The sequence below is a fragment of the Phragmites australis genome, chromosome 6, assembly GCF_958298935.1.
Source record: "Phragmites australis chromosome 6, lpPhrAust1.1, whole genome shotgun sequence".
Taxonomy (NCBI): Eukaryota; Viridiplantae; Streptophyta; class Magnoliopsida; order Poales; family Poaceae; genus Phragmites; species Phragmites australis.
The window spans coordinates 7,514,193-7,641,584 of record NC_084926.1 but is presented as its reverse complement, the minus strand read 5'-3'; the positions used below and the strand labels follow the sequence as shown (position 1 = coordinate 7,641,584).

General features: G+C 43.9%; 9 protein-coding genes across 19 annotated transcripts; 4 read left to right on the top strand and 5 right to left on the bottom strand.

Annotated features, from left to right (window-relative positions):
- Positions 1-3,673: 3,673 nt before the first annotated feature.
- LOC133921444 (growth-regulating factor 4-like) lies at positions 3,674-7,366 on the bottom strand. Its single transcript, XM_062366319.1, has 5 exons — positions 7,163-7,366; positions 6,823-7,043; positions 5,700-6,117; positions 3,974-4,398; positions 3,674-3,879 (listed from the first exon to the last, which is right to left on the bottom strand). The coding sequence occupies exons 1-5, from the start codon at positions 7,264-7,266 to the stop codon at positions 3,863-3,865; spliced, it is 1,185 nt and encodes a 394-aa protein (XP_062222303.1). The 5' UTR covers positions 7,267-7,366; the 3' UTR covers positions 3,674-3,862.
- Positions 7,367-33,164: 25,798 nt separating this feature from the next.
- On the top strand, positions 33,165-37,760 carry LOC133921443 (probable tocopherol O-methyltransferase, chloroplastic). The gene is made up of 6 exons (XM_062366318.1): positions 33,165-33,573; positions 36,283-36,452; positions 36,595-36,699; positions 36,891-37,094; positions 37,251-37,353; positions 37,455-37,760. The coding sequence occupies exons 1-6, from the start codon at positions 33,222-33,224 to the stop codon at positions 37,562-37,564; spliced, it is 1,044 nt and encodes a 347-aa protein (XP_062222302.1). The 5' UTR covers positions 33,165-33,221; the 3' UTR covers positions 37,565-37,760.
- Positions 37,761-49,238: 11,478 nt separating this feature from the next.
- On the top strand, positions 49,239-51,385 carry LOC133921442 (3-dehydrosphinganine reductase TSC10A-like). Its single transcript, XM_062366317.1, has 3 exons — positions 49,239-50,046; positions 50,143-50,290; positions 50,743-51,385. Exons 1-3 carry the CDS (start codon positions 49,519-49,521, stop codon positions 51,042-51,044), a joined length of 978 nt encoding a protein of 325 aa, XP_062222301.1. The 5' UTR covers positions 49,239-49,518; the 3' UTR covers positions 51,045-51,385.
- A 176-nt stretch (positions 51,386-51,561) lies between these two features.
- Positions 51,562-54,657, top strand: LOC133921441 (pentatricopeptide repeat-containing protein OTP51, chloroplastic-like). Its single transcript, XM_062366315.1, has 2 exons — positions 51,562-52,335; positions 52,492-54,657. The coding sequence occupies exons 1-2, from the start codon at positions 51,838-51,840 to the stop codon at positions 54,358-54,360; spliced, it is 2,367 nt and encodes a 788-aa protein (XP_062222299.1). The 5' UTR covers positions 51,562-51,837; the 3' UTR covers positions 54,361-54,657.
- Positions 54,658-54,923: 266 nt separating this feature from the next.
- Positions 54,924-55,268, bottom strand: LOC133922907 (trihelix transcription factor GT-3b-like). The gene has a single exon (XM_062368431.1). It carries the CDS (start codon positions 55,266-55,268, stop codon positions 54,924-54,926), a length of 345 nt encoding a protein of 114 aa, XP_062224415.1.
- A 2,020-nt stretch (positions 55,269-57,288) lies between these two features.
- On the top strand, positions 57,289-61,035 carry LOC133921440 (pectin acetylesterase 8-like). 2 transcript variants are annotated; one of them, XM_062366313.1, is made up of 13 exons: positions 57,289-57,554; positions 57,664-57,785; positions 57,891-57,973; positions 58,077-58,206; positions 58,335-58,414; positions 58,502-58,610; positions 58,692-58,803; positions 59,003-59,063; positions 59,813-59,866; positions 59,958-60,035; positions 60,162-60,267; positions 60,356-60,501; positions 60,609-61,035. In XM_062366313.1, the coding sequence occupies exons 2-13, from the start codon at positions 57,665-57,667 to the stop codon at positions 60,726-60,728; spliced, it is 1,200 nt and encodes a 399-aa protein (XP_062222297.1). In that variant the 5' UTR covers positions 57,289-57,554; position 57,664; the 3' UTR covers positions 60,729-61,035. The 2 variants fall into 2 exon arrangements, with proteins under 2 accessions (XP_062222297.1, XP_062222298.1); XM_062366314.1 differs by having other exon boundaries at positions 57,292-57,554; positions 58,524-58,610; positions 58,679-58,803.
- Positions 61,036-64,356: 3,321 nt separating this feature from the next.
- On the bottom strand, positions 64,357-75,284 carry LOC133921438 (dual specificity protein kinase YAK1 homolog). Of its 6 annotated transcripts, none has more exons than XM_062366309.1 (18): positions 74,594-75,284; positions 72,043-72,242; positions 71,421-71,574; positions 71,221-71,330; positions 71,060-71,129; positions 70,918-71,000; positions 70,759-70,840; positions 70,628-70,668; positions 70,360-70,482; positions 70,046-70,190; positions 69,526-69,634; positions 68,676-68,764; positions 68,247-68,321; positions 67,839-67,916; positions 67,003-67,757; positions 66,773-66,928; positions 65,825-66,078; positions 64,357-64,884 (listed from the first exon to the last, which is right to left on the bottom strand). In XM_062366309.1, exons 1-18 carry the CDS (start codon positions 74,768-74,770, stop codon positions 64,805-64,807), a joined length of 2,781 nt encoding a protein of 926 aa, XP_062222293.1. In that variant the 5' UTR covers positions 74,771-75,284; the 3' UTR covers positions 64,357-64,804. The 6 variants fall into 6 exon arrangements, with proteins under 6 accessions (XP_062222293.1, XP_062222294.1, XP_062222291.1 ...); XM_062366310.1 differs by having other exon boundaries at positions 65,825-66,081; positions 68,676-68,758; XM_062366307.1 differs by having other exon boundaries at positions 65,825-66,081; positions 74,594-75,283.
- A 14,795-nt stretch (positions 75,285-90,079) lies between these two features.
- Positions 90,080-96,011, bottom strand: LOC133921437 (rop guanine nucleotide exchange factor 14-like). Of its 5 annotated transcripts, none has more exons than XM_062366303.1 (9): positions 95,797-96,011; positions 95,639-95,703; positions 94,607-94,957; positions 94,145-94,282; positions 91,992-92,408; positions 91,739-91,893; positions 91,569-91,643; positions 91,126-91,401; positions 90,080-90,998 (listed from the first exon to the last, which is right to left on the bottom strand). In XM_062366303.1, the coding sequence occupies exons 4-9, from the start codon at positions 94,218-94,220 to the stop codon at positions 90,279-90,281; spliced, it is 1,719 nt and encodes a 572-aa protein (XP_062222287.1). In that variant the 5' UTR covers positions 94,221-94,282; positions 94,607-94,957; positions 95,639-95,703; positions 95,797-96,011; the 3' UTR covers positions 90,080-90,278. The 5 variants fall into 5 exon arrangements, with proteins under 5 accessions (XP_062222287.1, XP_062222290.1, XP_062222286.1 ...); XM_062366306.1 differs by lacking the exon at positions 94,607-94,957 and having other exon boundaries at positions 90,080-90,566; positions 90,651-90,998; XM_062366302.1 differs by lacking the exon at positions 94,607-94,957.
- An 11,596-nt stretch (positions 96,012-107,607) lies between these two features.
- LOC133921436 (syntaxin-22-like) lies at positions 107,608-111,105 on the bottom strand. Its single transcript, XM_062366301.1, has 7 exons — positions 110,801-111,105; positions 110,487-110,580; positions 110,162-110,298; positions 109,320-109,394; positions 108,272-108,429; positions 108,094-108,194; positions 107,608-108,012 (listed from the first exon to the last, which is right to left on the bottom strand). The coding sequence occupies exons 1-7, from the start codon at positions 110,974-110,976 to the stop codon at positions 107,947-107,949; spliced, it is 807 nt and encodes a 268-aa protein (XP_062222285.1). The 5' UTR covers positions 110,977-111,105; the 3' UTR covers positions 107,608-107,946.
- Positions 111,106-127,392: the final 16,287 nt, after the last annotated feature.

Genomic DNA, 127,392 nt, shown 5'->3' with positions numbered 1-127,392 from the left:
TAAAGCCCCGGGCCACAAAACGTTGAGATTATTTTGAGACGTACGTTACAAATCATTCATAAACGTGATGACAAGAACCGAAAGCATGATTTCCATCATCTTTAGGTCGCCTGCCTCGTATGTCTCGAAAAGAAAGCTCGCTGTTTCTTACAGCAACACTGCAAGAAATCGAATGCTGAACGGGGGATGTCTGGAGCCGGAGTACTCAAAAGTACGGTGCACCCATGGGGTAAAAGCGGCGAGAGAAGGGACTATGGTGCACCCATTTGGGTGATTAGACGGTTTGGTCGATTTCGCGTTTGACTCGGCGGTCACGTCGGCGGCACCATTTTTTAGGGGTTTGACACGCACGAGGCACGACCACGCATGCCTTACTGACTGATCGTCTCTGCTAGCCACGCAGGAGCAGGCTGGGCCCCGGATCTGCGCTCGCTCGCTTTCGCTGAAACCCACTCCGCCATTGGCACTGCTGCCGTGTTCGCTTTCTCTCGGTCCGAGTCGATCGGCCATGCACGCGTGCTCAAAAGACAGGGACGTCTACTCGTGTGATCTGATCGCTGCAGCAGTGTGGACCTCCATCTATCGCTGTCGCGAATGCATTCACTCAGAAACTCGGAATGCAACCGGCCGGCAGCAAGCGAGCATACGTTGCATGACAGAAAGTACTGTCTTCAAGTCACCCAACGGAAACGGAGTTTAGCGACGTAGTAACAGTTAACTCTTGCGCTGGACAAATTGGCCGAAGAAGAACCAACAGCTTTACTGCATGTAGTTGGTCAGAGTGGAGTAGGTTTCGACTTCCGATCAAGCAAGTTTGTCGTCTGCACAAACTACATTATTTGCGGCTTGCTTTTTTCATGAGGCATCAGTCGTAATATACTAGATCATGGAGATATGGACACTGGAGTTCTGAGAAAGACCATGTCCCCATAGATCGGTGATGGTATAGCGACGATATGGTCATAGCCTTAAAGGTCATGAGCAAAGACATCCTCAGGTGCCGAGGGACACCCGCCAAATGAGCTGACGTATGAGCTGACGTATGTCACGTACCACAGTAGTGCGGCAGTGCGCCAAACTGAAACGATACATGAATCGTATGACAGGTGGAGGGGGCAGAAATGCAGTACTGAAGTTCAAGAGTTCGAGCATTCATCTGATGAAGTACAACGTCATGATGCCCCTCTGCGGCTCCGCAACTAGATAGGCGTGTGCGGACTCAGTCGCCTCGCCTTGGGCTGCTCGGAGTCTCGAACAGCCATGGGTTCAGGATTCCAGCCCAGCCCAAAAACTAGCAGATCGTGCGGTTACTAGGCCGGCCTTTGCGACCTTCAGGGGTTACTGGGCTCAGTAGGCTGTGTTGATTTTTAATTGGAATTTAAATTTTAGTTTATGTAGCCCCTCTACTTGCCCATTGAAAACTTGATCAATGGACTACTGGGCCAACAGAGCAAATGGTTGATTGCGATTTTTGGCGACTGTCTCTTCCTGTGTCTGAAGAAACAAAGTAAGGGAATATAAACGGCGTAACATGTGTACAGCACCTGATCCTGATCTACTCTAGTACACGACAAACCGAGATCGCTGTGGACCGTGGAAGTATCAAGTACAACGTGTGGGTGTGTACTGCCACGAGTCCCTTCTGACGCGCCACCAATGAATTAGGACGTTGGGGTGAAAGAAGTGATGAGGCGATGGCAACGTGGTCCATGTCACGTGTACTACGTGGGTTATTCCTCCGTTCCAGCATGCAACAGCGTTCAGGAGGCGCAGCATCCGTACACGCGCGACACACTGCCTTTTTTTCTTTCCTCTCTCGAGACCGGGAGGAGAGACGCACTTGCATGGAAAATCGGAAACGGGACAAGGCAATGAGTTCCTTAGTAGGGATGAAAACGAACGAAAATGATCAGAAAAATTCTCTAACCGTTTTTATTTTCATATTTTCTCTCGAAAACAGAATCGAAAACAGGAAAATCGGAAACGGATACGAATTCAGGAATGTCGGTATATCAAAAACGAATTAATCTGAACATAAATATGCGGGTATCAGTCAGAAACCGATAATTTAAAATAAAAACACCGATTCGTAGAACAATAATTTTAAATATCGACGCGACACATAATTAATTCACACTAACAAAAACAATTTATATCATACACAGATGAACCGCGTAATAATATAAATATCAATTGAAAAACAAATACTATATCGTAACTCGAATACTCGACATAACATACAATCACACAAAAACTAACGGTTGAAAAAACCCTATAACCATTTTCATTTTCACATTTTCTCTTAAAAACGGATGAGAAAATATAGGAAACGGATCGGAACGGAACGGAATTTATCCCGTCCGTTTTCATCACTATTCCTTAGCTCGGATCCCTGGATATCATTTCACCTCCCTGTTCGTTAGACCTTCACGTTCTCTTGTACCCAAACAGAGACAATTTCTCAAGAGGAAACATAGTCCTGGGGTGCATAACGCCAGTACCCAAACCGGACCCAACAAGTGCGGCACTACAACTGCTGGCATGGGGACGGTGCTATCCCCCGGGCGCGAGCAGTATCTCGCCGACGCGCTCAGATCAGGAATTCCGCACGGTGTGGTCACGCCCTCGCTCCTTTCGTAATTGCTTTTGCCGGAAGATCCGAAACACACCGAGCCAGGCAGGCAACGTAATCCCAACCGTCGTTTCACTTGAAACGGCCTTGTCCTTTCACTACAAGCAGTCGCCACACTCACATGCGCCGCTCGCCCACACGCCACATCGGCCGCCGCCAGGCGGCAGCACGGCACGTCCAAAAGCCACCGAAATTTAACCGTACCGAGCAATCCCTGGCCTTTGCAGATCGCCACCACGTCCATGTACGCCCACGCGCTCCCCCATCCCATTCCCAACGCCACCCCCCGCGCCGCGCGCGAGAAAACCGCACGCGTCGCCCGTCCCGCCCGCGCGGCGTCCGGCACGGCAAGTCGGCAATGCTTAACCCACACAGCTCCGCGTCAGCGCGAGCCGGGCAAGACCAAGACACCAGACAGACACCACCCGCCGGTGCCATACGAGTGACCCACGCACTGTTCGCCCCGCCAACCTTGGAAGCTCTGGCCAGAACCACCCGACCCAAGTGTGGTGGACCAAACCACTGTTACAATCGGCACCTCTCTTTTCACCGGTTCCGCGTCACGTCCCCGTTCGTCTCAACGCTCGCGAGGCAAATCATTGAGGGGCGGCGAGGAGGTGGAGCCCTCGTAACATGCGGGGGCGATCAAAGGTGCCCAGCTAGCTCGTTTGTTGGGAGGATGGCGTGGGGCACTGCGGTATCGAACGAACATTGCTTGTCACGGGCTCCAAGTGACAAAGCGACGGATCCTGCTGCCGGATCATGTTTGGGATAAGGGAGCCTCTGGCCTCGCTCGGTTGTGCGCTGCTAGCTGGCCACGAGTTGCTCTACTACCTGCAGCTGCAACCTGCAAGCAAGCCTTCACTTACAAAAGGAGCCGGCTAACACTAGGAGTAGGGCTTGCATGATAAAGAAAAGCTTCATGCAGATCAGGGAACAGCCCAAGAGAGCATGACCATCACGTCGGTGCATTGTAACCGACTGCTCAAGCAGACTTTCACATACAGAAGGAATTAATCAATGGGGACACACACCACAAGCTTTGAACCTAAGGAAAACGATCTCATTCATGTTCACCCACATGAGGCAACGGTGGAGTCGCTTGGTTTGGTACAAATCTGAAACGGCTGGTAAATTACAGAAGCATAATGTTTTGCTGCTACTGCACGGTGGAGCCAAGGGCCTGCAGAAATCAGAAGGCAGCAGCAACCGATACTCGGCTCAGAGACATCACAATGTTGAGTCACCTGCAGATACCAGATGGTGTTTTGAATCAGTAATCGAGCTAAATTGCAGGTACGGAACTGACATGCAACCGTTCATTTCTCTGAAGAAACTTACCGTTCGGCGACTGGGAGCTGGCCACAGAGAAGTCCGAGGACGCCATCGGTATGGATATGGACAGTTGGGTCGCTGGGAACGAGCCGAGGTTAGAATTCTCATCACCGAGGCCTGACCAAGAGTCCCTTGCCTTTGGCCACTCGTCGAAGAAGGGCCGCAGCGTCTGATTCTCCTGCTTCACGGAGTCAACGGTCCCAAAGTCACTACCTAAGAAGGGCAGTGGCTGCCTCTCCATCTTCGAGAGCGAGTTGACCATGTTTTGGCCCAGGTCACTCAGTGCTCCAAGCTGGGGGTAGCTCGAAAGAGGAAAAGAAGAGTTTTGTGATGGTGGAAGGCGCCACTGGTTCTCCATTGATGAATCAATAGCTTCTGTGATGAGCTGACTGTGCTCATCTGCCAAAGATCTTATTCCATAAGCAGTATACCTGAAATTCAGAGTATGGTGAACACCGCAAATTAGTAGGGATACAAAGAGAAGTATGATGAAGATACACACACACACACACATAAAAGAAACTCTAGTACAGTGAGGTAATATTCCTCATTTTGCTGATCGATATATTCTGCCGAACAAACAAAAGTTTCAAACAAAAAAGACAATCTTAAACATGACACAACTACAGTTGTACTGAATCAATGTGTTTGGAAAAAAAGGTATCAGTGCGCTATTGAATCTAATAGCACACAGAAAATAAATAAATAAAACAGCTATAGCATTCAAAATCAAATTAAATTTCCTTTCACTAATCCGTTTCATTTATTTTTGTTTTTATCACATATGGTACCTAAAACAGATGATTAGGTTGTAACCAAATGTAAAATTTATGACAAAAGTATTTACAGATAGAAAAGACTGTAGTTACTACGACAAATGACCCAGTAAACACTCTATTTTCAGTAAAAAGTAGCACACACTTCTGTTATGAATACTATCAAGAAACCAATCTTACCTACAGCTCAGTAGTACGCAAGTAATGGTTGATTGCAGCACAAAAGAAACAAAACAATCAATATGCATTTAGAAAAGTGAAAGAGAAGATGTTACACTAAGAACTTCTGTACAGTTACATCAACAATTTGTATTGGTAGAAAGAAATTATTAGTATGGGCAAACCGAGAGGGGCTTCAACGATCTTGCACATGCTGCCCTTTTCAGAATTTTCAGTAGTTACAAGAGCCAAATTTATTATATCCTGCACCCTAAAAGAGTTGCAAGAGAAACGACAGGATTCTGTGGAATGGTCAGGGGATGCCAGGATCAGCAAGCAGCAATCACTACCACTGCGACCACAGAAGACAACCAAGCTTCATCTTTATGGACAGCACGTGTTTTAAGCTTAATTAGTCTGTGCCAAAGCCAAGGAGGACGTGCACTGCACTTCCACCTGAGCACAAATATCCCATAGAGATATGGCCACTGCCCTGGGCTTCAGCCTTCAGAAGCTTAGAACCGATCCCAGAAAGTATGGACAGAGCAACGAACCAGAACCTGAGCACTAACGTAATTTCTTGCAGTGAGTAAATTTCGTTCATGCTTATTGCGCGTGGCAGCAGCAAAGTACTGAGCATGCCCTACTGGTTTTGGTTGCCACGATGCAAACAAATTGGAAGCCAGTGATTAAACGATCACAATCTCTGCGACCCACTGACGCCAATCAGTTCGAAGAATAACACTGTTAGAAACAAGATGGCATTGGAGGAGGAAGCAATAGGAAAGAACAGTCACCTGAGATCCTTGGCTGTTCCACCACCAAGAGCTGCGTAACTGGCAGCATTGTCCATGTGCACCTGAGAAGACCCCAACGACGAGGAGAACGGGCTGGAGATGTTGCTGCCCCCGCCTCCACCACCAGTGCTGCCGGCGATGGCCGGGTAAAGGGAATGGTTCTGGAAGTTACTGCCGTTGGTGGCACCTGCCAGGGGCGTCGCGGCGGTGGTGGCCGCGGCGGCGGGCGGTTGGGACTGGGGGACGAGCTGCGTTTCCACAGGCTTTCTTGAACGGTTGCGGCCGCGGTGCATGTGGCGCTCGCAGTACTTGGAGTCCGGGGCGGCCTCCTTGGAGCACCGCCACTTCTTGCCGTCCGTACGCCGGCACCGGCCCGGCTCCGGATCCAGCTTCTTGCCGAAGTACGATCCATACCCAACTGTACAAAACAAACCGAGCAGATCAGATGCTGTTATCTATCCATTTAAGCATCATTTATGCATTTGCTTTTATCTGCCAGTATGCATCTGGCTAAGCAGTTTCCAAATGTATTGGCATTTGATACAGGACACTACCGATGCAGACGCAAGGTAAAGCTGCCTATTCCTAGCAATCGACAGAAATGGCGACCAGGGAGCAGCTGTTGTAGCATTCAATGGATTTGCTTGCTCGCAACCTCACTATTTATTGATCATCCAGAAAGAAAACAAAGAAATGACAAAAGAAGGAGCTGGTTTCTAAAGTTAGTAGTTTTAGTACTCTTCAGCCACAATGGTGCCTGCTGCTACTAATAAACTATCCTCTATATCAGCCTTTCAGCCACCACTCTGTTCAGTCAAAAAAAAAAAACGAAGGGCTAGCTCTCCACAAATCATGTGCTAAATCTTGAAGAAAGCACGAGCTAGGATTAAAAAACCAGAAACTTTCCGGGAACAAATCGGGGTCTTAGTATAAAACCCACGCGCGGTTCTTGAATCGCGCATCAGGGATTAACAAACGACCGGAGCAAATTAACTAATGTAAGCAAAGTACACTTGGTCGGAATAAACAGTGTCCGGGTATGGAACAAGTGGCCGAAGCAAGCAATACGGCAACGATGGCGGCATGGCGCCGAGAAGAGAGAGGGAGAGGAGGGGGACCGTACGTGTGGGGTGGCCGTAGAAGCGGCTGGCGATGGAGTCCAGGCCGCGGCGGATGGGTAGCACGAGATCCGGCGGGACGGGCACGCCGGCCACCAGGTACTTGTATATGAGCGCCTGCTGCTCCAGCTCCTCGTACTGCGCCGCCGTGAACGGCACCGGCCTACCCGCCGCCCACCTCCCGCTCATCTGCGCGTCCTCCCCCATCCCGCCTCCTACACTACCCCTGCAACAGCACACATGCCACCACGTCACAACAACCAAATGCAAGAGCAACACATTTACGAGCCAAAAAGAACCGAGTGAGGCGATGGTGAGAACACAGAGCAAGAGGTGGTTGCTTACGCGGAGAGCGGAGTGGAGCGGCAGAAGGGGAGGAGGGACGCGGTGGCTGTGGAGGAGCGGTGGTCGGCGCCTGCCGGGGAAAGAGAGGCATACGGCATCGCCATCTCCTGTCTCTCGCGCGCTGCTTGCTCCCCCCGGCCGGCCGCTCCCTCTTCAATGAGCTCCCCCGCGGGCTGGCCTGGCTGGCTCGTGACGTGCTTTGCTTCGCCCGCTCGCTCACTCGCGCGCGCTGCCTTTATTGCGCGCTTTGTCTCTCTCTGCGTCGCTGTCTGCCTCGCGATGGGGTTTTGGTGTGCGTGTCGTCTGCGTGCGAGGAGGAGGCGAGGCGGGGCGAGCGAGCCCAATGAGGTGTGGACGAGCCCGACACGAGTAGGGCGCGACGGGGTGGCTCCGAGCCTCCGACCCAGCTAGATGACAAGCGACGACTGCATCTCCCTCTGTCTCTCTAGCATTGTGGTAGTCCGTAGTAGGCCGGGTAGTGCTATTTCTCTCTCCTCCCTCCTGCAACCTCTCTCTTCGCGTACAGCTTTCTTCTGTTTCCTATGCTGCTTTGTTTGTTTTGGGGCTTATTTTAGTGCGACTGGACTACGGGAGTGGATATGGATGCGAGTACTGTAGCGAGGGTGGAGACAAGTATCGTGTGGGAAGAGAGAGGGGGGGATGACTGTGGAATTGGGCTGTGTCTGCGTTGCGGTTACCGAGGCCGGCTTTTAAAGGTCACAGGAGGGTCCGGGGGCGCCGTTTCCGTTGCCTCCTTTTCTCCTGCCAATTTTTTACTTGCTTCTGTCTTCCGTCATGGCACTTACTTGATTAGCCTATTTCCAACTCGGGCAACATTCTTTTCATCGACGAGGTCACTACATGCGGTGGAAACTGTTCATCTTGTTTGAGTTTTAAACTTAATACGGATGTTTATATTTTTCTTATGATTAAATCTTAAGATAAATAGTACAAACATATATTGCTATGTTTAATGGTCAAAGCGTGTCTCCATGTTATATGAAGTTATACATTAATTTTATTTAAATTTGTGCTAAGACACACACTTATTAGATGTGTGAAAGTGAGTGTGATGTGTGTTTATATATATGTCTGACTTGTATTTAATTTTTTTTTCTTTTCATTCGCCATGAACTTATCATAGTTGAAAAAGATTTCCCATAAACAACGCAATATACTGCCTTTCGTTTTACAAAAGTGTAAATGGGTGTGATTGAATGTAATACTAATTCAATAATTTGGTGTTGCCAAGAATCCGTTTAAATCTTCAAATGAGGCCAATACCCAAGTTTGCAAGCCGGAATGTGGGGATAAAAATCATATTTCGCTCTGCAAGCACCATTTACCAAAAGGACCAACATTTCATGGATAGTTGAAGCACTAATGTTTCACGGTTTCTTGGTGTGTTTAGTTGCTCGTATCTAGGATATTTTAGTTCTGTTCATACATATATTCTCATGTAGAAGTTTGTTTGGTTGATTGTATGTATGGTTATTTTCTGTATCTACGGATGCAATTATATATTTGGAGCCTGGCACAGTGGATACGTCCGAATCGAGCTTCTCTTTGGAGCCTAGCTCGCCGGATACATTGCATCTAATATAGTAGTGTAACGAACTCACTCGTTAGTTTCAGGTACAGGGTCATTGCATTCGCTCATACAGGCAACCAAACATCTTCATATGGTTATTGTATCCGCCGATATAGACAACCAAATATTCTTTTTTTAGAGTCAATGCATCCGCCCAACCTTTTTCTACTCGTCCAGTATATACGTTGTAGCTCTATTAAAACCCATGCAAGAAACCAGAGTGTGTTTAGTTACCCGCATTAGGAGCATCCTAGCTCTGCACATGCGTATATTTCCGTGGAGAAAGTTATTTAGTTATCTGCATACATTGTTTCTTTATACTTTTCCGGATGTAATTATACGGTTGGAGCCTGATCTAGTGGATATACCCGAATTGATCTTCTCTATGGAGTCTGACCTGGTGAATATATTGCATCTACTACAGTGCTACAACGGGTTCACTTGTTAGTCTCAGGTGTAAAGTCATTGAATTTGTCCATACATGCAATTAAATATCTTCACATAGTTATTGCATCCGTAGGTGCAGACAACCAAACATTCTTCTTTTTAGAGTCAATGCATCCGTCTAACCTGCTTTTACTTGTTTAGTATATATGTTGCAACTCTACTAAAACCCATGCGAGCAACCAGGGTGTGTTTGGTTGTCTACATCATGGGCATCCTGACTCTGTCCATGCGTATATTCACGCGGAGAAGATAATTTGGCTATTTGCATGTATTGTTCCTTCATACTTCTGCAGATAAAATTATACTGTTAGGAGGCTGCCCTGATGGATACACTCAAACCAAGCTTCTCTATGGAGTCTAACCCTGTGGATATATTGCGTCTACTACAGTATTACAACATGGCTACTTGTTAGTCTCAAATGTAGAGTCGACGCATCCGCTCATACAGGCAAGTAAACAACTTTATATGATTATTGCATTTGCAGATACAAGACCGTTGCATCCATCTATACAAATAACTAAATATTACTCACTCTGATTGCAAATGTAGGTCGTTTTAACCTTCTCAACTATTCTCTAAATATAAGTCATTGTCAAATTTCTATGCACTTTTTTTCTATTTTGTTCCCTTCTTGCACTTATTTAATAAATGCTATTACTCTTACAAATAAATGAGTTATCTTTTACAATACATAATAAATAAAGGATAATAAGATCATTTAATCTATTTTCTTAAACTTTATGTTTAAATTAAAACGACGTACATTTGCAATCGAAAAAAATATTATTTAAGTTTTTGACCTATTCAATTTACTTCTACTCGTCGAGATATACGCCGTAACTTAAAAATCTCGTACTAACATCTAAACACGCCATTGATATCCGCAATCCTGCATGAGTCTGGGTCTACCATCAATAAGGGCAGCGTTCCTGAAATGTTGAGTCTGGCTCATTAATGAGTGAAAACAGTTATTTTAGCTTCTTTTAAACTAATATTTCAAAAACATGTGGACACTAAATAAAAAAATTCCGTGAAAAGACGATACAAGTGATGCCCTGCTCTCAAGTCTCTATATATACAGTTAATGCTAGCACATATGTGGGCAGTAATCTGTCAACTCGGTCAAAACGGTGCGGAGAATCTGTTCCTCTTCTGACTTTCTACCGAGCTTGACTTACGTGACAGACAAATGACATATCAACGTTACATAAAGTCACTAGTACATGTTGAAGCACGTGCCGAGATGAAAAAGTAGAAATCGTACCAGGTCAAGTAGTGCTGGCCGGATGCGCTGTTCACAAATGCCAGAAGTCAAGTGCCCACGTACCGGTCGGTACCAGAAGCGACGTCATGCACGCTGGACCGGCTGCGCCAGGCTCCGCCGCGGCTGCTGCGACTGCGAGGTGAGACTGAGCGCGGCGAGAGCCTGCGCGCTGCGGCGTCCGTCGCTACTGGTCGAATCCATCTCGAAGCTGCCAAGTGACGACTCGCGCAAGTCGTGCACCAGTCAGCGTTCGCTTCGGCGTAGCTGCGGCACGGCATTGATTAACATACACTTCACTACTAGTACCTCCATTGGAAGCATACCATCGCGAAACACGAAGTTGGATTTCTTTTTCTCTCATGCAGTAGTGCAGTACTCTACTGTACAGTATACTCTCTACAGAGACGAAGAGCAGACGTCAGCATCACCGAACAGCAGAAGTCCGCAGGACCAGATAAAATAAATCCTGAAGGACCCTGGTCGTGTCCAATTTTCAGCTTTTATTTAAACAGTCCAATTTTCAGCTTTACAAAGTAAAAGAAGAGAAACGAAACAGCAAGCATGCATGGGCCGTGCGTGCGTGCGTGCGTGCGTTCGTGGCAGATCGATGGAACCCGCTTCATCACTCGGTGTCACCCAGATATCTCCCGTGCAAACGGCAGCTGAAAAATACGAGACGACCGCATGGAAGAAAAGAACCGGTCCAGAAAAGGCTCTACCTCACCTGGTGCACACTTGGGCAGCCCATCGATCCATGCGTGAGAATCTTGCGGAGGGAACAGTGCAGCGGCGATTCGGTTCGACGAGCAGCAATAGCGCGAGTAAATGGTGTAGGGGCACGGCCGCCTCCCGCGCCTCGATCGCTATGACACCTGCCGCATCCCTGCATGCATGCCATGGTAGCAGCAGCGGCAGCGGGCTCCGTTTCTGGCCGCATCTACCGGTCGCCGTGGAGGAGTGACCGATCGAGTGAGTTGGCTTTCCGTCCGTTTGGTTCGGTTGGGCTTTGCAGGACAGCTGGTGCGCGTGACGGGGAGGGAGGAGGCATGCTTCCCTACTATATTAGCCAGGCTACCGCCGTAGCCCGTAGCCCCCTCCCCCCACCTAGCTAGGGCAGGCCGGCTCTACTGCGCCTTGTAGGAGGACGCGATGGATGCCATTGTCACATCACGTACCTGCTGCCGCTGCCTCCCGCTTTCCCGTCGTGTGTGGCACTGTCTCCTCAGGTATGGGAGGAGGGCGAGAGGGGTCCTGCCATGCCTACAGCTGTTAACAATTGTGATCGACCGGCTAATGTTCGTTAGGGATAAAAAGGGTAGGTTCTGTCCTCGTGCTGGGACCGTCCCGGTCGGATGCATTGCTTAATGTCGAAGCTTCTGCAGGGCTAATTCAGAGTTGTACTCCATCTACTAGTTGCTTTATTATATACGGTGATCATGGTTCGAAAAAAAATTATGTCGTGCAGACTCTTTTACGTGCAGTGAACCACGCGACGCGGATTGACAGCTAACAGCAGCAACAAGAAAAGGGACAGTGAATTGCATGCACGCAGTGCGCGCCCGGTAGATAGTAGTTAGCTCTCCCTCCCCTGTTTGCAGCACCTGGGAGCGCAGAGATGGTGCCTTGACACTGGGCACGGCAGATGAGCCCACACGAATCTGTACTACCAATCCGATAGGCATGCCAGTGTTGTTCATCCTCCAAAGGATCTTTTACGTGTATTGGGATACTAGTGTATTTCGCAAGAAACTCAGACTGCATGTCATCGCATAAGGCTATAGCAATGCACATTTTATCGAAGTGTAAGTTTGTTTTAGATTATAAAAGTTATATTGTAGTTATAATATGTAAGTTTAAATAAACAACTGTATTGTAAAAGTAGCTATCAGATTATAAGAATCTAGCAGTCCAACATCAACTTTTATAAACCATTATTCAACTAGTTACCATCTAAATCTTTATAATTTACAAACTGTTTTTCATAATCTTTGGTTAAAATAAATACTTATCTCCAATGAACGGAAAGAGGCAGAACGATGCGTATACGACACGCGCAAACAAGTTATTCCTACTAAGTACTAATGAATTCACCAGATCGAGCTGGTACTTCGTTTGACTCCCACAAAGCGTGGTCAAGAAAAGTGACCTGGCCGGGTAAGAAAAAAGCTTGCCGCAAAAGTGAAGTGACAATGCATCAGCTTGACGTGATTTTCTCACCAGGTTGATACCACACCGCAACTGCTGGCTAGGGTTTAGCAGGCAGGCAGCAGGGAATGCTGGGATTTCCGGTGCTTGCCCCAACGGCCGGAAGCCCGGAACAAAGCCGTACGTGTGCTCACACCGGCTTCTTCACGAGCGCGTGGGCGCAGAAGAGGACGGCGTAGCGGTCAGCCCGCCCGCGAGATGCAACGCCGGCCGACCGGTGTCGCACTGGCAACGGCCCAGATCGCAGAACGGCAGGCGGTCCAGCAGGCACACGAGCGCGCGGTGCGCTTTGTACCACGCCTGCAAACCCTCATCTCTCAGAGAAAACAACTGGCCGGCTCATGTCGTGTAATCGAAAAACCTTTCCGCTTTAATGCTTGCCCGTGGTGTGCATCGCATGCAACGAAATTAAAAAGTCTGTGCCCAAGACGTCCTGGCATGCTGAGCTTGGTGATCCTGCACCGGCGTGTTCTCGTGCAGCGAGAGAGACAGGGAGAAGAACAACGACTGTGAGAAGAAAAACGAGAAGTGTACAACGACTAAAGTAGATAATTAAGCCGCCTTATTAAACTATTTTAAATCGGATGATCTTCTTACTTATTTTATATAACACTTCTTAATCCTCAACTAGTAGCAAATAGAGAAAAATAAAAAAATAATTAATAACATGTGACTCTATGGATAAGATATGAACACAAGATTTTATTTAAGATTATTTTATGACCCCAGTCATAGTCGCAACTTAAAAAAACTCAAGAAAATAGTCATCAGGTGAAGAAACTTTCTAAGTTGATGACTTAGAGATGAGAGATGTGAAACCCAAATTTATATTATTATACGTTTATTTTATGCCCCTAATAAAAAAATCAAATTCAAAAAGGTGAAAAAACTACAGCTGAAAAAGACAAAAGAAAAATCACAACCGAAAAAAAAAACTTGTAAAAGAAGCAAATGAACCAAATAAACGAGACTAAAAGGAGATGAGCACAATCATGCGAGAAAATTAACTTCATTAATTACAGAGATCAACTCTATTTTAAGTAAATTACAAAGTATTTTTCTCTCACAAAAGCTCTAACCTATTAGAAAGGTTAAACTAACATCTACTCTCTTGCTCAAGGATCCTCTATAACTCTATGTCTCTATTTATATGTCTAGTGAGATGTTTTAGGGCGCGTTTGGTTCCGTTGCTGCGGCTTGCCTTGCCAGGCTAGAAAAGATTTCACGTGTTTGGTTCCATTCCACGGTGCCTTGTTACCTGCACTCGCCTTACCAGCGTGGGAGAGCAAAAATCACTCTCCGACGCTGGCAAGGCTCGCCTTGCCGAGCGAGGCGAGTTGGGAACGGAACCAAACGTGCCTTACCTCTTAAGTTTTCTAATTCATAAAATACCCCTTGTTTACAATAGCCTCCTACCTACCATTGAGCCATTTCGGTTTATTTTTCGCTCCTTTCATCGAAAGGTCATGAAACCTTCACGACTTAGCTTCGCTTTGATGCTTGCTTCACGATGATGTCACGCGCATTTCATCCCTCTAGGGTTTTGAGGGAAAACTACAAAATCACCTCGCACGCTTCTCAAAATGTGACTCGCTACTACTTGCTCTGACCTCAAGTAAGCCTCCGATGTCAACGCGTGTACTCCATGTTGCGATTTTGATCACAGGTAAGTCTCTCCCGCTCTCGATTCCTCGAACCGTCTTGTTACTTGCACTGGTATTCTCTTCGCTTGACTTTGTCAATATGTCGTCTCCATCATTCCTTCCATGTTTTGCTTGGCCTCCATGTGCACAATTAGGATTACTCTTGACTCCATCTGGCCTCATCGATCGTACAACACCAAGCACCTTCCTTGGCTCCGATCATCCCGTTGTCGGTCTCCAAGTTGTATCAATCACCTGCACAAAATTAGACAAGCAAACACATATCTCTAATTCTATTATATATTAGTCTATAATCAAAATCCACAGTTAAAGCACATCTCAGAGAAATCATGAATGCCGGATAATCCGGCGTGCACACCTCCTCAGCGTTGGACCATCCGATGTGTGTGAATGTAGTATATGTCATCTAGAAGGGGGTGAATAGGTATTTCTTAAAAAATAAAATTTCACAGCAGATTAACAAAATCCGGATACTCCGGGTTCAATCTGGAATATCTGGGTTCCGCAAGTTCCGAGCTCAACCCGGATAGTCTGGCTAGAATATGAAATTGAAAACTATGAACACCTATGCAAGTCTAGTTGGTACCACATGTTCCAAAGGTTTCCTAGAGACTTTTCCACAAAATACTTGTAGCCATAAACTCACAAACACGTAGATCGGAGCAAATCTCCCAAAATACCAACTAGAACAAGTATGAACTCGAGAAAGCAAAAGGAGACATGGATTTTTTTCGTGAAGTTTGGATCTGACGATCCTACGTCTCTGTTAAGGTGCTCATAATGAGCCAAGTCTCTTTCAACCCTATTTCTCACCAAGCGACCACAAAGATCGAGCTTGGGTTTACTCAAGTGTTCCGCTTCCGTTGCGGAGGCGATGATGAGCTTCACAAACTTCTCAGGATACTTCACAAGCTTGGGTGCTCTTCGGATGATGCCCATTTGTTTAGGAACTCCAAGCTCCATGAGTAACGAGCGTGAATCGATAGCTTCATGATGAACTCAAGTGCTCAAGATTTGAATTAGGCTCACTTACACTCAATCTCTTGCTCTCATACCCAACACTCAAATCATTACAAGAATTAAAAGCACTAGAGTAGTGGAGAGATCTATTGAAGGGCTATGGATGCTTTTGTCTCAAGCTAAAGAAAGGAGGAGTGAAGGGGATATTTATATCTTTCCCCCAAAAACTAGTCGTTATAGGCTTTTCTGGTCTAACTCGGATACTCTGAGTTGGCACTTGAACATCTGGGTGGAGTCATAAGGGAAACTCAGAACCTCCAGGTTGAGTGACAAAATTCGAAACATCTGGGTCAACACGAAGACTTCAGGTTCTGTCAACTCGACAGAGACAACCAGGGTCTGAGGACTTCTAGAATCCGGAACCTCCGAGTTAGGTCGGACCTTCCGGGTTCTGGAGAATGGCAGAACATGGATCTAGAGATGAGATTTGATTTCTATCCAAGAGAGATTGGAAAGTTGGACATATAAGACATTTTTACCACTCGTGATCAGCCAACAAACAACAATACATAACAGTGATCACAAGTAGAAAATATGATCATAAGATCAAAGATTCAGATTCTTTAGAAAATAGCACTAAAATAGAATTTTACAAACTTCTATTTATCAAAGCTATAAGACTAGAACAATGCATTATATGTAACATATCAAGCCATGTTGCTAGAATTTAGAATATTTAGCTCACTTCTCAAGTTGGAAAACATTTGCTCATCCAGCGGCTTGGTGAGGATATCAGCTAGTTATTTTTTGGTTCTCATATGACGAATATCGATATTTTCTTAGGTTAAGTGGTCTCTAAAGAAATGATGATGGATGTCTATATGTTTAGTTCTTAAGTGTTGCATAAGATTGTTGACTATTTTGATGACACTCTTATTGTCACATAGAAGTGATACTTCGGTCATATTGCAGCCAAAGTCTCTCAAGGTTTGCCTTATCAAAAGTTGTTGAGCATAATAAGCTCCCGCGGTAACATACTCGGCTCCGGTGGTGGCTAGGGTTATGAAATTTTGTTTTCTTGAGGACCAAGGCACAAAGGACCGATCCAAAAATTAACAAGTCCCCGAGGTATTCTTTTTATCCACCTTGCAATTGGCATAATCGGGGTCCAAATATGTCAGACCCGACCAAATTACTCCTGGTTTAATCGACAATTAAGTCAATTAAAACGGAAGTAATTCTAGCAGTCCTGATATACTTAACAAAGCCTAAGACATTTACAATATAGTTTTATCATAATATATGAACAGAGTACAAAAGTTTTAACTTTTATTACAGACCTTGTTCCAAGTTCTAGTTTATACTTAGACCAGAGGTTTCAAAACACAGCGGGAAGATATTAATAAAAGAAAAAACCAGTGTTACCATTGCCCATAAGGCTCCACCAGGACTAACTCAGACATTCGATCTCTATTTCTAGCCATCTCCAGCATGAGCGGCATAAAAGTAACCATAAACCAATACTTCATTACCAACATGAGCTAGTCCGCGGTGCCATAGCCAACGTATGCTATACTTAGCAATCAAACAAGTCTTAGGCCTCGTTTCATCTGTTGAAAAATGAACAAGATAAACTTTGCCCTTCAAACGACCAATGAAAGCTATTTAGAAGTCTGCCTTTCTAAAGACGGTCACACCTCATTTTTGAAAAGATAGTTGTATCTCATTTCGCAAAGTTGTGATACAAATAACAAATTGTAGCTAAGAGATTTGACTAACAACACATTTGATATAGAATGATCATTTGAGATAACGATTTTACTTAAACCAATTATCTCTCCTTTCCTATCGTCACCAAAAAATATTTTTATGAGATCCTCCATTGTCTTCAAATGATGATAATTTGTTATTCTCTCTGGTTAGATGATTTCTGCATGCACTAGCAAGTACGTAATTTGATCCACTGGAAGAGTATACCGAAAAAAAGTTAAGTTTTTATTTTAGGTACCCAAATTTATTTAGATCCTTTCATGTTAGTCACAAGCACTTTTGGCACCTAAACATTCTTTTTAATAACTTGATCATTTGTGCGGACACAAATATATAGAGCAACCACTTTACTACGATGATTTATCTTCAAAACATAAGATACATAAAAAGTTGATTGAGATGCATGGCACATGGGTTGCTTGGTTTGTGTGGTGAGATCAACTTGCTTATCTTCTTTGATGAATTTGAGGCACTCCTTATCATTTATCACCACACGTTTACTTGGCTTATTTGTATGCATATCAAACACAGGGCCTCTCTTTAGCTTGTTATTCTTGGCCTCAATAGTCTTATATAGTGCATCTTTGAATTTATATGTCTTGATGCATCCATAATTAACTAAGTCATTTAGCCTCTCATTTTTATTTTATAATATTTGCAATGATTAAACATTAATAGCACAAGCATTTATTTCAACATTATAGCAATGAGAGCAACTTTGACTCATAGAAGCATTGGAGAGTAATGTTGCATCATTGGAGGTGAAAGTGCTTTTCTTAAGGGCATCAATTTGCCCTTCAAGAGTTTTATGAGTTTCATCCATACATTTGTAATTCTTTTGAAGTGTGATGTTGCTACCTTTAAGACTAGTAATAGATACATTGGCAAAAAATTAAGATCTTTGATCAATTTCTCAACTTTCTATTTTTCTTTAGTAAGGAGGTTTTTGAGTTCAAAGTTTCTCTACTTTTTAAGGATGAGCAAGTCATCTTGTTTATCGACAATTTCCTCTCAGCTCTCTATTATTTTTCATTAGCTCTTTTATCTTAGATATGATATTTTTTAATTAAACCTTTAAGTAAAGATTCACAACCTTTACTCCCGCAGTAATTGGTCTGAATGTCGGACCATTCGGCGCTTTCATTTCTCACAGTGTCGGATCATCCTGTATGCACAATCTTACTGAACTCAGAAATGTCGACTCCAATTTTTTCGTAATTTTGGTTAGTTAAGATCAACATTGTAGTATACAAACATGCCCATACAATATGAAAAACATTAAACTAAATCAACACCATGTCAATCACTATTCACATATAAACCAAGACTCATTAATAACTTCATAAAGAACAAAGAATGATTTGAAGATAACACAAGAAGCTCATCCAAGAGACTAAGAACTCCAGAAGGAACAAAAAAAATATTATTTAGCATAAGAAAGATTGCAAAACTCTAAAAAAAAAAGTAGAGACAAACCAAATACCTCAAAAGCTCAAAAATACACAAATGTTCTCCTTATCGAGTGCTTATTTTATCACACATTTTTAAATTTTCTCTATCTTTCATTATGTAAGATTCTTTTTTGTTTAATACATACTTTTCTCCTCTTTGATAATGCAAACAGTAATGACAAAATATACATATGCAATCTCAAAAACATCAAACTAACTCAATATGTATGTATCATTTATCATATATAAAACAAGACTCATTTTAATTTGATTTCTGAAAAAGAACAACGTCGCGACTGCATGCCCCCTGAAATATCCGCACCATTATTTCTTTGCTTTGCGACCGTGCATGGGAGGGACTAGCACCTGCGATTCACTCAGCAGCTTGTGTCCCGGCACGAAGCACCCTTCGCTCGTCCGCTAACCCACCAAGCTCCAACCATCAGATACAAAAGATCTGATTTAGTGGCCACGGCCATCAGACACCACATCAGTAACGGTTCCAATTTCCAAACATATAGGCACTGACGCGGCGTAAACCAGTAACTTTGCGACTGACAATGCAAGATTCTTCAACCTATCGGACCATTTGCAGCCACCCAGTCTGCTCAACACGTCTATGGCTCCCTCTTTCGGCTGTGCAATAAAACTGTACAACCTCAGTAGCGTCAACAAGAAGACAGTGTCACAAGGACTGGGCCCCTGGGCCCCTGGGGGCTCCGCAACAAAACGCGCACAACCGCACAAGCCGCGGCAGGCCCAGCTCGGTCCGCCCGGCGGCCTACTCGGCCGTGCCTTTACCGGACAGCACATGCAGTTGACGGCACGGGGGAGGCATGCCCCCCTCCCCTCCCCCTCCCCCTCTCCAGAACCAGGACCAGGACCAGTCCGTCGTCTGCCTGCACCCGGCCGCAGAGCCGTCCCAATCCACCCACCGTTCCCCTGACAGGTGGCCCTTCCGGTGGCGTCCATCTACGATCTCTTTTCTCTCTTTGCGCCATTATTGGCGGTGATGATCGTCGTTTGCACCGGTGTAAGCACTGTAGACTTCATTTGACTGCTGGAGCCGGTTTCGAGGTAAAAGTCAGCAAAGGAAAGAGATCCTTTTCTAACTGTAGCTCTGGAGAGCCGGTGAGGAGGATTGGCGCGCTGCACTGCAGTAGCCGCTCCTGCTTACTAGGAAGACGGGGGCGCCTCTTCGAGGTAGAGGGAGTAAGAAAAGGCAAAGGATCTGACTATCCGAGCGGCCGGGTGAGTAGCCAGCCGTGCACCAGGAAAACGGTAGCAAGACACAATAATGGAGCTTGGCTGCATAGCAGGGGAAAATATTCATTGCAAACCTCTTTCTCAGTGGAAACGTAAAAATCTCTCAAAAAAACATATTTAGATGCACCGAAAAATTCAAGAAAAATGTTACACATGTATATGAGGTGGTGACATACATGCATATAAAAATTCAAGACTAAACTCGATTTAGTTCATGAGATATGAAATTGACAAATCAGGAGAAAAAAGATAAAATGGAGTTTAGCCTTGAATTTTTATATGCATGTGTGTCACCACCTCGTATACATGTATGACATTTTTCTTGAATTTTTCAATACATTTAAATATGTTTTTTTAGAGGTTTAGACTTTTCCATTGAGGAAGAGGTTTGCACTGAATATTTTCCTGCATAGCAGACCTATACTTGCAGGTAAAACATGACCAACAGTCTCTTTGGAGACATCCGATAAAAACATGACCAACAGTGAGGCCATTCCGCCCTCCGTTATTCTGTCGTTTACCAGCTGGCCAAGAAGCCAGGACCCAGATTTTACTGCCTGGCAACATGTCCCTGCTGAGGCAATGCAACCAAAAAAGATGGCAGCGTGCTTAATCTTTAGTCTGCCTTTTAACCTATGACCTAGCTATGACAGTTTTACTCATTTACCTATAGATAAATACTCAAATAAAGTTAGATATGTTCCATATTTACTATGTATAGGTATGTTTATGAGAAAAACATATTACTCAATGGGTATACGAACACAGGTATGAGTAAAATATACTCATACATGTGGTACCTATTTACCTGTGTATGTATATAATGAGTGGGCCCATTTTGACACACTCCCTAAGTCCAACTTTGGATCTCCAACCCTAGCCTATCACCTATTCTTCTGACACCATCACACTACCAATCCACACTGCCACCCCTAAGTCTTCATCCACGATGCCACCCCTGACCCCCAGGACCTGCCGCCAAGCCACCACCCCCAGGACCTCATCCCCCCGCCACCCCTATACCCCGTCGCCCATGCAAGAGTGCCCCCATCGCACGTCCATCGTCCACCATCCGTTCGCCCGCGACTCTCATTCCTTAAAAAACTGTCACCAGACCTCCACCCCCGCGCTCGAGTGCCTCGCCGCCCACGCTTGAGTGCCCTATATATCATCCGCCTCTGCCCCCATCTTAGACTCTCAGTTAGAGAATCACCTCACCCTCTTTCTCAATCTCTCATATCTCCTTTGTCTCCCAGGTCTTCGCGCTCTTCACCGAGTGCCCTAGGTCTTCACGCTCATGCACCGCGCGTGGGAGTTCAACATCGTCCTCGATGACATCACTATCACCCACCTCGCCTATGGCCTCGAGTTCGCGCAGGCCGTCGAGAAGAAGTAGGTTGTGCAGCAGGAGGCCAAGCGTGTGCCGCTGCTGTCCATGCGTGCGATTTGAATCTAGGCCGACCTTGCAATGGATGGAGATGGAGGTGTGATGCGCGTGGGGAGGGAGGGTGGGTGAGACTGCATGTGAGCGAGGAGGTGATCGATGTCGACGGTGACGGTAGTGCAGTCATAGCCGGGACACGCCACCTAGACCGTTGTGGGCAACGAAAAGCAAGGAAAGTCCATGAGGCAGGTAAGACGGTTGGCGAATAAACAGGTATGCCCGCAAGCGATGTATAACCAACGATGAATTTATTCTCAACTCCTCACCTGTGAGTGTTGATAGATATATCAACAGCCGACAAATACAAATATATATGAACATTATCCATATTATATACCCAAATGCTATCCCTCCCTAGAATCCTAGAGCGTGAGAGGTACCTGAAGTCCAAGCTGCGGAGCTGGTTGTTTCGCAACAATCACTTAGTACACTCGAGTACTGCTGCTGCAACAAATGTTCTTGCGACGTGACTCGCGAGTTGCGATCGACCAGCCCAAGAGAGGGAGATACACCATCCAATGGGGTTGTGTCAGAGTCACTAGGCACTAATGGCGGCCAACGACTTTATTTTTTCCTGCATTTGGCATCCAGCTAGCAAGCTGTGCCCACAGTTCCTCCCACCTGGTAGGGCATCTGCTCACTCGGTGACAAGACAACGACCTGTCAACCCGTATTCTTACCCTACTATAGTTCATCCGGCAATCACCAGCTGGACACTCTGGAGTCTGAGAATAGCTACGCATGGAGTGGAGCGATAGCTATGCTTAAGAAACATCCACCAGCTTTTCCTTTAACTAATCGAAGCCTTGTTTTTGTGAAGGGATCATGTCTTTTGATCTATTTTTCAAAGAAACTTTACTTGCTATCAAAAGCTGAAACCTACGGATCCTTAGAAAACATGTCATAACCCACCTCTGCATTCCCTAATAAATGTTGGCACAGCTTCCCCTACTTAAATCGTAAGAATACAACCATTATTATGCATCAAGAACTATTACTATTCTTAGATCAGATTAATAAATACTGAAAAATATTAATCAAAATTAATTAAAACTAAATCTTAAAAATATTACTATGTATTTAGGCCGGACACTATGCCTATCAGGTTGTTAATGGGCTAGTTTTCTTTTCCTTCTCTTTTTATCTATTTCCTCTTGGCCGAACGGGTTTGGACCATCTCTCTCCCTCAGCCCACTCCCTCACTCGATCCCTCTTCCTCTCGCTATCTCTATCTCATACAGAGAAAACGTGATGACATCATTGTAAGGAGTCATCACGGCGGTGGTGCATCAGAGGTAGTGCGAGCAAAAGGAGGGGAAAATGGAGAGGTGAGGAAGCCTCACCTCAGTCGTGGTGATGGCTCGATGCGACATGAGGATGCTAGCTCGGCGCGATGAGGTGATGGCGATGACAACGGCTCGAGAAGGTGAAGGGGATGGCTTGAGAAGGTGAAGGGGATGGCTTGGGGTGGCACTCGGCTCCGAGGATGAGGGCACCGACAAGAAGTATTGGACCAAAAGACATGGTAAGAGGGGAACTATTGTAGGAGCATCCGATATTATTTTTATTTATTTTTTAGGCTGTATTTTCTGATACTCTTCTGATACTGTATCAAGACTACTAAATAAGTCAAACATACCTATGTTTAGTGAGCATGGTATAGTCCTATAGATTATTTTGTTAAAATACATCCTTGTATAGATAGAACTAGCAAGCTATTTTATGTTAATAGTATAGCTAGGCTCGCTATAATATTTTATCATAATAATATTTGATTAAAAATTAATCTATTTATTATTTATTTATTTTATTTGGGCTCTTTATTTAGATATTTTGTTTCCTAAATTGCATAGAAATCGAACTACTAATTTGCTATAAATTTTAATTCTGAATTTAGCTATTTATTAATCATATTTGATATGAATTTTTTGGTTAAATAAAGACTGTTAGATGTTCATAACAATGAGTAATCTAGATTGTTTTCTTTTTTTTATATTAACATAGTAATTTTGTGGCTTTGAGAGCAAACATGATGAATTTTTTCCACCCTCAAATAATAATATAAACTTGCAAGGCAGTCACGCTGTAATATTTTATCACGATAACTGTTGATTAAAATTAGTTTCTTTAGTTTTTTTAAATAAGTTTAGTGTCATTTAGTTACAAAATATATAAAAGTAGAAGAAGAGATAAAAATTATGTTAGTGGAAGAGAAATTATTTATACTTCAAACTTGTACCCAAATTATATACATGTATTAGTTTGATTCATATATATTTTGATCAACAAGCAAAATCATATGTTAGATGTAGATAGCCTAACCAAAATCAAAATAGATTTGCCTTACCCTGCATGTTGTGCCTCGTGTGCTGCCTGCTTGATGCGATGACATTAAACTGCACGGTGCTTCTTAATCTTAGTAATAATTTTGATTTTGATTTTTATTATTAATTTTAGCTATTAATTAATTATATTTTATATGGACTCTTCATCTAAGTGTTTGGTTTTTATAATAACTAGCAAGGTGGACCACCCTAGTAGCATAGCTAATCTTGTTGTAATATTTTATCATGATAATCTTTAATTAAAAATTAGTCAATTTATATTTTTTATTTGTAAATTTTATCTATTGATTAATTGTATTTTACATCGACACTTTATTTAAGTATTTGATTTTTTATAATTATTTGATTTTTTTCTAAGGCATTATTTGATGTGAATCCTTCTTTTTTTTAATTCTAACCCTAATTTCAATTATTATTAATTTTATTTTTTGAACTCTTTATTTAGATATTTTGCTTTCCAAACCGTATGAAAATTGAACTCCTATTTTTTCATAATTTTTAGTTCTAAAGTTAGCTATTTATTATCATATTTTATATGAACTCTTTGGTTTTCAAATTTAGCTATTTATTAATCGTATTTGATATGGACTCTTTGTTGTTTGAGAGTGAACATGGTAGCTCCTTTTTCTCTTCAAATATTAAGATAATAGATAAATAGATAGAATTGTAACTAACTCAATCACGTTGACAATATTGTAAATAACTTCTTGTCATATTATGTTTTGCTGATTCTAATGTTCAGGATCCGGCACACTAATATAAGTAGCACAGAGCGCCGGCCCTTGAGAGCTGGACAATACCAAAAACCAATCTCTAGCTTTACTCTCGTTTGACACATATGACTCTTAGTAGTGGGTATGAAAGTGAGCCATAGCAAATTTACACTATCTGCACCCTTGCATTCATCCTCTCCCTCTTAACAAGAGTTTTAAACAAGTCGAGCTCCAGCGAACTCGGCTTAGGCTTGTGTCAAAGGAGCCAAACCTAAGTTGGTTATGAGCATAGAGCGTGGCTCGGCCAAAGCTTGTTTAGGTTCGAGATTGCATTGGCTCAATAATGCTTGACAATTACACTTTCATGTCGACCTTTCTATAAAAAAAGCTCGAGAAAATGTTGGGACCAACATTTACTATAGCATCTCATATAGAAACTGACTGTGTGATATGTGAGGAAACTGAGCCACGCCATTGGAACTAAAAGTTCGATAGGCTCACGAGTCTGGTTTGAGGCTTGGGCTCAGCTAGTTTAGAGCACGAGTATTTTTTTCGACTCTACTCTCAACCTACCATCTTCGTTCTAACTCCATAGCCGATGTCCACTCCACTAGCCTGGCCCTCTACCAAGGTTTCAAAATTTGATTCAAGATCAAATATTGAGCCCCAGTGATTTGTTTTTGATATTTGCGGTTTTTATAGCAATTCGGTGGAATTTGATAGAAACCGATCGAATTTCGTTAATTTTTTTAATTTTGAATTTGAACTTAATCGAAAACCGATCAATTTCTGAATACAAACTGCAGCAAATTAGACGGTAATCATGAATATCAGACGGTTACCGACATATTTTGAAACCCTACCCTCAACCCCTCCACTATTGATTTTTGATTGGAGCAATTGGCTTGCATCATAAAATAATAGCGCTTAGCCCGTTTCTAGCAGAGGAGGAATCGACTGCTACAGGGATGGATACGGTGAGCGAGCGCTTGAAAAATATCTCCAGCAGACACCTTTTCTATTTCTACAGTGAATCAGGAGAGGCAAAAATGCGGGAGAAGGCCGAAAAATGCTTGGAGGCGGGAGGAGGCCTTATTGTGCGGTTGTGTGAATAGAAGATGACTGTGGATCCGATAAGAGATAGAAAATAATAAAAGATAGGAAATATAGCAACTGCTGGAGATGAGAAAAATAAAGTATGCTATATTAGTGATATGAGATGCTATAAAAATATTATAGACGATGAAATTTTAAATATTCGCCGGAGATAACCATACTAATAAAAAAGGAGCAAACATAACATAAAGTAGCGTAGTCCTGTTAAAAAAAGAAGAAGCGAGGAATATAACGAAGCTTGACAATCAACCATAGCTAGCTGGATGATGTGATGGGAACTCAACTAAACCAATCATGAAGATGGAGAGACATATAACAACAGTTATCATAAACACCCAAAACAATCCATCTCTAAACAGAAACAGGATGATGTGACTGTAAACAGAAGCAGGATGATGTGATTGTACCCTAGGGTGTTGTAGTCGGACAGGTTGGACACAAATGGCCAGTCCCGTCCGTCACTCAGACCACCTGCCCTTTCCTTCAAGATGGCTCAAAGCCGGCCTCGCTCGAGAGTGCGCAATGGGCCCACTCACGTGCCTGAGAAAGCCATGGGTGCCACTGCTCCTCGCAAGAGAGAGCTGAGCACGAGAACATGCATGTTCGCGTTGGTTGGCGTTGCTGTTGCTTCTCGGTTGGTGGCAGGTCAGTACTGATCAGCAGGCTGTCGCATGCTGGAACGAAAAGGATCACGCACCGGCGGCATGCGTCTACATCCATCGGGTGCCCCTGTTGCCGATGCGCCGACAGGTTTGCCCTCGCGCGTCAAGACAGTTGTGCGAGTTCCGCTCGCGCTTGACATGATAACATGCGGTGACACATCGCGCGCCCCAGCGCCGGCCAGGGGCAAGCGTACGTTCGTATCTGTCGCGGCGCGAAGCTGACACTACTCGTGGACCACCACTCGTACGAGAGATGCCATGGTACAAACAGTGGTACAGTGCGCATTCGACCAATCGACCTACTCCTTTCTCTACCAGCAATTAATCCAACGTGCATATGTTTTGAAATTCTCGCCAACCGATCTTGATATGGGCTGATACCGGCCGGCATTCTGAGATAGAGCGGCTCTTAAAGAGCCTTTTGAGAAAGAAAAGATGTTGAAGTGGCCGTGGTTAGGTTAGGCCCGTATTTTGCTGGGCCAAGTGGGCAGACAAACCAAAGAAAAAGCCCACGTAATCGAGACTGGTGGTGCAATATGGGAGGGAGTGGAGTGGATCAGGGAGACACGGGAGGATTTGGATCGCACCTTCGTCAGATTCCTCGGTCGCCGTTCGATCAGGCCGGAACGACCCCGCCTGACCAGGAGACCGGCGGTGTAAGACCTGGACCACAATAAGTTACGAATATCACTTAGACCAACTTATATGATCAAGCATCACATATAAAGATAAATAAAATATCGTATTGGCATTAATAAACATCATAGCAATTGAGAAATAAATATCAATTATAAAAAAGTACATGACATGTCAACCATACAAGAAACCACGACTAAAGCTCGCTAAAAAAATCATAACAGATAAACTAAAAGACGAAATTGTTTATACAAATAACGTGCAGCTATCCATCCCGTATACTCGTCATCAGCTCAAGACGCACATGCAAAAGTGAGATTTGAAAATCTTAGCAAGCGAATTGCTTAACAAGTTATTTAGTTACCATTAATTAAATATTCATCTTTAACAAAGATAATAAACTGAATAAGCTATCTGAAAAATATGGTTAAGCTTGATAATACAACAACGAACACATGCTATAATCCACTAGCTATATTTTACCATAACGGTAACAACCCAAAATAGTATTAAAGACTTTCTTGCAATATAAAAATGACATCAAAATGATTAAAGCAAAGACATAAAGATATCCATATAACATTGTACTATACTCCTTCTCGGGTAACATACGATGCTGCACCGGTACGGTCGCGACCATATGCTGCACTGGAATAAAGGCTTCTCATCCAGATATTCGGCTTGCGTATCGGGACACACATAACTTGCTCGCCTGACACCAGAGTGTCCACTGAATACTGATCGCACTGCCCCCTCGAATGCGGACCTCCACATACCATGCACTCCTTGCGGGCTCGGGCTCTCTCATCACCATCCATATCGTTCCTGATACGTCGAGTCTTGGGTCTCCCCTTTGTGTCGACATTGCTATTTGGTTCTGGAATCCAATATGCACAATTTTCAGGCGGGTTCATGTAATCTTTTACCGCCCGCCACCTAAGCAACTCGCTGGCCTAAGTACTTTCCACACCTTCCTTGCGGTAGTACGGTGACACAAAAAAACTATTTATAATGCCCTTCTCGCAACATACAAGCACATGAGAGCAAGACAAATGCATCGATGATGGCTTGTTGCAAGTGCACTGACAGATGTCGTTCGCTGGCCACAACCTGCATTTCATTGTAATTTCTTGCCTTACGATACTCAGTCCGCCCTTATCACGCAACATCACCTACATGACGTGCTGATGGTTACCAACAACATAAACTATGTGGGACTTGCCATTCCTGCTCTTCTATGTAAGACATTATCTTCTTTGTGCACACCCTTTGCGGGTTCCCTATATGTAGTGTGACTTTATTGTAAAGCTCTCGAAGATATCGTTGTGTCCCACGAGTGACTCCCTCCACAATTATCATCAATGGTAACGATCTATTCTCCTAAACCTCAGTGAGGTTAGTTGTCATAATCCCATAACGTGAACTATCGGTGTCCACAATAAGTGCCTATTTTTTGAATGGTTCAGGTCTGATCCAGTTGGAGAAACACTTAACCCTCATTCCACCCTTTCTTCTCCTGGTCACACTCCACGGCTCAAGTGGTAAAGGCTCTAGGCCCTCGAGCTCCTCCTCCTTTGGTATAACTAGCTTCTTCAAAACTTTATCCATGTGCTTATCAATTAGTTTATCCAGTTCTTCTCATAGAGCATCAAACTTCCTCCTTTAGTTCTGTTTGCACAGCTTCTTAAAAAGATTTAGCAATCTTTTGCTCATGAATTGTTTATAGAAGTTTGCTTCAAGATACCGCATGCACCAATGGATATACAAATATGGCCACGACAATACCCCGCCCTCACCACTCTACAATATGCTGATAGCGTTCAACAAGCATGCATGACGATCGTGGAGGACACACACGTTAGGTTTGTTATTAACAACACCTCTTTTTACCCACTGCAAGAACCACAACCAACTATCTGTAGAATCGCATTCGACAAATGCAAAAGCCAAAGGCACAACCTGGTTTTCACCATCTACCCCGATAGCTGTGAGTATATGCTTCCTGTATTTGCCTGTGAGGAATGTCTTGTCCATGCACATCACTGGTCGGTAATGTCAGAATGCCTTAATCATACAACCGAACGACCAAAACACCCGTTGAAGGACTCGATCTCCAAGCTGGTTGATGAAATCGTGAGTAGCAGTGCATGTGATCGAGTTTATCCCCTGAATAACCTCTAGCAATGAAGTTAGATTGTGCTATGAGTCCTTATATGTGCCAAACCTCCCAAACCTCGTATCTAACACCTTTTATTTTGCTATCCATACCAAGTCGTATGAAATCTCATACCCAAATATATTATCGATAGCATTTATAATTCTAAATAGGGACATACTATTCTTCTTCATAATATCTAGGTACATCTCTTTTGCAACATAATCAGCGGTCATGTTCTTGTGCGCGCACATAGATCGCCTTAAGTTGCAAGCATATGGCTTAACAATTGACGCTACCCATATAGTGTCATACATCGGCAAGAATCCATGGACTCGCCACATGCAACATTCACCTAAACATTTCACATCATATGTCTTAAACTCCCTCTACTCTAAGAAATATCATCTCTTCACTGCATGCTGTAAATGGACATTGTCATGAAACATCTGACCTTTTTTCACCACGATAGAATCATAGTCCCATGCTGACTCGTGTCCATCATTCACCGTCAACTTCTTCAATGCAAAATTCGACTATTCCTATAAAATTCTTGCACTTGAGTATACAAATGTGAAGAACTTGTCGTCATGTGCCTCCATCTGGTCCACAAGTGCATCATCCTGCTCTCCAGATTAGCACGTATCGCGACTTGATTATCTTCCCCATCGTTACATTCTTCTCTTGTCATTTGTATCTCAACCGGTGCACTAGTCCGCAGCGGTATCTCCAGAACCACACTCTCCTGCACCTCCTATTAGAAAATATTTTCACCTACAACTTCTTCGGTGCTAGGTCATCTTTTATCGAACCAAGATCGCTCTCTTCTATAATCATGTAGTGGGAGAAACCCCGTCTCAACCCTAGTAACACAAATTGCTGCAATTACTTCAAACATGTAAGCTCCCAGAGCTTCCACTGCCAGTCGGTTTCTCGACGTCTAAGAATCAGAATCTTCATCGTCAACTGTTGATGTGCCGGACTAAGCTGCAGCAGATTATACAACCAATCTAACACTCGGGCCCGTCGCAACTCTCCTGGACTATACAATTCTATATCAACATACTGAAAGTTACTTAAATCCATCTCACTATCACAATACATGACATATCCAAGGCTGTAAAAAAACATAAATCCTACTACAACCGATATCCTTGATGCAACAAACATACTATACTCCGTCATATTATATACATCCCTGATGCAACAAACATACAATAGCTACGACCACAAAATCTATTCAACCTTAACACTTGTATTCTACGCAACCATCAAATATCACAACTAATATACCCTTTCTATTCACACTATACCATTCTAAATATATTGCTGCCAAAAAAATTTGCTCCATTTCTATTCTAAATATCTTACAACTAAGAAATATTTTTACTACATATTCATAACAATTCGAATTCAAACTAGTCTAGATTGTCTAACTATTGAAATTTTTAGAATTATGTATACTCTATGTTTAATTATCTATTCTTTACGTATCTAAGTTTTTCTGCTCTAAATTTTAAATGAATCACGTGTCCCCCTTCCATTTTCAATACAATAATAAAAAATCCTCAACATTTCAAATGAACAATTCCTACATCGATTGAAAATATATACATCAAGTAATATCAAAATTTTGAATGTAGACTATACTACATTTCCTAACTAACTATTCTATATTTTCTACCTATAGCTAATTTCTGAACCATATCTAATCTATTCTAAATTTCATGTACTTATTTGATATACTCTAAATATGCCTCAAATCTAATCAAAAATCATATACCAAAATTTCTAAATAGTAGACTTAAACTATTTTCTACTCTAAATTTTATATTTATACCGTGGAAATCCTACTCTAAATTTTCTATTTATACCACAGAAATCCTACTGTAAAAATTCTAAACACTCTTGACTGTCCTAATCGAAATATACTGCAGAAATTCTAAATAAAATTTCTAAACAATCTAAATATCCAAATCTAAATATACCGAGCAAATCATAATATAAATTTCTATCTATTATTCTATAAAACTATGTCTGTAGAGTAATTTTATTCTACCCAAATTTATCTAAAAATCTACCTAGATTTTTCCTATACTACCTATTATCATCCTATTATAATCCAAATGTATAAGAGAGAAAAAAAATACTGATTAGTTCTTCCTCTGCATGCTGCCGTCCGCCGCTCGAACTCCTCCGCGTGCCACCGGCAGCCGCTCCAACTCCTCTGCTCCACTGGAGCTCACCCCTGCCACCCTCTCTCTCTCTCGACCGCCGCTCGCTCCATGCCCCCTCTGCTCTTGGTCAGTTGAACGGACCATTCGAGAAGAAGCTGAACCGGTTGACGGCCGTCTAAGTATTATAGGTCTGTCGGCACTCTGTGTGTCGACAGGTCTCTTTAGTGTGCCAAAAACCTCTGTGGCACCCCGGTTTCTCTGAGCCCACGACCCATTGGTACACCGAGTATAGACAGATCCTCAGGCCTAGTGCCACATAGGAAGTCAGCACGTGGAGTGATGACAGACCACTAGTTGGTACTCCGTGTGCCAATAGGTACCCATTCTTGTAATTTTGAATATTCGACTATTATTCTTGCAATTTTGAGCATTCTTGTACCAACGATGAAGGTAAGAACTAGCTGTGTCTTGAAGCGGTATCGTCTGAACAAGTGCATAGATTAGCATCAAAATACCGCAACAACAAAAGCAAAAAGGAGACACGCTCATATATCCAAAAACCCCGCGAACACGACAAACGAGGGTTATGAAAAAAAAACATCTACTACTTTGTTTGCAAGACACCGAGTGAGTACCTCCTCTAGCTGGTCAAAGACCGAAGAATGAGACAACCACGAACAAACTAACCTTCGTCAGACAACCACACTAATTCAACAAAACTCTTAAACCGCTTAAAAAAAAGAATAAGATCAACACATTTGGAAAGCTAACGACGAGACCTATAACTTTTCTTTTAAACATACAATAGAATCCGATACCAGTTAGACCTTAATTTAAAATTAAATTGTTGCACGGTAAACAAATTATCGAAACACTAATTCAAAACCCGAGGCGGTAGCCGGCGATAGTGCGGTGGTGGCCAGCGGCCAACTAGGGCTTAGGTGGTCGGACAGATAGATAAGGAGTGGTCGGATGTTGTGGGTGGTCAAGCCGAGTGGTACCGGGGTCAGCTTGACTTATCCACATAGGTATCATTTTGTTTTAGGTATTACAGGCGGGGCGCCTCGGCAGCGACGTCCCTACACCTGCTGCACCAGTCTGGGCCTCCAATTACACTGTTGGACATGATGACGCCGCCATACGTAGCAGCCGACCGGCGTTAGGAATCTATAGCATTCGACGAAACCGACCGGCTGATAACGCCGAAGCCTGAAAGCGCGAGGGAGAACATCACCAGGTCGCCGTCACTCCGGGAGGCGGGAGCGCACCCGTCACCTGGTTAACCGCCCATCGTCCGGTCGTTGCAGGAGCTCGTCACCACCGCACATTTCACATCGCAGCCTTAAAGTGATAATGTACGCTGTGAGCAAAAGAAATGAGATACGAGAGTGCAGTCATAGCTGATAAAACGGCCGCTTCTCATCCTAGAAAACTTAAGAATGCCAGAAAAACAGTTGGTTAGCACCGTTATCGTAAATCTGGAATCAAGTAAGAGCACTAGATGAGTGACATCAATGGCTGGCCGTTCACCTGGTCGCACAATGCATCAGTAGCATCTCGGCGATGCCGAGCCAAATATATAATGTACAGTAGCACAGTGTACAATTTGACTAATGTGATGCACGATCAACCGGACAAAAACATAAATGCGCACATCAGACCGTTGATGCTGGGACCGCAGGCTCGCGCGACCCGTACTGCGCTCAAGTGATTTTGCTAAGAGCACCTCCAATGTGCATGGAAAACGAACCGAGGGGAGATTGAAACGGGTTTTGGTTCGAAACGAAGGGGAAAGATTCCGTTTCGTCGTGGTGGCCGGCGGAGCCGCCCACCACGCGGGTGCAGAGACAATTACGTACAGTATTAGAGTTTGTTTGGTAAAATTTTTTATTTTAATTTTTAAGTAATGATTCTTTAAAAAAGTAATTCTGTAGTTGAAAATAATTCTCTAATAATTTTTTAAAATATAATATATAGATAAAATAATGCTGTACGGAAAGTAAATAAAGAGAACAGCTTTTCAACTCTACATCTTCTAATTCATCTTAAAGAATCAATCCTATAAATCTCGGTGTGAGTAAAAATTAGTGTTTATCAAAGCTCTTTATTACCGCCAGAAAGCTCACCAACTACGCTAACCTTCTCCACGTCCAAACGCACCATTATATGCCGGTACAGGCACGAGCTGCAAAATGGCCCACCCGGCGTTGCTCCACTCGCACTCGGTGCTCCCTTCCACGAGCCCAGCCCGCGGCCGCCGCCACTGCGCCTCCCAGCCGGCCCCTTTATTCCCCGGCTCGCGCCGTCGCCGCCGCAACCGCCCCGCTCTCCGCCCGATGGCCTCGTCGACGGCCCAGGCGCCTCCGGGGCTGAAGGAGGGCATCGCGGGGCTCTACGACGAGTCGTCAGGGGTGTGGGAGAGCATCTGGGGCGACCACATGCACCACGGCTTCTACGACTCGGGGGAGGCCGCGTCCATGGCCGACCACCGCCGCGCCCAGATCCGCATGATCGAGGAGGCCCTCGCCTTCGCCGCCGTCCCAGGTGCGTCGCTACTGTTCGCCTACTACGCACGGATCCTGACCGTACGCTTGTTTGGAGGTGGACCGAGCTATCTGCTGCCGATTGATTGCCAATCGCTGCTCGCCAAGCTAGCAAACGGCCGAGCTTTTCTCTGGGAATAGATATCTTTTTGGTGGTAAATTCTGAAATTTCTCGGCCTGAACCTTGTTTGATGGGGAAATTGCCTATATATACCACTATTTGGGAGCCTATTTGCAAACATACCACTCTAGCTCTCTGAATTACGCTTTTAGCACTAACGAGTTCCACACGATTGAAAATGAAACGGCTCAGATCAGACCTGGATCCTCTCCACCGTTTTGCTCCGTTAGTTGCTTCTTCTCCGGCGAGCGTCCCTTTCTTTCTCCCCTCCGGCAGGAGCACCTCGGACTCCTCATCTAACCATGGGGAGCAGCTGGTTGCCCCACATCGTCCATAGCCCCTACATCGACCCAACTACCCCCACTCATGCTCCAGCCAGCGTTGGATCTGGGCGCAGCAACTCGAGCTCGGGGCCAAGACCAGCAAGTTCGTGGGTGGGAGAGAGCTTGATGGCGAGCTTGGCAGCGGAGGGGATCTGGCAGGCCTTCAATCGATTCATCTAGAATCCAATTGATGCCTTCTTCTGCTAATGAAGAGAGTATTGGCCTGACTTGTAATTTCCCCCTTTATTTGTCTAGATCCAAAATTTCTTCCTCGGTGTGTTTTGTTGGATTGGAGGTAGCAGGTGGCCATGGATAGTATGCTTGGAAAGTGAATTGGATGCCTTGTACGGTGCTGAGCTTGCTGGTGATGGAAAATGGCAGCAGACTGCGCATAATGAGGTCGACGAGAAGGGGAATTTGCGGAAGCATCGTGGCGCTAGCAGGGGCCGCCGAGGCCAGAGAGGACGAGTCACGGGCGAGCTCACTGCGCACCCACCCTTCCCTCTGCACACACGCCCCTCCTCTGCCGCCGCAGTGGGTCTTCGGTGGTAGGGGGAACAGAAACCACGGATCATGGGTCGGTGGTGGGGAGCAGCACCATGCCATGAGAGAGATTGAGAGGAGAAAGGAAGCTCCGGTGAGGGAGAAAGAGAGGAAGAAGAAGATAACGGTGGGAGGATCCATTCTGATCTGAGCTCTTGCTTTTCAATGGTGTGGTATACTGGTATAACGGAGCAAAATTTAAGAACCAGAGAGTGCTAAAGTAGTAATTCATGCGTTTATAAGATACTGTACTATTAGATTCATTGTGAAATATCCGTTATTAGTATTATATACTTTTAAGTATTTATAATTGTTTTGAAAAAATATAAAATACTATAGTAAAAATAGTGACCAGTAAATGAAAACGAAGGTAGAACATGGACAATTTTCTCCTTGTTTGTTTTGTTCTTTTGTTCCGTAGCTTCCCCTGGCACCGGTGTCCGCACGCCACCGCGGGCACCGGGAGCCTCTCGCGAACATAGAAAATCTGAGGCCGCCATGCGTGCCGCGTGAGCGCGAACCGTGATCACGGGTAGAGTGGAACGGGTTCGGATCTGATTTCTACGAATGTAATGTATGGCGGTGAGGGGTGCACGTGTGGTGCCAGTTATTTCGCTATCTCTACCCGTTCCCTACCAAGAAACAAAGACTTGATGAATGGAGAGTTGAGAGACTTGTAACGTGCTTAATTAGCGATACGCCGTTCTCGATTTTGGACTGGTCGAGTCCCAGCCGATTTATGCATTTTCCAATCTTGCACAGCCATGGTTTCGTGTCACGTACCCAGGGGATCGAGAACTCAATCGACTCAAAACACCAGCTAGAGTTCAATCTCACAGAGATATTGTGCCCAATCAAGTCAATACAGCGATGGAATGCTAACTGGAGAGGAAATAGAGCATAGAAGGGAAATCAGCAACTAGATTGGGTAGGAGAAGAGGTAGGCTGGGAACGGAGAAGGGAGAGGGCAGTAGTAGGGAAGAACCGGAGTAGAAAAGGGGAGAGAGGGCCGGTCTGTTCTCAGCTCCTGACATTTCGTTTGTTTGCTGACTATACTCTCGATCGTGGATGCATTTTTCCTCTCTTCCCGCAGTTAGGAGTAGTGTCATACATTGACTACAATAGTTTATCATCTAGAGGTTCAAATGACATCCTTACTGTATATACACCCTGTGCACTCTCTGAATTCATCGCCCCCCATAGAAAACTGAACAAGTGCTACTGGCCGCAAGGCATGTGCTGTTTTCTTCTTCTTAATTTTCTAATTGGTGCCTTCCAACCATAAGAATTTAATAGCAACACTCCTAGGTCGAATGAGAAACTGATAGTGAATGCTTCTTTTCCTATAAGGCTCTTTTGGTATTCCCATCTAGGGAGAGGAAGGGTGACATGGAGTGATAAAATCCATTGGAGCTATGTCCTAGTATTAAGAGTTCCTTAGTTCTAGACAATTACATATCTTCCAATTCAGATTAATAATTTTTCAACATAAGAATAGTTCTTGATTTTACTACAGATTTGATAATGTTTTGGCAGATCTTATAAAAGGTGTTACAATGTGAAACGCTATGTATTTACACCGATGTATAAAATAAGGTTCTGGAAGATAAGCAACTTATGAAAAATAACATAAAAAGGGACTTCCCATTTTCTAAGAAAAAAGGTTTGGTGAATTTGCTACTTTCATGTGTTTCCCTAGTTTTCATGTATATTTTGCATGCAGATGACCCCGCGAAGAGACCCAAAACGATAGTCGATGTAGGCTGTGGCATTGGTGGTAGCTCACGGTACCTGGCGAAAAAATACGGAGCACAATGCAATGGCATCACGTTGAGCCCTGTTCAGGCCGAAAGAGGAAATGCTATCGCTGAGGATCAGGGATTGTCGGACAAGGTGCCCACAACTACTCCTACTTCACATGGAAATCAATTTCGTTTGTGGAATTAGCTATTCAAATCTAGCTTTGAGACTTTGACACTTAATATCAGCCGCTACTTAACGTCTACTGTCACCCCGGTGTGACGAAGCAAAGCAGGTTTCTCTCCAAGTCGCTGACGCTTTGGAGCAACCGTTTCCTGATGGGCAGTTTGATCTTGTTTGGTCCATGGAGAGTGGCGAGCACATGCCGGACAAACGAAAGGTAACATTTTTTTTATTCCCCTTTAAGGGAAAAAAAAAGGCAGAATGGCTTGCTGCAGAACATTTCAAGATTTGCTATCATGTTTTGAGACGGCATGGGTTGCCGTGCATCTGTTTGAAACAACTTGATAAATTGTGTGACTACTGGAGTTCTGTGTTTTGCATGAATTCTTACCCGACTCTTTGTATTAGTTTGTTAGCGAGCTGGCACGCGTCGCGGCTCCTGGAGCGACAATAATCATTGTGACATGGTGCCATAGGAACCTTGAGCCGTCTGAAAGCTCTCTGAAACCTGACGAACTGAATCTCTTGAGGAGGATATGCGATGCATACTACCTCCCCGACTGGTGCTCACCTTCTGACTATGTGAACATTGCCAAATCACTGTCTCTCGAGGTAAAAGCTTCTCGTATTCTGATTTCTGAATCCTGAATGAATTTGAGCGATTGTGTCGTATCTACCGTGCCTGCAAATTTGTCCCAAGATCAATTGTAGCTTGACAAGCTCGATCTATCTCACAAAAGATTCTTGTGCCGTTGCGTGTGGTGTCAGGATATCAAGACGGCTGACTGGTCAGAGAACGTGGCCCCATTTTGGCCGGCTGTTATCCGATCGGCACTGACATGGAAAGGCATAACCTCCCTGCTAAAAAGCGGTATGCTCTGCCCATCTTCTTTCGACTCTGCTACTCATCAACTGCACCTAAATGAACTGATTGGTATCTCAATTTGGCGTTGGGTTTGTCTCTGCTTGAAGGATGGAAGACGATAAGGGGGGCGCTGGTGATGCCGCTGATGATCGAAGGCTACAAGAAAGGTCTCATCAAGTTCACCATCATCACCTGTCGCAAGCCCGGAGCAGCATAGAAGGAGAAATTCATGTCCTCCATTCAATTCAATAACGCAGATTCTTGGCAAGAAAGAAGCCACGCCATTGTGACTGATTTATCGTGTAAAACAATCAACAGACCTAGCGCAGGGTTACGGTAGTGTTTAGTTGGTTGTACGTGTTTTGATCTAATAACAGTATAAATTATAGCCCTAGCATTAGGTTTTACCTTAATTGCAGAAGCGTGTAGACATACCATTGTTGGGTGACGTCATTAGACAAGGATGAAGACCGTGATGTAGACATAGCCATGCGTGGTGATGAAGGTTGATGCCGTGCAGACCATCAGTGATGCTGTTGCCAGTGTGATGAAGATGATGTAGGTGTGGCCGGCTTGATGTAGAGGTAGCCGAGCCCGGTGAAGTGACCTTGAAGCGGTGGCGACGGCCTTCGCCTTCTTCTCAGCGTCTTCTTAGGATTGGATAGAAGATATGGGGAGAGGTTAAGCCAGACGTAGGAATTATGATCGGATGCTGCATGGGACTCCCCCTGGTTTATATAGCATAGCACAAGGTGGGACTGCAACATGGATTGGTTAGGGCTCCTGATCAGAGCGCGGGAGAGGGAAATAGACTTTCCTTTTTTCTTGGTCGTATTGGGAAACACGTCAAATCATAAGATCGAGATCAATTCCAACATTCCCCCATTTGATCGTAAGTCTAACATCATAAGCCAACTCTCAATGAAATAACATATCAAAGCAAAGCATTACAACGGTTAATTAAATATACTTGAAACCCAAATACCTATTGTATACCACTCCATCTTGAAATATAAGTTCGTTATGCTTAATTGGAGTTGGTTTGCTTTACGGTCCTTTAAATCCATAATCGTAGGCTTTCAAATAACCTCATGCCAGTAACATGATCACAAAAAATATATGGTGGTAAGCCTTTAGTGAGCGGATCCGCAAGCATTGACTTAGTACTTATATGCTTGACACTTATTATTTGATTCTGGATTCTATCTTTCATAATGATACTTAATGTCGATGTGTTTTATAGTAGCACTCGACTTGTTGTTACTTGTATAGAAAATCGTGGGTTGATTATCGTAGTATAATGTTAGTGGTTTTGAAATACCGTCGACCACGATTAATCTTGGAATAAAGTTCTTTAGCCATACCGTCTGCCCGGTAACCTCATAACATGCCACAAACTCAGCTTGCATCATTGATGATGCCGTAAGGGTCTGTTTGAAGCTTTTCCACGAGATATATCCTCTAGCGAGAGTGAAGATATAACCTGACGTGGATTTCTTAGTATTCATACACCCCGTAAAGTCTGCATCCGAATAACCAATTTTTAAATATGAGCATGTATTTCTTAATGCTTTGCAAATAGCAAAGGATTTCCTTGATGGCTTTCTAGTGGTTCGATCTTGGATTTGACTAAAATCTGCCAAACATCCCAATCACAAAAGCTAAATCAGGGCGAGTACATATATGAACATACATAATGCTTTCGATAGTTGAAGCATAGGGAATCGACCTTGTTTGATCAATTTCATATTGGTTCATCGGACATTGAAATGTTCCAAACTTATCGTCCTTAACAATAGGAGTAGGCGTGGCAGATCACTTATGCATATTATATTTCTTCAGTACTCTATCAATTTATGTCTTTTGAGACAACCTGGTATTGATGAATCTCAATACTAAGAACATAAGAAGCTTCACTGAGATCCTTCGTATCAAAATTAGAGGAAAACAGTATCTTGATCTCAAATATCATATCCTTATTACTGTTGGCCAATAAGATATCATCCACATAAAGAACTAAGATGGTGAATTTTCTCCCTTTAAACTTTACATAAATGCAGTTATCAGCTTCATTTTCTTTAAAGCTAAAATTTTTAATGATTCTATCAAACTTGAGCTACTACTATCTAGACGCTTGGTTTATACCATAGATTGATTTCTTAATGTGGCATCCCAAATGTTCCTTATCTTCCACGATAAAACCTTCTGATTGAGCCATGTAACATTTTCTTCCAAGTCACCATTAAGGAATGTCGTCTTTACGTCTATCTGATGCAGCTCTAAATCATAATGCACTATAAGCGTCATAATTATTCTAAAGGAATCTTTACTTGATACAGGAGAGAAAGTTTCATTATAGTCGATCCTTTCTCTTTGCGAAAGCCTTTAGCTGCAAGCCTTGCTTTGAACTTTTTGATGTTATCCTTAGAGTCATGCTTGGTTTTGTAAACCTATTTATAGCCTACTGTTTTGGCTCCATCAGGGATTTCTATTAGGTCCTATACATGATTATCGTTCATAGACTTTAATTCGTCCATCATAGCATTAAGTCACTCATGCGAATGTTTACTCATCACGACCTCTTTATATGAGTTGAGATCTTCTATCTTTCATATGTCATTAACATCATCATTCATATAGACAACGTAATCGTTCGAGATGACATGTCTCCTGTCATGCTGTAATTTCCTGATCGGTTCATTAGGCACCACATGACTAGCGTCAGGTACTGCAGATGACTACTGAGGCTCATCATTAGGAATTTTAGAGACCTCAATAGGGGGTGCACTAACGTTAGTTTCTACAGAAGGTGCAACCACCTAGGGAACAAGGATTTGGGGCTCTTGGATCAGTGATGTAGGAACATAAACCCACTTCTGAAAGTGCATCTAGGCCTCTAAGTGGGTTTTGGTGATAATGATAAGACAATTAAAGGACTAATGAGTTTTTATGAATTATGGACAGGTGTAATTCAATTCAGTGAGAATTTGACGCATGGTGACCCGTTCAAAAGGGAAAAATGTAAAGTGGCACATGGATTATATAGTTTTAAATTCATTTATCTTTTGAAATTGAGTTTAAAATGCCGTATTATAAAGGGGGATAAAATCTACTTTTTTGAGTAGAAACAGTGCTCAAAAGATATAACAACATATAAGAGACACCTCGAACACTTTTTTTTTTTGCATCTAGGTTAGCCCTTATGTTGTAAAAGTGTTCAAATGTGGAGTGTCTACATTTTTGCGTACATTATTACAATAAAAGAACCAAATCTACGGGCTTTTGTGGAGTTTGGGGTACGCGGAAGGTCCAATTTTTGCGGAGTCTCCGCATTTTTGCGAATAGTCCACATTCTGACAGTTATAACGGTTAGTTTTTGGAAGATGGGTATAAATACCTCCACTTCCCCCTTTTGTTGGCTGTTGCTTCACTCGAAAAGCTGATCAACTTTAGAGCCAAAAGAACTCTCTCCCACCTTGCTTCATCTTGAGATTTGCAAAGTTTTGAGAGTTGGTTTTGGAGAGAGAGTTAGTGCTAGAGAGAACAACTCCAATCTTTGAGCACTAGTTTTCTTCGTCAAGCCGGTAGTTTCGTGTTTATTACTCTTGGTGGTTCGTCCACCTAGACGGCTAGGCATTGTCCGTTGAGCTTTCAATCTTGTGGTGAGCCCAGGACTTTTGTTTTACCCATACGAATTGAGTAAGTAACCCTAGTTTGATCTTTGTGATCGCTTGGAAGAGAAAATGGTTGGAAGAGATCTGGTTCTTTGTGAGATCCTCAACGGAGACATAGACACTTTTTTGTGGAGTGACTTAACTTCGATGGACAAATCATTGTGTCTTACTTGTCATTCTATTTTGATCTATCTCTTTGTAAGGTTTGAGCTGCATGTATCTGAAGAAAAAGGTTGGAACACATTCTCTGGTGCTTGTTAACTCGTGTACTTGATTCAAGTTGTTGTTACATATGCGCATTTTCAAATTTCCCAGAAATTTGTGGAGTGTCCACATATTTCTGTGGAACCTCCGCACATTCGCGGAGAGTCCGCAAAAATCTGCGCAGACTCCGCACATTGGCGGAGAGTCCACAAAAATTTGCGGAGACTCCGTATTTTGCTGATCCGCTGCATTTTAGTTTGTAAAATTTTTAGGTTCCGCCTATTCACCCCCTCTAGGCGACATCAGATTTTTTTCAACTTCTCCTTGAGATCAACTTCCCTAGACTCCAGACCCCCATTATCATGGAACACAACGCGTCTTATTTCTACGAACTTAGTGATCCTATCTAGACAATAAAAGTAATGCCCATTCGATCTCTCAGGATACCAATAAAGTGACAACTAATTGTCTTGGGATCTAATTTCGTAATATATTGATTAAATACTTTAGTTTCAGCTACACAACCCCACACACACAAATACTTCAAAGAGAGCTTTCTCTCAGTGCATAACTCGTAAAAAAAAATTTGGAACTAATTTACTGAGAACCCGATTAAGAATGTGTGTGGCTGTCTTAAATGCCTCCGTCCACAATCCAATTGGTAAAGTAGAATAACTGAGAATATTTTGCATCATGTTCATAAGCGTGCAGTTGTGTCTCTCAGCTATATCTTTTTTCTAAGGTTCACTAGGTGTAGAATGTCAGGCTACTATGTTATTTTTCAAAAGGAATTTGGAAAAGGGATCAGGGATTTGCCCGTAAGGGGGCATGTCTCCCGTAAGGGGCATGTCTCCCATAATTTTGGACTTGTAAAGAATTAGTGGCGAATTAAAGAAGCCTTAACCTAATTAATTCATCTTAGAAATTTAATTAACTATTTCATGGCTAAGGATATTTTTAATGGGTATAGGAGATTATTATGAAACCAAAAAAATTGGTTTCATAATTTTTAGAGCTACGAAGAATTTACTATGAATCTGGGTAACGGAGTCTCCGGATGGGAGTTGCCTGGATTGACCCGAATTCTCCGAGTGGCTCCAGAACAGCTCGTTTGAGAGGGGGAAAACTTGGCCAAAATGATTTGTGAACTTCTCCATACCAAAAGAAAACATCTTAGAGCTAATTCAAGGGTTCTAGAACTCACTATCCAACCAAGAAACTCAATTCCTAACTCAAATTAGGTCTAAAACGTCAAAAATACCCAAACTTCACCATCTAGCTCCAAATTCGGATTTTGACCAACCAAATGCGTATCCAAGCCATGAGAAGTCTAGAGGACTTACCCAAGGTGTTTTACCGAGGTTGGGGACCGCCGGGAGAAGGAGGAAACAGTGGGAATCGAAGAACTTCGGTGTTCCTTGAGCTTCAACCAAGAACACCAAAAGACAACAAAATCGGTTCGAATTCTTCGGGAAAACGAAAATGAACTGGAGGAATGGATAGCTTATGAGCTCATGATTGCAATGGTACCACATGCTTACCTCGAATCTTCTCCTAGGAGGCGGATTTCAGGGAGAAGGAGATGAAGCTTGAGAGAGAGAGAGGGAGAGGGAGCTCCCTTGCTGTGCTACTCGGGTGGGGCACGAGAGGAGTGAGGAGGAGAGGGAGAGAGATAGCAGGTGGGGACTGCCCCAAGGGAGTGAGTGAGGGGTGGTTGGCCCACATGTGGGGCCCACATTTTAGAGAAAATGGTCCGTTTTAACTGCGAATTTTATTTTTTTCTCTCTTGAATTTTTCTCTCATCCAATTGACTTTTAACGAAGTGCATTAGTATTCCGAATTATAATTACGCAAAATTAAATATAATGCTTAAAAAGCATGATTATACTTAATTACGTGATTAAGGATTTGGGACGTGACAAACCTCCCCTCTTAAAAGAATCTCGTCCCGAGATTCAGTGCGAGTCGAGGAAGAGTATGGTGATGCTAGGAACTATGCTGTGAGAAGATACCATGCTGTGAGAAATGGATCAATGCATTACTCACAGGTTGGAGAAAAACTCCGGATAATCGGCACGAAACCGATCTTCACGCTCCCACGTCACTTTATCTTCAGAGTGATTACTCCATTGAACCTTAAGGAACTTAGTTGAGCAACGTCGAGTCTTGTGTTCCGCTTCATCAAGGATGTGAATTGGATGCTCGCAATAATAGAGATTTGGCTGCAACTCTTGAACTGCCGCATCGATGACATCGATCGGGACTCGAAGGCACTTCTTCAATTGCGACACATGGAAGACAATGTGAACGGCAGAGGGACAGAGGCAAGTCCAATTGATAGGTCACCTCTCCACGTCGGGCAACAATTTGGAATGGTCTCACATATCGAGGTGCTAGCTTCCCTCTAACTTAGAAGCAGTGAACCCCTTTGAGTGGAGATACCTTGAGGTACACAAAATCTCCAATCTCGAACATAAGTTCTCTCCGGCGGCGATCTGCATAGCTCTTCTATCGCGATTGTGCCGTGAGGAGACACCTCCAAATAGTTAGAACATGCTCTTCTGCCTCTTTGACCAAGTCCGGACCTAGGGAAGCCCGTTCGCCGGATTCAGACCAATTCAACAGCGTCTGGCATCTACGGCTGTAGAGAGCCTCAAACGGTGACATCTCAATACTCGCTTGATAACTGTTGTTGTAGGAGAACTCGGCAAACGGTAAGCATATGTACCACCTCTTCCCATAAGTGAGAACACAAGCTCGGAGCATGTCCTCAAGAATCTGATTTACCCTCTCAGTCTGACCATCGGTTTGAGGATGATACACCGTGCTATGAAAGATTTTGGTTTCCAAAGCCTCGTTAAAGCTCCTCCAGAAATGAGAGGTGAACTGAGTGCCCCGATCAGAAATGATCTTCTTTGGAATCCCATCAAGGCACACAATTCTAGTGAGATACAACTCTACATAATCTTTGGCACTGAACCGAGTCTTTACTGGGAGGAAATGTGCTGACTTTGTGAGCCGGTCCACTATGACCCAAATTGAATCATACCCATGAGAAGTCCTCGGCAATCCAGTAATGAAATACATGCCAATCTCCTCCCACTTCTAGGAGGGAACAGACAAAGGTTGGAGCGTACCGGCCGGCTTGAGATGCTCAGCCTTCACCCTACGGCAGCCATCACACTCAGTAACATATCGAGCGATCTATCGCTTCATGTGAGTCCACCAGAATATCAACTTGAGGTCTTGGTACATCTTCATACTCCCAGGATGGATAGATAGCAATGAATCATGAGCTTCATCCAAGATTTTCTTCCTCAATACCTCCACCCTCGGAACCATTAGACGGTTCTCGAACCATAAAATACCACGACCATCTTCAGAGAAACACGTGGCTTTGCCTTCCTTCATCTTATCTCGGATTCGAGCCATTCCTTTATCATTCTTCTGAGCAGCTTTGATTTCATCCAGGAGAGTGGACTTGATCTCCAAATTGGCAAGAAACCATCCAGGACTATTTCAAGTCCAAGCCGGCGGAATTCATCACAAAGTGTGGCATTTTCGGGCTTGACCATGAGATAATGACAATGAGCCCTTCGGCTCAAAGCATCGGCGACCACATTCGGCTTACCGAGGTGATAATGAGCTTCTAGCTTATAGTCCTTGATCAACTCGAGCCACCTTCGCTGCCCCATATTCAGATCTGCCTGAGTAAAGATATATTTGAGGCTTTTGTGATATGTGTAGATACGACACAAATTTCCCAACAGATAATGGCGCCAGATCTTAAGAGCATGCACAACTGCCACAAGCTCTAAGTCACGAGTGCGGTAGTTATCTTCATGGCACTTCAACTGGCGTGACGCATACGCCACAACTCTTCCCTCTTGCATAAGGACACATACGAGGCCTATGCGGGAGGCATCGCAATAGACGTCGAAACCATTGTCCACTTTGGGTTGAAGAACGGAAGTGGTCGTGAGTAGTTTCTTCAAAGTCTGAAAAGCTAACTCGCAATCATCTGACCACTTGAATACACTCCCTTGCTTCAATAGTTCAGTCATGGGCTTGACAATTTTTGAGAAATTCTCGATGAACCGGCGGTAATAACCCGCAAGTCCGAGAAAACTCCGGATGTCGATGACATTCTTGGGCTACACCAAATTGAGCACATCCCGCACCTTGCTTGGGTCAAGCAACACTGTTCGCAGGCAATACATGTCCCAGAAAATCGACATCCGTAAGCCAGAACTCACACTTGCTGAACTTGGCGTACAGTTGGTGATCTTGAAGGCGGCCAAGTACAACACGGAGGTGCTTTGCATGCTCTTCCTTAGTCTTGGAATATATAAGAATGTCGTCGATGAAAACCACGACGAACCTGTCAAGTTCCTCCATGAACACAGAGTTCATCAAGTAAATGAAGAACGACGGGGCATTCATCAAGCCAAAGGACATGACGGTAAACTCAGAAAGACCATAACGAGTCGAGAAAGTTGTCTTTGGAATATCCTCCGGTCGGACCTTGATATGATGATAGCCAAGTCTCAAGTCAATCTTTGAGAAAACCCGGGCACCGGTCAACTGATCGAACAGAATATCTATCCGAGGAAGCGGATACTTGTTCTTGATAGTGACCTCATTCAACGGGCGGTAATCCACACACATCCGCAAGGTACCATCCTTCTTCTTCACAAAGAATGCCGAGCATTCCCAAGGTGAGGAGCTCGGACGAATAAACCCCTTCTCTAGCAACTCCTTCAACTGCTTTTTTATTTTTGCCAATTCATTTGGTGGCATCTTGTAAGACCTCTTCGAGATCAGGGCCATTCCGGGCAAAAGATCAATCGAGAATTCCACTGCTCAGTCGGGTGTCATTCCTGGCAACTCATCTAGAAAGACGTCAGGAAATTCACATACCACTGGGATATTTATGAGATCTATGGTGGTGTCGACCTTCAGGGCATACAAACAAGGATCAACACCCTTAAGCTTCAACTGAATTCGAGTGCCGGAAAAACCATTAAGAGTGACGGTCCGTTGAGTACAATCCATGACCACCTTATTCTTGGTGAGCCAATTCATCCCCAATATGACGTCTATCCCTTTGGAGTCCATCATCAACATATTTGCTCTAAACGACATCTCATTGATAATAACCAACGCTTCGGACACATATTGACTAACAAGAACCTTGGCTCCGGGTGCATCTATGATATAAGGCGTAGGGGTGGCACTAACTTTCAGCCCATGCTGCCGAGGATAACTCGTAGCTATGAAGGAGTGAGAAGCCCCAGAATCAAAAAGAACAGCCGCGGGAATGATGACCGAATTAAAGCTCATATTCAACGTACCCATCAGTACGTTGTCACCCTCGTGAACTTCTCCAGAGGTGGTGTGGTGTGCTTGGCCACGCTTGGGGATATGGGTAGCCTGAGAAGACTGCGGTGCAGACTGAGCAGGTGGTGGCCTTGGAGCGGTCACCACGACCCCCGTTGAGAGCTCCCGCCCATGGAAGGTGATGAACCCCTCTTGCGTTTCTTCTCTTCTTGGTGGTTCTTCAGCTTGAACTCCACCGTGAGTGAGGTGCTCACCAACTTGTTAAAGTCGGCGAACTCATGTGCCAACAACCGATCTTGCATCTTGGAGTTGAGGCCGTTTACGAAGCGGTATTGCTTCCGCTCATCGGTGTTGACCTCATCCTGAGCATACTGTGCAAGGTGGTTGAACACCTGCACGTACTCAATCACCGATTTACCTCCTTGCTTAAGGTCCATGAATTCCCTTCTTTTGATCTCCATAAAACTCTTAGGAATATGAAAATCCTGGAATGCCTGGCGGAACTCCACCCAAGACACCCGATGATTGGCGGGGTGCATGGATAAGTAGTTGGACCACCATGCGCCCGCCGCATCCTGAAGTTGATGGGTGGCGAAAAGCGCCTTCTTGTGGCTCTCGCACCGAAGGAGAGTGAGCTTCTTCTCTATGGTGCGAAGCCAATGGTCGACGTGGAATGGATCCTCAGCACACGTGAAGGTAGGTCGCTGACCCTTAGGATCCTCATTCATTTTGGACTTGTAAAGAATTAGTGGCGAATTAAAAAAGCCTTAACCTAATTAATTTATCTCAGAAATTTAATTAACTATTTCATGGCTAGGGATATTTTTAATGGGTAGAGGAGGTTATTATGAAACCAACAAAATTAGTTTCATAATTTTTGGAGCTACGGAGAATTTACTATGAATTTTACAAGTTATCAGCACAAAAGAAAAAAGCTGATAGACAATCAACCCGGATACTCCGGGTTGACCTAGATACTCTGGGTACCGAAGTCTTCGGATGACCCTCCGGGAGGGGTCCTCTGTTATTTTTCAGCTAGGAGTTGCCCGGACCCTCCGGGTTAACCCGGATTCTCCGGGTGGCTCCAGAACAGCCCGTTTGAGAGGGAAAAACTTAGCCAAAATGATTTGTGAACTTCTCCATACTAAAAGGAAACATATTAGAATTCAAGAGTTCTAGAACTCACTACCCAACCTAGAAACTCAATTCCTAACTCAAATTCATCCAAATCCTCAAATTAGGTCTAAAACATCAAAAATACCCAAACTTCACCACCTAGCTCCAAATTCGGATTTTGACCAACCAAATACGTATTCAAGCCATGGGAAGCCTAGAGGACTTACTCAAGGTGCTTTGCCAAGGTTGGGGATCGTCGGGAGAAGGAGGAAACGATGAAAAATCGAAGAACTCTGGTGTTCCTTGAGCTTCAACCAAGAACACCAAAAGACAATAAAATCGGCTCGAATCCTTCGCGAAAATGAAAATGAATTGGAGGAATGGATAGCTTATGAGCTCGTGATCGCAATGCTACCACATACTTACCTCGAATATTCTCCTAGGAGGCGGATTTGAGGGAGAAGGAGGAAGCTTGAGAGAGAGGGGGGAGAGGGAGCTCCCTTGCTGTGCTGCTTGGGTGGGGCATGGGAGGAGTGAGGAGGAGAGAGAGAGCAGGTGGGGACTGCCCCAAGGGAGTGAGTGAGGGGTGGTTGGCCTATATGCGGGGCCCATATTTTAGAGAAAAAGGTCTATTTTGATTGCGAATTTCATTCTTTTCTCTCGTCCAATTGATTTTTAACGAAGTGCATTAGTATTCCGAATTACAATTACGCAAAATTAAACATAATGCTTAAAAAGCATGATTATGCTTAATTATGTGATTAAGGATTTGGGACGTGACAGTCTATGTGTGTGGTGGTGGGTTGTCTTAGGCGGTCGACTCGGCCGCTTTCTGTCGTCGTCAAGGTTTTGCTGATTTTTCTTTCTAATAAATCATGCGCTTGTATAGTTTTTGGACCCAATTTTCCTTATAAGCTGGGTCAATTCTATTTTTCTTTAATGAATTACAGGAACTTGCCATTTTCAAAAATTCTTTGAAAAAAAGTATTATCATGATATTTATTTTATGTCATTGTATTATTATAGTTATTAGTTTATCTTATTAAGCCTTAATATTCTTTAAAATATATTAATATCACTTAATACACATTAACCACACTAATAGCATAATTAGCTGGGCACTATGCTGCATCTAGTGAGTCTGGCTTTGTAAAAACTCATTTGTATCATATATCTACAAAGTCAGACTGAGTATATGCATTTGCATCCTGAGAGCTAGACTCAAGGTGACATACAGATAATTAAACACCTACATCTTATAGGCCAAAATGAGCCATATGCATGCAACTAAACTTACTAAAAAATTTATCCTAGTCAAATTAAGATGAACCATAATAAGAAGAGTTGTGTTACTATGCTTGGGAATCAGCTCAATGACCCTTCATTGGTTCAAATCTAATGATCAAGAATAAAGAGTACTTAAGTTACAGACCCGTATCATAAAGTGGTAGACCCGACACCAATTAAAGATTAAGTTGCAGGCCGTTATCATATTTTAGAAGTGAGGTACCCACTACCCACCCCTCCCGAGCACCGTAAAACTACGCCGGCTTGCCCTCGCGTTACGTTCTTCGACCAGACCTGACCTGACCTCATCGCACCAGGTAGGCGCGACGCGAGACCCCAGAGTCCAGCCGAGTGTGCTCTCCCCTCGTTTCAACGCCACGGTCGCCGTCCCCCAGATCTGACCCCCTCCCTCGCGCCTTCCGCCACGGTCCACTCCGACTGCCGCCGCGCACCCTTCTTAACCCCGCCGCCCTGATCCAATTCCCTACACCACCGCAGCCGCCCGCAACTCCAGGTCTCCAGCGCTAGCGACTGACCGTCTCTCGTCGCCATGGCCGCGGCGCTCCTCCTCCTCCTGGTCCCACCCATCGGCCTCCTCGCCGCGCTTGCCTTCCTGGCGCGGCCCCGCGCCGCGCGGGTCCCGCTCGGGGGCCGCCACGTCTTCATCACGGGCGGGTCCAGCGGCATCGGCCTCGCCATGGCCACGGCCGCCGCGCTGGAGGGCGCGCGGGTCTCCATCCTGGCCCGCAACGCGGCGCGCCTCGAGGATGCGCGCGCCACCATCTGCGCCGCGACGGGGAAGGACGTGGGCGTCCACGCGGCCGACGTGCGGGACGCGGACGCCGTGGCGCGCGCGCTCCAGGCGGCAGGCCCCGTCGACGTCCTGGTCTGCAACCACGGCGTGTTCGTGCCGCAGGAGCTCGAGAAGCAAGACATGGAGGAGGTCAAGTGGATGGTGGACATCAACCTCATGGGCACGTTCCACCTCGTTAAGGCCGCGCTCCCCGCCATGAAGGCGCACGCCCGCGAGACGGGTCTCCCCGCGTCCATCTCGATCATGTCCTCTCAGGCCGGCCAGGTTAGATACTTCACGCGATTCCTTGCCTGCAGCTAATGTGTTCGATGCCATGCCACGTACCTGGAAGATTAATCTCTCGCGACATCCTGGCTGCAGGTCGGTGTTTATGGGTACACTGCGTACTCGGCGAGCAAGTTTGCGCTACGGGGATTAGGGGAGGCGCTACAACATGAAGTCATTGCGGATAATATTCATGTCTCGTTGATCTTCCCTCCGGACACTGAGACTCCGGGTTTCGAAGAGGGTATGTGTTTCTTATGGATGTTGTTCCAAGTGACTGCTGAACTAGTCAACTACGAACAGATTTTCGTTCTAGTTTGAAGTCCACTTTCACTGATGCAAGGATTCAAAAACAATTGCTAGATGGATTGTATGTCTGAAGTTTATTGGTTTAGTAGTAGCAACTAACAAATGAAACCATCGAATGCCTGAGTTATATCCTCTTTAATTTGATATGGACACTTTTCAACTTGGTGACCTGAAAATTTTAGAGCAATATAGTGATGAAAATATTGTTGATAAATGTCCATTTTACTCCATCAATTGGTTAATTGCGTACATATTTCATAGTATCATTTTAGCAAGTTGCACCAGCAAAAAAAGGGGGGAGGATAAAATAATCTACATTTGAAGTTTTCACTACAAAGACACTGTCTGCACAATTCACTACTGAGCATGTTCTTTGCCTGGTTTCAGAGCATAAGAGGAGGCCAGAATTGACAAACATCATAGCAGGATCATCTGGTGGAATGAAGGCTGACGATGTTGCTAAGAAGGCTCTGGCTGGCATCAAATCTGGAAAGTTTATTGTCCCCTGCAATTTCGAGGGCGCAATGTTAGCTGTAGCCACTGCTGGTTTATCCCCACAGAGCTCCCCGTTAATGGCATTCCTAGAGGTGATTGGTGCTGGAATCATGCGGTTTACAGCACTTTGTTTCCAATGGAATTGGTTCTCTACCATAGAGAATTATTATGCCAAGAACAAAAAGCGCGAGTGAGAACACAATCCAAGCCTGGACGCCATTTTCTTCATTTCATGAGAGTTTAAAGCCCAACAAATAAATCGTCTTAGTATCACCTTATCTGAACGTACCATGGTAGGTAAGGAAGCTGCAGTTATCCTTTTTACCCTTTTCTTCTTGTTCTGCCCTGTGATCATGTGTAAAACGTAGATTTCTACCCAGTTTCGTAGCAAAACAATGTAATAAAAAACACCAATAACTTGCCAGAGAGCTGCTCTTGTGCAAATTCCTGTTTTGTAACTACTGTTGTCACCTGCACTTTAGTGGAACTCACTAAAAGAATGCTGTTCCAGCATGATTTTGTTTCGTTTGGTAAATTTCGGTATGAAAACAATTGGGATAAATCCCCCCTGTGATTCTTACATCTGTGTGCTCCTAAAGTTTTGTCTGTTTTGGGGACAAATCAATGATTTGATGATATTTAGACCTTGGAAGGCAGCCGTGGAGGTTCCAAAATTAACAAAAGAAAATGATTGGATTTTTTTTATAAAATGCACTGTAAATTTTTGCAATTTGAAAATGCACAAAAAAAGAGACTCTGTTCGCATGCCTGGGTTTTGATATGAATCGTCAAAATGGACGTTGACGGACGAGATTGCACGGACTTCCTGGAGAGACCAATCCAAGGTGTTAATAGTTAATACTACCTCCCGGAGCAGCGCACGAAGGCGTCTCGCGTAAAGATTAGGCTGCTCCTTGCAGCGGTGACCACTGAGCTGAGCGGGAGTCAGAAGCAGCAGAGCTTCCTGTGCTCGCCGTCGATTCGTTCATGGCGTCCGCCTCTCCCTACGCCTGCAGCGCTCTATCCCCGTCGCTGCGATGCCCTCTCGCCCTGTCGCTCCCCTTCGCTTCCCCTCCTCCTGCCGTCCGCCTCGCCGCCCCGCCGCTTCTCCCGCGCCGCCTCGCCGTCTCGCGTCCAAGGACAGCCTCTGCGCCGGAGGCCCTGGTCCTGGAGTCTGACGACGAGGTTGAGGACGAGGAAGAGGAGGAGGCCGGGGTGGGCCTGTTCAAGGGCGAGGCGTGGGCGGCGGCGGCAGACGAGAGGGACGCGGTGAGGTCCCCGGAGCTGGAGGTGTTCGAGCTCGAGGAGCTGCCGGAGCAGTGGCGGCGGTCGAGGATCGCCTGGCTCTGCAAGGAGCTTCCCTCCTATAAGCACTCCACCTTCACCCGCATCCTCAACGCCCAGCGCAAGTGGCTCACCCAGGACGACGCCACCTACATCGCCGTTCACTGCCTCCGCATCCGCAATAACGACGCCGCTTTCCGGGTCGGTACCCCGCGCCACCACCTCCCTCCCATTACTTGTTCGACTGTACATTAGACATATGTGCTGACGATTCTTGCTCACGGACTGTTCGACGAATTCCCGTAGTTGTAAAAATACAATACGTTGATTATACTGATGATTCAACTTTGTTTTCAGGTGTACAGCTGGATGGTACGGCAGCACTGGTACCGCTTCAACTTCGCGCTAGCCACGAGGGTGGCAGATTATCTCGGGAGAGAAGGCAAGGTTGAGAAATGCCGGGAGCTGTTTGAGATGATGGTCAAGCAGGGCCGAGTGCCTGCTGAATCCACCTTCCACATATTGGTCGTTGCATATCTCAGCGTGCCAGGGGGGCGATGTCTTGAGGAGGCATGCACTATCTACAACCAGATGATACAGATGGGTGGCTACAAGCCTCGCCTCAACCTGCACAATTCCTTGTTCCGTGCACTTGTCAGTAAGACGGGAGGGACCGCGAAGCACAATCTCAGACAGGCTGAGTTTGTCTACCACAATATGGTCACATGTAATCTGGAGGTGCACAAGGAGGTGTATGCTGGGCTCATCTGGCTGCACAGCTATCAAGATGTCATCGATAGAGATAGGATCAAAGCTCTTAGGGATGAGATGAAGCGAGCTGGCTTTGAGGAGAGTACTGATGTGCTGGTTTCAGTGATGAGAGCCTTCTCCAAGGAAGGGGATGTTAAAGAAACAGAGGCAACATGGCATAGGCTTCTTCAGAGTGGTTGTGAGCTTCCTGTGCAGGCATATGTCTGCCGAATGGAGCTTTATGCACGGACCGGTGAGCCTATGAAATCCCTGAAAATGTTCAAGGAAATGAAGGGTCGAAATATACCTCCCAATGTTGCATCATATCATAAGATAATCGAAATAATGGCAAAAGTTAGAGAGATAGAGATTGCTGAAAAACTTATGGACGAGTTTGTTGAAAGCCATATGAAGCATCTGATGCCAGCCTTTCTTGACTTGATGTATTTGTATCTGGATCTAGATATGCACGAGAAATTGGAACAGACATTCACAAAATGCCTTGCCAGGTGTCGTCCAAATAGAATACTGTACACCATTTATCTGGAATCACTTGTAAGGATTGGAAATGTCAATAAGGCCGAGGAGATATTTGGTGAAATGCATAATAATGGGACAATAGGTACTAATGCCAAGTCTTGCAACATCATGCTAAGAGGGTATCTTTCTGCGGAAGACTATCAGAAAGCTGAAAGCATTTATGATTTAATGTGTAAAAAGAAGTATGATGTACAGGTGGGTTCTTTGGAAAAACTTCAAAGTGGTCTCCTCGTTAGCAAGAAAGTTGTCAGGCTGCCAAAACCTGTGAGCATGAAGTTGGATCAAGTGCAGCGCGAGATTTTGATTGGTTTGCTTCTTGGAGGCACTCGAGTAGAATCTCATGCACAGAAAGGAGTCCACATGGTCCACTTTAAGTTCCAGGAAGATTCTAATGCCCATTCAGTTTTAAGGGTGCATATTCATGAACGCTTCTTTGAATGGCTGCCTTCAGCATGCAGATCTCTCAATGATGAGAGCGAGATCCCTTATCGGTTTTCAACCATACCTCATTCACATTTTGGTTTCTTTGCAGACCAGTTCTTTCTGAAAGGCCAGCCCGTCCTCCCAAAGCTTGTCCATAGATGGTTATCCCCACGTGTTCTGGCATATTGGTACATGTTTGGGGGCTTCAGACTACAATCAGGTGATATTGTTCTTAAGGTCAATGGTGGCAACATTGAAGGTGTTGAGAGAATTGTGAACTCTTTGCATACACCGTCTTTATCATGTAAAGTGAAGAGGAAAGGAAGATTCTTTTGGATAGGTTTTCAGGGAAGCAATGCTGACTCTTTCTGGAAATTAATTGAACCTTATGTATTGGACAGCTTTGTGAATTCTACAACACAAGAAAGTGACAGCATAAGTTCCTATGGCTCGCAAGATAGTGATACCTATTACGAGGGCGATGTGCAGAGGTGTGATAGAGGAAGTGAATAGTGAAGACAGTGTATGTTCAGAAGTAGTTTGTGTATGTTCAGAAGTAGTTTATAGGCTCTTAAAGTTCATCAGAATTATCAGGAGTCTACGAATTTGGTCAGAGGTTGGTCATGTACATTGCTTATGCATACTTTCCTACTAACACCAGATTGCCCAGATTAATCTAGCACCTATCCATCTGGTCATCTGTGGCCGTAGACTTGTACAATACAGTCCTAGGCAGAAAGATAACAGCCTGGTCGATTCCCATGGTACTCATATTTCCTATTTGCACGTGATTTGTTGTACATTCGTTCAGCTCTTGTTGTCCATTCACTGTAAGGTTCCATGATTTCTAGCAGAAAATACATCTTTTTTAGAAAGATTTTTAGCGCAGCATATGACAACATGCCAGTTTGCGAGAACATGTGTCTGCAACCTGATACCCTAGAACTTAACAGTTCTACTGATTTACCTGCACTCACCTACACCATGTAAAGATAAAAGATGACCAAACAAATAATTCCTCCCGACCCATAATCTATGCTACTTTCTTGTTGGATTGGACGTGGAATCCACCCTTTCTAAAGATCTTGTAAGAGCCTAGTCAACAAGGTAGTCAGGAGTGCGTCCCTTCTCTCGGCCCTCTCCTCGTCCCTGGCCCTCCTCTGCTCCTCGCGCTCCATCCACACCTGCTCCAGCATCAGCCTCTCCCGCTCTATCCTCTGCATCGCCTGCCGCCACTGGTCCTCGGAGAGCAGCCGCTCCTGCGCCTGCCTCTCCATCGTCTCTTGACGCTGCACGTCCATGCGATGCTGCTGCTCGAAGAAATCCCGCAGCAGGTCACGAATGGCGGACGAGCCGCTCGTCGTCGACGTTTGCGCGGGCTTCGTCTTTCTGCTCCGTCGGAGCGGCTCGTCGCTTTGCATGTTTTCTCGAGCGTTCGGTGAAGACCCCCCTGCAGCTGTACGGAGAAAGGGAAGCTAACACCGTCTTGTGGGCGAGATTTTTCTTTCTCCTGATGAAAATGACACGATTGTTACAATTTGCGTCAGTGTCAAGCAAAGAAGTTTCATTTGCAGAGTACATGAATGGAAAGGAAGGAAGAGGATGAGACGACCGACCTTGGGAGGCTCCGCGATGAACTCCTAGCTTGTCTCCCTCGTGCTCCACTGCGGCCGCGCCGCTCGCCGTCATCTTGTACATTCCCAGGTGGTGCGAGTTGATAAAGGAAACGCGTGTACGTGTTGGTGAATGTGGAAGGCGTCCGCAGCCGTTCGGTTTTTTCCCGTGTGTTTCATCGTCTTTCGAACGCTTCTCGATCCGATCGTCTCCCCTCCTGTCCTTCGTCTCTTCGTTCACCGTTTCACACCGCCCAGCCCGGTGCGGAGTGTGAATGGCTTTGCTCACGTCCACACGGGCACTACAGCGCTCGCCGCGTCATCCTCGATCCTCATGCTCTTCCGAGCTGAACCCACGCATCCCATGGTGATTTTTTTTTTTAACAGCGAGATACATTTCTACGACTTTCATTAGAGGCGAGTCGTATGAAACCGGAGGCTAGAACCTCCGACTGGCTCGGTCATTTCCTGCGACTTTGCCACTAGTTTGTGAGCCCGTTCGCACCCCACGGTGATTTGGTGACGTGCAGAAACTCGGGGTAATTTTTTTCAGCTGCAGCTTGCAACGTACATTGACCCTTGACCGAATGACCGCCTCTCTCGATCTTTTCCACGGCACCGGCACGAGCACGGGCAAGCGTCGACGCATCATCCATCGTGTGCTTTTCCGCATCATCCATCGTGTGCTTTTTCGCACGACAGCGATGACGTGCACGCACGCGCGCCTGACTAGGTTATAGCTATCGCTGTCAGTTAGAACGCGCCGCCCGGCCGTCGTTTGAGCATTTGCCGTACTACTCCGAACGCCACCGAGGCCGTGCCGTGCAGAAAAAAACGCGTCTCGTTTCGTCGACCGGCCTGGCAGCGTGCACGCACGTACAACACTTGCCCAGTTCTCCTTCTCCTGCTATGGGCTCATGGGCCGGGCTAATTTTCTGTTGTCTTCCTCCATCGGCAGCTTTCACCCCTTTCGGGAGGCTGGGCTGAATTTGCAGCGTTTGGTATGGGAAGCAAGCACGCTGGTTGAGTCGCTTGCTTTGCCAATGGTGAAGCTGAACCGCATGGGCCACCTCCCCTGTAAAACACCGGGATCTTGTGAGCTCAGCCTCCAAGGCCAGAGGGAGAAAGATACTCCTGTTACCGAGACCGGCAGACATCCATGCCTCCAGCGCGATGCTCGAGTGTGGATTATACTTCTAGATTTCTTGTGATGCATTTGTTTTTTAACCACGAATATATTTGTATGGAATAATAGTACGTAGCAAATACACTGTACCTGAAAGGCCTTGTTGAGAGACACGAGACATTGCGTACCGCGGCTAGGATGGATGCGACGAATCCCATCAAAAAGCACAACAAAAAATCCGAGAACCCGTAGCGTTACAAGTGAGTATTCAATAGGTAGTTTTTGATTATCATTTAATTTATTTTTTAAACTTAATTAGATAATAACAAATCTTTAATTAATTTTTTAAATTTTAACCCATCTATTACCTTAAAAAAAATGCAAAACTTGCATCCCTACGTCCCGAAGCAGCAGATAGTTCGTCCCGCCCCCGTTCTCCTTCCGGAGATCGCGTATCGCGTGCACAACCCATCGTTTTCGCCGGACCTCTGCAAAGTGCAGACGCGCCTAACCCAACGCGGGTGGGCACAACTGGCCCTGGTTGCAGGCAGGGCCGGCCGTGCGGTGCAGTGAAGGACCGTGGCTTTTCGAATCTGCACCGTTCAATTCACCACCCCCACCACAAAGTCTACGGTAGCATTACCGCTGCCCGCGGACAGTCCAAACGGCAGGAATTGATGGCAGGATCGTCGCGTACGCACGCACTCAATGCACGCCACGGAAGGACGAAGTGGAAAAGGCACAGACGACGCGGCCGGCCCGGCGTGGTGGAATCCAAACGGGGCCGCCGCTCGGCAGGCGGCAGACGGCAGACGCGGTGGGTGGGGAAAAGGGACAAGGGAGGGAAGGCAACGCCGCAACCAAGCTAGGAAACCCTCCTGGCCTGGCCTGTGCACCCCTGCGTCCCCGCGAGTCGCCGCGCACGGGAGCGCTGGCGTGCGAGGCTAGATCGTGACGGCGGCTCCCAGGTTCGCTTCCTTCTCGTGCCCATGTCCGTCCGGCTGAGTGGCTGGTGCGGTGGCTGAGTGACCCGCTTCCGTTCCACCACCGTCTCATCTCTCGCTCCTCACTCCTCAGGATGGCGAACGGGAGCCTCTGCGCTTGGTGCTCTGCCGTCGTCTTCGCGCTGGCGCTTCTCAGAGTGGACGGCTATCTTGTGGACATCACCTATGTGGAAAGCGCCGCGGCGAAAGGAGCAGGTATTTGCTGTCTGTTCATGCTCCGCTGATTTCTTCCCTTCCCCATCCTGTCGCAGCGTGTGGTTAGTGTACTGAGAAGCGGTTGATGTGTGTCTGGTGTGCTAGTTTGTCTGGATGGAAGTGCGCCGGCGTATCATCTGGCGCGCGGTTTCGGCTCCGGGGTGAACAGCTGGCTGGTTCATTTCGAGGTTAGTTGCAGTGAGACCGGTTAATCTGACTGAACTTGTGCACTTGTGCTTCTGGGCGATTGTTCAGTTCGATTCAGTTCATTCAATTGCTGATTGATGATAGGGAGGAGGATGGTGCAGAAATGTCACCACCTGCCTGGAACGGAAGCGCACTAGGTTGGGATCGTCCAAGGAGATGGCGAAGCAGATTGCCTTCTCTGGGATCCTGAGCGACACCCCAGATTACAACCCAGGTATTAAATTCCAGTAGTTGCTCGATTGAGAGACCACTCTGTATTGTATTAGCTTTGTTCTGTAGAAATTCAGATCGTCTACACTTGTAGTTTCACATGCTTGATGTCTGTGCAATCATCGAAACCAGACTTTTACAATTGGAACAAGGTCAAGGTTAGGTACTGTGATGGTTCATCTTTCACCGGCGATGTTGAAGAAGTGGATCCTGTGAGTCCATAGTCCACAATTTTTTTATTTTCTGTTTTTCTTTTCATATGAGATTGTAAAGACACCTACCTTAAGGCCTCACTTAAGTCTTTCTATTGCTTTTGTTTAGACAACAAAGCTACACTACAGAGGTGCAAGAGTATGGCAAGCTGTTATGGAGGACCTGCTTGCCAAAGGAATGAAAAAAGCCGAAAATGTATGCGTTCTTGTGAGCATAATTCCGGGCAATCACAAGGGTTTGCAAGACTAACTAAATTGTGCCAGGCTCTAATTTCAGGCTGTTCGGCTGGTGGGTTAACATCCATACTACATTGCGACAAATTTCATGATCTTCTGCCAACGGGTGCCAAAGTTAAATGCCTTTCTGATGCTGGTTTCTTCATAAATGAGTAAGACAAAAATGCTTGTACTAGTAGCCAGTTCGCAGAAACAAAGAGAAAACGTACCATGTGATTTTGAGCCTTTTAATACTCTGGCCATTGAAATAGAACAAAGTACATTGCCTGGGAAACAAAACGAAATTCCACATATAGGCTTTCTGAGTATTGAAGTCCTTGTCTAACGCATATCCAATCTTTGTGCTGACAGGAAGGATGTGGCCGGAGTGGGGTACATTGCTGCCTTTTTCAACGATGTAGTTACAACACATGTATGCACTTTTATTTACCCTCTGTACTGATGATTGATGAATCTGATGTGGGGATAACTGAAACACCGCCATGGCAAGATAATGAGAGGATTCCTAAATCATACAGTCGAAATTGTAACGTGAAATAGATTTGGAGTCGAACTAGGATTCAACTGGGTGGGATAAGAAGCATTAATAAAAAATGATTTTTATTTTGCAAAATACATTCTTCACCCGTTATCTATTACATATATTAAAAGGCCAAGAATCGGAGGCCAACCAGAGGTCAAGTTACTGTAGCTACTGTTCATGTGGTTCCCACGTATGTGCATGTATATATATATGGACATGTATATGCATACGCATATACATCTATATATACATATATGGATAATACAATTATCATTTTCGGGAAATTCAGAAAAATGTCGAAATGAATATTAGTTATATTGATAAATTGGCTGAAATAATCTAAAATGCAAAGAAAAATATGTAAAACTCAAAAATATGAAATAAATTTTGTTAGGTTTGTATTACTGTCATCTACATATTAAAATTATGTGCATACATGAAAGTACTACTGTTTTCCTTATAATTAAATGAATGTGTTAAATATAAATATTGAGATGTCCAAAATTATTGAACCTAATTTTTGCAGCCTTCTTTTGTCATGCTTTGTGCCAAAAAAAAGGGCGCGGCGTAGGCACACTAATCCACCTAGTTTCTATCATTTTCACCGAACCTGATTACATTGTTTTCAAATGCCTTAGGGGTCAGCAAAGAATTTACCATCTTCATGCACTTCGATGTTACCTCCAGGCATGGTAAGGTGTAAATTGAAAGCAGCATTACAATGCACCTGTAGCCCAGACATCAGATTTCAGGTCCTTAAAAGTACATGTTGCTTCGATGCAGTGCTTTTTCCCCCAGAATGAGGTGAAACAGATACAGACACCTCTGTTCATCCTCAATGCAGCGTATGATTCATGGCAGGTTATTGTCCGAGGACCTTTTTATCTGTAATTCTGCACACCTTTCTTGATTGTTTTGAAAGGAACACCTTTCTTGATTGTTATCAATCTTTTCGGCATTGCCCTCATATAAATAAGCATGCTACAGGTAAGGAACATTTTGGTGCCTGGAGTAGCTGACCATCACGGTACATGGTCTACTTGTAAGCATGATATAGAGCTGTGTTCTGTGACGCAACTTCAGATCCTGCAGGGTTGGTGCTACTGCGTGTCTGTCTGTATTTTCCTGATGGGCTAGTTATCCCTGTCTAACTATACAATGTTTCATACCACTACATACAGGATTCAGGGACGATTTTCTGAAGGCGGTTGCAGAACAAGGGAACTCCGGCTCCAGAGGATTGTTCATAAACTCATGCTTCGTGCATTGCCAGTCGGAGACGCAGGAGTTGTGGTTCTCATCTGACTCCCCCATGCTTGGAAACACGGTAATACACCCTTAAACCCTGAAATTTCTTTCCCGTCAAACTAAACCAGGTTTTCACAGCTAGAGGGCATATCAAGTTGATCTGACAGGAGCTTCTCATTTGTGCAGACGATAGCAAACGCAGTCGGGGACTGGTTCTTCGACCGCAGCCAGATTCAGAAGATCGACTGCCCTTACCCTTGTGACTCCACCTGTCACAACCGGATGTACGACTCATCGGAAGCATAGCAATTACAGCGGCCTCACTTCGTCCTGCCATTCGTCACGTTACTATATTTGACGCTTCCTTGCTGCTCACAGTAGAGCGATGCGTCGACATCCATTGATTTTTTTTACACGAATAAGACCAGTGCCAGCTTTTAACGGGGCTAGCGCCGGAGGCTTGATGCAATGTTAGGTACAGTACAAGGGATAGTAGTAGCTGTTTCCGGTGTTCCACTGCCATGTTATGATCATTCCCCTGTATTTTCGTCTGATACCCACAGAACAGCATCCACATTGATTTCACCGAAGTGAGGTGGCATAGATTATTTCACCTTTCTGTCGAGGATCTGTTACCATGTCCCTGTGCAGCTCCTGCGCGTCGTGGCTTGATAGTGTCATGCTAGATTGCGCAACAGGTTAGGTTATCTCCAACAGCTATCTTAAATTTTCATTCTAAAAATACTATTATAGCATCATCTATCACTGTTACAGTATTCTTTATTTTTTTCCTCTAACAGTTACTCTATTTCCTACCTTCTTTTACTACTCTTTTGCTCCCGCTAGATCCACTTACAGCCTCTGTAAACAGTGTACCTGCTACAGTGTGCGTATTGCTACAGTAACCATCGAGATTACAACCCTACACTCCCTCCTTAAAAATGTAGTAGTACTGTGCAGTACTGTAACACCGGATAGGCGATCTGCTGAGATCAATTTCCAGTGCTACAGTACTTTGCGAGGTACTGTAGCACCAGATAGGGGCACTGCTAGAGTTGGCCTTAGGCTAGCTTCAATAGAGGTAGTATTTGTCTCTATTACTGTAGTGCCTACTGTTGCTACCTCTGTGGCTTCCAAATACACTCCATCAGATGTGACTTTCAGTGTTACAGTATTGCGGTCAGCTGCACTGGAGTACTTTAAATTTATTACACTTAACACTGCTAGACTATAGGCTAAAGAGAGTAAAAAAGTAGTAGACAGTAAGAAATATGGTAGCTACTGGAGATAGAAAAAATAGAAAATACTGTAATAATATTTTAAAAGATTAATTTTTAAGTATACATTAAATAATACTCTAACAGTATTAGAGGATAATATAATAGTATTTTAAAAGATAAATTTTTAAAATATTTCTTAAAATGGCCTTAGGTTGAGTATCGACCAACGAGCTTACCCGCTTGTGTTCACTTGGATTATCGGAGCAATAGTCTAGCACGTTTATATTTACCTAGATGACCCAAACCAATTGACCCTCGAGGTCTTGACAACAAGTCCACAGTGTCAGCACCACTGGGGATCACTACCTGGGTGAACCACCGACTGCCAACATTTTGTCAGTTGGCACCCTCGAGATGCCTCTGTTGGCATTAGCCTCACCCGCGCGTCGCGCCACCAAACCCCACCTCACCTAATCATCTCGCCCCGTAGCACCAAACCAGCCGATAGCCTGCCACATTGCCTGGAACACGTGCTAAGCCACCTTGACTGCGCGCTAGCATGGTGATGACGTCACCTTTACGGTCACGCCTCCCCTTGCATCCAACCTAAAATCCAAACATCAAATCTTAAAGCTACATGACTATAGGACTATAAAAAAAACTCAAGACTCAGGAGCTACTTTTGAACTCAACTCGCTCTAGGCTCGAGACCCTAACAAACCAAACTCAAATCTAATTATAGACTTAACCAGATCTTTAATTTAGATCAAACTCAAGCTTAGACGACGAATTCCCTCAAGCTCGGCTTGTTAACAGCCCTAACCGCTGACGCGGCGCCTGCAACAGAGCAGCGCTCTATCTATATCGGGCGGTGTGGCGGCCGCCAGTGGCAAGTAGGGTTGAAAATGGGCGGGAAAAATCCCGTCCCGTCCCGTCCCGTTTTCTACTTTTAACCCGACCGATTTCGTATTTTCGGAATTATGCGAAAACGGTTCGAAAACGGGAAAGTGCCGAAATCGGGATCGAAAACGGTATCTCTGTTATCCCGACCGTATTTTCGAAATACCGTATTTATTCGGGATTTTTCCGCCGAAATCCCGTTTTTAATTTTAGCCTAGCCCAGCCCACAGTCCCACACGGCCACACCATGTCCACAGACCACAGGCCGCACTCCGGCTGGCGGCTGGATCGGCTCTGCAGTTCTGGCCAAGGCCAGATCTACCGATCCGGTGATCCCCACTCCCCAGCCGACGTTGTACGCCGGAACGCCGCCCGTCTCCCGCCCCCAGGTTGCGCCGCTCGTCGCCCCGTCCCCAGGCAGTGTCGCCCGTCGGCCGTCGCCCGTCCCCAGGCAGCGCTGCCCGTCGGCCGTCGCCCGTCCCCAGCCTGCGCAGCTGCGCCGCCCGTCGCCCTGTTCCCAGCCTGAGCCGGCCGCCGTGCCCAACCTGCGTCGCCCGTCGCCCCGTCCCCAGCCTGCGTCGGCCGTCGTCCACAGCCTGCGTCGCCTGTCTCCCGTCCCAGGCTGCGCCGTGCCGCCGCCCGTCTCCTGTCTCCAGGCTACACCGCTCGTCAGTCATCCCAAGCGGCAGCGCCATCCCCAGCCAGGTGGCCAACGCGCGGAGCAGTGGTTCGGCCGGGCCCCCGACAGTCCCGACACTCAGCAGTCAGCACACCGTCTTCCTTCAGAATGGACCTTTCAAAAGGTATCTATAGTGTATATTTAACTTTGAATTTTCATTGAAAAATACTATATCAGAATGGACAAGGGAATTATCATAACTGTTATAGAGGTTTTTGAAGAAATCCATAGTCCATTTCTAAATGTGATCCTTTGTTCTGAAACTAAGTATTGGAAGATGACTCAATATGCAATATCGTTGCTTCAATTTTAGTGATCTTGAGGTTATGTCTACTCTATGGCTAATAATGTTGCTTCAATTTTAGTGCTGCTCATTCTCATGTTCTGCGTGTTTGAAATGTAGGAGAATGAGAATGAGGAGAAAGAAGAAACAGAAAGTGATCCAGATATGATGAATGATGCTGATGAGCTGTCGGCTATGTGGAAGAATATTTGTCTATGTATTTTGCACTTTCACTATCCTATATTCCTATTAGGCTATTATTGTGACTATATTGTGTTGGTGTGTGAATTTTCTATCTGTGACTCATATGTCATTATGTGAACGAATATGGTTGAATGTGGTGTACTAGTGTGACAGTATTCAAACATTTAGTGTATGAAAATTGATCGGTTATATCCGGTTTGAATTACCAGTTCCCGACCGATACCGACATGTTTCCGTTTGGTTTAATTCGTTTCTGATATCCCGACATTTCCGAGTTCGTTCCCGTTTCCGACTTTCCCATTTTTGATTCCGTTTTCGAGATAAAATGTGAAAATGAAAACGGTTAGAGGGTTTTCCCGACCGTTCCCGTCCGTTTTCAACCCTAGTGGCAAGGCCGGTCCATCTTCAAGGTCTTGTTCGGCTCACACGCCGTGCCAGCCCATGACATCCAGCCCGCACAGGGCGTTTAGTCCAATATTGCCTTCGGCCCTTTCTGATGCTGGCTCAAAGGAGCAGCCCTTGAAAACCCTGTAACAGAATTGAAACGTAAAAGCCCAAACCATATTTCGTTGTTTTCTTGCTTTTCTTGATATCAACTGCATATCACCACTCACATTTCAAAAAAGAAAACATATCACCACTCGCACGACTATAGAAGGCCTTGACTTTGAACCATGTTCAGGAACCAGGACTGAACCCTCTCCAGAAAACAAAAAGGAGAAAAAGTAGGAATAAAAAGTTAAAAAAAGGGAAAAGAACCCGGGCAGCAAAACTGTCTCAAGCCTCCTGAGCTGTCACAAGATTTTTTACCAAGGTGCATACGAAAGCCCATCTCACGAAGGAAAACACGGCATTCCAGAACGGGAGTACAACTGACATTTCCGCTGGAGTTCATGCAGGTATAACAAATACCAAATGCTATAATTATTGCCCATACCATATAATCTTATGAATCGGAGCATCTCAAGGAGACAACATCGGAGGAGTGCAACAAATTGCAAAACCAAGAATCCGCAAACAATCCAACCTGGAATTGCAAATGCAAACCGCTGATGCCATCAATTTGGTGGCATACTGCATTCCTCCAGATTCAGGACTAAAAGATCCTCCCAAAATCATTTCTTGCAATGGAAGGTGGCAGTCTACTTGCTGCAAAAGAGTGATCAGCTCTCCCTCCTGCACAATGACGATTTATTTGTATCAGTATTATGATTGAAAGACAAATGTAGGCAAGAATCTTTCTGCAATTTTAAATGCAAGCCAATTGGAGCATTGGACATAGATAATAAGAACTTCAAAGCTTAGTACAAATGTGCAATAGGATAACAGGTTAAGGTGTTTCCTGACAATGAATATAATTACACAAGTTTATATCGCATGCACTGACACACATTATGATATTTGACATTTTGCAGTTACAACTTTTTTTTCAGTCCCATGTGCATAGATAGACATGCAAACTGTAAATTTGAGCATACTATAAGAAATAATGATTAACTAATGATGTGTACTTCAATATCCCTATCTCGCGAACGGGCCTCTAACTGAGTTGGTTAGGTGGCTCTAGTAGCACTCCTCAGGTCCTGGGTTAGACTCCCTGTGGGAGTGAATTTCAGGCTGGGGTTAAAAAAATCCCCTCGTCTGTCCCACGCCAAAGCACAGGTCTAAGGCCGGCCCAGGTCGTGGTCGTGGTCGTTCTCACACGGGCTGCGGTGCCGCTGTGTATGGGTGGGGCAGGGGTTCGGGGGTTTTCTCGACCTGCGTGAGAAGGTCTTCTTCTTAATGTGATACCCGGGGGCCGTCTTACTCCCCGCAGGTCGAGTTTTTTAATATCCCTATCTCTGAAACTTAATAGCAAGGCAATAAGATATTACGAAATCCCTATCTCTGAAACTTAATAGCAAGGCAATAAGATATTACGAAAATGACATTGGAAGAATGGTTGAGATGGGACTACAACAAGAGAATGCCAATTAAATTTCAGAAACCTGCCTTAAAGACCAAAGGTGAAAGAGAATTGCAAGTGGAAGTGGAAATATAATAACTATGCAAAGTACACGGCTATATTGACTACAAAGATAAAAGAAATCTTAAGTATGAAAGCATGAAACATTACCCCAGGGCATTCCGTCACCCATAGTAGTGGGTTGAGGTTCTGCCAAGCCATAGTTAGTCCAGACAGACTGATCACTGTGGTGGGACCTCATCGGACGTATGTAACTGGAAGTCATGTTGTACTGCTGAAATGGTTGTCCAAGGTAACTTGGGAAACTTTGCTGAGAATAATTTGCATGGTTGTAACCATCAAAGGTGACATGACCAGTAGGTTGTGTACTCTCTCCGAGTGATGATGCATGAAACAGGTGTCCACTTCTGCCGCAAAAACATGGACAGTAATCAGTGGTCGTACTGAAGCTAGATTCAACCAGGGGAAAAAAAGATTTGCTTGTGCTACCATTCAGGTTGAATTGGTTGAAAAATTAGAAAACTAGGTCTAGATGATAACATCATTCAGACGCAAGTACAAAACAAAGAGCATAATTACTTCTCTAGCACGTTTTATTGTAAAAAGTTAGGATTCTTAAAAGGCATTAAACACAACAGTCTGATTAAGTAGAGCTGAAAAGGTGTCCCCAGCTATGGATATTCGCAAGCAACAACTCCACTGAAACCACCTGAAGGACAATAGGATATGCATGGTAAAATGTGCATCTGAATCCTTTCAAAACAGTGTCAGGCAAACTTAAATGAAGAGTGGAAAATCATCATTACTTTCATATGTGGGACATCCGTTTCAACAATGATAGTTCATTGAAGGCATGCAACGGTGCAAGGTATGATGCAATAGAAATCAGCAGCACAGCTAAAGATGAAAACTTCGAGTTGTTTGTTTCCTAAAGATGTGGGCAAACTATGTAAATGAATTAAGAATTAATCAACAGCATAATGTAAAATCTAATGATACTAATGCATCCACAATGGTTGCTGGTCAGAAGCAAGCTAACATAAACTTTTTTGGAACACCAAACATCAACTAAATCACATCGAGAAAATACCACAATACCTTTGATTCAACAATGAAGGGTTCGAACTTGCAATATTATGACTTTGGGTAGGAGCCAATCTGCTAGATCTGTTTGTTTGACCACTTTCATCTCTCAGGTGAAGACTACTTAACTCAGCTGACAGTGGATGATCCTCTTGCAGGAGTGACTCATCACTGCACATTATAATATAAAAAAACCTAAGTTGTAGGCTACATTAAAAAGAAATTACTTTAAGATGCATCATTACCTATAGTTGGGATCCCAATCGGCTGGATCTGGTATTGACGAGGTGGAGGCTAATGTATCTGCTGGCACATTGGAGTGTTGAGTAGGAAAGCCATTGTAATTGGTGGGCGGAAAAGAGCCATGACTAGAAGAAGGGTCTAAAGGTAAACCACTGCCAACACCTCTTTGCGGTCTCCAACTAAAATGACCAGAATTAGGGAGTGCATTGTGTAGGTAGCCAGAATTTCCTCGACCATATGCATCAAAGCGAGCAGCATTGATAACATCTCGGTGTCCCTGGATCAGTTGAGATGTGTGCTCATGTGGTGGCATTGACATAGGTGGATAACCCTGATTCCTCCTTCTATTGTATTGTCCTACAGCAGCAGCTTTTCCCAATGAGGAGCCATGACCACCTCTTGCTGGAGACGTACCATACTTTCCATTAGCACCAGTTGGGATTTGCATCTGGGAATGTGGTGGAGTAAATTGTGATGGACTGGCCCCAAGAGACATCGGCCCCAGACCCCCAGGACTTAACTGAATGCCACCACCATGTGAGAGATGAGGTCTTCGTCGAATATCCGGACTAGATCCTAGAAATGATGCTCCAGCTTGTGAACGTAAATTAAACCCAGAAGGATCCATTGGTGAATTATATATGTTGACACTATTGAAATCATAGCTTCCATAGCTTCCACAACTGCTTCCATATGAAAAAGGCATCTTTGGTTGTAAAGCATTATCAAATCGTAGGCATCTGTTAATGCTTCCGATCTAAGAAAAATCATATATCAGATATTATGGGAACAAATTACAACTTGTCAACTAAATAGAAGCATAAGAGAAAATACTTACAACCTGAGGAGAAAGACCGGCACCTAGCAAGTGACCTCCTCCTGGATTGTGATCAACTACTGCAGCACGACCAACAGGCTACAACACAAAAGAAGACAAAAGATGCTTGACTTATAATCCAGATATTTCTTGACTTCTCTTCCACACTTTTTTGGAACACCCGCGACTAACAAAAAAAATCTAATTGATCTTAAAACAAAGCAGTACTTTCAAGATTGACAAGAAGAAACACTGTTCCATGTGTGTCTATTTATTATAAGAAACGGAAATGTCCAAATGTCTCCACCGAGCTGACGAGGGCAGGGCAGCACAACTGAAGTTAATTTCTGGAGTATTCACATCACAAGTAGGACAAAAGAATAATTTATGCAGAAAGTTATCTGTACTCTGGATTAAAATTATACTTACAATTATTGGGGTCTCCTGGACAGGCTCGTAAGGACCAATGAAGGCTTCACCGGTAATGAATGGATGGTATGAAGCCTGAAATAGATTTTTTATTTGTGAAGTACACCCAATGATTCTTCAAGAAATAAATTAATCCCATAGAAATCAAGTAAAATACAACCCTAAGTACCAAACCAGTTGTAAGATTGTTTCTAACTATTGCAATACAAGGATTTCCCAACATCAAAAGTTTCCAGACATGAGGATTGATGTATATCCCAGTTCTCAAAGAGTATACCAAACCCCAAAAAGAAAATGTACAAGATATATATTCCAGCTCTCAAAGAGTGTACCAAACCCCAAAAAGAAAATTTACAGGATATATATTACAGTTCTCAAAGAGTATACCAAACCCCAAAAAGAAAATGTACCGGTATCATCAGTGAATACCTGCAACGGTGACCAGCGCTTATTAGGATCAAACTCAACAAGTCCTCTCAAGAAATCAACCAATGCTAAGCAGTCTGCCTTTTCTGTCTCTGAACCAAAATTGCAAGAAGTTAGAAAATATTGTTTAACTTCCGACTTCATAATTATGACTGATATTTTCATTCAAGAAATTGACACTCATCAATGCAATGAATTCAAGTGCCTCATTATTAAAGCAGCAAATGTTTTGCATAACTCCAGTACATGCAAGGATTAAAAATCCATCATCTAAATTGTCCTGTTTAATGATATACAACAGCAGCACGGAAAATGAATAATAGTACGGGGAGTACTAAGTAGTTTGATCATTTAACAAAAAGTATTGGACCCAAACTACAAACATAGCATCCACATGGTGGACGGACAGAGCTTGTGAGACATGTAGCTGGTGTTTTCTCCTAACTAGTGTGCACTTCACTGAGTTGCAGGCTCATCACCTAATCTACATTAGTGTACACCTCACTGATAAGAAAAAAATACCAGCATGGCAATTGAAGAAAATATTTCTGCCACAGTATTATAACCATTTTTAAGTCGAGGGACCTCCATGTCATCCCCTGAGAGTTTTTACAAACTAAAAAATGCATGTATCCTTGGATCATTAATTCATTATGCAAGCTTTATGCGCAAGACAGATGCTAGTTCAAATAAACATTGCGTGGACCACAACTATCGTGACGAAGAAACACTAATCACTGGGACCATACAACGCAAATACAAATGTGATATTGCACTGAAACTACCTCCAAATTTCACAAGCAAAGGTAAAGGCACACAGTTCCATCCTGAAATAAAGGTGTCCAGAACAAACCTGGCATGTTTTCCTCACTCAAATTCTTCCAAGGGTATGCAAATATGAGTCTGTCAAGCCTTCCGCGAGGGAAATACCATCTCCCTACCTTTGGCTTCTTGGACTCCCTCTGTGGTGCAGAATGTAGACATGGTACAGATGATAAAAAATAGAGTAAATTTCACAAACTTTGTACCATTGTAACACAGAACTCAACTTTTGAAGTATATTTCACAAAACTACAACTACTTCGACCCTTAGTAGCAAGAAACTACAACTTTTTGATATGGTCCCACCCGTCATCCACACATATGCCACATGGCCTGGTCCCACCCTTCAACCACACATGTGCCAAAAAATTATAGTTTCTTGTTACCAAGGGTCAAAGTAGTTGTAGTTTAGTGAAATAAACTTCAAAAGTTGTAGTTCTGTATTACAATGGTACAAATAGTTGTAGTTTTTGTGAAATTTACTCTAAAAAATATAAGGCATGGTGTTGAAGTAACATTAGGATAACTTCAAGAAAACCATTTAAACTTACTGCTTCGATCTCCTCTTCGGTTAGTATTCTGTATGCACTGACAGGGCCATTCCGTGCCTCACTACCAGGATAGATACTTCCAACATGTTTAAAAAATCTCCCAGTGTTTTTCGCCTCCCGTAGCAGATCATCCGGTGGTTGCCCACTGTATATAGTTGAATTTCGAGAAAGCAGATATTTACAGTGTTGGAGTTTTCTTAATTTAAATGAAAGAGCTCAAACAATTAACACCTAATGCAGTACAGGTGATTCACCCACAAATTACTAATCAAAACTTAAAAACAAGAGATAAATTTTCAGTAAGAAGTACTAACCCAAGAATCTCAATCATACGGCAAAGGACATCATATTCCGACGCTCCAGGAAATAAAGGCAACCCTATATACAGTTCAGCAACGATGCAGCCGAATGACCACATATCAATGGCAGTTGTATATCTACCATTTGTTAAGCGCACAAGCTCACAAGTTAAAATTCGCAAAGCTGCAATTCATAATGAGGCATCAACATAAACTAACAAAACAGAACAACATGTGCATTATCAGATAATGCATCTGCTTGTAGAGATGCCACATAGGATACGGATAACCAAGAAGTACTTCTGGAGACCTGTAATAACGGCTCTGAAAAAGGAGAAGGTAAAAGCATGACATGAAATCAACAAATACTACTAGAGCAAAAAATTCAGAGTGCTGAGTGAGTTCAAACAATACCTGAATATATGAATAAATGGTTTTACCCTCTATGCACGCTGATCCAAAATCAATTACTTTCACTCCAGCTGCTGTTTTTACACTGCAAAAGTCATCACATAGTCATAAAACTACAGAACTGATGAACACCAGCGTTGATATTAAGAAGAAGCAACTCACGTTGGAGCTATGAGGATATTTTCCGGTTTTAGATCACAATGAATAATGCCAGCATCTTTCATGACAACCAATGCGTCCAATATCTGGAAAGAATAGATACATCACATTGGGCAACATTCAACAAATTAGAATGACACCTCACCTGTCTTGAGAAAGTTCGGACATATTTCATTTGCAAACCTCTTAAGCTATTCCTTTTCAACAGCTCATATCTATAAAAATATGAGTTTATGTTACCCCATGAATCAAATCTAACACAGATAGTTAGATTAGTGAAGATAAGTTAAATGGAAGTTATCTTACAGGTTGTGACCAAGCATTTCAAAGGCTATACACAAATGATTTTGGCAGAGAAAAAAATCCAGCATCCGGACAATATGGTGTTGATCATCAGGATCAAATTTGTCGTTTAACTGCATGTATATATATAGTCACAGCTGTGACTCCAATTTTTACATGCATCCCATAAAGTAAATATTAAAATGCTAAGTAGAGTACTGTACCATGCTCAACAGCGAGACCTCCATGATAGCCTGCTGGTAAAAGGCAGGCTGGTTTTTTATAACCTTCACTGCAACATAATTGTTGGTTTTTGCATCCCAGCATTTTGCAACCTGCCCAAAGGTACCTTGGCCAAGCATTTCTTGGACAACGTACCTAATTACCGAAATGTCAAAATAAGTTTAGCTTAATTTAATGTTATCCATAGTTTAACAATCCTGAACTCTGAAATTTAGAATGTCAAATAGAAGTGGAGCCGCACAGCTTTATCACATAAGCCCCACTTATTGAACAAATAATCTTAAAAATGTGAAAGCCCTTTCAGCCTTTTGATATATTTCTGCATGCCACACTTCGATTTCCCAACTCTAATAAATAATTAGGTCCATCAAGTTTGTCTAAATAGTTCTAAATCATTATATGAAAATCAACTTCGTACAACCACCTAATCTCTTTCAAACCAGTAAAGTAGGGGTAGTTAGTGGTAATATAGCAATAACTACACTCTTGTTTTCCTCAATAGACTTATATTGTGAAATGGAGACTCCTGAGTAAATGGCCTTATATTGTGAAATGGAAGGAGTAAGTTGCAACAGTTGAAACAACATAGAGAAGAAAACTAACCTCCGGCTTGACTTTTTATCGACCAGTTCCAAGTTGACATACAAGATGAGGTCAGAATTTGCATTGTCAAGGCCATCATTGTGAACAGCAACTGCAGGATTGGTGAGAAAGCTCTTGGGGTTTAGTGACTCTGAGTACTTAAACTCAAGATTGCATTTTTCAAAAGTTCGGACAATGTCTGCGGTTAATCTTGCAACAAACTGCATGAATAAACAGCTGTAGCTTAGAGTGGAGCATCACAGATATATGAACAAGAGGTGCACATTATATACAAGAACAACAGTAACAGAATGGATTGTAGCATGTGCACTTATCTTTTTGAGAATAACATACAAATGGAGAGTGGCAACACACTTGAAGGATGTTATTACAGCACTACGTCCTCTATGCAGGTTTATGTAGTCTAAAGATGTGACAGCCCAAAATTCTTAAACATGTCATTAAGTATTCATGAGCATCATTAGTATCATAATTAAGGTTTTGAGCAAGAAATTGAGTGCATGTAAATTTAAACAAGAATTGTTAAATTTAATTTTAAGTAATGTATTGTGAAGGAACTCACAATTTTGCTATGCAACTTAGGGTTGGAAATAATTTTAGAAATTAGTGTGAAGGAACTCACAATTTTGCTATGCAACTTAGGGTTGAAAATAATTTTAGAAATTGGTCCATGTTATATGAAGAATATTAATGAACTTTCCCAAATTTTTGGGAATTAAATTGAAGCCTTAAAAATCTATGCAAGTTAGAAAAAGTTGCAACTTTGAAGAATTTTAATTTAAGTTTGGATCAGGCTTTTTGAGTCAAACCAGTTACAATGAGTTGCACATGGATTATAGTTTCACACAAAATTTATCCTACAAATTTTAGAGCTTGGGAAGGCTTTCTTTTGGATAAGAGGGAGATCTTTCTTCTATGTCGGTCACTGTTCATCCAGTCCCCTGGTCATCCCCTCCGCTCTCTGCTCTGTCTCGGCTGCCGCCGTTCTTGACTATTGCCGCCGGCCACCGAGCCACGACACCGGACGACTTCCAGAGATGTCGGTTGCCACCCTTTTCCCGCTGCCCTCTCCGCTCTCTCCCTCACTTCTCTCTCGCGCGCATAGAGCAAAAGAGAGCCAAGTAGAGCAGCACAGCCACCGTCGCCCAAATCTCGTGCCGCCGAGCACGAGTCCGTGTGGGTAAAGATGTACCCCTGAAGGGTGTAAGCCCACATAATCTTGAATTGTCGCGCTTTCAGTTATGAGCATGCTTATGTCTATTGGGCAATATCGTAGAGTTTTCGTTCAGTTTGAAAAATGAAAAGTATGTGGGCTTCCGGGAGAAGCATGTGCTGGTACTAAATTGAGTTAGGCAAGTTTACTTTATTAAAGATTATGTTTATTGTCAGTTTATGTTAGCAGTTCATGCCATTACATTGGTTAAAGTGCCTTTCTGCTACATCAATTTAACGTTATGGCTATTCCTTGCTATTCACTCAATGCATTATCCTTAGAGTCGAGATAGTATATACTCATATTGTGTAAGTCTTGTAAGTACCTTCGTATTTAAGGTGTTGCTCTTAAGTTGATGCAGTTAACGACAAACTATTTCACGGGTACTATTATCCCGCTAATGCTGGAGATGGCCAAGAGTAAAGATCAAATGTCTGAGCTAGTCCCGGTGGTGCTTTATGGGCAATAGTGCCACTGGTCTTTTGTCTTATTAATATCTTTCCGCTACGTTTAAAAACTCTGATCTAAGTAGAAACTGGAACTTGGAACAAGGTATGTAATAAAGTTAAAACTTTTTTACTCTGTTCATATCTTGTGATGAAACTATGTCGTAAACGGTATATACTGTGATCTTGAGTTTTGTTGAACATATATCGGGACTGTCAAAATTACTTCCGTTTTAATCGACTTAATTGTCGATTAAGCTAGGTGTAATTTGGTCGGGTTTGACAAAAGATCCATACCATCCTAAAGAAAGATCTTTTTTTCTCTTAACAATAACAAGGATCCTGGCACGATCCGAGTTGTCAATATCTCCAATTCACTTTTGATCAATGTAATAGTAATTGTGTTCTCCTTGCGCTAGTGATAAATGAAAACTGGTGCTAGTGAGTACTAGATTTTAACAGCAAGTCAAACACATAAAGCTAGTATATAGCAAATTGAACACTGCAAACGAATTTTGCAGAAGATGCATACACACTAAATGGTTGGCAATCCTGATAGTATCAGACATGAGTTTGCACTACGAAATTAAGAATCAAAAGACAATTTGAGTAAATCCACTATTCCAACTGGTCAACCCATAGTTTACTTGAATTATGCGTGCAACCAACAAGAAAAATAGCAGCAGGAGCAGCAACGATGATGATTTGAATAGTTCGAGACATCAGAGTTTCAGCTTTCAGTTTACTACTAGCATTTCAGCACGGCAATTACGTCGCAGCTTGCTAATTGCTCAATCCAATTGACAATTCAGCACGGAGAGTTCGTACAATGGCTGCAGGAAGCAAGCATCTCTAGGTAGCCGCGTGCGAGGGGAAGGTGCAGGAAACGTACAGGCCTCTTCCTGACGGCGCGGAGGTTGCTTAAGTGGGCGGCAACCCCATTACCCAGGGCGGATGGCGACGCCTCCGTCCGCTCCCCCGCCGCGGCAGCGAACGCCCGGAACGCCGTGGACTTGCTCGGCGCCCACGACGGCCCCGCGGCGTCCTCCTCTCTCCCAGGCTCCTCCATACGCCTCACGCAACCACCCCTTCGCTCCCTGCCCTCACGGAGATCAACCGGCAGCCCAATCCACTTCCACCGGTCCACCGCACGGCTCTTATTTGGATCACGGAGCCCGGAGCATCGGAACTTCAGGCTTCAGCAGCAGAAGCAGCAGCAGCAGCTAAGCCGCGGCCGGCTGAGTCCAACTGCATCCTATGCGGCGGCCATCGCCCAATGCTCCTCCGGCCGCCGATCCGATCCTCTGCCACTCACCTGCTCCGGGGCTCCGGGGCGAAGCGGGGAGCTGGGAATCGGACGGATTGGGCAGGTAGGGTTTTGGGGCCAGCACGAGGAGCGGAGTTGCTTCGGGACGCCGGATTCGGGGGCGGAGGGGAGCGAGGTGGGTGGTGGCGGTGGCGGTGGCGGTGGCGGAGGAGTGGGGAATTTGGAGGCGGGGTGGCAAGTCCCAGTTCCCTCTCCCTCCCCTTCGTCGTCTGCGTCACCTCTCTCTCTCTCTCTCTCTCTCTCGGCTTTTCTCGCTCGCTTACTTTGCAGCGACTATATAGACGGCTTTATTAATCGAGATGTTAATTAACTTGCTAATATTTTTATTAGGGGATCGATAATATGCTGCCAGGGGCAACGGCCTCTAGTGATCGACGGCTGACCCCACGTCCACGCCAAGCACGGCTGTCACGGCGTCGCAGGCAACGGGTCATGTGCCAGCAGCCAGCGCGACCGTCTGATCTTGAGGATCGGGCGGCTCTACGTGGAAAACGATGAAGTTAATATCTGCTCCGTCGGCTTCGTCATATCAAGACATTATTCCGATGGAACCATGAGCATAACCACCCACGACATGAATATTTTAACGGTCGACGGATATGTATGGATAACATATGAATGACTTCACGACATGTCAGAGATGCATAGACGTCCTGATTCGAGCGAAACGGCACTTCTTCGAGATATATACTACCTCTTTCTTTTTTACTTGTCATTAGAACATCGATCTTTAATTAAATATATTTAATTATTATTATTTTTAACTATTTTTTAAAAAATTGATAAAAAATAATTAATATTAAAATATTTTTCATAACAAATTCATTACTATCATTTTATATACTAAATTCTAACAGTTTTGTATATATTAGTGATCAAAGTTTTTAAAATTTGATTATACGTATTTTAAGATGATATCTATTTAAGAATATAAATAGTAGAAAACTTGGTAAACATGTGTATTAACATAAACAAGTTTTATAAACAGCCTGCTTTTACGCTTTAGTCCCGCTGGCTGGCATGCAACTAACCACGCTTATACTTCCGTCCTCGTTTACAGTAATTGTTGGCTCAGTAGTGGTGCTACCTTCGGGATGTTTATGATTATATGCTAAACTGGTTTACCTATTTTGAACCAAACATCATCTGATTAGTTGCATAGTTGATTAGTTGCAACTCAATTTTTTAAGAAATCTTCTGAAAATGCAAACATAAGCTACTGTGATAGACGTCACCTTTTGTTAAGACATAACTAAAACAGGCAAATGATGATTGTGGTTCACGCACTTGTAATAAATGTACATGGTAATCCATATCAGATGTATATATCAGGTCCATGTGCAAAGGCCAAGGAAGATCAAAGCAAACAAGTATGCCGGAAGAACTACAGCAACAAACTATTTAATTGGCCCGCAAACCAGCAATCATTACTGACCTTATGGAATGCTTGAATTTGAATGGTGGTCCTTTATAAAAGTTAGCTAGAAAATCTTCACCACATGTCACAATGCGAAATGGCCGTGTTGGCTTAAAGTCACAGCTCAGAACCCTCTTTTGAGTGCCCGTCAAACTCACCAACTGTCCTTCCAGAGTCCCACCTACACAATTCATAGAACTTAAAATAAGTTTATACACCACATGAGAAAACACAAACAACAAACTGTTATGGTCGAAACCTGTTCGTACGAGGAAGAATTTTGCAACAACTAATTATGAACTTGATCTAAATTCCAACCAAACATCATGCTTTTAAATAAGTGACTGTGTCAATGTTTCTGTTGAGAGCCATGTGCAATATGTAACTCGGTAGCTAGTTTCCTAACAACTACTGCTACATGCTTTGGAAGACATGTAAATAAATATCTCTTAGAAGTTATCTTACTGCAATAAACGCAAGAGGTAAAAATGATGATCCATATATGGAGCTTATAATTGTTCATTTTTCACCAAAGCATCCATGCAATCCTCTAGAAAAACGAAACATAAAAACAAGGACAGGGCACATGTTCAACTACTACTATAGCCAATTGCATGGCGTGCTATATAACTATCGTTGACTACTCGATGCTGCTGCTGCTATAGTGTATGAACTGAAAAGCGGCGCGACGTCGCTACTGCTATAGTGTTGGTGGAATATGTATGGGAAGGAAGCATTATATCACAACAGTTATTAGCAAACGCTTGTCTGCGGAAGAGATTACTTTTGAGCAACCAAAACGATGAAGAAAACTCTACAATTACTTTAAAAATGGAAGGAAAAAGTAATGGTAGTGTCTATGAACTGGGCAATCACCCAACATAGAGCAGTTAAGCAAGACCTGTTGGGATAGGTTCCAAAAAAAGAAACCATCACCCAAACAGCCCCATAAGAAAACTCATTTTGAGTTCTTATGTACCATAAAAGTATTTCAATAGGTTAAATTAACTCACTACTTCTATATATGACCAGAGCCTGAATCTAATTAAGTAGCCTGGAACCCAAATAGCTACATCATCCCAGCCAATTTTATATTTTCCAAACCTCTGCTAGTCTGCCCATACAACTTGAGCCATATCATTCATCGTTCAAAGTGAAAACTTTATATGAGAATTAATTATTCATTCATTGTGTCGACAAGATAAGGATAAATAAAATCTCCAGTTTAATATTGCCAAAGTATTGTAAACACTCAAAAAGGTCACCTAATGTAGTATTGATCTATCATATCACAAAGATAGTCGAACCCTCTCTGCACCAAAATTGAAATCGGATAGTAAGAAATGTTGAGAAAAAACATGAATTTTAATGTTTTTGGGCTTTTCCTTTTGCTGACCCATTTGTCTCTGCGTGGCCCAAACCTATGATGGAAGAGCATAAATCATTAACTCGCCTAGGGCAAGAGAATAATGGGAGAGGAGGACTGGCGGAGGCCGTTGGAGTGGTGGCGGCGCAACCGTCTCCGGTTCCCTTGGGATCATAGGACTGGAAGGCGTGGCCGTCGCTCCCAGATGAGGTCAGCTCCTTCTCCCTAGAGAAAGGAGAGGAACCCCCCCCCCCCCCCCCTTTTCTCCTCCATTTTGCTTACTTTTCTCCTCTTTAATTTTGGTCATCACCTCTGATTTGGAGTCACGCTCAGCTTTGGTGATTTGGTGATTGAAAGGATTGGGTGGAGAAGTCATGTGTTGGTACAGATCGGAGTTGTATGTGTCGAGGCTCGCCCGCACGCGCTGACGCAGTGCGGTGAGGCTCTGTATCTCCGTCTTCCATGCCGATAGCAACGACGGCGAATTGGATTTCTGGGATAGCGGCTTATTTGTCGTGCCTTGCCTCGATTGATTTTATTTTTTAGTGGATTTCTCTGTGAGTATAGCTCCTCCTCTTCTATGTTCCGAACAGTATGGTTACATGTGTGTTAATACTCAGTGATGAATTGATATACTGAGATTGGACAATTTACTGAGTACACTAGTTTATACCTGTGAGTTTCTAGTTCTCTGATATATGCGATAAGCCCTAGTGATGTTGGCTGGTGATTCTCTCTGATATGTACTTATATGCCTAAACACCATTCTTGTGTTGGCTCTCCAATGGGTTACTTGCTGTGATTTTGATCCATGGATTATGTGCTACTGTTAGTTCAGAGATTGCTTATGATAATTGAATCTGGACAAATAATTTGATTCAGTTTATTTGTTAGTGTCAATACTTGATTTGGATCCTGCTGTTTATTCTCTATTTCTATCTCGGAAGCATTTTTCTAGTTCTATTCAGAATAGGTGCACTCTCTTTAATGGGACAACAGCATGATCCATGATGATTTTGATTATTTTGAGAACTGAATCCAGGTTCTGGTCACTTGTTGAAGACTTAGTAAATTATTCAGTTTGTGATGTTTTCAATTGAACAATTAGGGGGTAGGGTCTTGATTGTCCTGGGGCCAATTGTTATACTTTTACTTAGAGCAATTTCATAAAAGAAATGTATTTGCTGTTTAGTTCATGTTCTAGACATGATATATGGTGCCGTTGTTCCAGAATTACTGTTATTATGCTCCATGTTCATGCATAAGGAATTCTTTTTTTATGCTCTTGTATTTTTTACATGTGAAATAATATTGATGTTTGTATTATCACATTATTTTCAACAAGAAATACCATTATATTCGAGCAGGGCCCAAACTATAGATGATTGGAGTTAGTCCAAAGCTATAAATTGCTATAATTGAAAACAAAATTCAATGATAATAAGAGTAAATTGTTTACAACTCTGTAACTTATCGAAAACTATCCTTCTAACAAGCATCCATGAAATTCGGTAGCATTTTTAGGAATTCCTCTTGTAATAAGGTTAGAATGAAAACACCTTAGTCTGATAAGGACAAAAGAGAAGCAGACCAAGACTATTTTATCATCCAATGTAACATGTCGATAATTTGGAGGTTAGAACATGAATTTAATTAAATGAATGGGAAAGAAATGGTGCAATTTCCAAGTGATGGGGACTAAGACGCACAAGCAGACCCACCTAGGTTTCCGGAGAGGTGGGACCCCCGACTGGCCTCCCGGGATAGGTTCTATGTTTGAGAGGTTGGCTGTCTCGAAGGAGTGCCGGGCTCCGGCAATGGGACTCCAGATCCTTCAGACTCCTATGTAGCTCGGACCTAACAACAGACAACCTCAGCCGGGGGAACCAACCTTTACAGCATCTTTAGGCTTCGAAGTTTCCCTAGCCCCTGACCTTGTGACGGAGGCTTCATTTTTGCAAAGGTACACCCGTCTACAGCCACCTAACTAGTTTATATTTATATAACAAAGTCGGCATACCCTGAAAATAGCTAGCCTAGCTATTAGAAAGTCTTTGCGACAAATAACTAATAGGCAGCAGTAGGGTACTGTAAGATGTAGGTCGCGCCTCTGCTTAGCAGTAGGCAGCTTTTACTTAATATTTATCACTGTTCAACAATAAAGTATGAAACTTAGATTAAAAGTTTTACCTTTACTGAAAATACCATCCAACGTACGGCAGGCAAAACCCTTTTTATGGGTCGATGGTGTAAGCCTCGATGCCGAAGAAACAAAAACTTAAGTCTAAGGTTATATCACGGTCCAGCAGTAGGTAGTAGAACCTAAGCCATGACTCAATTCGATATGTGCTAAAGAATATCCGTTCGACCTAGTCACAACTTATACTGCCAATTAACTAGTTACTGACAACGATAAGGTACCAGACACTAGGTTACACCTCTATCCAAACAATAGATGGTATAATTTAAAATATATCTCTACACCTAAAGGCGTTGTCTAGGTATGAGATATGGCCTCTTTGGCATTGCTACATGCCCGAACAGGAGCGGACCCCTTCCAGCATTGCTACATGCCGGAGTGGTGTTGACCCCCTCCGGCATATTTTTATGCTGAGGTGACACGGCCTCTCCGGCATTGCTACATGCCTAGAGAGGAGCGGATCCCTTCCAACATTGCTATATGCTGGAGTGGTGTGGACCCCCTCCGGTATATTTTTATGCCGAGGTGACACGGCCTCTCCAACATTACTACATGCCCAAAGAGGAGCGAACCCCTTCCGATATTGCTACATGCCAGAGTTGTGTGGACACGCTCTGACATATTTTTATGCTAGGGTGACACGGCCTCTCTGGCATTGCTACATGCCCGGAGAGGAGCGGACCCCTTGTGGCATTGCTACATGGCAGAGTGGTGTGGACCCCCTCTGGCATATTTTTATGCCAGGGTTACACGGCCTCTCTAGTATTGCTTTAATACCCAGAGAGGAGCGGACCCTTTCCGATATTGCTACATGCCAGAGTGGTGTGGACCCCCTCTAGCATATTTTTATGCTGGGGTGACACGGCATCTCTGGCATTGTACATGCCCAGAGAGGAGTGGACCCCTTGTGGTATTGCTACATGCCAGAGTGGTATGGACCCCCTACGACATATTTTTATGCTGGGGTGACACAGCCTCTTTGGTATTGCTACATGCCCAAAGAGGAGTGGACCCCTTCTAGCATTGCTACATGTCGAAGTAGTGTGGACCCCCTCTGGTATATTTTTATGCCAGGGTGACACGGCCTCTCCGGTATTGCTATATGCCCGAAGAGGAGCCGACCCCTTCTAGCATAACTACATGCCAAAGTGGTGTGGATCCCCTCCGCTATACTTTTATGCCGGGGCGACACAGCCTCTCCGGCGTTGCTATATGCCCAGAGAGGAGTGGACCTCTTCGGTAAACCACCGCGGGTCCCAGATGGTCTTGCCTTTAGAGCCTCACCATGGATAAAGGCCGAAGAGGTTGCAAACCGCCTCCCTTGGCCCACTCGTTGGCTCCACCTCCGGCAATCGCCACTGGACTCCGAATGGCCTTGCCTTCGGAGCCTCGTCACGGATAAAGGCCAACCTGGTCGCAGACCGCCTCCCTTGACCCCTCGTTGGCTTCACCTCCGGCAACCACCGCGGGACTCCAGATGGCCTTGCCTTCAGAGCCTCACCATGGATAAAGGCCAGGCGGGTCACGGATCGCCTCCCTCGACCCCTCATTGGCTTTACCTTCGGCAACCACCGTGGGACTCTGGATGGCCTTCCTCCAGAGCCACGCTGCGGCTAAAGGCCAAGCAGGTCGCGGACCGCCTCCCTCTGCTCCCTCGTTGGCTTCACCTCCGGCAACCGCCGCGACACACCGAGTGGCCTTGCCTCTGGAGCTTCACTGCAGATAAAGGCCAAGCGGGTCGCGGATCACCTCCCTCGGCCCCATCGTCGGCTTCACCTCCGGCAACCGTCGTGGGACTCTGGATAGCCTTGCCACTGGAGCCTCGCCGTAGCTAAAGGCCAAGGGGGTCATGGATCACCTTTCTCAGTCCGATCATTGGCTCCACCTCCAGCAACCACCGTGGGACTCCGGATGGCCTTGCCTCCGGAGCCTTGCCATGCCTAAAGGCCAAGCGAGTCGCGGACCGCCTCCCTCAGCCCCCTCGTCAGCTTCACCTCTGGCAACTGTTGTGGGACTCCAGGTAGCCTTGCCTCTGGAGCCTCGCCACAGCTAAAGGAAAAGCGGGTCACGGATCGCCTTCCTCGGCCCGATCGTCGGCTCCACCTCCGACAACCGCCGCAAGACTCTGTATGGCCTTGCCTCCGGAGCCTCATCGTGGCTAAAGGCCAAGCGAGTTGCGGATCGCCTCTCTCGGTCCCCTCGTTGGCTTCAACTTCGGCAATCACCGCGGGACTCCGGGTGGCCTTGCCTCCGGAGCCTCGCCGTGGCTAAAGGCCAAGGGGGTCGCAGACCGCCTCCCTCAGCCCGATCGTCGATTTCACCTCTAGCAACCGTCGTGGGACTCCGGATGGCCTTGATTTCGAAGCCTCACCATGTCTAAAGACCAAGGGGTTCACGAACCGCCTCCCTCGGCTCGATCATCAGCTTCACCTTCAGTAACCGCTGCAGGACTCTAAACGGCCTTGTCTCCAAATCCTCGGCCTCCCCGAGCCTCACCATGGATAAAGGCCAAGCGGGTCGCAGACTGCCTCCCTCAACCCCCTCACCGGTCACCTCCGGCAACCACCACGAGAATCCATGTGACATTGCCTCCGGGGCCTCACCACGGATAAAGGCCAAGCGGGTCATGGACTACCTCCCTTGGCCCTCTCGCTGGCTTCAGCTCCGACAACCGTCGCGGGACTTCAGGTGGCCTTGCCTCCGGAGCCTCTCCGCAGCTAAAGGCCAAGGGGGTCGCGAGCCACCTCCCTTGGTCCGATCATCTGGTCCACCTCTGGCAACCGTCACGGGACTCCAGATGGCCTTGCCTCCGGAGCCTCACCATGAATAAAGGCCAAGCGGGTCAGGACCGCCTCCCTCGGCTTCACCTCCGACAACTGCCGCGAGACTCTAGGTGGCCTTACCTCCAGAGCCTCGCCATGGCTCAAGGCCAAGCGAGTTGCGAACCACCTCCATCGGTTCGATCATCATCTCCACCTTTGACATATTTTATGTTGGGGTGACATGGTCTCCTCGGTAAACCACCGTAGGTCTCGGATGGCCTTGCCTCCAGAGCCTCATCATGGCTAAAGACCGAGGGAGTCACGAACCACATCCCTCTACCCTCTTGAGAGCTGCATCCCCAGCAATCACCATCGGGCTCCAGATGGATTGCCTTGAATCGGAAATCTAGAATAAATTTAGAGTGGAGTCTGTACCGGCCAAACAACCGGGTGTGCAAAAAGGCCAAGGAAGGTACCACATTTGGGGATTGAAGGCACATAAAACACACGTATGGCCACTTATTCGGAGGATCGCCCACATGTCGATCTGAGAAAAGACATCAAGCATTTCCAAGGATTTATTATAATTACTAATAACTTGCACATCCAACGGACGTTTACAAAGGAGGCATGGACAAATGAAAAACAAATCCTGAGAGAGCAATCCAGGGGGGAAAGAGTACAATGTGACGATCAAGGATGCTACAAACCCTATCAGTGGTGCATGTCATGGCTGTTACGCTTCATCTGCGGCCTACCACTATGAAAGCTAATACAGTAGCCGATCCCTGAGTCGCTAGAGGACGAGGAAGAGGACGAAACAAGCTCCACCGCAGCTCTCTTCCCCTCCTCCTCGACCTTTTTCTTCTTCGCCTTGGCCGCCTCCTTCTCCGCCTTCAACTTCTCCTCCGCATCAATCTCTCTGTCTAGAGAATCCCAAGTGACCTCCTATTCATCATCACAGATGGTGACCACTCACCATTCTTCCAGTAGAATCTTGTATTTGAGCAATCACATTTCTTCTATAGGATTATGTCACCACGGAGTGAAAGAATTTTTTGTTCTCATCTCCTAGTCGAAATCTCCGCATGGTGAACCTTTTTTTCCAATATTGTTGCTTGTAATGCAGAAGTTTCTACATGTGTCTTTTGATGATGCTCCTAAAATTTGCTTCAGGTGTGAGCGAAGGCCTCCATTCTTCAAGATGGTCGAAGAAGAGAATAATGACATTGCATTTTGCAATTAACCGTGATAAATCGGAAAGTTGCCTACTCCAAATTTTGAGTTCATGTCATGCATGCTTAAGATCCCTTGTAATTTGTGTGGCGTTGTTGGAGACAAGACCAATCTTATTCCATGTTGAGGCCATTGTTTCATGAAAACCTAGATGCTCTACACAAAATTCTCAAAACGGAAAAATATTAGCTTTAGGAATCATTGTTTCAATGGAGACTTTACACAGTATGTGATCTGACATGATTCTGGTCAAGGGTACACCTTGGTGTTGGGATATTGTAAAGTCCATTTGTAACTTGTAAAAAACCAGTCCAATTGTTCATGCAGAAGTTGATCTTGCATATTACTCCAAGTATATGTTCGACATTTCAAAGGCAGTTCAATCAACCCCAGATAACTGATAATGCTATTGAAAATTTCTATGTCATTCATGTCACCTCCCTACCTGTTCTGTTCTCTGTTGATCTATAAAAATTGAAATCCACTAGAATCAACCAGACCTCTGATGGTATCTCTAAATCATACAACCATTGGATAAAGACGTTCCTGAGTGGTCCTTGACACAGTCTATAAACTGAGACCAATTGTCAGGTATGCAGGTTGTGAGAGGAGGTGAAAGAAACATGCAAAGCAAAACATTCTTTAGAGATAGTTAATATAGATAGGACAAAGCTACATCATAAAACAAAATACCTCCTGAGGCTCCAACTAAAGGACTATAATCAAATTTATCGAATCTTTGGGGAGCAAAGTTCCTTATATGAGCAAGATCAAAAATTCCCTCTTCGCTTCCTGTAAGCACACCACTGTGCAGGAACTCTCTTCTATTTTATCCCTGATTGAGTTCCATTTCTCATTATCATTTAAACCTCTAACATTCCAACACAAAACATTCCAATTTCTATGAGTATTCATTTATCACAATGAAGGGGTACATATGAAATTGAAGAGTGTAGCAATCAGATTGAGGCCGAAGCACTGGAATATGGACAAGGCTAAACATAGTGCAGTCACTAGGAGGGGCACTAGGATGGGGACTAGGCCTAATGGATAGCAAAAAGTAAAACAAGTGTTCGTAGAAGAAATGACCGAAAGGGTGACCATCAACCTTAGCGTAACCAATCCATACCTAAAATGGCATCATATCCCCTCCCCCTCATATTTAGTACCCTCATGTCATGCTGAAATGTTTGGTTAGGCACCCACCCCACCAAGTAAATTTAGTACTATGTAATCACTTGATATGTATCACAATTTGCCACTTGAACTATTTGAGGAGTGATGTTTTGTTGATGGAAACCCAATTTAGTCACAAATGTGATATCCACAAAACTGCGAGAGCTTCCAGAATCTAGCAGAATTAACATTACTTGATTCTTGACCAGGGCTCTAATTTTGATATTCCTAGCACTGTCAGAGCCTACCAAAGCATGAACAAATAATTGAATGTCCTCTGATTTAGAATGGTCTGTGGAAACTAAGATGTCCAGGACTTCATCAGAAAGAGTTGGTGGTGCCTCACAAACTTGTATAGCCTTCAATCGAGTTGAATTGGTGGAATTACACTGATGGCCTTGAGTGTAATTGTCTTCACATTTATAGCACAACCTATTAGCCTTCCTATACTCATGAAGTTGTTTGGCTTTCCACAGGTCACCCGATGTCGTAGAAGATTTAATGTCAGTCTTGTGGGTGATGGACTGAGCACCTTTGTGTGGATGAAATTTGGATGAATGTTTCTGCACTCGAGCCTAAATAGTTTCTTGGACTAAAGCCGCTTGAGCAACTTTACTCACTGTGTCAGGCAACTGCATTTTGACATGTGCTCAAAAATCCCGATCAAGGCCAAATATGAACTGTGTGACCAACAAGGTCTCATTCATAGATGTGTCATACAGGTGAATGTGATACATGAGTTGTTCAAATTGGCGTTTATATTCCTCAACTGAGTCTGTCTGACGAAGAGATAATAGTTCCATAAGCTTGTTTCTATGTGTGTTTACTTCAGTAATCACTACTGCACTAAACTGAGACCAATCCAATTGAGGTTGAGACTGCCTGATACAAGCGCATGGCATTATAGATCAAGTAAATTCCCACAGCAATAACCTCGAAGCATTCTGGAATTTGGTATAATGCAAATAATGCTTGACATTTATCTAACTAGATCCTAGCATCCGATTGTAGCGAAAATGATTCTATTATGCCATATTTGTGATTTTGGTGATTAATGACAACATATTCATTTGGACTAACATGTTTGTCAAAAATATATGCTAGTAGGTCTTATTGATGCAATACATGAAGAAGCCACCGCAGCTATGACAAAGTTTGATTGAATTAGAGAAGTCACAGAGAAGTTGTTCTCATCAGATAGTCCGGTGCAGTGGAGTTTGAACTCACTGAAGCATTTTGTCCAGAGACTATTGAACTCATCGGATGGTCCGCTGATAAAAGCTTTGGCAACGTCAGAGTATTCTGTCAGTGGAGTTCAGTGAAGTTGCACTCATCGAAATGTCCAGTGATGCCCTGGTGAACACATCAGAGTATTTCTGACAAAGGGTGAGCATCACCTCACTGGATGTTTCGGTGTTAGAAGAGTAAGAACACCGAAGCATTTAACAAAACATTACATTTTTTTAAGGGAGTTGAAGATCAATACACCGAAGGTCCAGCGCTTTGAGTTGAACACACCGGAGTATTTCTTGCAGAGAAGAAGAGAAGTGGCTTGGTTGGCTCAAGACAATTCACCGGATAGTCCGGTGATGGAGTTGCAGTTACACCAGAATGCCCGGTGTTCATAGTGGTTTTGAGCAGGGTTTTAATAACTAATTTCTGAGGTTGTACACACCAGATATTCCGGTGCTTGTACCACTGTCAATGCTGGAACGTCCGGTGTTCACAGTAAAGTTGAGCTGTTGGAGCAACGACTACTTAGCGGGTTTGAGGCTATAAATTCTCACACACTCAGTCATTTGATGGTGATAAAGTCCAGAGAAGCTCATACACACCTGAGAAGACATTCAAGCCATCAAGGTGTTTAAAGTGTTCATCTGATGATTAAGCACAAGTTTAGAAAGTGATAAGTGCTTATAGGCCTAGAGAGAAGTGTTACTAGTTGCTGCAACCTAGAGAGTGAATCAAGGAGTGATTCAATCATGTACCGAGAGGTACACTGGCGCCTTGAAGTTTTGGTGGTTCACCGGTAACTTGTTGACCCTCTTACTTGGTGTGGAGCGACGACAAGAAGATTTTGTGGGGACGCGAAGACCCTTATCTTTGTGACTAAAGCTCCGAAGGAAAGATAACATACAAGTTACCGGAAGAGAGGTTAGTGGTGAGACCTCACCTTGATGGCTTGGTGGCTCATCGTGCTTGAGACCTTGTCTTGGTGACTTGGTAACTCAAGAGTTATAATCGGAAGAGACTTGGCGAGCGGGAACATATCCTTTGTGGAGCTCCAACATGAACTAGGGGTGGCTTGTGTGCCACCAATACCACAGGATAAAAATCCTTTGTGTCAAGTTTATCTCTCTACCTTATTTATGTTTCCATATTTACATATTTACAATTTATCTTGCTAGAGTAGGTTACAATCCTCTTGAGCGGTAGAGTAGACACACTAAATAAACCTAGAGCACATTTAGATAGAAATTGAGATAGGTTTATCTTTTGAAGTTTTTGGAGCATTAGTTTTTAAGTGTCCTAACTCACCTCCCCCTCTTAGGACGTCATCGTTCCTCACACTGATCCATCAAATTTCGGAAAATCCAGTTTAGACATCCAAGTTTTGTGACTAGCCACATCAGGTTGATCAGGAACAATGGTAGAGGGAGTGGGAAGCGGATTGGTTATCACCTACGGCGTAGGTGGCGGTAACGACACATGAGGTGGTGGTTGTGGTGGAGGTAGCAGAGGTGGACCATCTGGTCATGTTCCGATGATGCCTTCACCAGCCTGTGGTGGAACTGACATAGGTGGTGGCATAACGGTCTTCAGGGAACGCGCCATGACAACGTGGTCCTGTTGAACTTGGCCGATCATGATCATCGACAAGTCCATCTTGACCTGCAACTGGTCTAGCAGCATAGGCTGAGTCCCAATATTCGAATACATGTCAGTGAGGTCTTGTTGGACAAGATTGAGGGTCTTCGACTTCTCATAACACGCTCCTCGAACGATTCCATGGCAACCACGATCGGACTCACAGTAGTGTTGGGGCGTGCTGGTGTTATGATGGAATCTCGTCCAAGCCAATCGAACCAATCGGGATTTATAGCAAGCAGCTCGAGGGTGTCATAGGTCGTCTGGGAATTATTGATCAAAGCTAAGCGAATAACGAGAATCTAATCCATGGATCGTTGGAATCTAATACCATATGTAGTGGCTTACTGTTGCCGGCAAGGTTCACTACATGCTCAAGCAAATCAGAGAAGAAATTGAGAGAGAAAAGATGGTGAGAAGCAAGAAAGAAGAAGGTAGGATGGATGGATTTCTATTCATCATTCGACAATCCAAGTATAACTCATGTTTTATGTTTTTATACGACACGCTGAAGAAAAATACCAATCTAGCAACGCACGCATGCATGCTCAGCCCAATGGCCCAAAGTATCTCTAACTCACAAGCTCAATGCAGACACATTTAAATACATCATCAAGTCGCGTCACATCTTCTTCTTCTTCACTATTGCCGCCTATCACGCGGGCTATTCTAATCAACGCACTCATGCTAGAATAGTAACTCACAACTTTCTTTTTTGAAAAAAACAATTCCTCCGCAACTTCTTTATTTGGAAAAAATTCAAAAAAATTATCAAGATAAGTTATCAGAAAATTTTACGAGAAAAATTTTAAGAAAAAATTAACAAGAAAAAATTGCTCAGAAAAATTCAAAAAATGTAGCCTGTCAGGAGACGGCACGAACAACGCGCCTGCCGCGCGAGTGCTAACCAGAATTTCTGCTGCCACGCCCATGGCTGTCAGCATAGCCGCGACAGCGCCCCCCCCCCCCCCCTCCCCTCCCCTCTTCATGCCTGCTGGCTGCTGGTGGTGCAGCGAGAGGCCCGTGGCCCCTCTCCTGTTCGTCCGGCGCGTGGAGCACTCGACACGACAGTCCGCACAACGTGTCATTGAGGCTCTCTTCAACGCACGACAGTGGACGCGACGAGTATTTTCGCTTTCACTAACCTCTGAATCAGCGAAAGGTCACCAATCAACATGCAGCATGTGCTTTTGGTTTCAATGAAGCTGGGCAAAATCGAAAGGTGCCATACGCTATATGGCGTTATCGAAACTGTACTCGCTCGGTCTCGTTTCAGTAATTTTCGCCTCGTTTCCTCCGGGAACTGTTTGCTTCCGGACAATTACTCTGCGACCTCCACGACGTGGGACGACGTGGACGTTATGAAGTAGTAGTAGTAGTACTCGGCGGTGGCCGGGACGAAAATTTCCAGGCGTACGTGAGTCATCGCCTCATCGGCAGCTCTTCTCAGAACAGCACGCGCGGGTCAACGAGAAAAGGTACTCCTGAACTGTTATTAACCCCTTGGAGCAGCACACGCCGATACCCATCCTGTTCCAACGCGTGTTTGATCGCGGAATGCCATGCAACCCTGCGAAGACGGCAACCGCGCGCGGCAGCCAGAGTCGGCAACCGGGACGAGCCGCCAGTTGTTGGCACCGCCTCATGCTCACGCTGCCGCGCCCGGTGATTTCCAGCGGGAACGAGGGGGATTTGCACGCTTTGCACCGACGCCGACGCCGAGACGCGCGTGCGGTGTGCCCGTACGTGGAAGACTTCTGACCTGTGCAATTTCTCTGCAAACTCTCCTGCTCCCGGTCCGAACTCCAAATCTGACTTCAGGCTTGACGCGTACAGTTTCCGGAATGAGAGACGCGTCATCGCGAACCCGTCAAGCAGGGTCTCGATCTGTACTCGACACGCCCACTACTTACTGCACTCCACATTTCGGCAGGCATCTCACCAATTGTAACATCGACCGTAGGACACCCCGTGCTTCAACAGACTATCAATGGAGCTTAGCGAGCTATAATCGACCCCGTCAGACTGTTCAGATGCAACAATACTACTATCTGGACTGTGACCAGCGATAATTCGCCCCACGCTGCTCTTACAGTACACTATAAATGCGTCCCAAAATACATTGCATTACACTATTAGTAAGTGGAGTGGACACTGAATCCTGCATCACCCTGTACAATGCCAAAATACTTCACAACATGGTCACCAGTCATCACCATCTGTCTTCACCACCTCAGCTGCTTCACTCTTTTCTTCTTGGTGACAGTGTCGAAGCGCCCGTCGACCATGCTGATCTGGTCCATAAGGGACCGTCGGATGTGGCCCGGTGGCGTCTCGGTGATGCCTGACAGGTACACGTCGGACGAGAGGTCGAACTTCAGTGTGGCCATGGGTGTGTTGGGCTTCTTGATCAGGTCATCCTCCAGCAGTATCTCTGCCACCCGCGACAATATACTGAATGCCACGCCAACAAGAACCCTTGAGTAGGCCTCCACAATGGCATTCCCCACGTCCTGCATATTCAATACGTCGTCAGAGCTTCTGCATTTCAGACTATTCGGAGTTAGAATGTTACTAAAATGCAATGCCAAACATACCACATTGTATTGGACCTTTAGAACATCTATAAAAGTCGGAGGGAGGTTGGGAAATCTGCACTTCAGAAGCTGCATGAGAGTATCAACCCTTTCGGTGCATGCAGACATCTTCTCAAGCTCCGATGAATTATCCTTCATGAAATTCCAGGAATGTCGTCGAGGGGACCTCTTGCTTTTTTCTTCTGAAATCCTTTGATTCCATGCAAACACTGCACCCTCCAACTGGTTCATAGTCTCTAGCACACTATGCTCCGTTTTTAAACTGAGTGAAACAAATATTTCCTCTATTGGAATGTACTCCGTAGTTATAGCATGATACAAATCTTCGCCCAAGCTAGCCCTGCCAGACTGCAAAGTACAACAAAATATTATAGTGTACAAAACTCTCATCGCGATCATCAACTGATTTTACAGGCAACTGATCTCAAGCTAGGAAGATCGTCACAAGGCTGACATGAGCAGAATGGATACTTGCCTTCGGAAGGGCGTCCATAACAGCTGCAGGAATAGGCATCTGAAATAGAACTTGTCCGTTGATGGATTTTGCTGCCTTGAGGATCTGATGAACAAGCTTAGCTTGAAAAATAAGCCTTTTTCTCTGAAATTGAGATAGCCCTATCTCAGGGACGCGAGGGGATGGGAACCACCACTTTTTACTCTGCCTTGGACCATTTTTTTTCCCCCGCCCATCAGCTCGGCTGCCACTCTCCTCGTACCAATACTCTGTATCTACCATTGAGTCCATCACTTCCTGCACATTTTGTTGCATACACCATTACTAGATAAAAACTATGCCACTGTAAAATTAAGAGACCATGTTCACACGTTCTGAAATATACAAGAATAAACTAACTAGAGATGAAAACTGTCTTAAATATGCATACACACTGACTCACGGACAAGACGGTGAAAACATACAATGAGCATGGTATCAAGCTTCTGAAGAGCAGGAAGATTCACATGAACATCTGACCGGGCCTTTGGAGTCATAATCTGCATGATGCAGTTGGAAATATGAGTCTGAGTTATTTGTACTTCTCAGCAAAATGTAAAGCAAATGGGGAAAATTTAATTCAGTGGCTAATCACCTCAAACATGCATCCATCTGCTCCACTTTGCTTCGTCGGAACAAGCTCGACCATGTAAGTCGTGGGAGACAGCAACCAGTCCATTTCCTTTTGCCACCTGATTTTTTTCTCCTCACACAATGGTTCCAGCTTCCAAAGTTCTCCAAAAACGGTGGCTGTCATGGCAAGTTATCGTTTTTTGTCATGGTCACGGAGGGCCGAAAAACTAAAAATGGACAAAACATAACTTTCTTTTAATATGGTTAAAGCGTACCTGAGAGATTGGTTATGGCATTGGACAAAGCCAGAGCAGTGCAAACGCCCCTAGCTCCACCCGAAATATCATCACCAAGCAATAGCTTTGCGAACTTCTCCTTCATGTTTTCAATATCAGAAGCACTCAAGGTATATGTGATTGGTTTCTTCCCTTTAACAGGGAGTAGATGAACAGCTGTGGGTGTACCCAACTCATCTAGTGAATGCTCATCCTCCTGCTTGCTCGAGGAAAGGCAGTGCAAAGAGAAGGAAGAACTGCAAACATCTTTACTTGAGGAGCAACTTGAGACTTCATCGTCAAGGGAATCTGTGGTGACACAGCCATCTGCCCCAGTTGTTGCACTAATAGCACTATCCTCATCATAGGAGGAACTGTTGATAATGCAGCTCTCGAGGCCATTGTATGTCATCACCCCTGCATTAGTTGGTACTTCATTTTTTTTTGTAATGAACTTGAAAGATGTTCATTCAAAAAAGAATGCAATATGTGTTGGACAGAAAACAGGAGACAAAAAAAAATGCAACTTACCTGCGCTTAGGATAGGCCGATAGGGCCAAAAAAAAAAGGAGACAAAAACAGATTACAGAACAGCCAATTTATACATTACAGTTATGGGACTTTGGTTCGGTGACCTTATATAAATGCACGTACACACTTCATTAGAAGTAGAGTAATACTAATAGTTCACAGTGCATAAACTAGTAGTCACCCAAATAACCAAAGGAGAAATACAACAATTGTGTAATGCATATTGTCAGGCATTGATTTAAGTTTATCCACAGTGTGATTAGAATGATATAAAATATAGTCCATTGCACATGCTTTACTGTCTAGATGGATTGGAAACCATTCATCTCCAAGTGAACTTCCAAGAAGTTGTTTTCGATCTTGTGTTTCTAGTGTCTACTATAATACCTTCCTCTGCTACAATGCAGAAGCTGCCTATCAATTCAACTACTATCTGCGCTCCAGCAAGCATAAGCCACAATCAGTTTTTTTAAAAAAAAAATCGCATACGGTTATTATGCAATTGCGTAACCCACATGTCACGGCATTGACGAATTGTTCAGCTGCAAGGTACATGCAACGGTGCAAGTCCAAGCCATGGTTTTCGCCCCTTTTTTTCTGCCATCCTCTGCACAGCGTCTAAAAAGTAGTGCACCACTACGCAACACACAACACTGCTCTTTTAGCCCTCCAAAGTCAATGAGGGTACAGATGTAGCACTTGTCATTGCCGTGGACCACATGGGCCGCTCCAATGTATAAATAAACTAATAAAGTACTCCACGGAGTGCCATACTACATTGAGAGGCTATAGAAAACTGAACAAACACAAACGGAAGATCAAAATGTAGCGAAAGAATCACGGATGCGATGGTCATATCCATGGAGAAACTGCCGGAAAGGCAGATAGATGCCGTTGATCGACCGGAAAAAGAAATGGTTCAAGGAGGTAGTACGCCATATTGTGAAGTGATTAGTGAAGGGAAACAGCTGAACGAGTCAACAGTACTACAACCACAGGCAGCTGTGAAATGCGAACAGGATGAGCCCGGGAGGCCGGCCACCGGCGGTCGTATCAGGCCGCAGGAGGCCACATAGCTCAAAGCCTCAAATTTCTCCTTGGATTCCCCCCGTGACCCCCATTTACTCCCACGTTCCCAACCCACTACACAGCCTGCAGCCCTGCACTGTGCTGCAGCCGCTCAAAGCAACCGCACAGTGGGGACGGGGCCGGCCGGCCGCCTATGAACAGTCGCCGTCGGCGGTGACCTCCCGGTCTCTACTCTATAGCCTTCTTTATTCATCTTCCTCCCCCTTTCTAACTGGGGTTCGATTCGAGCAGGTGGCAAGGTTGTAAAGAAAGTTCGGTCAGCTCCCAAATCTTGCCCGGAGGATAGAGCCCCAAATTGCAGATAGGTAGCAGCTGCAACACCCAACAACTCGTATCACAACTATTACTCCTGCCTGCTACGGGAGAAAATGGCAACCAAATCAAGGACATAAACTGCATAATCGAACATTGGGGTAGCATCGCGCACAGGGATCCAATAACAAACCTTAATCAAAACTTGACCAAACACAAGGGAACTGGTGGAAAAGGGCAAGCAAGCAAGAAATGGGGGGAAAGATGTTAGGCAGGCTTACTGTCGGGCTCCTGGTCCATGTCGACGCTGAAGTCCTGCGGCCGCCGCCGGCAGCACGCCAGCGTCTTCATCCTCATATCCGCCCTCCCTTAATCCTCTTCCAGTCCCTCCCCGAGAGCGCTACCAGCAGCAGCAGTAACTGAAAGAGATGACGAAACACCCACCATAGCATCAGGATTTGAATGAGCAGTACTAGTCCTCAAACTGTAGCAACAAATAAATGCGCTGCGATCTTGCAAAGATATACTATTAGTACTAGTCCTCGCAATGAACACGGGGAGGCCGGAGGCGTACATGGCGACCGCAGAAAAGGAGAGCAGCTTCGATTGTCTGCTTGGGCACACCACCAAAACCCCAAAACCAAGTCCCAACCACACAACAGAACACCACGATTTCTCAGGCAACGCGCCTTTTTCGTGCGCGAGCTAATGATTAGCCCATCAAGGGAAAGTGAGGTGCTAACCTTGCAATTAGATGCGGCTGATGATAGTGTACTGATAAGGTGAGCAGTGGTAATCCGCTCAGCTCGTCCGGGCGAGTTATGAGGCGGGTCGGCGGCCGGTGATCCTGACGTACTGCACCGCCTACCTACGCTAGTACAGCGTCAGGGACTCGGTGATCGAGGCCGCGCGGCGGCCGTGCAGATCGGTGCAGCGGGAAGCCGTTTGAAATTTGAACTGTGCGGACGGCAACGGCGGAGGAAGCGAACAGGGTAGTGGACGTGACGGCGGAGGTGTAGGCTTTTGCTTCTGGGGTTTGCTTGCCCGCTGCGGCCTCACTTTTCCAAGGAAAAAACTTGCCGGAAAGCGATGACCTGAAAAGGCCAAGTAAAACCAAAGCCCCTGACCTGAGACGTGAAAAGGCGCAGAAATTGACTGTTCTTTTCAGACAAAAGGGTCGCGCCCTGGTTCATTACGAGAGCAACCAGTCTTGAATTGACTGCGTTTTCTTTATTTCTTCCTCTCCTGGCTTTGATGGTGCGGCACCGGCGGCGACGACCAGCCTCGCAAGAATATGAAGCAGTGTACTAAGCTCACGCCGTGTTTGGTTTAAGGATAGAGGTAGCGATGGATCATCTGATTCTAACTCCGAACTTAATTCACTTGTTTGGTTTGAGGAATTGAATGGATTGGTCCTTCATCACCCCATGCCTCACAATCACATGGTTAGTTTAATCACGAGGGATGGTGTCATCCCACCAAAATTCATAGCATGATACCTCAAACCAAACACCTCGTACATGTTTCTACAGTGATTTATGCTAACTTGCTAAGTGAGATGCTGCAGTTGGGTGCTACCATCCCTTTTCTGAAAGGGGAACAGGAAGAAGGGGAAGCTGGAGGGGCTGGAGGTAGGAACTGAAACGACCCGGCGTTCCCTCGCCGGCATTCCACCGAGTAGAGCTCGCCGGCATTCCACCGAGTAGAGGAAACGAGAAGTTCTTGGCGAAATGTAGGTAGAGGGACAGGAGCTGCCGAGCTGGGCAAGAGAGTACCTTTGCAGTGTCGAAGCTACCACGGCAAAGAAGTTCAGCGACCGGAGCAGCAGTCCGACACGGATCTGCGCAGGAGAAGAGAAGCAGCAAAATCGCATGAGCCCAGGAGCGATCGAATCAAGTGGGAGAATGAACGGAAGGAGATAAGAGGAGCTTACCGCTGTGCTAGGAGAGTGCGAGGACGCAGGCAGGCACTTGAGTGTGAAAACATGTTCGAGGTGCAGAGCAGCAGGGCAGGGAAAGGGAAGAGTAGAAAGAGAGGGAGGGAGGGAGGGAGAGAGAGAAAAGGGGTTGAAACTGTCTGACTATCTCGATTAATAAATGCTGGTAGCAAGTAGCAACAGCAGGCAGGTGAGGAGCGGCACGAAGCAGAAACGTGCGACGGTGTGAGCAGCAGCAACGGCCTCTCTGGGATTTTATGTACAGCTAAGACTATTCTTAATTATTTTTCTTTTATTTTTTTCTTTTTCTGGTTCCGTTTCTATTTCCATTCTCTTTATTTTCATCCATCTACAATAACTTTTTTTTGAGAAAATTTATAAAGAGAAAGAGCGAGAATCTTAAGATAAAAGAGAATAGAGATGATATTCCTTGGAGATGAGAAACACGAATAAAAACCGTTGAAATAATAAATAGAATTTCTTCATTAAAGAAACAAAAACCGTGAAGTAGAGATGGCCTAAACGTTAAACTGAGCGCCCATATGATCCCACATTAATCAACGCCGATAGCCTGGTCGATCTCCATCTCTCGATCCCCAACTTTGTTACTCCTACTGGCAATAGCACCGCATCCCCTATTTAAAAGAGAAAAAATTACTAGCGTCTGACTTTTTGTTAGGGGTGTCTCGCAGATCTTCAGTTCTGCTCCACATACTTACAAATCTATAGATTCATCAAAGATCTGAAGATGTCAATGTAGTTGTTTAGCTGATAGTTTGACTCCAGATGTATGAATGAAGAGGTCGATGAATTGTCTAGACTACCCTTTGTGTTTTCGTTTGTGTGCTATTTGTGTTCGTGAATGTTTGGTTCCATTTTTGCAGAAAATATTACTATTTTTGGATATTATGGTAACAAATAATGAAGTTTTGAATATAGCATCGGTTGTCACCAAAATGTTACAAATTTGTGAGAAGTTTTGCATGACTTCCAACAAGACAGAAACAAAGGGCTCTGCGCATGGAATCCCGGCCACTCTATCTAGTCCAGGTAGTAAGAACCTGTTTAGCATGATTTTTAAAGTAGTTTTCTGGTTAGAATCATATGAGCTTTGTTAAATAATAGTTTCAGTTTTTAACTATTTAAGTGAAATTCGTGAGAGTTATTATATGAAATGAACTAGAAACCTAGAGCTGAAAAAAATAGTTCCTTCTGATTCATTTCTAAGTATAGAATCACTTCCTTCATATAGTTTGTTCTATATAATTATTAGAGAATCACTTTCAACCATATAATTATTTCTTACATAAAATCACTCTTAAAAAAATTTAAATAAAAAAACTCTAACAAACAAACCTAAATCAAGCGTTGAATTCGGACGCTGGGCCTAGATTCGCTGCGTGGTTCAGGTTAGAACCAAGCGAGCCCAAAGTGCGTTAATCAGAAATAGTATCTAGACTAGAAGCAAGACAAACGATAGATGACAAAAAGCAAACGAAGAGGACAAATAAAAATAGCTCTCAAGGACCGCATGGGATCAACTGATTGGACGGAACGCACAACACATCGCTTCCATTATTCTAGAGATGAAAAATTATTCTGATCAGTTGTTTAATTGGTATAGATATAAATAAAACATATATATATATATATGAAACTTGTATATCTATCGTATAAATATTTCACCCCAAACATTAATATTCTATATCATATAAATATCTCGCCCTGGCCCACTCCTTCTCGTTACCGTCGCCCCACGTCACACCACTCTGGCCCGCCTCATCTCGTCATTGCCGCTCGCATCACCCCGTCGCGTCACCGCCCCGCCCCGCGACGCCCCACCTCACTGCCCTGTCTCACCACCACCACACCATCCTATCACACGACATCATCACACTACTCCACGAGTGAATGGGTATACACGTATGTAATAGGTACATGTGAGTAACAGGTCTAAGGCCAGCTCTTCACCCATGGACGTTTATGGGTATACTCACGGGTAGAAAAAAAGACTGATTGGTACAAGTATAGATAAGTACTACCTATACCGTTGTATCTGATTGACATCCCTACATTATCCAAGTAGCCCACCTCTAAAGGTCTTCGGTGACCGTGACATATTTTTTATTTTGGTTAGATTTTCGATGTATGATTTTAGTAATTGATCAAAACGTATACACATCGAAACAATATAGAAATTTTCTCTTCCATTACCACTCTTACCTCTTCTTCTGATTTTATATATTTAACACTAACCTTATAAAAATTAAAGAAGCTAATTTTTAATCAAAGTTTATCATGATAAAATATTATAACGAAAACTAGCTACGTGTCGAGGTTGAATCCCTGATAATGATTCCGGTGTATGCTGGACAGTGGGTACATGATCGACGTTCCGGGAGTATCTATAAAATATGTGTATTTACTGTTCAAGAACACTAGAGTTATCCAGATTTAAACCCTTCGTGAGCTAATAGCCCTACATACTGTATATTTTCTTCATCCTCTCTTTTTTACAGAAGATATCCCCTTTATATTATAGGGGGGATAAGTCTTACAAGTGGGTCCAACAAGCAGACCCATGCATGTCCTAAGAAACGATATAAGTACTCAATACAAGCCTACATTCGTTGTGCCTGCCTTGGGTCCCTGCGGCGGCCGTCTCGCCCATCGGTCACACCCCCGTTTGTCGCGCCTAAAGCGCCCGACCTGCCCTGTCCTGTCGCAGGCTTCCCACGCACGCCTGATGCGCCCTTGTCACGCCTGTGCGCTTGTCCCGCAACAATTAATGTCTGCGGTATAGGATAAGATAACTATGCACCAGCCATGCCACCTCAGCCGGAGTGGACTGCCTCGGGAAGGAAAACTGCGTGAGTTGCAGCATTACATGAGGTTTTGACTATCCTAGACGAGTACCTGCCCTGCAACCAGTAAGGACTGGTCACGGAGAACCCTGCGGAGGTCCTGGTCGTGATCGCAATGGTGTTGACTAGTCGCGCGGAGGTCATGGGTCAAAAAATAAAAGTGGGTACTGCCCAAAGCTGACCGTTGCGGGCCATCCCGACGGGAGACCCCTATATTCTTTACATCAACACTACATTATTAATGTAAGCCACGTTGCTAGTGGTAAAAAAATCCATATCGAATTCACCTTTGATCCATTTTCACGCCTACACCTCCTGCTCTATTGTAATCCTTCGCTAATGATCAAAGAAAAAAGTCTATTTTTCGTCCCTCAACTATTGAGTTGGTTTAATATTCATCCTTCAACTTTAATACTAGAAATCTTTCATCCCCTGATATTTAAAACCGTCTAAAACTCATCCCTCGACCTATTTCAGAGTGGTTTTGCACATGTGACGTTGCTGACTTGCATCCCGTATGACCTGACCATGCTAACTTAGCCTATCCCACATTGGGGCCCACCTGTCAACCTCTTCTTCTCCACTCCACCTTCCAGTTCCTCACGCTCTTGGTCGTCGTGATGTCGTGGCCCCGCTTGTCCCGTGACTCATGTTGGGCGTGCTGCAGTGGGTGCGTGACCCAACCTCTTCCGTGCACACCATGCTCATCAATGCGCTACTCCACGAGCAGGATTGGTGTGCCCAGTGACGACCTCACTGCCTACCTCATGGCCCTCCCGCTCCTCCGCAACATGCGGAGGTTGAACGACCATGTGCACTTGCGAAGGTTGAGCGAACGTGCGCGGTGGCAAGGGCTCGGGCCAACGGTGGAGATGGCACTTCGGTGGATCTCGGTCCAAAACAGCGAGCGCATGAGCATCGTCTCGATGTGGGAAGTCAATTTCTAAGGCTTACCGGCGGTGGAGTGGCTCAGTTGTAGCTACCCACGGTGGCCGGAGAGGAGAGAGAAGGGGCTAAGAGACGGCGACGCTACGGTGGATGTGTTTCGCGAAAGCTGCCATCGGGGGGATCGATCGTGAGGAGACACGAAGTCAAAGCCCTACTACGTTTCATCGTCGTGCGAGTTTGCCACTGGTCGTGTTCATCGAGCCTCGCTGATGGGAAGCTCTGCTAATCGAAGCCTCACCTCTGAGTTGTCCCTGCCGCGTCAAGTCCTGCGATCGCCACTTGCTAAGCCCATTCATCACGCGTCCCCTCAGAGCTACTGGCCACCGCCCATGGAGTATCAGTTAGGCGCAGATGCTGCCCATCATCCCTATTGTGGGCCGTTGCCCGTCATGGAAGAGCGAAGATTGGCCGAAGGCTCCGCCACATTGAAGCCCTGCTATGTGGAAGATTCGCCACACCACCGCCCCATGGCCGCACCGCCTCTCTTACAGGTTGCCGCCCTTGAGCCTACGTCGTCCTTGCTGTCACGTGAGTCCTCTCGCCCCTTGTATTGCTTGCTGCGGATGAGGCATGGAGAACCCGGCTAGAGGCGCTAGCGTGGTAGCCACATGTCCCTCTTTATTTGACATGGCATACACAGTCAACGTGTATGTTCACGTTAGATCCGATTCAGATACGACACGTGTGTAAAATCACCATAAAATGACCTAAGAGATGGATAACTAACGGTTGTAGAACTTACGATTTTTAATTTTTAATATGAGAGATGATTTTTAAATCAACTTAATAGTTAAGAGGCTAAAAATAAACTTTTTCCAAGATGAAATAACTTTTCGGCTTGCATTGACAAACCACGTGGCGGTCAGGTCTGCCACTGAAAAAGGGGTTTGGAGGCTTGGAGCCATCTGCATGCGAAGGGGCACACAGCATCTAGTAATGCTGCTGCAGGCTGCAGCCACAATGCCGGATCGTTTGCTTCTCCTCCCAGCCATCCCTCTGCCACCGCACCTGCCACTAAAATACTGTGCTCCTCGCATCAAACCACCTCGCTTCCCTCCCTGGCCGGTCCCTTCACCCTTGTCTTTTCTACAGCAGCGCCGGTGATATTTGAAATGTCAATTCCTACACACGAGTCGTCACTCGTCAGAATGGCTCTCTCCAGACAAAACGGTATGCGAGTCCATTCCAATGGCGGGGCCAGGCCCTGCGCCTGTAGGCGCGCGTTTGGTTGCCTGGCGCCCTGGCCGATCGCGTCGGCAAGGCCCGAGATGCAAATTCGCTGTGTCGGTCTGGCTCCGTTTTCGTCGGACTTGGCTAGCTTGGTGAAGTTGTGTACGTGATGTACGTGTATATTTTTATTTAACTTTGATTTTATTTAAGGATGTAAGAGTACTTTATGAATTCTAAGTATTTTTATTAGTAAACTAGAGCTCACTAGCTATCTATTTTAATTAGTTTGGTTAAAAAGACTAAGCCAATATTTAATTAAAATTTTCTAAAAAGTCAATTTTTATAACTTCAAGCAGTTTTTTATGCTCAAATAAATTCCTAAAAATTAGAAAATATTCACTTATATTCTCATCACGTGATTACTAATTTATAAAAATACTGTTAACCCTAAATTATTTGATAAAAAATAAGTTTATTTGTAATACAACATAAACTCATACGGATAATCAAACACAATCTCTTCTCAACCAAATTGAGTATATGCAACTAAACAAATAGACCATATTGTATCTCTACGACCTGCCTAAACTCAATCTGGCTCACTAAATATGAGCCAGACTGAGCCATGTGGACAACTAAGCCACCCTGCACCTAATTCTTTTTCAGCCATGGGATCAAAGATCCAACATCTCATCTTCATCTTTGACCTCCCATCCTTCCTTCTCCACCTAGCTCTTCCTCCATACCGACGAGCTCAACCGCACACGTGACACCCTTGCTCCACGCACCTTCTCCCGTCTTCAACAGCTCCCATCGTTAGATCCGCTACCACCACCTACCGACACGTTAACTCAGCTCCACTAGACGACTAATGTGACGAACTCACTCAACTCTTACTATTTAATTGTCCTCTGCCCACCCCCACCCCACCCCTTCGGCCGCCACTGCTACCAAACCGTCATCCCTCTAAGCCCGAAGATTGGAGGGAGCTCGCCACCCGCCACCACCAAAAATCGAGCATTTGGAGCACTCAGAGCAAGATTTAGGATTCCCCTTCCATTAACATCCTGTAAAACAACACAAGGGTATTTCGTCTTGCTCATCCTGGCTGGACGGATGGCTCCGTTGAGCCATAAACGTACAAACACAAAAACAATTGCATTGATGAGCACAAGCACGGAAGAATAGAAGGATGCTACAAACAAAGCAAGTGGTGGTTGTAGCACACATGCCAATGTTTTGGTCCCCCGTATCGCAAGTCCCCAAGTGCGCGACGCGACAATTGGTGCATAGGGCTTCTCGGGCCCAACACAGATTGCACCGGACACACGCACACTCACGCGTGAGCCGTCGGGCACGGTGGGTGTGACCACAAGCGCACGAAAACTGCTACCGGTCCTCCAACGCCATCATGGATAAAAAGAACGGTGTTCCAGGTGAACTGAAGTGTAGTAATAACGGATCAGTTGAATGTCTGTTGGAGCTTAGATAACTCTTGCTATGATTCGAACAAGAATTTTGCATTTCATAAATCAGTCGTTCTAAGTGGGACCTAACTGTCATTTCCAACGAGTCAACTTGTTTCACCAGTAAAATGAGTCATGCCCGGAGGTTAGCAATCAACAAAAGTACCAGGAAGGCAGGAACCGGCCACTCAGTAAGACTGTCATCACATGATTCACTCGAAAGCATGCAGATGCACCTCAAGGCTCAAGTCGACCAGAGCCAGCACACCTGGAAGGACATGCAGCGCAATCATGGACAGCCAGCCGTTTGGCTCAAAGTGGCACCGTGGCCCATTTCCCCCTGTTTCGCAAATCTGTGCTGCTGTGCAGATCGTAACGATCGGACCCCCGAACTGTACGTGCCTGCATGCATGTGATTAACGAGAGTACGAACGGCGACCTACCTCGTAAGTCCCCCGGATAGATCTCTTAAAAGTGAAAGAAGCAACGTACAATAATACACCGTGACATGTGAGAGCTACTACACGAATAGCTTGGACGAGAGGACACGCAAGCAGAGCAGGCGTGCAGCACGTACACGAGCGCTTGTGCGGTCCAAGCTGCTGCTCTGGCCAGGGAGAAGTGGCCGTGGCGTTCGCGGCGAGGACACGTGCGAATGTTTCATCGTCTTCTCTCTGTGCGGCATCACCCGGAACACTGAGAGCCGCCCCCTTTATAATTTTTGGACATGTAAGAGAAAAAAAAAAAGAAGAGAAAAAAAACGAGGAAGAAGAATAAGCTATGTCCCTTCTACCACTAAATAAAAATATATCTTATTTTATATATGATGAGATATCTTATTTTATATATGATGAGTGATTGATAGATGTATTTAGTTTGATGTTTTTTGGATTGCAAATGTATGTAGAGAAGTAGTAAGTATATGTCATCATTGATGATTTCTTTCGCTACTCTTAGTTCTTTTTTCTTATAAGCAAGGGATTATTTAAGGAGCTCCCTAATGTATTGAAAGCAATTCGTACTGATAATGGCACCAAATTCAAGAACTATCTATGTGATATTTTCTGTCATGAATATGACATTTAGTATTAATTTTCTATCCCATGTGTTCTTCGGCAAAATGATGTAATTGAGAGAAATAATCGTATTTTGGTGGAGATGGCTAGGACGATGTTTGATGATCATAGGACTACTAATATAGTTTACTAGAAAAATTTGGGTGAAGGCTATTAGTACAGCTTACTATATCTTTAATCGATTTTTCTTACGCTCGATTTTGAATTTAACTTCTTATGAGTTGCGTTTTAGGAGGAAGCTGAAAGTTTCACATTTGAGAGTTTTTGGCTGTTGATGCTTCATTCTAAGGTATGACAATCTTGATAAGTTCGAGTCTCGCCCGTTTGATAGAATTTTTTTAGGTATTATTTTCATGATCATTCTTACATGGTTTATAATCTTGACACAAACATCATCATAGAATCCTATGATGTGATTTTTCATTAATCAATCCTGTGGGCTAGTTCTGCTTTTGAGTGCGAAGGTGATAGAGATTGGCGAAAGCATCTTCATAGATGGTGAACTTCTAACTCTTAGTAATGATGAGAATAATCCACTACTTCCTTCCATCACACCTGCTTTCGAGCTGGCTCCTACCTTTTCTACACCGGCAAAGGGTCGTGCTCACTAGGTTGTATTGATACCCAACACCACGTTGCAGATATTTTCACTAAGCCTCTAGATACAACATGATTTGACTATTTGAGGGGAGAGTTTGTAGCGTGACATTCCTATGTCGTTGTGTGAGGGAGAGTTATAGTTGTATATATTTTATTTTATTTTTGTTGTATTTGTATTGTATATAATCTTGTAAGATAATCATAGTAGTTGAGCTTTAACTTGTATATCTTTAGTATTTTTTATTGTTAGACTTGAATTTGGACTAAGTTCAGTAGTTGTGTGGAGTAAGTTTTTAATATTAGTTTCATGTTGATGCTTTGATATGAAATATTTCAAGCAAGCTAACTTTTCTAAAGATGAAATTTGACAATTATATGAATCATGTAGACTATAAAATGTTACATTCTTAATCACTATATTCGTAATTGTTTTGGCTTACTTAATACTTGTGTTAAAACTGGTTTGATGAATATATTGGTCTAAGCTTCTTGGTTCAAGATAGTACCTCAATGTTACATCTTTTAATCACTTGATCTAACTATGTCTTGTTTTCTAAGCTTCTTGGTTCAATATAGCGCCTTAATGTTATATTTTTTAATCACTTGATCTAACTAAGTCTTGATTTTATATGTGAGCATTTGCAAAGCATATTATCATAAATGCTTATTTGCCTAGTTTGAGATTGAAGTTAGATAGTTCTTAAAGCATGTATTGCCTTGGCACGAGTGGATACTTATATGGTGGTCATTTTTAATATGATTCGGCTATGTGAACTTAAATACATCAATAATTCTTCCGTTTAGCTTGTATAGCTTTGTGTTCTTGTGACACTGTATCTTTTTGAGCCTTTTTTTTTGCGTTTGTGAGCTCCATATTCTATTGTTCATGTCTCTAGTATTTGCAAATGCTTTGCGGTATACTTGTGAAAGCTCATTATGATCATATGATCATGCTTTCATGGTGTTTTATCCTTGATATTTGCATTGTCAAAGAGGGGGGAAAATATGTACTAAACCATAAAGAAGAATCTTGCATGATGAAAGGAGGAGAATATATGTGAAAAATGTACATTCATCAAGGGAGAGCATTTTTGTTTTTATTAGGTTTTTGGCTTGTCTCTACCTCTCTTAGAGTTTTGATATTTAGCCTCAAAACCGTGGGAAGGATGGAGGCGCACATGGCATCATCGCAAAGCTAGCATTGAGACGGAGCTAAGTCATGAAGGTGCCATGGCGTTTCGATGGATGTAGAAGAAAATAGACCAATATGTCATCAGTGGTAGGTAGAAGTGTATTATAAGAGAGAAATATTTTAAGAATAAGTTAGGAAACTTAGGGGTCAAATAACCTAGACTATAAATAGAGTGCGAGGCTAGTTAAGCCATTTGAATCAGCCACTTGAGCACCTTGAATCATTCATATGAGAGGTTTGTGTTAGGATTAGAGGAGAGGAAGAAGAGTGCTTAGCCTCTGTATAAAGTGAGAGCTATGTGAAGAAAAATCTCTAAATTCCGCTAAAATAGGGCTAATCTCTGCAAGCAATGAAACTTATGTTACTCTTGTGCTTATGTTCACCTCTTTTTGTGTGATTCCCGTTCCGGTTGTTGAGCTGAAAATTTTTCACTTGAAAAGTTATTTTTTTTGGTTACTAGAGGCATAAAATTCGCATACATATATATACAAATGAGACTTGAATTCAATTGTCTTTAAATCATCAACTTAGAAATTTCTTATTCCGGTGATCTTTTCTTTGCTTCAAATGTTTCTTTCCTAAGTTGTTATCTTTTGTAGATGAGTTTCAATAGAAACAAGGGCTTATATGCATTCACAATAGTCATGTATTTTTCTAGATATTTACTTAGCAATTTGATTCTCTCCGATTTTACTTACGCTATTGGTTTGTAAGATGTGCTAGATGATAAAAAAACCATATATTTCAAAAAATTAATAAGACAGCTACTCACCCTACTGGCCTACTCTATGGGCAATTCTGGATTCTTATACCTAATTCCCTTAACCTTAGCTCCATGATCGATCTCGCGACCGAGTAGGTTTCTCGAGCGGGACAAACACCGCTTGCGGCCGAAGGAATCGGACGACAGGATGTGCGTCGGGGAGTGGTTCGACCTCGTTAAACAGGAGGGATCGATCGATCGGCGGAAGGGACATGCTTGGCTTGGCAGCGTCCTTCCGGTCCCGTCACGTACGATGGCGTGCGAGCGAGCCCCCATGCGGCCTTGCGTCCCACACTGGATCTGACCTCGAAATGTTGTGAGACGACGAGGACGCGCCGTCGCCATTATGGAAAGCAGTGACCGCGTTTGGAGCGACGGTGGCGAGCCTGCGGGACAGATTGGAACGGGATAGCCGACTGAGTCAGGACACGGGCCAAACGCACGGCTAAGTATAATGATGCCTTTTTTTTGGTTGCACGTGACGGCGCAATCGATTGGAGATGGTGGCAAGCAGTCATCTCCATCTCTTCCGGAGATCAGCGCCTAAGATCTTCTCCTTCTTATTTTGCGGGGTGATAATATCTTCTCCTTTTACACAGAGGCTTGGCTACGTCGCGGAGAGATGTACTGGCAATTTCAGTAGCCAATTCATGCACTTCTTGTCTTCCAGTAGTACAGTTTTGGTTGGAGAAACTGCGCAGAATGCAGCTGCACGCCTGCACCTTACTTTCTTTCAGCAGAGTTGCACTTCACGGCTGCCCCGTGCGTGCGCGTCCGCCAGGCCGAACCCAGCGGACCAACCGGCACGCCTCGTCGATGGCATGCAGACATCTCCTTTCTTTCTTAACCAGGTACCAGGTAGTAGGTACTCGGATGGATGGTGGCCTCGTGTCGTGCCCAAGATGGAGGTGGAGATGGAGTGATCGTGGGCCAACTCAAGGATCTAATGGCAACGTGGGCCGATAACTGGGTAAGATAGAAGGCCCAAAGCATGAACTGTGTCCACAGTCCACCGCATAGGCCGGCCCATGTGAATGCTCGAATAGGGCTGGTACAGTATAGACAATTTTTTTGAGACCGACAATGAGTTCACATCTGTGCAGAAACATCAAACAGGAAACATAATTTCCTCAGCGTGTTGAGTGCTGACTGCTTTCTCATTGATACGGTTCCTTCCTCACCAGGTCAGACTATCAGTGTTTACTAGGCGGATTGGCGCGCTTGCGCCGCGTCTGTTTTTTTTTCACAGAACATGACAAAAGAAAGCAATTTAGGATATCTCAATACTTACTTATGAATTTATCAATATTTAACACATTCACTTCATTATAGTGAAAACAGTATACTTTCATGCATGCACATAATTTTAGCATGTAGACAACAGTAATACGAAACTAACAAAATTTGTTTCATATTTTTTGAGTTTCACATATTTTTCTTTGTATTTTAGATTATTTCAGTCGATTTATCAATATAACTAATATTCATGTTGATATTTTTTGGAATTTCCCGAAAATAAAATTATATTATATGTGTAAATATATATGTATATACATATACGTATATATATACATGTGTATATGTATCCGTATATCTATACATACAAATATGTGAGCCCACTGCTACAGTACCCAAACCCCTGAGAATGCTCCAAATCTTGGCTGGATAATATATGTTATAGATATCAAACAAGTTTTAAAGTCAGTTTTTCTCGGGGACGTGAAACAGGTTCAAGCTTGAATAATCATCGTTTCACTCTATTCAATGATATACTTACAGAATGGCAAACTTTCTCACCCAAGCAAGCTTCCAAAGAAGGAAAAATAGCATCACTGTTCACTCAAGGCAAGCCATGAAAAAAGAACTCACGCATGACACGGGAACGTGCACTCACAAATCACAAACTTAAAAGAGAAACTTCTAAAACCCGGCTAGTGAAAGTTTTTAGCACACAACAAGGTTAGACAAATGCATTTTCAGAAACGCAGATCAATGCTTTAAGCAAGGTTCTTCGATATTGAACTCCACAGCGTACCTTCCAGACTCGTGATATGAAAAATTGCGTGCCTCAAGCTGCCAAAACTATTATCACAACAAGCAGCACGACCCCAAAGATTACCATAAGCAAGCAAAGCTGCCAATGAAACGATTTGTTAAGGCAGAGAATAGATATACGACCATAAAGCTTCAGTTATTTGCGTTAATCTGAACATACCAGAGATGAATTTGATTTCTGAGTCTTGGACGCTTTGGCAACTTCTGTTTTTGCCTCTTTGGTTGCTGCTGCAGAATTTTCAATGTTCGTGTCGATCTCCTCTGAAACAAAACATATATACATTAGATAGGAATCCAAAGAGCGGCACAGGATGTGTACAATGCAATGTAAAACTTGCCAATTATAACTCCTTGGGTATGCACAAGTGTAGCAAGATCCTTAAACATTTCGTGTACTTCACCAATCTGTTGCTGGATCTCTTGAATGGCTTGCTCCCTTTCCTCAATGATAGCTTCATTGAAAACAATTTCATTATCCAATTGCAGCACCTCTTGCCTGTAAAGTAGCATGACGATTCATCAGAGAAGGTGAGGAAACAGGACCCTACAAAATCTTGTGTAACAGGTTTAACCTGCAGGTCATATTTCAATGTGGTGAGCCTCATTGGAAGCAAAAAATATTTTCGGTCCATTCTCATCAAAGATTATTTAGTTGCTAGTCTAAAGTGACTCACTGTCTATTGTACAGACATAGTTCACAATTCATATGACAATCCACTTGTATCAACTAAGAAACATCATGGCCCCTATAGTGTTACCACACAATCAGGGGCAAATCTGCCTTGGGGCATAGGGTTTAACCAAATTTTTGGGCTAGACTGATAGACATCCTAACATGTGTAATTAATTCCCCAGATTCCTAATGCGATATTTAGATTTGTTTTTGAACTCCTGCCAAGAACACCCTGGCTCCACCACGTGACCACCACACACAATACTCCCTCCGTTCTTTTTTGTTTGCAGTTGTTGACTTTTTACAGTCAGCACCTTTGACTACTACTTTATGCATGTTAATATTAATGTGGACTAATAAATTTATACTTTATGAAAGAATTTCAAAAGATGAATCTAATAGTACTATTTTTATACAAAAGTTATTGATAGGTTTGAAAGTATTAGTGGTCAAACTTAAGAAAATTTGACGGCATTGATCCTAGGACTGCAAACATAAAAGAAAGGATATAAACTAAGCTCAAAGAATACTGGATCAACTAATGGCTATGAGAAGCACTGGGTGTTAAGTGAATGTAGGCTAAGTAGAATACGTGAAACAGTGTACTGGCTGGAAGACAATCAATAACTTCATATGTGCAAAGTGAAGAACATAATGCAAAGCAATGAAAGCTGAACTTCCACCTGACCACCAGTAAATAGCTCAATACTGACCGTTTTGATTCAGCAAGTAATGCACGCTGCTCAGGCATGTCACCAGAATCACCACTTACGCCACCTGTAGCATAGCTGTATCACAATGAGCACAACAACGGCCAGGAATATTAGCAGATAAGTAGATAACCCAATCAAAACAGCACAATGAAAATCTTTAAGTTTAGAGAACACTAAGTGAGGCCATCAAGTTAATTACAAGAAAAAGATTGGGCCATGATACAGAAGAAAATAAAGGGTGAAAGACTATGCAGATGTGTTTATAACCAGAGGAGTTTTTCCTCTGCAAAACCATAAGTATTGACTGTTCGGGACTTTCTCCATACACCAGAAGGAATTTTGCAGAAAAAAAGAGCAAAAGGAAGGAGGAGATGCTCTACTTGAATGCTACAGTCAACAATAGACGAGTAGTGATTGAATCACTATGCAAAAGCTATGTCACCTAGTCAAAGAAAAACAGTCAATATGAAAGCCAGGCAGTATTCCGGGGGGAGCTTTTAGCATGACCACTGAGGAATAATACTAACAAACTCAAGTCACGATGAATGAAGATTAGTATCCAGTGTGGCCTGGCGTAGTCAGCAAGGTTCACATTCAGGACTGCATCTAACTATTCAAAATTTGACCTTCCTGTTTTAAATAATGATGGACAAAATAATTTACTTTAGTTAGCAACTGCCAGCAATCCATATTGAATAAGTAAATTGTGTACCCAATGTAATTTATAGAGTGGGTATTCTAGAGTCTAGCATTACCAACTGAACCATTGTGATGACAGGAGTGGAGATCGAACACACAAGAGAAACTTCAGGATGGATTGGTATAAGCATGACAAACATTACTTTGACTGAGCATTCTGGGGAACAACCGGCTTATATGCCATCTCCCTCTGAATCGCAAGATTTTGAAGTTTCCTGAACTCCTCCATTGTAGCAGCGAAATCTTTGGCAAGCTTCATATCAGCTACCCTCTTGTCTGCCTGTACGTAATACCCAAATCCTTGAGCATCGTGACAGGCTGACAGCTAAGACTGTATACATGTATAACTAGAACAATCATGGGAGAAATTTATCTTTACAACAATTGATTGCTTAAACAGCGTCATGCATGATAATAATGGCAATGACCAAACTGAAGGGGCTAGATAGGTAAGGAATCACTACTGACACTAGTATCAATGCTCTTGTCAGCTTCAGCAGCTCTCCAGAGCTTATCTTTCGCATCCTTTGACAATTGAAGGATGTTATGACTAGTCTTCTGCCTGCGAGGGAATCAGGGCATTAGAGAAAAACGTGCCTTAGAAATGGACATCAGCGTGTGAAGAAGGCGACATGCTGTGAAGACATGGGCTAGCGACCTATCGAATTGAAGAGCAGACTAATTGCTACAAACTTGAATTGGACAAGAGTTAAGTTACAGCTAGCAAAAAGTGCACGGGTCAATGCTGAATATGTAAGCATAAGAGGAGGGCGAGGAGAGACAGTTGGTCACGGAGCGTGGGGGTGTCCTTGGGCGTGCCGAGCGAGTTGAGGAGGCGGCGGTAGGAGGCGACAGCGGTGGTGATCTGGAAGACGAGCGCGCGCAAGTCGTCGGGGCCCCTCGCCTTCCTGCTCCGGGGAGCTCTGAGCGCCCCCGCCTCCAGATCCGCGAAGCTCATCGCCGATCCCCCACTTGCTCCAACCACCTCCTTAATCAACGGCGGCCGCGCCGGAAGATACCGTAGAGCCGCGGCCGCGCGGTGGAGGCGGTGGTGGATAAGCTAGTGCAATGTCGCCGTTGTTAGAACCATTATATTTGTATAATTCTAAATAAATTTTAAAGGCAAGGTATGTTTTTGTCCCACATTGTTAGTTAATGTGAATGAAGATCAATTTAAAAAATTTATTTTTTAACCACTTAGCATACGTGGATAAGAGAACTAAAAGAACACACGCACTTACTCACCTCGCCTCGTGGGGTTGTGGCAGGAGCAGAGGGCGCGGGCACACGATGCCTGCGTGAATAGTCCGCTGAAATTGGATCTAGTTGCTTATGTAGGTGCGGTCTTCTTTTGCTATTTTTTTTTTCTGCTTAGGCAAATAGATAAATATATAAAAATTGTGTCAATCAAGACTCTGATTATGGTGATGTAATCGACTCTAAACGCGGTGCATCTCAACAGTACGACTCTCCCTCTATATATCTGTCAGCCGCAGCACAACGGATAGACGCGAGTTGCATACACACAATTAGTGTTTTGCCAATTTCTTCTGTCGCGCCATCGCATGTAATATATTCCATCTTATTACGCTAGCGTGCACCGACGAACGGGAGAGCAGGTCTCCGGAACCCATCACCCTTGGGGTCCTGTATCGGGAGAGGCAAATAAGGTTTTTAGGAAATGCTCGTCGTAACCACTCACGATCTGCTTCCTCTACATCATCGTAATCTACTTCGACTACTTCGTCTTTGTCATCGCCTACTGGATTGACGTCATAGTGGTCTCTGCATCTATTACGGCGAATAAGGTTTTTGGGAAATGCTCGTCGTAACTACTCATGATCTGCTTCCTCTACATCATCGCAATCTACTTCGACTACTTCGTCTTTATCATCACCTACTGGATCGACGTTATGGTGGTCTCTGCATCGACTACTTCATCTTTGTCATCGTCTACTGCATCGTGCATTGACATCATGGGAGCGTCTGCATTTCACGTCGCCATCGGGTACGTACGTAAATCTTACTCGAGTATCTACTCAAGTACATTTATTGGTCGAGTACCTAGTCGAATATCTTATCGAGGAAATATCTAGTCGAGGCTTGTTGGGACTTGGTTGGGACTTGTTGAATCCTACTCGGGGCTAGTCGAATTTAGTCGGAGCTAGTCGGAGTTATTTCGAACATAGTCACTATTGATTTTTTTTATATGTTCTTGTTCATGTTATATTAGAAATTAAATTAAATTCGAAAGTGCTATTATTTCTAATAATCCAAAAAACCTTATTGTAGTCACTTTAATTTAACGATGGTTAGTTTTGCCGATGTATTAAGATCAGACAAGTTTACTGGTGTGCACTTTAAGAGATGGCAGATCAAAGCCACTCTGTAGCTTACAGCTATGATATACTACTGGGTTGCGTCTGGTAGGTCTGAAGAAACTCTTTCCTCTGATGAGGAGAAGAAGTTCGAGTAAGCCAACACACTCTTTGTATGATGTGTTCTTAGCGTTCTTGTTGATCGTCTTTGTGATGTATACATGCACATAAATAACGCAAAAGAGTCGTGTGACGCGCTGAATGTAAATTTTGGCGTGTCAGATGCATGCAGTGAATTGTATATCATGGAGTAATATCATGACTACAAGATGATCAATAATCGATCGGTAGTCGAGCATGTTCATGAGATTTAGTGCATTGTAAAAGAACTGGAGCTCCTAAAGTGTACCTTACCCGATAAGTTTATGGTTGAGGGCATCATTGCAAAATTTCCTCACTCGTGGAGTAATTTTGCCACTACTCTAAAACACAAGAGACAAAAGATCTCTGTTTAGAGTCTGATCGTGTCTCTTGATGCTGAGGAGAAAGCTCGAGCTAAGGATGTGTATAAAAAAGGAGGCGATGGACGTCTAGCGCAAATATGGTGCAACATTCATCTAATGGCAAGTACAAAGGTAAAAATAACAAGGCCAAATAAACCACCAACTTTAAGAATAAGAAGATGAACAAAATGATAAACCTTACTTCGTGTGTGGCAAGGTTAGTTATTGGGCCAAAGATTGCCGAGACCGCAAAGGAAAAAAGGTTAATGAAGGGAAGAACACCAAGTCTGTCAATGTAACCATGGGTAACACCGGAGATAAAACTAGTGGGTATGATAATCTAGCTATTGTTCTTTTAGTGAATTAGTCTACCAGTTAGTAGATTGATACTGGGGCTAATGTATATGTTTGTGCTGACAGTTCAATGTTCTATTCTTACCAGGTCACTCGGGATTCTTTTGTCTTAATGGAGAATGGATCTCATGCTTCTGTTCATCGTGTTGGTACGGTAGATCTAAAGTTTACTTCGAGAAAGATCGTACAGCTAAGGAACGTGTAGCATGTCCCTTCGATAAATAAGAATCTAGTTAGCAGTTCCCTTCTCTATATAAACGGGTTTAAGTTACTACTCGAGTCCAATAAAGTAGTTATGTCAAAACATGAACTTTTTATTATTAAAGGCTATGAGTGTGAAGGCTTGTTTCGCTTTTCTCTTTTTGATTTCTGCAATAAATCTGTGAACTATATTTGTTGCAATATTAATGGAGATGAGACTAGTATTTGACACTCACGGTTATGTCACATAAACTTTGGTTCTATGACTCGGTTTTCCAGCTTGAATTTAATTTTGAATTTTTTCACTGTCAAAGGTTCTAAGTGCCAAAGTTGTGTGCAATCTAAGCAACTTCGTAAGCCCCACAAGGCAGTCAAGGAGACAAATTTAGCAACATTAGAACTCATACATTCAGATCTTTGCTAGATGAATGGTGTGTTAACGAAGGGTGAAAAAAGATATTTCATGACTTTAATCGATGATGCATCTAGATTTTGTTATGTGTATTCATTTAAATCTAAAGATGAAACTCTAGACTACTTTAAGATCTATAAGACAGAAGTTAAAAATTAATTAGAAAGAAAAATTAAAAAACTTAGGTTAGATCGTGGTGAAGAGTACTTCTCGAGTGATTTCAATTTATTCTGTAAGGAACATAGAATTATTTATGAGAGAATGCCTCCCTATTCGCCATAATCAAACAGGGTAGCTGAGAGGAAGAACCACATCCTAACTGACCTGGTTAATACCATGTTAGACATTGCGAATTTATCTAAGGAATGACGAGGGAGGCCTTATTGACTTCATGTCATTTTCTAAATAGAGTTCTGATTAAGAATAAGGAGAAAAAACCATATGAAGAATGGGAATGGAGAAAACCATCATTTTCATATTTGAGCACTTAGGGATGCTTGGTGAAAGTCAATATACTAATAACTAAAAAGCGCAAGTTGGGTTTTAAGACAATGGATTGTATTTTTCTAGGATATGCTCATCGGAGCATTGCCTATAGATTTTTAGTAATTAAATCTGAGATATCTGATATGCTAGTTGATACAATTATAGAGTCTAGATATGTCACTTTCTTTGAGAGCAATTCTCTATGAAGGATATACATAATACTTCTAGTCAAACCTCTGAGATACTTTGTGAACCTAACATACTATACTACTCAAGTATTCTGAACAACCACTCAAGCTAGTTACTGAGGAGAATGACAGTGAAGCTCCGAGAAAGAGTGAGAGACAAAGGACGATAAAATCCTTTAATGATTCATTATGTACCTTATGAATGACACTCCTAACTCAATTTCAGAAGCTTATGCATCTCCAGATGCAGACTACTGAAAGGAGGTTGTTCGTAGTGAGATGGTTTCCATTCTTGCCAACGAGACTTGTGAAGTCACAGATCGACCTTATGGTTATAAACCTGTAGGTTGTAAGTAGGTGTTTAAAAAGAAGTTTATACCTGATGGTATTATCGAAGATTATAAGACTCAGCTTGTGACCAAGGGTTATACAAAAAGAAGGCGAAGATTTCTTTGATACTTACTCACCTGTCGCTAGACTGACCACAATAAGAGTACTACTCTCCTTGACTGTCGCACATGGTCTTCTTATTCATTAGATAGATGTTAAGATAGTTTTCCTTAATGGAGAGTTGGATGAAGAAATCTATATGGATCAGCCTGATGGGTTTGTAGTAGATGGTCACGAGGACAAGGTATGTAAGTTGCTAAAATCTTTATATGGCTTCAAGAAAGCTCCTAAACAATGGCATGAGTAGTTCGATAGAACGTTAACATCTTCATGCTTTGCTGTTAATGAAGCTTATTGCTATAGCGAGGGTGTGAGAGTTATTCTATGCCTGTATGTTGATGGCATCTTGATTTTTAGGATAAATGTTGATGTGATTAATGAGATCAAATCATATATGTCGAGAAATTTCGATATAAAAGATCTGGGAGAGGCTGATGTGATATTAAATATTAAGTTGATCAGCTGTGAGAATAGAATTATACTTTCGCAATCTCATTATGTGGAAAAGATCTTGAGCCGTTTTAGCTACATGGACAACAAGATCACTCCAACACCTTATGATCATAGCTTAATACTTCGAAAGAATAAAAGAATCACTAGGGATCAACAGAGATACTCCCAGATAATCGGATCACTCATGTACCTAGCTAGTGCTACAAGGTCTGACATCTCATTTGTTGTGAGCAGATTGAGCAGGTTTACTTCTAACCTGGGTGATGATCATTAGCATGCATTTGATTGAGTCATACACTACTTGCTCGGTACTATAAATTTTGGACTTCACTATACTTAGGTACTCATCTGTGGAGGGTTATAGTAATTCAAATTGGATATCCGATATTGATAAAATCAAGACCACAAGTGGGTATGCATTCACTTTTAGCGGTGCTGCTGTTTCATAGACGTCTTGCAAATAGACCATATCAACCATGGAAGCAGAACTCACAGCATTAGACACAACCACTATTGAGGCAGAATGACTACGTAAGCTCTTGATGGATTTGTCAGTGGTCGATAAACCGATACTAGCTATCCTTATGAACTCTTGATAACCAAACGGTTATTGTCAAAGTGAACAGTTCTAAGGACAATATGAAATCGTCAAGACATGTAAAGAGAAGATTGAAATCTATCAGGAAGTTAAGAAACTCCAGAGTGATAGCGTTGTATTATATCCAAATAGCTAAAAACCTGTCAGATAAATTTACAAAGGGACCATCATGAAATATGATAGATAGTGTATCGAAGGAGATAGGTATGAGACCCATGTGAGTTATACAGTAGTGGTAATTCAACCTATGAGATCGGAGATCTAGTGAATTAGGATCTGAAACGAACAAACTATTGGTTAAATGAAGGAGGTATCACTCAACCCACTCAAGTAAAAATGCAAGACTCTCGAAATCTGTAAGGCAGGTTGGCTATTGCCTTAATGTGTTCTGCTGGTTTTAATTAGCGAAGATGTTAACCTATATGGCATTCTTGAAAGAATATACTTATATGAGCCTGACTGTTAGTCGCAGTCTATGAGACTTGAGTGATCTCTAATAATCTCATGAAGAGACCATAGAGTATGACTTATATGCTCCACCCGCGGGGTAGCGTGCTAACGGTCAAGTATCAGTTATGACTTTAAGTGAAACTCGTTTGCATAAGACTTGCAATTCAAGACTTAGTCCATTGTCCAAGTCGTGAATGAGTGTAGTTTGAGAAAAAAAAAGGCAAATCTTAGTGGAACTTTGAGATCTGGTGGGAGATTTTTAGAATATATAGGCTTAGTTTATTATATTTGTATAATTTCAAATAAATCTCGAAGGTCTAACCATGTGAGAGAGGTGTGTTTGTTTAGTCCCACCTTGCTAGTTGAGATGGATGAAGACCAACTTAAAAGAGTTTATCTCCTCTACTCACTTAGCATGTGTGGATGAGAGGACTAGAAGAATGCACGTGCGCTCACTCGCCTCGCCTCACCTCGTCGGGTTGGGCCGGGTGGGAGCTGGAGCGGAGGGCGCGGGCACGCGACACTTGCGTGAATGATTTGCCGAAATCGGGTCCAGTTGCTTGCATAGGTACGGTCTCCTTTTGCCATTTTATTCTTTTTCTACATGGGAAAATGGATAAATATATAAAAATTATGTCAGTCAAGACTTTGATCATGGCGGTGTAACCTACTCCGATCGTGGTGTGTCTCAACCATGTGACTCTCTCTCTATATATATCTGACAGCTGCCGCACAAAGGATATGCACGAGTTGCATACACACAATTAGGGTTTTGCCATTTCTCTTTGCCGCGTCGTTGCATGTAGTCTATTCTATCCCGCTATGCCAGCGTGCACTGATGAACAGAAGGGCAAGTCTCCGGAACCCGTCGTCCTTAGGATCTTGCACCGGAAGAGGGCGAATAAGGTTTTTGGGAAGCGCTCTGCTCACGATCTGCTTTCTCTACATCATTGTGATCTACTTTGGCTATTTCATCTTTGTCATCACCTACTGGATCGATATCACGGTGGCCTCTGCATCGACTACTTCATCTTCGTCATCGTCTACTACATCGTGCATCGACATCACGGGGGCGTATGCATCTCACGTCGCCATTAGGTACGTACGTAAATCCTACTTCAGTACCTAGTCAAGTATATCTGCTGGTCAGATACCTAGTCGAATATCTTGTCGAGGACATGCTATAGTCGAGGCTTGTTGGGACTTATCGAATCATACTCGAGACTAGTCGAATAAAGTCAGGGCTAGTCGGAACCCAACTCGTGACGATGACAGGTACAATATTGTACATGTGCTTGTCCTGCCGGGTACCCCATACCCATGGATTGCCTATGGGTATTTGACTAGCAAGCCCTTGCAACAAAGATTCTAGCACAAAACCTTGTTTAAACTTAAAACGCATGAAAATAGAACACAACATGAAACATGAATCCGATGGGTGATTTGAGTTCAGGTATACTAAGATTTGAGTACAGGGCTCCCAAAACTCTTTTTAGAGATCTCCGCACGATTCGTCTAGGAAAAAACACCATCTCAAGCAACAGTGTTATTGGATGCTTTTCTCTCACCAATATGACAAGCAAAAGGACAAAATAAAACACTATTGACCAAACTAAGGAGTGATATTGATATCACTTCCCAATAATAATGTATTTGCAGTACATGAGAGAGACTAATAGAGAGATCATGCCTCGGAACCTAGCTGGTACGCCAGCCGAGTGGGACATCGCCCAGGAACTATGCCTGGGGACGACGGCTAGCTGCAGATGACAGTCGAGTGGGGGCAGATGGATGGGGACGGACGGTGGTCTAGGGCTTAGGGGCGATGGGTGAGGTGTGTTGCGGTGCGTCGACGGCTGGGGTGGGGTGCGCCGTGCGCGCTAAGTGTGTCTAGCATATGCTGTCTGTGCCTGGATGTGGGGGTCTCCGGGAGTTGGAGGTGACGGCTAGGGTGCAAGCGTCTGATGCTTAAAGACCTAGGGCTAGTCGGTTAGAGATTTAGATGGATTAGGCTAGAGCCATAAGTTATTAAGCTAGGTTGTTGAGGTGTGTTTTATAAGTATATCCATAGATACCTATAGACATATTATAAAACCCATACTCCATCTGTCATGACCGTAGTTAAAATCTTAAACTCATGTCTGTAACTATCAGACACAGTACTTATGAATAGAATTGCCATTCCTCATGCTCACTCGGCTCCATGCCAAGAATTTTGTAGTAATGTGGCCTGTGCGGTTGGCAACTTGGCATCCCCGAAAAGGCGATGAAAGCTGGGTTGGGCTGACAGACGGTCCAGAACTGCTGCCACAATTCGATTTCCGTCGAATAAAAGTTCAGGTTGGGCCGGCCTTGCCGTGGCTCCTCCTTCAGAAAAAAAAAAAGAACTTTACACCACGTTTCTATTTTCCGGGAGGAAGCACAAAAATGAGAAATTTCCGAAGTTTATCCCACACCAGACATATATTTTCCATGTATGATAACGCAACTTATGGTCTGCTAAATACATTGTCTTTGAATTTTTTTTCTGTTATTTCTGTAGATTGTATTTTTTCTTTTTTCTAGTGACGCCGTTGTTCTCCTTCCAAGTATTGGGAAAAAAATACTTAGCAGTTTATACAAGTTAGCATATCCTTGCACAAAAAAAAGTTAGCATAGGGTCTCAAACTGCGAATAACGCCGCAGCACAGGGCGGCGTCTCATCGTTGTTGGCCTGGCCATGGCACAAAGGATCATGATTCTTGTCCCGTAGTACTGAAAATGCATCACTAGCCTACCGGATACAATTGTTCTGCTTTGCCTTGCCTTGCCGATCGAATAAGCCTCAAACGTGCATAAACTTTTGGCACATGACACTTTTTACATCAGGATCATGCTTAATGCAGGAGACGTGTCGTGGTACGATTCCGTCGTCCAACATCATCAATCGACGGCCACTCCGGCGACCGCAACAAGCACGTGCAGAAATAACACATTCCCTCGTGTCAAGCAAACTGCTACCTCACCTCCCTGATCCAAATCCTCCAGAGAAGTCTGCAACCTACTCCATGGCTGCGACCTGCGATTATTCAACCGGGTCTCCGGTCCATCCTCGGACCGCGGACGGAGCAAACGACGGGCGGACCACGGATTTTCGTTGCCTGGTTGGTGGGCTATGGAATTTGCTGCCGAGGATAAGCGCTTTAGCATTACTTACAAGGCAGCCAACATGATTAGACGGTCAACGATTGCCGGCCGGTCTTGCAAGGAACTCGGGTTAGGGGTGCCAATAAGTGAACCTAAGGCTTGCCTCAATGGTTTTTTTTGAAGATCAAAATTTCACTGTGAAAGGATTTTTTTCACTTTAGCGTTTCAACGGTTTTCTTTACGGTTCATTTCACGATGAGACTCTCAAGATCATTTTCTTTATGACGGGATTCTCTCTCCTTTCACTTCGCGATTCCTCTCGAAGGGAAGCTGTTGGAGATGAGAGAAAATAAAGGGAACGAAAACGGGGAAGAGAATCGGGAAGGGAACGAAATGAATGGAAACGGGGAAGAGTACTTATTGACCCTATTTAATTAGTTACATTACTTTTTCAAAATTGTTATGATTTTAATTCAATAAGTGCCTTTAGGTTCACTTATCGACACCGCTGCTCGGGTCCTCCATGTCAACAACTCGGGTCCTCCATGTTCACGAACATCGTCTTCTGCATGGTGCGGCCGTTGTGACTTCTCGATCTGACTGATCGTTTGCCGTTAACAGAGATAGTGTTCGAATTTGATTATAGTGAGGGATCAATTATTAAATATGTGTCTTTATCAAAGAGACATATTCTTTGGTGAAAAGATTTTATATCTTTTTATTGTATCTATTGGAGAGAGACATGTCTCTCCGATAACATCCTTTCATCATGTATATATATCCATATAAACGTTTCATTGAATCAATATAAGAGTTTCATTGTCTACTCTATGTACTCTCTCTTTACTTTCTATTGACAATATGTTATCAACACTTTGTTCTACCGCTAATATGCCAGTCAAGAACATAGGCATGAAGGCCTCAATCAACAGAGGAATCTACTCATACACATCGGCATCAACATAGAAGAAATCGGCTAATGTACCAAAGGAGAACGTCTCTGACTCCAACAGATCTAGAGCGACAACCCAGCGGCAGTGCATATCATGATGAGTTGATGAGTCTCCAAAGGAAAGGAGATGCTCACGAAGGTGATATTGTGTTGATGGGTACATTGTTTGTGCATTCTAATTCTGCCGACGTTCCTACGGTCATTCTTTTTTATTCGGGAGGTTCCCATTCTTTTATAATGAGGAGTTACACTCGGCGTCATGAGCTAAAGATTAGCACGGCTCGTGCACCTTATGTTATAGAAGCACCCAGAGCCAACATCCTTACCAATAAATATGTGTCCAATGCATCAATAATCGCCAATAAGATGCCCTTTTTCATAAATCTGCTAGTGATCGACTCCAAAAGAATAGATATCATTCTGGTCCTTAGGTTATTAGGGCATAAAGACAAGGATCAATATCCTTAAGCTTCAGATGGACTTGAGTGCCAGATAGATCATTGAGAGTGATAGTCCTCTTAGCACAATCAATGATTGCCTTATTTTTGGTAAGCTAATTCATTCCAAGACCGAGCGGTGGAATTCTCTATTGATCTTTTGCTCTGTACGGCCATGATTTCAAAAAGGTCTTATTGGATGCCGCCAAATGAATTGGTAGAGTTGAAGAAGAGAATTCAAGAGCTACTTGCAAAGGGTTTTATTCACCCAAGCACCTCATCTTGGGGATGCTTGACACTCTTTATGAAGAAAAAGGACAACACTTTGCAGATGTGTGTTGATTATCGTCTGCTCAATGCTGTCACGATCAAGAATAAGTATTCACTCCCTCAGATTGATATTTTATTCGATCAACTGACCGGTGCTTGGGTTTTCTCTAAGATTGACTTGAGGCTAGGCTATTACCAGATAAAAATCCGACCAGAAGATATCCCAAAGATGGCATTCGCCACCCGTTACGGGCTTTATGAGTTTAACATCATGTCATTCGGTTTGATAAATGCATCATCATTCTTAATGTACTTGATGAACACGGTCTTCATAGAGGAACTTAACAAGTTTGTTGTTGTATTTATCGATGATATCCTCATCTACTCCAAAACCGAAGAAGAGCATGCAGATCATCTGCGAGATATTCTTGGCCGACTTCGAGATCACCAACTTTATGCCAAGTTCAGCAAATGTGAGTTTTGGCTCAAATAAGTCACCTTCTTGGGTCATGTCTTGTTGGAGAACGAAGTCGCTGTTGACCCGAGAAAGTGCAGGAGGTTCTCAATTGGGCTCAACTCAAGAATGTCACTGACATCCGAAGTTTTCTCGGACTTGCAGGTTATTACCGTCAGTTCATCGTGACTTTTTCCAAGATTTATAAGCCTATGACGGAGCTATTAAAGAAGTGGATTGTATTCAAATGATCAAGTGAATGTGAGTCAGCCTTCCAGCTCTTGAAGAGACTGCTCACGATCGCTCCGGTTCTGGCTCTACCTGAGGTGGACAAAGATTTCGACGTCTATTGCGATGCTTCCCGCATAGGCATCGGATGTGTCATTATATAAGAGGGTAGGGTTGTTGCGTATGCCTCACGCCAATTGAATCAGCATGAAGAGAATTATCCAACTCACGACTCAGAACTTATGGTAGTGGTACACGCCTTGAAGATTTAGCGACATTATCTGATGGGAAATCCTTGGCATATTTATATGAATCACAAGAGCCTCGGATACATTTTTCACTAAAGATGATATGAACATGAGGCAAAGAAGATGACTTGAGCTGATCAAGGATTATGAGCTAGAAGTTCACTATCACCCGGGCAAGACAAATGTTATCGCAGATGCCTTGAGCCGGAAGCCTCTGTGCAATTGCCTTATGATTTTGCCTGGAAATGCCACACTTTGTGATGATTTTAAGAGACTTGGACTCGAGATAGTTTCAGAGGGATTTCTTGCTAACTTGGAGATCAAATCCACCCTCTTCGATCAAATTAGGGGCGCTCATAAGACAAATAAAGGCATGAATAAGATCCGTGACAAGATTAAGGAGGGGAAAGCCAATTGCTTTGCCCTGGATGATGAAGGTGTCTTGTGGTTGAAGAAAAGGCTAGTGGTCCTTAAGGTCTCGGAGTTAAGAAAAAAGATTCTCGAGGAAGCTCATGATTCTTTGCTGTCTATACATCTTGGGAGTACTAAAATGTACAAGGACTTCAAGTCCAGATTCTGGTGGACTTGCATGAAGCGTGAAATCATTCGATATGTTGCTGAATGCGATGTTTTCCAGAGAGTGAAGGCTGAACACCTCAAGCTGGCCGGTACACTCTAACAATTACCTATTCCCTCCTGGAAGTAGGAGGAGATCTGTATGGACTTCATTACTGGATTGCCTAAGACATCTCACGGGTATAACTCGATTTGGGTTATCGTGGACCGGCTGACCAAGTCAGCTCATTTTCTTCCTGTCAAGACCACATACTCAGTCAAGCAATATGCGAAGTTGTACCTCACTCGGATTGTTTGTCTTCATGAAATTCTGAAGAAGATCATCTCTGATCGAGATCCTCAATTCACCTCTCATTTTTGGAAGAGTCTGCATGAAGCTATGGGAACCAAATTCTTCCATAGCATCGCATATCATCTCCAAACCGACGATCAAACCAAGAGGATAAACCAAATCCTAAAAGACATGTTACGGGTTTGTGTTCTCACATATGGGAAGAAGTGGGAGATTTGCTTGCCGTTTCGCTAAATTCTCCTACAATAACAGTTAACAATCGAGTATTAAGATGTTACCATTCGAAGCACTCTATGGCTGAAAAAGTGCCGAATGTTGTTGAATTGGTCCAAGTTCGGTGAAAGAGCTTTACTAGGCCTGGATTTGGTCAAAGAGGCAAAATACCATGTCTTAACCATTCGCCAATGTGAGGAACCATCCAAACAATATTCTAATTAATCATTATGTCAATCATTTTTTTAATCACGACTTCAACGATTCATCAGAATACCGCTCCGACCTCCAGTAGTCCTGGCACGTGTTTTGTGCCCAAGATCGGAACACATGCCTTTATAACATAACACATCACAACATAGCTTAATAAAGAATGAGTAATTAACATTTATATTACAAGTCTTTAACATGTAACTATTTTCAACAATTTACATCAAAAGGTAACAACATCTGCGTAGCGGAAACTTAAACCTATACAACCAAAAGAGAGTGGAGCCATGTGCCCTTAGGCTCCACCCCAAAGCACGACCTCCAAGAGTAGGATAAACTACTCTTGCCCGCCACCCTGATCGACAGGTACAAAGTAGCTAAACACTGGCTCTTCTTTACCAGCAGCACCTGAAAATACAGGCATGAGTACGAAGGTGCTCGCAAGACTTAAACCATATAGAGCCCATATACATAGCTCGACTCTAAGGACTATGCATTGAGCCATTAGCAAGGAAAAAGTCACATCGTTAAGTTAAACATAAGCGGTAAGCAACCTATGCATATATGTGTGAGCAACTAACTTAACCAACGACAATATAATTCTACCTAGCTATAACCAACTGAACATAAATAATTGAAACCATTATGAACATATATGTAACAAAGATCAACTCAACCATCTCCCACGTACTCAACCACAATCCATACTCAAAAACTCTACGACCGATGCGGATGAAATAATAGAATGCTCATAACCGAGAGCGTGGTATTTTGAAATATTTTTACACCCTGCAGGGGATACTCCTTGACCCACACGACTTGCGAACCATACGGCTCATGCGACCACACAGGTCCACACAAGGGGGTACTTATGTCAACCTTTCCCAATAAGCCTCAACCATTTGGATCGTGCATCGCTCGGTGCGGAGGTACTAGAACTACTCCTGGAACAAACTAGCACCTTTTACAAGCCCGCCTGCTCACACCCAAATGATCACAGCTACAGAGGTATTCGACTCGCCTTACCATTAGATCGACATGTGGTGAGTAAGGTAAGTGCTAAAGTCAATGGCACCGACGGACGGCCTTAAACGATGCAAGGGGTCTACGGTGTCTAGGTTTCTCTCCCGAACTATCCCGAGGAACTCCTCCAGAGTAGAAAACACCCCTAATACCACCCACATCTCACCTCATACTCACCACTCATCCAACCATCATCAACAACCCGTCAAGGTTAAAATTATTGTGAACAACAATTAAACCTATAGCTCGCGATCGATGGAACATTACACCACTCGACTTCTACCGGTGATCTATGCATTGCTAAGCACTTAAGTCGAATTTGTACTTAGATGACAACATGCTCTCAAGTCTACAAGGATACGGGTACCAATATCTCAAGGTAGAGTAATGCAATCAACATAGGATCTACCCATTTATACCCGACGCCGACTCGCTAAACATGCAATATACATAAGTATAATTTATCAATTTTAAACTTCATTCAATTAAACAAAGTTGCAATATGCATAGTTACTTGCCTTGTTGCTCAGGTGGCTGCCTATAATTGCCCAAGCAACACTCGCAGAAATTCGGAACGAGAGGTGACCCGAACATTCTAGCCTAACCCATAGGTTCCGGACTCAGCTCGGACCTTTTGAGTTAATTCAGAAATGGCTAACCGAGAACCCCCATCTGGAGTACAATCTGTAGGTTCCGAGTTCGACCCGGAGTCTCCAACCTCCTGTTAGCTTTTTGAAGTCATTTAGATCGTAAAGTTTACCATTATTTCACATATATTTCACTTAAACTTATTGTTATGTATATAGTAGCATACATTTTTGCACTTCATTCATACTCACTATTGCACACGTTCTTCTTTAGTGAACGAGGATCCGATGCGGGACACAGGTATGATTGAAGGTGACACCGAGCCACTCGGGTTCTGTGAATTCTGTGTGGGTAGCATCAGGCAGCCGTTTGAGCAGCAAAACAAACATCTAAGCATGTTTCTCCCATTAATTTAGATCATATGTGTTTAATGTGATAAAGTATACTTTATATATGTTATGTATGTTATTGAGTCGATATCGGGTTTGGTATGGGTGGAACCTATATTGATGTATTACACCCCGTCTTGAGTGGTGACCTATCTTCTTGTAAACGGGGTTTAACTTGATGATGGTTTAGTTTAAAAGTTAACTGAAATGCTTAAACATGCATAGATTCTTTGCTAGAAGTCAAGCGGTGGTTCAACCCCCGTTAACGAGCTATAGGCTTTAATTACTGTCACATTGAGGACAATGTTGGGTTCATGGTGTTGGTGGGTTGAGTAGTGAGGATGAGGCAAGATGTGGGCGGTGTTAGGGGTGTTTTTCCTGCCTTGATGTGAAGTTCTTCAGGGTAGGTCGGGAGAGGAACCGGACACTATAGACTGCTTGCATCGCTTAAGCACCAATCGCTATTGCAGTTGGCTTTAGCACTTATCGTACTTACCACATATTGCTCTAATGGTAAGATAAGCTGAATACATTTGTAGCTGTAATCATTTGGGCTTGTACATCGACGGTGTGAGTGGGCGAACTTGTAAGAGACACTTGAGGTTGCTTTGGGAGTTAACCTAAGTGGGCTCTGCACTAGCGATGCCTGATTCAAATAGTTAGGGCTTATTGGGAAAGGTTTGCATAAGTACCCCTTAGGTGGATCTGTGTGGTTACTCAAGCTGTATGATCCTCGAGTCTTGTGGGTAAATTTGTACCCTCTGTAGGGTGTAAAAATATTTTAAAATGCCATGCTTTCGGTCATGGGTATACTTTTGTCCATTTGCAGCTGTCATATAGTTACGAATGTGGATTGGGGTGGTTGATGGGTTAAGATTATTCTTTACAAATATTATTACTATGGTTCCTTTTACATATAGGTTCAGCTGATGGTTATGGGTTAGATAGTTGTGTTTGGGGGCCACCAACCGGGTCGCCAAGCCTGCACTACCTGCACCTGCTCCATGGTTCCCCGCTGCACGACTGCCTCCAGACGGTAGTAGACTAGCTGGGGGATTTAGACTAAGCCCTGCCCATACAGGGTCGAGTGGTTGTACTGTATAGGCTAGGTAGGATGTCATATCAACTCGGTCCTTAAACGAGCCAAGGAAAATCCACATGGAGCCTGCCACACAGACATCACTCCTCCCGAAGCCTATCACACCGACAGCACTCCGACTCCCTAGGCATTCCCGAAGGAACCCTGATTTGCCCTGGCTCTAACCCTAACTCAGGATTCATCATTCTCATCCAACGTGGTCTTACCCAACCATAACCCACACAGCACCAACACCGAGTTTTACACCTTTGAAAAACTAGATATGCTTTAGCATGAAGTAATGATAAAGTTTATCGTTACTAAGCATACTAGTACAAGGTAATTGCGTAGGCATAAGTAAAGTAGCCATAGTGAGATCCTAGGTTTACCAAGATTTAGCACATAGGATAAACACGAATGACTGACTAATCTATAATAGGTTATAACTAGATCAATAGTTTAGAGTACGCCAACTAGTAATATTGCATGCATTATATTGGGGTAAAACGGCCGCTACGGGTTGTGTTGATAAAACTGGGTTCAATATGATCAAAGGGAAACAGATTGAGACTTGCCTTTGTTGAAGTCCTCGAGGGGGTCCTGCTCGAACTCCTGAGTTCCTGGCACCTGCTCCTCCTCCTCCTCAACGAACTCTCCAGCTTCTAGACACGTCAATCAATAGAGCAATACACAAATAAATACAAATAAAATATAATTAAATTTAGAATAATTATGAAAATAGTATGACAAGGTAGAGCTTGAATTTAGAAGAATATTGGTGAAGGAATCATCAAAATCGGAGTTGAAACGGAGGATTTATGGGCTTCAGAAGTTTGCTGGGGATTTAATTCAGAAAAAGAAAAGGAGGAATATTCAT

What these genes read in the sequence shown, in the direction of transcription:
- LOC133921444 (XM_062366319.1), bottom strand. Translation starts at nt 7,266, where the DNA reads ATGGCGATGCCGTATGCCTCTCTTTCCCCGGCAGGCGCCGACCACCGC. An exon ending in CTTCTACGGCCACCCCACAC is followed by an intron (nt 6,118 to 6,822) that starts GTACGGTCCCCC and finishes TGTTTTGTACAG; the next exon opens with TTGGGTATGGATCGTACTTC. An exon ending in GGAACAGCCAAGGATCTCAG is followed by an intron (nt 4,399 to 5,699) that starts GTGACTGTTCTT and finishes TCTGAATTTCAG; the next exon opens with GTATACTGCTTATGGAATAA.
- LOC133921443 (XM_062366318.1), top strand. Translation starts at nt 33,222, where the DNA reads ATGGCCCACCCGGCGTTGCTCCACTCGCACTCGGTGCTCCCTTCCACG. An exon ending in CCAAATCACTGTCTCTCGAG is followed by an intron (nt 37,095 to 37,250) that starts GTAAAAGCTTCT and finishes GTGTGGTGTCAG; the next exon opens with GATATCAAGACGGCTGACTG. An exon ending in AACCTCCCTGCTAAAAAGCG is followed by an intron (nt 37,354 to 37,454) that starts GTATGCTCTGCC and finishes CTCTGCTTGAAG; the next exon opens with GATGGAAGACGATAAGGGGG.
- LOC133921442 (XM_062366317.1), top strand. Translation starts at nt 49,519, where the DNA reads ATGGCCGCGGCGCTCCTCCTCCTCCTGGTCCCACCCATCGGCCTCCTC. An exon ending in TGTCCTCTCAGGCCGGCCAG is followed by an intron (nt 50,047 to 50,142) that starts GTTAGATACTTC and finishes TCCTGGCTGCAG; the next exon opens with GTCGGTGTTTATGGGTACAC. An exon ending in GACTCCGGGTTTCGAAGAGG is followed by an intron (nt 50,291 to 50,742) that starts GTATGTGTTTCT and finishes GCCTGGTTTCAG; the next exon opens with AGCATAAGAGGAGGCCAGAA.
- LOC133921441 (XM_062366315.1), top strand. Translation starts at nt 51,838, where the DNA reads ATGGCGTCCGCCTCTCCCTACGCCTGCAGCGCTCTATCCCCGTCGCTG. An exon ending in ATAACGACGCCGCTTTCCGG is followed by an intron (nt 52,336 to 52,491) that starts GTCGGTACCCCG and finishes CTTTGTTTTCAG; the next exon opens with GTGTACAGCTGGATGGTACG.
- LOC133922907 (XM_062368431.1), bottom strand. Translation starts at nt 55,268, where the DNA reads ATGCAAAGCGACGAGCCGCTCCGACGGAGCAGAAAGACGAAGCCCGCG.
- LOC133921440 (XM_062366313.1), top strand. Translation starts at nt 57,665, where the DNA reads ATGGCGAACGGGAGCCTCTGCGCTTGGTGCTCTGCCGTCGTCTTCGCG. An exon ending in GCTGGCTGGTTCATTTCGAG is followed by an intron (nt 57,974 to 58,076) that starts GTTAGTTGCAGT and finishes GATTGATGATAG; the next exon opens with GGAGGAGGATGGTGCAGAAA. An exon ending in CCCCCATGCTTGGAAACACG is followed by an intron (nt 60,502 to 60,608) that starts GTAATACACCCT and finishes TCATTTGTGCAG; the next exon opens with ACGATAGCAAACGCAGTCGG.
- LOC133921438 (XM_062366307.1), bottom strand. Translation starts at nt 74,770, where the DNA reads ATGGAGGAGCCTGGGAGAGAGGAGGACGCCGCGGGGCCGTCGTGGGCG. An exon ending in GAAATGCTTGGTCACAACCT is followed by an intron (nt 71,130 to 71,220) that starts GTAAGATAACTT and finishes ATATTTTTATAG; the next exon opens with ATATGAGCTGTTGAAAAGGA. An exon ending in CCGAAGAGGAGATCGAAGCA is followed by an intron (nt 69,635 to 70,045) that starts GTAAGTTTAAAT and finishes TCTGCACCACAG; the next exon opens with AGGGAGTCCAAGAAGCCAAA.
- LOC133921437 (XM_062366303.1), bottom strand. Translation starts at nt 94,220, where the DNA reads ATGAGGATGAAGACGCTGGCGTGCTGCCGGCGGCGGCCGCAGGACTTC. An exon ending in TGCCATAACCAATCTCTCAG is followed by an intron (nt 91,894 to 91,991) that starts GTACGCTTTAAC and finishes TTGCCATGACAG; the next exon opens with CCACCGTTTTTGGAGAACTT. An exon ending in AGCTTGATACCATGCTCATT is followed by an intron (nt 91,402 to 91,568) that starts GTATGTTTTCAC and finishes CAAAATGTGCAG; the next exon opens with GAAGTGATGGACTCAATGGT.
- LOC133921436 (XM_062366301.1), bottom strand. Translation starts at nt 110,976, where the DNA reads ATGAGCTTCGCGGATCTGGAGGCGGGGGCGCTCAGAGCTCCCCGGAGC. An exon ending in ACAAGAGCATTGATACTAGT is followed by an intron (nt 110,299 to 110,486) that starts GTCAGTAGTGAT and finishes TATTACGTACAG; the next exon opens with GCAGACAAGAGGGTAGCTGA. An exon ending in CCCCAGAATGCTCAGTCAAA is followed by an intron (nt 109,395 to 110,161) that starts GTAATGTTTGTC and finishes ATTGTGATACAG; the next exon opens with CTATGCTACAGGTGGCGTAA.